Raw genomic sequence first — 142,755 nt, forward strand, 5'->3', positions numbered from 1 at the left:
CCCGGCCGGCACAGCCGAAACACCCGAGCGGGCTCACGGCCTGCGCGACACAGCTCTGGAGGCGCGGGGAACCAGGACCGCAGTGCGCGCTCCGTGCGGCCTCGGTTCAACACCCACCCACCCACTTCTGGGCCGGACTGATTAGTTCAGGACCTTTCTCAGGTCCCAAACGCTGAGCTCAGCTTCTCCTCCCGGAATATCCGGATTCAGGCAGAGCAGGGACTGCAGCTCCGTGTCCTGCACCGCAGGGAGGACCGGCTCAGCGTCCCCGCTGGACCAGCTCAGCATCCCCGCTGGACCAGCGCTCAGCATCCCCGCTGGACCAGCTCAGCATCCCCACTGGACCATCTCTCAGCATCCCCGCTGGACCAGCGCTCAGCGTCCCCGCTGGACCAGCTCAGCATCCCCACTGGACCATCTCTCAGCATCCCCGCTGGACCATCCCTCAGCATCCCCGCTGGACCATCCCTCAGCACCCCCGCTGGACCAACGCTCAGGATCCCCGCTAGACCAGCTCAGCATCCCCGCTGGACCATCACTCAGCACCCTCGCTGGACCAGTGCTCAGGATCCCTGCTGGACCAGTTCAGCATCCCCACTGAACCATCTCTCAGCACCCCCGCTGGACCAGCTCAGCATCCCCACTGGACCAGCTCTTGGCATCTCCTCTGGACCAGCTCAGCATCCGTGCTGGACCAGCGCTCAGCACCCCCACTGGACCATGTGCCACACTCAGACCTTCTGCATCGCTCCGTGGGCAAGAGAAAGGGCTGGTGGAACCAAACATGTTAAACACCTTACTCAGATATCTCACTGACTGGAATTATAAAGTACAGAAAACGGGCCGCTAACAATTTCAAATAAACTTTATTTTCTTAAATTGGTGATGTACAGTTTAAAGCCAAAAAAAAGTCACACAAAACACAAATAAAAAATGTTGACAAAGTATCAAGCATTACCTCATAAAGAACATCATCATACGCTCTCACAAACCTGGATACGTGTTTATTAGACTGAGGTTTCTTGAAATCTATTACAGACGCCAGACACAAACGCTGCAACGGGAACGGGGCCATGGCGCCAGCAGGCGGCCTGCACTGCACCGCACTGCACTGCACTGGCAACCTCAGCACTGCTTGCGGTTGGTTTTTGGGGTCTTTTTTTCTCTTTTTTTTTGTTTTTTTTGCATACCTTATTGTCTACAAAGCAATAAATATTTTTCACAAAAAAAAAAGTTGGATTCACGCTACATGCAATTAGATAAAAAATGAAAGTCACCAAAGTGATGGCAAAATGAGTCACCTGGCTGATTGCTTCCCCCCCCCCTTTTTTTTTTGTATGTGTGGGTTTTTTATTTTTTTCTTCTTTTTTTTTTAGTTTTATTTTATTTTTATAATTCAAGCACAGTGGCTAAGTTTCAAGTATTGAGAGAAAACACACGTATACGTTTGTGTTCGCGTGTGTATCTACACGTACACACACATATTCTTGTACGTATATACACAAACATACATTGGTTGCAGGTCTGTAAACCAAAATTTTTTGGAGCAATATATACTTGTATACATTGAATATGAACAGTTTTGGTACATTCAAGTAACACAGCCCAGCGGGGAGGTGGGCGCCGAGCCGTCCCCCCCGCACACCGGGGACCCCGCGCTGGAGCCCTCGGCCGTGGGGCAGGAGGGACCCACAGGTTTGGGGTGAGCAGCAGAGCCAGAGTTAGTCCTGGCTTAGCACGCAGCAGTGGCCATGCCGCAGAGCCAGAGTTAGTCCTGGCTTAGCACGCAGCAGTGGCCATGCCGCAGAGCCGGAGTTAGTCCTGGCTTAGCACGCAGCAGTGGCCATGCCGCAGAGCCAGAGTTAGTCCTGGCTTAGCGCGCAGCAGCGGCCGTGCTGCAGAGTTAGTCCTGGCTTAGCACGTTCCTGTTGCCTCTCCTGTGCAGAGCCGCTCACCCTTTGGGAAGCACTCTGAGCCTCCTCGGCACCTCTGCCCACAGACCGGGGGGCGATTGGTTGGTTTTGTCTTTTTTAAAATGTTTTAATTTCTTTTCTCCCGCAGCAGCACAAGGCGGCGCAGGAGCCACCGGAGCCGCCGGAGCCGCACTCACCACGGACCGCAGCCCCTTACCCCAGCATTTGTGAAGCTACACCTGAACTCCCCTGGCTGGGGCAATGGGAAGTAGCTTTAGATTTCTTTACTGGCATTTCTGCTCTGGGACCAGAAACAGCCACGTTGCCAAAGCTGGTGCCAGCTCCAAGGTCAATGAACTTGCTCCTGAAACCACTGAATGTGCCAATATCGAGAGATAACAAGCAACGAGGACTTAACCACCACACGCAAAATATTTTTAGATCCCAAAAACAAAGCCTGAGGTTCCGAGTTGCTTTCGAAGATCCTTTTCTGCCCAGCGCTAACGAAATACTGCGACGACTCTGATAAATAGGACACACACCCGCGCACGCAGACGGACGGAACGGAGCCAGCTCTGCTCGCACGCAGCACCCGAGGCCTCAACCACAGCTCCAGCCACTCGCACCCACAGTCTCACTTGGCCACAGAGTCTCCTTGAAAGAAATGCTGAACATACAACTGAACACTACAAGATTTCTTTATAAAAAACCAAAACGAAGCAGCAAATAAAACTTCTTAAAAAAAAAATAAAACGCATTTCCAATCGTGTGTAGGATCTTAACACCTGTTCTTGAGCTCTTAAAAAGCACGGAGCTTTATATCAACTGTCCTTAAAAGAACATTTAAATAGAAAACTAAAGTCGTGGTACTGCCAGACTGCAGGTCAGCTTTGCCCGGTGTGGGGAGGACAGCACGGGCTCTGCGGTGCCTCGTGCCTCACACACACAGGTACAGTACAGTTAAATACATACAGTTACACACAAACCATATCAACACATATTCGCCCTTAGGAATACATATTAATATACGCACACACGTAGTGCAATGAAACAACCAGGAAGCAAGGAAAGGAATAAAAGGAACAGCATTCCTAACAGTCGTGATGTTCCTGGGTTGTTGTGTGATGCAAAGTCAACTTCTCCGAGTTCCCATAGTGTGTAAAGTGCTCCTTTGATTCACAAAGCTAGTGTTCAGGGTTCGGGGGGTCCAGGAAAGGGGTTCAGAGCCCGGAGCTGCCGGCGGGACAGCCCCGCGCTCCCTGGGGCCGGTGTGCGCGGACAGCCCGTGCTGCACCGCGCGGGGCTCCGTGGGTCCCGCCGAGCTCGGGACCGCGGGGGGAACGGATTCGTTTTGGCTTCTTGCAAAGACAGGAGCGTGAGGCTTTCCGCCGCGCTCCCGTCCCCGCGCACGGTCTCTCCCCACGCGTTCGCCCACCGGTCCCGCGGGAGATGTCCCGTCCCACAGCAGCGCGTCCTCCGCTCGCCGGGGCTGCTGCAGCAACGCTCGGGGAAAAGGGAGCAGGTTCCCTCCTCGGTGCGAGGACTCCAAGGCGTGTGAGGAGGGAGAGGAGGGAGCCTGCGGCTGCCAGGAAGCTTGAAGACGCCCGGCTCTCAGCTGGGTAGGGAAAAGTACACAAACTGGCCTTGATTTCTGCGCGACACCCTCCGACATGAACTGAAGCCAGCAGTTTCAGCACATCCATCGCCTGCAATGGACACAGCACTGGAATACCCTGTTCGTAAGCAAGAGGGATAGGCAGCAATCTTATCCTTCAAAGTGCTGGGAAGAAGCAGACTTTATCCTTCACCCTTTCCACGTCGGCTACGTCTCCACCCGGGGAAGCATCTGTGCTTGCTGCAGTCACACATCCCCGCGAAGGAATCCAAGTCTGGGGAACAACTTCCCAAAATGTCAGAATGCAAAACACGGAGCGGTGCCTCCTCCAGGCCTCCCACTGCCAGAACCGCTTCCCAGCACAGCAGCGGGAAACAAGGGGATCGGCTGGGGCGAGGGGCGTGAAGAACAACGCGGGGCTCAGGCGCAGAACCCCGAGAGCAGAGCTGACAGCCTGCGCTCGATGCACAGCTTACCTGGGAGACAGAAAACACAACACAAGAAATCAACTTCTCATTCTCCTGGCAATATAAAGGCTGCCAAAACATGCTAGAGATTGAAAATGGAATTAAAAAAAAGGCAGAACTTCAGCAAATCTAAGCAGCCCTTTGAGAATCGTGACCGCACACCAATTTAGAGCAGGTGAGGGCCTGCAAACACCGTGCTGGGAAGGGACAGGTCCAAGGGTTGAATAACTGGAGGAACAACAATGAAAGCCAGGAGGCAGCAGCTCTGACAGAGGTATCAAGATGTTATGAAGAACCACCAGCCACTGGGAACAACTGATTCACTTCTGGTTATCGGAGCAGCCACTGGCAGCAGGCAAGATGACTCCGGGTCTCCAGTGCCATTTGTCACAGCTCACGCCTCAGAGACCTGGCCCAGCACAGCCAGTGCCCGAGCCCCGGGCTCCCTCAACAGCTCAGCGTCTGGTGGAATCCATTCCTCTCTGCCATGTCCACCAAGATGCAGGCAAAGGAAAAAAAGGACGCTGGGTACTGAAACTTCTGATCCATGCAGCTACGAAAACACATGTTCTAGTGGGAGAAAAAGAAGTCCCTGAACACTCACATTTATTGATGTTTTCTATGTCCCCCTGTTCGGTGATGATGTTCAGGAGCCCCTCCATCAGCAGCAGAGCCTTGTGGTACCTCTGTGCGCAGTCCTCTCTGTGGTGGAACATCTCGTCCAGCGCTGCAGACTGGACCTGTGGAAAATAACCCCGTGCCAAGAGGTTACTGCCGGACCAGCCTCAGCTTTCCCAGCGCCGCCCCATAGCTGCACCAGCACCTTCCTCCCGCAGCCTTCAGAGCCCGCATGGAGTGAAACACCTGCTGAGGCCACCGGGAGGAAGCGTTAATGCCCAGCGCCGGCTCTGCGCTGTCCCTGCTCCGTGGTTATTACCATTTGCACAGCGTAGCTGAAGATGAGCTTCTCCGCGGTGATGCTGTTGATCCGATCCATGAGTTTCTGTTTGTCCAAGAAGAACCTCTGGAGCCTCATGTTGAGGCAGTGGCAGGACGACACGCTGGATTTATAAAGCTCATTCAGCTTCTTCACAACTAGAGTAAAGGACAGAAACACCTCAGGTGCTGCTTCCAGCTCTCTCTGTGCCTCCCAGTCTCCACGCACAGGACCCCAAGTGAGCAACTTCAAGACAAAGGGTTTATGTTAAAGCTGAAAGATGGGCAGGAAAGTGCTTGCTGCACCAACAGGGTCTTTGTCCTCTCCGCCACCTCCACCAGGTCTAAGGTTGCAGGTGATGCTCACCCGCAGGCCTGGTTCACCCGAGGGCAGGGCTGTTTTCCTTTCCCTGGCTGCCAGGAGGCAGAGGGCACTTGCACCGTGCGAGGTGCCTCCCGCACCAGCAGCAGCAGTGACAGACAAAGCCGCTGTCGCTCGCCGGTGATGACGTGACCTGAAGTACGTGACTTGCGTGTGGGTGGGGACGAGCAGCACTGACTCAGCAATGGAATCTCTCTCTCTCGGGACTCTGCTGTCCCGGAAAGAAAGGACACGGACGGCCGCGAAAGGCCAGCGCCTGCCCTGAACCACAGCAGCTCGGACGGGAGGTCACAGGACAGAGAATCAGGAATCAAATAGGATTCCAAGGAATTAAATAATCCAAACCAGCAAGCGATGCCACAGGCTTGAGTGTCCCCAGCTGCAGGGCACTATCCGCACCAAGTACCAAACACTACTGTGGTAACTGCTACCTGCACATTTGAAAATACCCACGCTGCACAATTTGCTGCTGGGAGAAGCAAATTAACCCATTCCATGAACCAGCCTCTCTTGGCTATGATGCAGAGGCACAACCTCACAATACCGCCAGGCCTTACAACTAAACCTGGTCTTCTGGGCAGAGATATGAGCAGAAAGCCAGAGAAGAGAGCGGCTTTGGGGAGAAAGGCTGTGACTCCTCATCGGAGAAAAGCACCGAGGGACAAAAACCAACCCTGTCAGGGCCAGAGCACCACATCTTCCTTGCTTAGAACAAATCTGAGAGGGAGTGGGAACCCAGATCTCATGGGTGACATCGGGAGGGTGAAAAGAAAAACTCCAGGAGAAGGGAGTCTACTTAAAAACCAAAAAGAAAACAACACACAAACACAGCAATATCCTCCTCCATGAAATCAATCCCAGCTCTGAGCTGTGCCCAGCTTATCAGCAGCAAGAGGACGGCTGTGGGCAGCGTCCTGTCCTGCACCCCTGCTTGTCCAAATACATGGGACACAAGTACCTCTGAAATCCTCGTGCCCTTGCTATGCCCTGAAAAGCCTCCAGGGAGCAGCATTTTGTGGGGAGAGAAATAGGACGGCCTTGCCCTGTTCCTCCACACCGAATGGCGTATCACACTACAGACCTAGGAGTTACAATCTGCCCTGAAAAGAGTAATTGATGCGGGTTATGACAACTCTCCCGTTAGCCTGAACACACAGGAGGAGTGTAGCTAAACCCACGCAGCTAGCTGCATACTGCCTGCTACAATCTATGTGTGCTTACTGTACTTCAAGTGCTTCAAAAAGCTCCCTCAGTAGCACTACAAGGGTAGTTTTAAAACTATTTTTTCTAATCACCCCCCACAGGCAGCTCACATCACCAGCCAGATGCAGGTGTGAGGCTGTAACACTAACAAAGAAGCAACTCCAGCACTACCAGTATTTTACTTCCTGTGTTTTTGTTTCACTTGAAAAGTCCTCACTGCCAAGCCAGGTCTCCATCTGCCGAGTAAGCACTTCCTAGGACATGCACTGTGTAATTAAGCTGGGCTTACGTCAAGTACAAATAAGCACCTGAGACAGAGCTGCACAAGGATTAAGATAAGATACGTTCCCCTCTCACTAATTAGTGCTGAAGGTTCTCACAGGGGCATGAACAGGAGCGTTGAGACCTAAAGTCAACGTGAAGAGAGGAACATTCCTCTTAATGCCAGGGGACAATAAGAAATAAGCCGGTGGGCACAGTGATGGGGTTCACACTCATTCGCCCCCCTCCACACCCTCTGCAGTACTTCCAATACTTCCACTCTGGGGAGCCCTGTGTGCCCGGCGGGCTCTTACCTTGCTTGACGGTGGAGGAGAGGCACAGCTTGCCAGCTTTGATCTGCTCTATGGCCATCTGCAGCCCCGAGGACAGGAGCTCCGCTACTTTCAGATACAGCACGAGCTGCTCTGCATAGCTGCAAAGAAAGAAGATGGCAATGCAAAGAGATGGACGGCACAGCGAGAAGCGTCCCGAAGGACTCAGCGCACCCCGATGCGCGGGCGGGAATGGGCGGCAGCAGCTGGGGAGCTGCGGCGCGGCGCTCACCTCCACTCCCGGCTGAGCAGGCTGATCTGGTCGGCCACCACGCTCTCCTGGAGCTGGTACTCGGACGCCACCGAGCTGCTCATCTCGCTGGAGCTGCCTTTCAGGGCAGCGATTTCCATCACGTAGTGGACAAAGGCCAGCGTGAAGCGGAGGCTGCGCAGGATGTCCGTGTGCTCTTGCTGTCAAAGGGACACCGAGGGATTTAGAGAGAGAAAGCTGGCGTGCCGGGGATGGCTGCTGGCCTGCAGCTGCGCCAGCAACTCGCCCCAGCTTACAGACACAACACCGGGCCCCCAAATCCCCTAACACCTCTGCTCTGGGCAGGGACAGCCCAACTCAGCACCCAGCTCGCACACCGCACCAGTCCCTCCACCCCAGTAACACCAGCAGTGACAGCACCAGGCCAGGAATTCCCAGGCGGCTCCCTGGAGAAGCTGCTGAGACTTGCTCCGAAATTCCACGTCCCCTTCCCAAGGAGCAGTCCCGCTCGTTCACAAGTCAGTGAGGAACCGGGAGAGACCACCTGCAGCACAGGCCCAGCTCTGGTCCGCACCGCAGCCATGCTTGCTACGACACTGAAGCGGGTATGGATTTTCAATGGCCAACTCCGCAGAGCACAAAGGGCTCTTGGAATATGCTCTGAAGGTTTTGTGACATGCGAATGGATTATTGTGCTCAGTAGAAATGGTGACCAAACCCAAAAGATTCATTACAGATGCGAGAAGCTGAAGTGGGTGGTATTAACAAGATCAAGCTGATAGTTCCTAGGACACTTCAGAGCAGTGTCCGACGTGGTGCTGCTGGCAGTGCCCCACGCTTCTGGGACCTCACAGAGGCGAGGATGCTCAGTTAAACTCAGTTAAACTACTGCGATCACATCAGTGCTGAAAGACCCAGCACTCTGGCTCTGCAGGTAATTAAGCAAACAAATGCAATTCAATGCATAATTGACAAAAAAATCGAGCTAAATACACTCTGAAGTAGAAGAGCAAACCCACATCCTTAGAAAAACGTACGCGTATCTCTGTGGGTATCTCGAGGTTTTTAGCAACACCAGCAGAATTCAGACACAAAGAACCTTCCCCAGCCCCAGGGAGGTGTCACGGAGCTGGAACCGTGACCAACCTGCCTCCGCGACCAACCTGCCTCCGCCTCCGCTGCCAGCGGGCAGCCTGGCCCACATTTCCAACGCGCTGCAGCGCGCGAGGAGCGAGCCCGGCAGCCCTCCAGCTCCACTCCCTGGCCCAGCTCTCGCGGTGCAGACCGCGGAGTCCCCGTCCCCGTCAGGCACAGAGCTGTCACGTTTACTCTTTTTCAGACCTTTCAGCGGGGGCCGTACCCCTGCCCGCCCCCCCGGTGCAGGCAGTTTGGTACACCAGCTTCTCCTGCTCTCAAGGCAGCTATTACTAATGTCGAGCCTTTTAGAAGAGGCCCAAAAGCAGCCAGTTTTTCTTCAGAAGCTGTTCATACAGAATGCATCAGGTAACTGATATTTCCAACCCGCCAGCGCAGCTTTGGAAATGCTGAATTTTAACCCCGGTCGTGGGCTGTCTCATGGACTAAACAGGTTGGTAACTGGCTCAAAAGTCACTGTGCTAAACATGCCCTGGGCTTTCTGGGTGCCGCGCTGGCCTGGATTTCTCCAAGCCAGTTTCCACCGCCTTTGGAAGCAACCCCCTCCTCGGCTGCAAACCAGGAGCCATCTCACCTCTGGATTTGGTTCGCTTTTATCCCCCTGACAAGCCCCTGGGATGTACCCACCTCCATGAGCGTCTCCTCGGGCAGCTCTGGTGCCTCAAACGTCACAGCACCTTCCAGGTTGGCGGTGATGGGATCAGCAAACGCGTACCGGAGACTCGAGGGACCTTCCACCGCATCCCCACCAGTGCCCACTGCCAAGTGCCTGCCGGTGATTGAGCCTCCAGAACTGAGAGAGCTGGAAGACCCCACTGAGAAGAAAAACAGGCAAAGGAATTACTGAAGATGTTAATATTAGGCTAGGTGTTCCTCGCCCAGCAGAGGGGACAATCCCGTAGGATCCTGGATCTGACAGGAGCAGTGACATGTACTTGGGAGGAAGATGCAAGGAGTCATGTGCAGAATAAGCGCTCCCCAACATGAGCTCCTTGGTGGCTCAGGTAGACCAGCCTACAAGCTCGAGCAGATTTAACGCACCTTCCAGAGTGTTTGTCATTTACAGAGAATTCAGAAGCATTTTTTTTTCTTTTTCTTTTTTCTTCGTCCCAACCCTTTCTGAATCCTGCCCCAATATCTTGGGCTGACTTTCATCACACACCACCAGAGCCACCGTCCCCACCACGGATCAGCACGGGCTGAACGCCCCTTCCCCGGCTTTCACGCTATCACTGAATGAACACCTCTGATAAGAGAGGCTTTTATCAGGGTTTTAAAACATCAACCACTTCAATGCAAACCAGGAGGGCTTTCCATTTTGTGCCCTGCGCTTCTGCTTCCCCTCTTTACAAGCAGGGGGCTGGGCAGGAGTGATTTCAGCTGAGTCGAGACTGTAATCTCATGATCCAGGGGACCCTGACGTACAGTGCCCATCAGACAAGCCCCTCGCCATCATCTTTTCCCTTTCTTAACCACTGAACCCACCCTAAGAGCACATTGCTTATAAAATGAGCCCTTCAAAAGCAGTTTCTGTCTCAGGGTATCCATCCCAGATCTTTCAGAGAGAGGAAAGGACCGACAATACCACATTCTGGATACCCCGTAATTCCAAGAGGCTGTTTGCAGAAGTTGTTATGATGACTCATGAAATGGCTCTGCCTTTGTATCTGTCAAGTGATCTCACTCATGGCTTGTCCAGGCACTTGGGGTGCAGTTTTAGCTTGCAAAGCTCCCCTTTTCACCATTAACTGTGTGCATTAACTAGAACATAAGGAGCTACTGCACAGACCCAATAAACAGAGCCTACGGAGCAGCTTTGCTTTGACTGCGCTCGCCCAACCCCGCATCCGTGACGCAGGTTCACTATTCAACTGCCTTCTCTTCCAGGTGTCCCACCTGAGATCTGGACTGTTCGGCAGACCCTTTAGGATCCAGATATCGACCCACTGAAAACCAGTGCTGGGATCTGCTTCCAAACCGCTATTATCCCCACAGAAGCAACGCAGGAAGTCTGCATTCTCTATTGATAACATTTCAGCCACGGGCTGCAGCCAGGACAGCAACCCCGTTGTGCTACAGGCCTGTCAGACACTTCATACAAGTCCTGGCCCTACACAGCTTTACCCTCTAAATAGAAAAGACAAAGAAAGGATTATGGTCCCAACTTTCCAGACGATCAAGGATGTGAGCAGTTTTATTTATGATGGAAACCCAAGCCATGCCCAGGAACCCAGCCCATGTGTCCCCCCATCCCAGTCAAGCAGCTTATTCATGGTTACATCCAGCCCCTCCCTGCAGTAATGAACAACAACGGAGTGGACCACATTCAGATGAGGAACAGCCAAGGCAAGAACCCAAACAAGCCAAAAATGCAAATGAAAGCGTCCAAATATTTTTTTAAACTGAACACAGACTCCAGCTCCCAGACACACGATCCCAAAAGGGCCAATGACCACAGCCTCAGCTGCTGGCTGACGAGACCAGAGCACTGGCGGCTTAAGAGACGGGTCTGCCAAGCAGGAGCGCATTTCCCCGTTTCCCACTCCAGCAGCTCAGAGCACAAGTGACACCGCTAATAATTTTGCATACAGAGCCATCCTGGCTCTTTCCTAATGCTACTTGTGCACTGAAATTCTTGGGCACGGATGGTCACACTCACGTTTTATAGCTCATCCAAAACCCACAGGGAAAACCATCAGAACACAACGCAATCTTTACGTTTGTTGACCTATAAGCAACAGTGGGTTTATGAACAGCTGCAGCGTTATTCCTGAAGCAGAGAGAAATGTAGTAAAAGAAGTTTGCCTCACTCTTCCAGTACTGGAAAACCAGTATATGGCACGAGTCCTTGTGCCAGTGTGACAGTTTTCAGCAATAACGGGGGTTGGCAGGAGCCAGCGTGAGGATCTCAAAGGCACTTGGAGCAGCTGAGCTGTGGGCTGTGCTCTGAGCCACCACCAGGAATCCAACACATCGCTCTGCCCCCGGGCACTCCCACTGGAACAGGCAGGTATCAGCCCTTTACCTGAAAACATCCTGGTCCTCGTGGTCTGTGGGGGGGTTGTTCCACTGGGAGGGGATCCGACAGTAAAAATCACTGGGGATGGGCTGGCAGAGCCCCCAGCCCGGGCACCAGAGTGCAGGGTCCCTCCGTAAGCACCTGAGGGAGCTGGGGAGACAGTTGAAAGGTGCAGACTGGCATTACAGGAAGGTTACTCGAGCACGGTGTGCCTCACCCAGCAGCTGGTGTTCTGCAGACTCTCCGGGAGGCAGTGGTGACCAGCACGGGCCAGTGTCCCTTGGGAGGCACCGCCGAGACCAGGCCGGGCTGGCACGGGCCGCAGGACGCGCCTGGGCAGCGTCCGGCATTGCTGCAGCTGTTCTCCCCTCCGTGCTTCCCAACCTGCGAGCCCAGGGACGCCCACCCTCGCAGAGCCATTCGCATTCCAACCGCCTGGCAGAACGTTTCCACTTCCACAAGTTATCACATTCAGAAGGGGTCGAAAGAGGAAGCCCTGCCTACGAAAATCACACCGCTATGCAGCAGTTACACAGCACGCGCAGCCCACAGACCTCGAGCGCTCCACAAAGAAAGCAGGCACCATCGCACTCCTTGCACACGGCAGTCACCTCCTTCGCCAAAAGACACCAGAGGAGCAGGAGGCATTCAGGCAAACCGTGCACCCAGCCCAGGACATCCTGCCACATCTGCCCGGCCTCCCCACCCACCTGCGATCTCCATCGGCTTCTCGTTGTTGAGGCTGTCGTTGCTGCCAGCTTCCGAGATCTGTGCCCCGAACGCTGCCTTCAGCAGCAGGTCAGTGAGCCGGCCCGTGCTCAGAGATCTAAAAAGAGGCCAAACGACACGATGCAGAAAGTTAGCAGGTGCAAGGTTTCACTAAATTCTACTCCAGTTCGTGCCATTCCTGGTCCACAACCACTTAGCACTACGCAGCAAACAGGCTGGAGCTGAAATAACCCCTCTTCCTCTTTCAACAGAGCGTCTGAAGCACCTCCTGCTACTTGTAGAAAGCAAACAACTACCATGACTAAGTGCAGTAATGCAAGCACTGACTCCAGCATTATTCTAACACAATTTTTCTTTGGCAGACGACACAGAAGTTAATAACAGAGGACTCCTCCATGTCACTGCAGAAATCTGCAACCTGCAAAGAGGCACGTTAGAAAAACTTAACGCTAACACCTCAGCGACTTGGTATCTGCGATCCCGCTGATCTCTGCTCTGCAGGTCGGTGCCCATGTTTCACAGACAGAACACCCACAACGCCCTCTCAGCCACGACAGGCACAGGCTCTACAAAGAAAACAGGCATCTGCATAATTGCAGGGAGTCTGGCCTAATAACCAAATCCTCCATCCCCACTTGATGAAACCCTTGACACTAAACACCATGGGAAGCTGCAAACCATCTTTTATTTTATAAAAACTAGGCCATGGCCTGGCCCTGTAGAGGAGGACTTTAAAAATCTGCATCATCTCTGCTTGTAACCCAAGGGTGCTAGCAGATAACGGCAGAACGCTTGCAGATGCTATGTTGCAACTTAAATGTTAACTGGGGTTTGAAATTCGCCCCATTTGTCCCGTTTTAGAAACAAAGCACCACTGCGTGAAGCTCACCTGCCCTTGACCTCTTCCACAGGCCTCAATCCCAAGCCAGTTTGCTGGCAGTGGAAATGACCCATCTCCTTCAGATCTGGCAAGGTCCTGTTCCGTGTCGGAGTCACCATGACCCCCTGATGGGCCAGGAGGGTGAGCAGGTTCTGGGAACTTGGGGTCTTGGGAAACTCAAAGGGGGACACAGCCTATGAAGAACACAAAAAACAGAGATCTGTCGTTAAAGTGAAGGAGGAACGTTCCCCTCACCCTCCCATTTGTTTATTAAAATTAAATCGTATGATTAACAATCTGCCTGAAATAAAGAGGGAGAAATCCCACCCTACACAGTTACTTGCGCCCAACCCCAGAACGACTAAACTGGAAGGACAAACTCCACTGGAAGTTTGCAGCAGCCTAAGAGAAGCAGAGAAAGCGCTGTCACAGCGCCAGCGTCGCAGGCACCAGGGCTGTCACCTGCTTCACCGTCTGCCGGCCCCGCTGGGGATTCCTTCGGGACGCGCACGTGCGTCACCGGCCGAGCCGCTGTGTGCAAACCAGCCCCGGCACCGCGGGTCACCAACGCGCTTCTGCTCCTCCCCACCGCCTCTTAAAGCCCTGCGCCCTGCCCAGACACCGAGCACTGCTGCCGAGGGAGATCTGTCCGCTAAGGACACTGCCCCATTTCACACAGATCACTAAACAGCCCTTGAAGAAAAGCGAACGAGCAGGGACAAATCCAGGTCAGAGTTATCTGATCACGCAGCGATTCATCCTCAAACAGCCCAGAAGATCGAGCCGTGAGAAGCCCAAAAGCAGACTCCTCGACCCACCTTGGTAGGGGAGCCCATGATCGTGGGCAGAGGGCTCCTCTGCATGAACTCGGACAGCTTGGGCGAGGAGCGGAGCTGGCGGCAGTGCTGCAGGCCGTGGATCTGCAGAGGCTGGCTGCCTGGGCCCTGACCCAAGTGAGCAACCAGCGGGTCAGAGTGCTGCTTGGTGATCTTCTGCCGGCAGGAGTGCAGATCCAACAGGTTGGGAGCACTGTGGAGCCGGGAGCCCATCCCTCGAGGAGAGTGCTCGGGTGCCGAGGAACCTGCAGGGCCCAAACGGAGACAAACACATCATGTTCTGGTTCTGCCACAAAAAGCCAGCCTGATCCCTGGATCCACTGCTAAAACATGTAGTGGCTAAGGGTGGAACTGTGATCAGCGCCACAGTCTGCCAGGCCTGGTGGAGCTGTGACTGCAGGAGGGCGAGCAGGCACAGCAGGGACACGGGAGCGCAGCTTCTTTCCTCACTGCAGCCCTTGCGGAGAAAGGGACCCTGACTGTCAGAGTTCAGCAGCAATGGTGGAGTTGGGGGTTCTGAGATGTTTTTCTTTCATCCATTAACTCCCAAGTCTCAAATTAGAGAGTTTCCGCGACACAGGGTCTGTCAGCACTGGGAGAGGCTGGCCATGGGATGTGACCAGCACACAGAAATCCTGCTGGCCGAGCACCAAGAGGAGCTGCTGAAGGACCATACCCAACCTTGAATGCCCTGAGACTACGGGTCTGGCCTTTGCCACAGGAATAATGAGGTAAGGACCAACGCACCGGCGACAGGAATCCGGCTCCTCACTTCTGCTCCCACAGAAGAGGGGATAACAGTCTGGCTGGGCTGCTCTGGGATTGTTCCAACTTGGAGAGAACACAATAAAACAAGTTTATTCACTACTAAGTTTCCATTGGCAATAACAACACCATCCATCATCTGTTTTACAGAAAGACGCTGCTTATCTCTCCCATCTTCTCAGCCCTAGCTGTGAAGTAAAAGGATCAACAACTCCTGTAAAAGGAAGAAACAAAGCTGTCTCATATTAGTTTAGCCAATTTTAGTCTGACTTTGCAGTGATATTAATTTAGAGGAATAGAATATTAATATTCTGCATTCCCGACCAGCAGAGACTAATAAACACAGGATCGGAGACACGAGGGATACAGAATAGCTAGTTACATCGGAATCTGTTCTTTTACAGAAAACAGCAGATTGCATCAGCTGCACACTGGGGTTTTTCTTACCCCTTTTCGACTTGAATTGCTTGTTAGCACCTGGATCAGGCTCCCAGATATTCAGACAGCTGCTTTTCAGTGAGAACAGAGAAGTTCAAGCCCTTCCAAGGCCGCTCAGAATTCTGCTCTGACAACAACGGGCTCACGTTTTTGCACATCCCAGCCCGAGCCAGTAAGGAGATATTTTGCACTTACAGAAATCCTCTTCGGAGGGCAGCAAAATGTCTGAAGCAGACACGAAACCAAAGCTTGCCTCTCCTGGGACTAATAGGTGTTTTCCTCTCCTTACTGAGGTCAAAACACTTGTCAAATAATATATTGAGAAGAGCCATGGGAGAACACAAGCGTCTGAGTTCCCTATTACCTGGCAGCTACAGCTGGTCATTACCTCCCTCTTTACAGGAAAGGCACACCAGCTGCCATCTTACCTTGTGGTGACGGCATGAATGGCTTGGCCCCGCCGAAGGAGAGCTTTCTGGAGCTGGGCACAGATCCATGTTCTCCAGGATAAGGAGGTGAAGCACCGGTTTTAGGAAAACCAAGAGGACTTGTACTGCTAGACCTCCGGACCGTGCCAGACCTTACAGGGAAAAACAGCAGCACAGACGTTACTCTGGATGCTGGGACAGAGGAGTAAGGAGAACCACTCCATACACACTTGCACAGAGCGGAGCTTCGTGACTGCTCATCCTGGATCAAAATCCCACTGTTCCAGGACTAGACCAATACAGATTAACGTGATCATCCTGGTTCTCCAGAGTGTCAATGCAAACAAGATTTCGCCAACCAAATGGAAAGAAAGAATGACATTAAGCTTAGTTGTAAGCAGGAAAACGCACAACCTAAACTCTATTTACTGCAATGTTCTGCGTCTGCAGGCTCCTCCACCAAGATCCCCATCACACCCCTCTAGGTGAGAAGACAGTCTTTTCATCAAATCCTTCCTTCTGCTCTCAACTTGGAAACACCTTTTCCCTTCTTAAAAGAACATCAGTCTCAGTTAGTAGGTGGCTTTCTGGACAGGAATCAATGAATACGCTGAAAAAAGCTGCTGTGCTCAAAGCACTGCAAGATCCTATTAGCACGGAACCCTGCGGGCTCCCCGGTGATGCTGCGCTGAGCTGCTCATACACATCCACACAGAAGGAACAAAGGCAAATGGGTTTGTGCAGTGCAACATCACCCAGGAATGGCAAAGTCATTCCAATGAAGCCTCAGCGCATCTACTCAACAGCACTACTAGGTGTATGTTTCACTTTTGCCATGGTTCAGAAAATAAATACACCAATAATAAAAACCAAACCCTATCTACTTCAGCAGTTCAGATAAGAAGAATTCGATCTGCCACTCTCAGCCAAATGAACCCGCACTACATTCACATGCTTTACAATTTTAACCTAAAAATGACTTCTCTTCAGGTTGCCCCAGATTCAGAGGCCTCATGCTCATCAAATGTCTGGCCCCAAAGCAAAATGAACACACAACAAGGAAATGGGCACCTGGCAAGGTGGAAAGATACCCAGACATTCAGTGGCAGAAGGTACTGCTGCCCCTGTTCTTAACTCTCCAGGATAAGCCATCCAGGAGCCTGAACACTGTCTGTCAGGAGCTTGCAGGAAAGAACAGCGGCTGCTGAAAGACGGGGAATGTCAGATGCCACCCTATGGGACGTGGGATGAGCCAGCGAGCAGACGAGCAGGACTGGTGATGTGGCCAAACGTACCCACGTAATTACCACCTCGACAAGCACCATGCTCGTCCCCAAAGCGGCCACGTCCCGCGGGCACACACCTGCCAGGCAGGTGCCGCAGTCCATTTCTCAGAAACAAGAGCGTACATCAGGGTTTGCTGTCAAATGACTTGGCAAACATGACGAGGCACTTGGCTGTAACGGCCTATCTGATACACCTGATGGCAAAGTGTAATCACACCCTCAGTGCCCGGTGAGGGTTTCTCCTGCCATTCCTGAGGGGTGGCTCCCGAATTTGCAGATTAGAGGAAGTGATGGTGAGAGATAACTATGGCTTCCTGGGGCAGAAGGAAAACATGACGCCAGAGATTTTTGAGCAGGTGCTGAAAGCAAAGCGTGAATCATCTGATTGCACCCATTCCTCGAGTTCCTCTGCAGGATGATGCTCATCTCATCGTTACACAGCGCTGACTACAAGGAGCAAAACGTGACGATTTGACCCCCGACTGGCAGCTGCAGGCTGAGAACCTGAAGCGGCAGCTCGGCAGCAGCCTGGGGTGGGCACGGTGTGCCTGGGGCATCTTCTCCAGAGCTCCCACTTTAGACATCACAGGGACAACCAGGACTCTCTGTTGAGTTCCAACACTAACAGAGTCCCCAAGCTTTGCTGTAGAAAATACAAGGTGTGTAGGAAATGGGAAGGAGCTTCCTACAAAACCTGCCACACACTCCAACAAGTTAACGTAAGACAGTATTAAAGTAACACCAGCACAAAACAATCTCTCTGCTGATCCCTGATTAATAACAACATATAGTGTCTCTACCTCTGGGTTCACTCTGAATAAGCCTTATCCTGAATTAGGCTGGCTGAAGCCTGAACTTCAGCTGACATAGGTACTCCTCTGCTTCTGAAATCTGAACTTTAACTAATTCAAATACCAAAGCAACTCATCCAAAAAAGAGACAAGACACAGACATTGCTGTTTGAGTGCCCCTGCTGCACGAACTCTCCAAGACCCCGTGTGAGTCTCCCTCCAACCAGCCTGTGACCTGCGCTGCTGCTGCGAACCCAGATTTCCAGCCTGCAAGAACCAGAAATTACGCGTGAGAAGAGGCAGGAGCCCTGTGTGTACTGGACGTAGAAGGCAGCACTGAACCCCGCGGGTGAGCTGCACGCTCACGGCCGCACCGGCGTCGGGAAACATCCTCTGCCTCACGGCCAGAAACGGCTCGTGACTCAACAGCCCCGGCTGCGTGACCACATGGACATGGAAGACACATCATCGAGGTCGTGACGAACTACAGGAACCAATTAAGGTGAAGTCAGGTAAGTGTTGTAGCCCCAGCCATTTTAGTTGTTTATCTCAGATTTTCCTTTCGTAGAGGGATCTGCCAGCTGGACGGTTGTCCTGCTCGGACACCCAACCCATTGGCTTGGGAAAAGCTGCCAGACCCACACGGGCTCAGCCTGTGCTGAGAGCTGGCGGGAGCTGTCACACAGACACACACAGGCAAAACTCATGGCATGTGCTAACAAATCCCAACACTACTACAAAAATACCCCAAAACTACGTTACCACACAGGCTCCCTTCAGCAAGGAGGAGCGCCCATCACACAGGGAAACTTCTAGAGGTACAGGGAATAAACCGTAAAGCAGTTTGTTCTCCAAGCCCCAGGCTGTGATACAAGCACCTCTGCACTGACGCTGCCCCCTTCTCCCAGCCCAGCACTCACCGTGGAGACGCGTACTGGTTGGGGGACTGCAGGTTCTGCTCAATCCGACGGTAGTTATGAATTTGCGTTGGGACCGGAATGGGCACCGAGTGTCCGTACTTGCTGCTAGAAAACTGTCCTGGCCGGCTGTTGAGAGGAGACACAAAGAGAAGCTCTAGTGAGGGGTGGCTCTCCAGCCAGGTAATTGGAGGTTTATCTCGGTACACCGGGAGCGTCCCCTTGGCGGCTCTCGGGCTGTGGCTTTACACTGGGAGGCGGTTTGAAGTCATATCAAAGGGAAGTGACACCATGCATCTCCTGCAAACAGGCACCTTTCTTCTTCCAGTGCAACTCCCACCCACGGCCTGGAGTTAAACCACACGCCCCAGCACACCCCTCCCTGCAGCAGAACTGGGTCCTGCTGGTTCAACTGGCCCAGCTTCCAGCAGCTCGGAGCCCTGGCCAAAGAGCACAGCGCTGAACCGGGACTGAACGCCCACGGCTCACAAAGGGCACCGGCACACATCTTGCTGCCAAGAGCTACTCGCCATTCATGCACAGGCACTGCTGCAGCCACGGCATCTCCATGAAAACAACAGAAACTTGCGGTGTATGTCAGAGTATTTGCAAGTTAACTACAGGGTGGAGAAGGCAACTCAGGAGAGAATACATTTTTGGGACAGAAGCTGGTATCTATATACCCATCAATCAGAATATCACAGGCACAAAATGGGACAGGCTCATTCTGCAACCTTCAGACCTCGAGCTCCATCTGAGCAGGTTCATCAGCTCGTGCCTGACACGCGTTCCCCTGGGTGACAGTCTCCCTGTTACTCCTAACCCACGCTATACAAAACCCATGCAAACGCCACATTTAACTAAGTAGCTGCCTAAATTCTCTTCCCAAAGGCTTCAGAATTCTAGGATTAATTGCCATGGCAATGCTATTTACAACTGCCAACACCAATTGCAGGGATGTTGCACAATTACAGAAAGATCTTGTTGGTAAAGAAGGCTTCTGCAGCCTTCCCTGCTGTCTCTTGAGGGGTCCTGGGTCTGGGTCTGCCCCGTTTCAAGCATCCCACCACCAGAACTGATGCTTTGGGGAAGGTCTGTGGTTGACGGTGTTGAACAAAGCTGACCTGCAGGAACGTGTCTGCAGATCTCCAGAGTGTATGTGAAGAGACCTTTCATCAAGGCTGAAAGATCAAGATGTGATTCAGATTTCTTTGTTTCTCGCTCCATATATCTAACAATTTCTTGAGTTCCATATATTCTACCTTGTGTGCTCTTACTTCTCCCATCAAGAGAATTGGCTCTTAGGCTGATGTTTGTCTCTCAAAGGTAGCATGGAAGCCTTGATTCTTCACTGACATACAATAAGTAAAGGTGTTCCAGGTATCTGACTGCTCAGCGGAAAGGTGAGGCTTTCATGTCTCTGCCATCCATCAGTGTAAGACATTGTATCAGACAGAGATGAAGCGAATGGAGCTTTAATCAAGAAATCTGAGTGTTATTGTCAAACTTTGTACATATCCTGACTTTAAACATACATTTCAAACGCTTTTTTTCTTCCTTCTGGTCAAAATCCCTTGGAGGAAAAGAAGTTCTCGTGTGAAACGATGCCCCCTCTCTCCAAGAGCTCTAACAAACCCCTATAGGATCCAGGTTTCTGCACAAGGTGCGAATTGCAAAGAACACACCCAACTGAGCTGACACACACCAAACCTGCTAATTGGCCTCAAGCCTCAAAGGATACAACCGAGCATAAATTTGCAAGGACCAAGAGATGAAGCAGGGACAGGGAGTTTAATTACTTGGCGGTAATTAAACGCTCTTCGAAAATGGCATTAAACCCATTGCTGTGGGATACAGGCAAGGAATTACGTTTTGTTCAACTTATTAAGGATTTTCAACAAGGAGCTGTTTTAACAAAAAAAGATGTAAAAAGATAGCAAACCCGGAGTCCTCTGTGCCAGGGACGCCAAGCGCTGGATGAACAGACCTCACAACACCCACCCTGACGGACGCAGCCGGTGGCACCGGTTCAAAGCGCTTTTAGGGGTCAGACCAAAGATCGCGCCTCACACTCCGGATTTGGAGTGACTGCTCCAATCTTTCATTATTTATGTCTTATTGCCCATCCCGGACTGGGAAGGAAGCTGCTTGGAATGAGAAGCAAAGACAGCGAGAGCAGGAATATGTTTAGATCGCAGCCACGGGCACTGATTTGCCACCTCGTGATCCAGCTGAACATGACAAGGCCGTTTGGTGAAGACTGCGGTGAACAGTGAAAAGGAGGCAGCATTTGTGGTGAAATTCCATGAATTTCCACTCACTGCTGTCCAGAAACACGGCGAAATCCTTTAATAAAGACTGATCCCCAGAATGCAAAGGAATCAGTTCAGGAATAAGCTGTTAAAAAGCTTAGCAGGCGATGGCATAAGAAGCCTCACGCAATTAAACTGCACACTGTGCTACATGCTTGCCAATTAATCTGATCACGTCAGCAAGGCTTTGAGCTATATTCTTCTCCTTTAAATCTTCATGCTTCGAGGCTATGTTTTGTCATTTTCTGGGCTCCGTTTAAGCGACAAGCGTGTTCAACATATAGCCTGGGACTACATTGCCTTCTTAAGCAAGATTACAGGGTCATCCATCTCTTCGTGTGAAATCCCCTTCACCTCTCCTCCCCAGCAGGTACCATATTGCCAGACCAGAGATGAAAGCTGTCCTGCTTCCCCAGGGGCACGAACGGGATGGGAAGCAGCACCAGCAGCTCCCTGCGAGCTAAGCACGTACCCTAAAGCTTCAAGCTGTAGAGTCCGTGGGATCGCCTTGCACAGACAATTAACATCTTCTGAACTTAAATGCGTCGGCAGGCAGTCGCTGGTGCTGGTCTGCGTGGGCAGGAGTCACCTATGACATTTCTAAAGGCTAAGGCTGAGCTTAGAGCAACTGGTTTAGAACTGAACCTATGACCACACCTATTTACACTTGTTACTCCTACTCCTGCCTCCCCTCTCACTAAACAAGGCCCACGTAGCAGCATTGCTTTACACAGACACGGTGCAAGGACATGTTTAGACCTTCAAGCAAACTACAAACAACTAAGTAGGCCCCGATCTGTCCTTCAACAGCCAGGAGAGAAGAGCAACAATCCTCCTGTGCTCTTATCCTTTCCCAGCACTGCAGAAGCCCACAGCAGTCTCTGCCTTGGCCGAAGCGTTGTGCTGTAATTCACAGCATGAATTCGGAAGCAAGGGTCTCTGGTTGGAGTACTCACCACCTCTGCAGGCTGAGCACAGAGGGAATGAGTAGCACACACATAACCCTGGAGTACATTTACCTTCTGCTCGAGAATAATTCCTGCCCCTGCAGGAAGAGGGTTAATCCCAACTCTGTGTTCTGTCCCAGCCCCTCCTGAGAAGGGAGACAGGCACTGCTCAGTGCCCCAGGCTGGGGAGTTCCTCCCCTTTAATTAAAGGAGAGATGTGGATCTTGCCCAGCACAGCAACACCTGTAAAATCCCCTCCTGGAAGTCAAGGGGTGTACAACTAATCCCCGTTGCACAGTGATCACTGAACAGCCGTTCTTACCTGGACGGGCTGGGAGAGCCGCTGTACGGCGGTGAAGGAGATGGGGTCCTTCCCTGGCTTTCCAAGCCTGCTGAAGTCACCAGAGAGCTCCTGAGGAGAGCCAGAAAGAACCCAGCTGTTAGAGCCTGGGAACCAACGCTGCTCCCCCTGCAACACGTGGCAACCGAGCTGCGTCTGCCCAGCAGCCCCTGCTCAGCCCCAGGACCTTCGGTGCTCTTACCCGCTGTACATCAGACTGTCCTGGATTGGTTTCCCTCCTGCAGCCTCGGCAGTTAAATCACCTGAGGAACACAGAAGTGCAGAAAAACAATCTGAAATAATTGCCTTAAAAATCTTTAAATATTCAGAGCAACTGAGATTTTGGGTAGAACTTCCTGCTGCTCCAAGACTCGCTGAGTTGTTTCCGAAGTCAGTGTTTTGCCAAATACACATGGGTTGAAGCTGATGGGGATGCCTCTGATCCTTATATCCTGAAGTTTTGGAAAATGAAAGCTGAAAGGGAGTCCTTTTGGAAGTCAAAACCCGACAATCATTTAGGGCAGTAGGTAAATGCCCACTTGGTGCAAGCAAGCAGGTGCTGTGTGGAAAGCCAGCGGTGTGAGTTGCACACAGGGCTTTGAAACACCGGTGTCACAAGTGGCAAAAGTCCAGGGCAGCCAAATGAGCTGGTGCTGGATACACAACACAGGGAGTTCGTGCCTTTGCCAAAACATCTGAGCTCTGGAAACACGACTAGCACAGGACACGCATTTACCGGTGCCACTGCTGTTCCCAGGAAAAACACAAGCAACCCTGGGCTCTTCCTTAGTGTGAGGATCCGGCTCTACCTCTCCAAATTCCTGGTTTAATACAAGTAGTGCAACTGTGAAGGAGGAATCACAGCAGTTATCACCGAGTCCCAGCTCAGCAAAGCATCGCACACACGGTCAGAAGAAAAACCCAACATCTTTTCGATTTCTCTGGGATCTTTTCATTATAAAATCCAGCTTGCTGGCTGAAATCCTGTCTTAGACTGTGATGCTGACTGAAACTGAAGACAGGATGACATGGGAATGGCTTCTGTGAGGGAAAGACATTTCCCTGCGAGCCTGCTTGTCTTCTTTTCCAGTCAGATTTCCAGGTTCAATCTCTTGCTGAGGTCCCTAAGTAATCTTTACTCTCAAATCCTATCTTTGAAGGTAATTACAAAATCTCCTATGGAACTAACCAGTGAGACAGGTGTCTGCAGCAGTTTGAGAACAAAACCGCTCCTGCTCTTCAGTCAAAACAGGCAGGTTCAATCGCTCTTTTAACCTTCTAGTAACTGTCCTTGGCACCCACATCCCCTCTGCTGAGAAGATCTGCACTTCCAGAAGCCCCCTTACTTGAGAACTGCGCTGGGACCATGACGAAGTCATCGGTGTCGCAGGACGAATTCTTGCTGCTGCTCCCAGCAGAGTCCTTGGACGCGTGCAGGAAGCCGGGCGAGTCCTGGGTGGGCGACGCCAGCGCCTTCTCCTGCAGCTGCTGCTGCATCTCTCCCAGGGACTGCTAATGCAAGAAAACGGGAAAAAACCAAACACCGGCTTCAGCACGGCCACTTCATCATCCTGCCTGATCTTTAAACCAGACTGTACAAGGCTGCAAACAACACTGTGCTGATAAACCAGCGCTGATAGTTTGCCAGAAGCAGCTGTTTAGTTTACTGAAAAGGAACAGCCTTTTACGTCTGTGCCAGAACAGCGCATCCTTTGTTGCACAAAACACACGACCAGCATGTCTGATGCTCCCCAGATAAGAAAAACTCACTTGAGGTACCGCATCCCTCTGCTAAGGCTTTCTGCATCAACCATGCATTTTCTACCAACCCAACCTAACGTGGCTGTGAAACAGAGAAGAGTTTTCAGAGATGGTTTCGGTTGTTCTTTTGGGTTATGTTTTGTTGTTTTCTTCTTAAACATTAAACATCCGGTTTCTATTCGCTTTTTTGCAGTAAGCAGCACTCAGGAACACGTACATAAGTGTCCCTGTGCCTCAAGACAACTCTGTTTTGGTGTAGTGCTGATAAAGAAAGGGCTGGAGAACGGTGTTCAATAGATGAACACCTCACGGCCATGGGAGGGAGGACAGGCAGTAGAAGGTCCCGGTTTTCCTCCTCCTTCAGCCAAACAACGAACAGCCCTGCAAACCTCGTGTTCTGCAGACAGATGGACAAAGCCGGATGGTTTAAGAAAGATTTAAAACAGCTGAACCATACACAGAGTAGATCACAAGCTTTATCCTAATGCATTTGTAGGCTGAAAAAGACTTGAATCAGCTTTCACTTGGGCCCTGTTAAGACCTCGTTGACCCTCCAAAGCCTCTCCTGCTGTCCCAGCGGTGGGACTCTCACCGTCCCTGCAGGACACACAAGATGAAGGAATTTTCCAGCAGCCACAGTTGTTCTTTTTCCCCCCAGCCCACCAGCTGTGCCCTGCAGAGGTGACACCGCACACACGCTGAGCCTGCACACCCCCACCAGCAAAACTGCAAAACGGGACCAGTTCCCAACACCCCTCCCGATCTGGCAGTGAGTCTGGACCTGCCCTGAGCTTCCCGAACTGCGGGAGCCGAGGGCAGAGGCTGCTTTTACACCATCGACCCATTGCTGGGGTCTCACAGGCAGGGGGGCCCCAGCCAACAACTCGGGGCTACAGGGGGGCAGAAGCTCTTGAGGACACAGCTCTGTGACGTTCCCTCTGCACCACGAGCACCCACTTCAGCTCCTGATAGCGCCTCTCAGCCTTTCCCACACCGGGCTGAGACACCTCAGCACAGCCAAACTCAGAGAACAACGCAAAATAAAGCAGTAATGCCAGGGAGGAAAAAATCCAGTCCTCCCTTCCCCTGCCCATCACACCACCAACATTCCTGAGCCCAAAGGCAAAAGGCGGCTTTCACCGAGAGCCTCCGAAAACAAGCTTTCAGTTCAGTGAGCTGGAGGAATGTCAGTTCACCGGGCAGTTAACGTTCTGCCCTCCAGAAAACCTTTCATCATTTCAGGTAACCAGAGAGAAAACCCATCGGTTCAGATCATCTCTCACGAGGCCACTGCACTGTGGCGGGTCTGAGCAAACAGCGTGGCCCCATGTCCCTCTGTGGCGCCCGTCGCTGCCAGGACCCACAGACTGTGTGAGAACAGGGGACTTGCAGCCACGCGAGCAGCGCTACACCCTGAATTAGCCACTGTTCTTTGGTTCCAAGGAGCTTTCCAACTCTGCCAAGACAAGCCAGTGCTGCCAATACCAACTTCTTCCATAACGGCTTTTCATGTAATAGGCAACAGCATCTTGAAGATGCCCGTGGAGAGAAAGACAATCTTCAAGATGCAAACTCTCAACAGACTGGAGAAGACACTGAACCAACCCCAGGCAGACCTGAAGTGTTTAGTGACTCGTACCAGCCGCCAGCAGCACAGACCCTGTTGGAAAGCGGCCGGGCGCGCGCTAACGCGAGCAGCGCATCCTCGGAGCGGTACTTACGGGAGGGGATGCCAGGTGGGAGGTGGAAGAGCTGCTGGAGGAACTGCCGGAGCCTGAGCTGGGGTAGGAAGGCATTGGCACGGAAGCAGCTAAAACCAGCAAAAGACAAAAACAAAAGAAGTCGTCAAACTAAGATCAATTAGCAATAAAGAAGGTCTTTTCCATCCTTCCCATGTACCATCATTATCTCATGACAATATCATCAGTTAAAGGACAATACAAATCAGCATTCTGTCCAGTTATAGGATTGACATCCACCCGCTCTTCCACGCATTATTTGACAGTTCCAGCTCTTAGGGTAGAAGGTCTCAGAACCTCTGGCCAAGGTCAGATATCCACCCAGTAGCTGACCCACACAGGTGGCAAGATGGCTTCTGCCCTAAAGCGCCTCCAAAGCATCTTTACAAATGAAGGGAAAGACAAACAGGAGAGCGGGCTGAGTTACTCATGTCAGCGACAGAGGGCAGAACCCAGCCCGTACCCTGACAGCCGCTGCTCCACCGGACCCTGCGGCTCAGCACTCAGACCGCAAATGCTGCAGCTCTGTGCTCAGTTACACACGGGCACCACATGGTGTAAAACCAAACCAAACCTGCAGAATCAATCATTCCACAAGGTAACAGCTCAGTGCTTCCTGCACCTCAACACATCCCCCCTCAGCCACTTCTGCAAGTTAAAGAGGTTTTGCTTATTTAATCTCTTTGTACAGAAATGGTTCCACAGCACTGGGTGTTCTTGCATCCCTTCCTTTTCTGTTTCATTCTTCAATATCAGGTCTGTCCGTTTTATTCGCTTCATTGTTGAAGTGGACTTTGTAAGCCTCGCAGAAGCGTAAAGCTCACGCTGCAAGGAGCAGTAAGCATCGACCTTCAGGCAGAAAAGATAATTAAGGCATCACAGGAGGAAAGAATATTGAAGTCCAACGACTTATGAAAGCAAAGGCTCTGTGAGTAACCTGGCAGAGCTCAGCTCGGCTGAGGAGGGACATGAGTCACAGGTAACACCGACTCTGCACCAGACTTTGAAGTGCGCAGTGGTTCAAACTCCCTGCTCCACCCGCACAAGACTGAACAGTGCAGGAGCTGCAGAGGAGCCCCAACATCCCCACTTCAAGGCAGCTTGAAATCCGATTTCACTCTGCAACCATTTTGGTATTTGGATGACTTAAGTCGGAGATCAGAGGCGACGCCTGAGCGAGGAGAGGAACACTCTGCTTTGCTTCTCTCCCGTTGCGCTGGCAGAGAACGAGCACCCTGCAGCAGTCTGCCTTCGCAGGATCTGTGCTAACCGCTCCGTACCTAACACAAAGAGGGTTAATAACACCCAGAAGAAGAACGCTTCTGTTTGAAGTGAAACCACCTCTGTCATTAATCACATTAGATACTACAAAGTACTTACTCTGTTCAACTGGCTAGAAAAATGAAAGTACATCTCTCTGCAATTAACTGTTGAAACAGTATTCCAACTACAAAAGAATGGGCAAATACGCCTTTTAATAGAAGGCTTTAAGAAGTTTTTCCACACAGCCTGTCAAAAAAGGCTGAAGGATGAAGGACCAGCGACTCTCAGCACAGAGAGAACAATCAGATGCCGAGTTCCTCAGAGATGTAACAAGATCCAACAACAGGAAAATGAAGCCAAAGAAGTGTATGCTTAAAATATATGTTTAAACCTAAGTAACCAACCACTGTAACAGTTTAACCAGGGTCACAGCGATCTCCTCCGCTCGTTGCTAACGTCAACAGAAACGGAATGTTTTCCTAAAGAGGTTCAGCTATACTGCAAATAGAGATTGATGTGGCAAAGTCCCAGGGTTTGTGCCACGGGGCTGGCGTGCGGTGACACAGACTGTTCCCCCCGTGTCAGGTCCATAACGCAATGCATCTTTACAAGGCCTTTTCAGCCTCTGCATCTGTTCTACACGTGATTCTGCACCCCCACGGACTGTGCTGCTGGAGCACGCCGCCCCGGCTCCAGGACAGGACCAGCGAGCGCCGGGCCCTGACCATGGCTGTACTGGGAGGTGGGTCAGGGCTTGGCAGGGAGAGACACAACACCCCGCACCCCGGGTGCTCAGCACAGCTGGTTCCGCACCCCGGGTGCTCAGCACAGCTGGTTCCGCTCCCCACGCTCGGGGAACACACACCGAGCTGTGGGAACGCGTCTGTAAAGCAAAGCTCTGCCCGGATCACCACCGTCCCAAAGCCCGCACAGCGAGCCCAGCACCTCCCCATATACTCAACACCAGGAACCCGAGGTGGGGGGAAAAGCCTCCCCATTTCATCCCACCAGCTGCTACAGAACAATCCACCCTTGTGCACAAACATCCTCATACGCAAAGGTGCCTTTACGAAAAGGCTGAGAGACTTCTGAGCCGCATCCACCCGTGCCTGCTGCAAGACTTGCATCACTTTCCTGGAATTCATATTTTTGTTAGAGCCATTTCAGTTCTCTCTCAAGGTCCCCTCCGCTCTATTTTGGTTCTGTGTTTATTATTGATTTCGACCTGGCTGGAGTTTAGACTTTCCTATTCTAGGCTGTTTGCTTTGGACAGCTTTCCATTAGTCTAGGAAGGAAGATGAGCAGGCGGACTTTGCCACTATGATCTGAAACCCAAGTGAAGCTCTCTCTGCGCTCAGCGCGCCGTTAGCACAGCCTCTGCTGTCAGTTCTTATTTAAAACCCTGTACCTTCCCCCAGTGCACACCGCAATGCTGGGGGGTCTAACTCAAGAGGTCCTGACACTCCAACCAGACTCCCATTCATGCAGAACCACAAGGTTTGGCTCTGATAAACCTCCCTGACCACCATATATCCCTGTTTGTGCATTTTTCAACACCAGGCACACAGGACAGATGAAAGCAAGACGCCTCCATCTCCACACGCCCAGGCACTCCCAGGTACAATTAAAAAGGCGCAAACACTTGGCTCATCGTGTTTTCAGCTCAAGTCGGAGTGCGGGCAATGGTAACTTGAATTGCAGGCCCCCACCTGAATCCAAACATTACTGGATTGTAATTATAATGTAAATAAGTCTGTTTTCATAATTGTCCTTTCCAACGTGCCCCAGCAACAAAACACTCATCCTGTGTCCTGTACCCAGCTGGTTTCGAAGCGGGTGAGCTGGGAGCCATAAGGGCTGAGTGGATCCCGATTCTGCACCTGCACAAATCACCGCTGATCAAGCATCCCACCAGGTGTCCTAAAAACAGCTGAGCTTCAAGCTGGATAGAAAAGTTTATTTGGAATCCAAGTTTTACACACACTGCAGAGATGCATTTTTGTGTTTATCTGGATTCAATTAAAACCAGCCATTAAAAAGTTATTTAATCGCAGTTTCTGGCAGAGCAATAGCTTCAGTGCAAAAACTGGAAGGACTTGCCCAAAGAATGAGCTGCTTTTTAGAGCTAAAAAATTTAAAATGCAGAAGTCACAAGGATTTTATTTCCTAGTTTTCACCGGAGTATTTTATGTACAATAATATTGAGATGGTAAAAGTCAAGTTAAACCAGACACTGAACCACCCGAACACTTCGGAACCATAACCGCTCACGTTTCAAGCTCTCCTAACTCGGAGTAAAGGAGGTACCAGATCACCATTCATTAATGGCAGGAGCAACAAAACCTCCAAAGTATTCTGCATGGGTACCAATTACAATGTGTTTACTAGAGGAGACTCGCACAAGCGTCTAATTATGCCTCCTCATGCATTATTACAGTAACACACTGCCCCACACCATATGCTGATCGGCCCTGGCTACACACAGACACCATTCTGACTAGACACGGGATTTTGAAGACTTTTTATTAATAAAAACTTTTACACATCTAAAGTACACGCTCAGTCACAGGTACAAAACCCACAATACAAAATGTAAATAAAACAGAAAGGGTTCACGTCTGAGCTGCACCCGGGACCAGCAGACGCGTCCCGAATTCGCTAAGGACGGGGAGCAGGGATGCGGGAACCACCACCCCGCAAACCCACAGTGCACATAAGCTTCTCACAGATGCCATAGTTAAAGATTTTTGACAGAAAGGTTGATTTTGCTAAAGTGTCTTGAAAAATGTGCAAATTTATTTAAATGAGATGGAGCCTTGGGAACTTCAAAATTATCCACTTAGAGGATTTTCCATATTTGAGGATTCCCCAGTTTTCCAGAATTTCGCAATTATGTTATATTGAAAAAGCTTTCTTTAGAACTCCGTGAGGTGGTGCATTAACACGTATCCCCACAGAATGAATGCTCTCCCTTTATTTCTAATGGCTGCGTGCCCGGGTGGTTCAGGCCCGGGTGACGTGCTCAGCTCCGCATGCTGTCCCATTCCGCCCTTGCCACCCAAAGGCAGATCTGCCTGCAGGGCTATGGTGACACCACACTGCAAAACGTTCTCATATGGCAAGTGTCTCACCTTAAAATCAGCTTGGGACCTGCACACCTGCCTGCACCGCAGCGTGGACGCCTCTGAACGGGAAGGTCCTTTATGCAAGGGCTGCACAGTGGGTCCCCAGGCTTAGCTCAGGTATCAGTGTTTTCATCACTCAACAGCTACTGCCCCAAAACACAGATCATCCTGGTACAGATCATCCAAACCCTCCTAAGAGAAACCTGAACACCCAGATGTGAATGACCTAGTCCTGCTTCCACCAACGCCAGCGGCAGCCCCGCTACCAGCTCTTGGGAGAGCAGCACCACGAGGACACACTGTTCCTTCCCCCAGCTCTCCACTGCAGACTCTAATCCACTCCGAGTGTGACCGTAACAATTCAGATGCAGCCACGTCTCTTTGGAACTTCCTACACTCATGCTGCCGAGCCACGTGTTGAGATGATGTAGCACAATAAACTTTTGGCTCTTCTCTAACCTATTTAGGGATCAAAAGCAGCACAGTTCCCACACGCAGCCTTTACCATCCAGGCTCTTCACTGTGCTTCCCAGAGACCTCTGCCCACCACTGTCAGCAGCAGAGGCCTCCACGGGGGACTACAGAACCATCTCCCCCAACAGCAGGCTTTGGGTACAACCTGAGGACCACCAGAGATGGGGAGGTATTTCTCCCCTCATCTTCTCAAAGCCAGCAGTGGCCTCTCACGCCTGGACACTACTCCAGGCTGTGGACATATACGTGGAGGTGAGGACCAGCAGGAGAGAGGTTCGGTGTTCAGACAGTCCTTATCTGCCAGTACAGGGGCCCTTTTGATGGGGCCTTGACCCCACACCATTAATTCTGGTGCAGCTGGGGGCAAAGGCTGAACGACAGTCCCTTGCTCATAATGGTGCCTCTGGTTTCTGCTCAGCAAATGTGCAGAAGGTGGAAACTGAGGCCAAATCAGAAGAACCCTCTCCTGTTTGCACGGGGTTTTCTGTTCCCCTGGCCAACAAACCAAGGGAACCGCTGGAGGTAAGAGATGAGTTGGTGGGCATGCAAGAACATGCCGATGGAGTCCTCTTCTGCCCACAGCGGGATGGGACTTGGAAGGGCTTTGGCACGGCAATGGTGCAGCAGGCGTTGGGAGCAGAGCTGGCTTAGGAGCCGGCTTAGGAGCCGTGGTGCACAGGCAGAGTCCTCTCCGGCCTGCAGAGCAGCCCTGCTTTGCAGGACTCGCCCCACACCTTGCTGGCGCGGATGGAGACAGAGGCCTGGGTGGCTTGCGAGCTCCCCTAAACCAGAAGCGTCTCTTCTTGCTCGCAGGACAGTCACCTAAATACACAGTTAAATGTGTATCAGGAACAACTGAGAAGTTCTGCTCTGGATCCAGGAAAGCAAGAGACTGTCAGGGTGACACGGACATTCATCCAAGAGAGGCTCCATGTTCAGGAAGCTGCCTCTGAAACCTCCAGCCTTTGGACTGGGTACCCTGCGTCAGTCACTGACGAAAATCTCGGTTCTATCACTTACTCAGGAGATTAAAGGCCCAGCAGGATCCTTCCAGAAGAAGATGTCAACCAGACAATTCTACTAAACCAAGTCTCTCAGCCAGAGGGCTGTTATATCCCATACACCACAAGCAATTCTAAACTGTTTTCCACTGAAAACAAACCTCAGCATCACAACACATGTGGGTGGAAATTTTCCAAAGCTTTGATTCAAAAGAGGAAAGAAAGAATTTTCAATGGAAAAGTGTCTGTGTTTTGGCCAGTTCTCACAGGGCACCCAAACTCAACTCCTCTAAACCAAGATTTATCATGAATTCAGAGATAAACGCTGAAACTGGGTAACCAGAGCCTGCTGTTTCGCACAGCCGGCCCAAGGGCCCGCCTGGCACGCAGGGACAAGTGACAGTCTGCACCATCTGCCATCTGAACTGTGCTGCGGGTGTGGGTGAACAGCACGATCGCGCTCATGTTCCTGTCGGCTCCAAGCATCCCCACTGGCCGTGCACTGCATGCATTGCAAAGCTACAGTGACTTCTGCTTTAGCCTTCTAAATAGCCCCCTACTCATCCCTCCGGAGGTAACTGAGCCAAACAAATACATTTTGATGGCAAAATCTGGGCATGACACAGTAACAAATGCTGAATCCCTGCCTAAATAACTAAGGAAACAAAGCATTTTTTTTCCTTTCCTTTTGAACTAGCGGCAAAGAAATTCACGTCACGGTTCAAAAAGAGTTGTAATCAAAAACGCACCACTTACATTTTTTCATAGAGGCACTTGCATCCAAGAACGGGTGATGGAAAAACTCATCTGAAAAAAATCAACAACAATGACTCAGTGAAAGGAAATGAAGTTTACAAAGCAATTATAGCACAGCAAGTCACAGTATTTTACAGTAGTTTTTCCAGGCAGTGTAGTGACCCATGGACGCTGACTGCAGCTGCACGCAGCAGTGGTCCAGAATGCAGACGGGGGCTGGATGCTGGACCTACTCGTCAAAGAAGGGTGGGAAGTTATTTGGATCCAGGGGTTGCTATGTAAGTATGACCAGAAAAGTGTCTCTCTGCTACAGCCATCTCTGCAAAATCGGCTGAGCGAGGCGGGGAAGGGAAATCAGCCGGGGCAGCTCCATGAATGAGGAAAGGGAGGAACAAAATCTCAGCCAAAAGCACGGCCGAAGGACACGAGGGTTTGTTCCCCGGGACTCACCATCCACACTAATGGATTTTGCTTCCCCACAGGGCATTAAAGAACTTTATAAGGTTTTGCTGCAAGCTACAACCCTGGGCTGCCAGGGAGAATACACGGAATTCATTGTGAATGCTCCTCTGCCTTCCAGCAGCTCTGACACTCGCAGCAATCGCTTATTGGGGGGCAGACAGTGTGACCACGTCAAGACCTGGTTCGGCCAAGTCTGCGCATGTGTGCCAACAGCTGCTATCAGCAAGAAGAGAGAAACACCAAGGTGCAAAGCAGCACTAAAAGACCAAGTCCCCGGCTGCTGAGGACCGCAAGTCACCTTCCCTGCAGGCCGGGTGAGGCTCTGCTTATCACACCGCGCTGCCACTCATTTCACAAAGAGGAACGGTGGACAGGAGCTCTGCTGAGTGATTTCACACCTGAACCCCCGTGCACTGAAGGCAGAAATGCATTTTCTAAAACTCCACCACAGAACTACAGCCCAGAACGCCCTTCCTTTCACACTGACACAACTGCTGCTCTCTCCACTCATTACGGGAGGATATTCTACAGATCCAGGCCAAGAAAACCTCCTGTCCTGGCTTGCTGGAGACCCTCTATGTCTACCTGTCCCCAGAAGCAGCCACCCCTCCTGACTCCATCTCTGCCCAGGGCAGCTCCACGCCAAGTCCTCTCCCACCACACTCAAACTCAGCCTTTCAGGAGCATTAGTCATGATCAACACTCATTATTTGGCTGGATGCAGGCAGCTCAACTTGTTTGCCCAGCACGGATTTCCTCTTGCAACACCCAAGGTTTACAGAGTTCTGCTTTCTGTAAACAGCTCCTCTCTGGCCTGTGAGCTTCCCAGCAAGTCGCCACTGCCTTTTTTGTTTGTCTGCTTTTTGAACTCAAACAAACGCTCTCTCCCCAGCCCCTCGTGGCCACTGCCATGCCAAGGTCCTGCAGCCACAGGACACCGGTGTGGAGCTGGCACAACAGAAGTGATGGAAATCTGCGCAGGGTAAACTGGAATGTGGCAGCTGTGAGATCTGAGATCAGCTGTGATGGAGAACATCCCCACCCGGCTCAGCTGCCTCTGGAGCCTGCTCCTCCAGACCTACTCAACCAACCAGGTTGGAAATGTCAATTTCTTTCACTTTTCTCAACTCCAAACTGTTTATCAGTTGTGCTTGCAAAGCAAAATTCAACAACCCCGCTTGCAATCATCAGCAGGAAACTTGCAACTTCAAACCCTCCTGGCTTTCCTCTAGATAATCTTGAGATTGCAAAGACCATCGGTTCCTGCCAGAGGAGCAGCTGAGACGCACAAGCAAGCGAAGTTTGAAGCTTGTGTGCTGCTGTTGTGTGAAGTGGCTGAACTCGGGGGAGCTCCATGGAGGACGCTGTGCCCATCTGCAGGCACAACACAGAGGAACGGGAGCAGCGGGACATCCCGCTCGGGGCAGGGGGACCCTGCAGCACACCTGAGCCTCACCCCACAGAGCTCAGGAGGGTAAGGGAGCAGTGACCATCAGCTCAAGCAGACCCTTTATAAGTTGTGTAGGTGAAGAGAGCAGCCTACGGTTAGATTGCCAGCGGGAGGACAAAGCACCTGTCTACCAGGAGCCATCTAAGGGAAGGGGGACATCTGCTTCAGACAATATCAGAGCTGTGGGACATTAACGCTTCGTGCACAGCGGCATAAAACACAACAGATGGGCACAGGGAAGTGCTCCCATGTAGCCATTGCTGCTGTCTTGGAAAGGGGCATCATCTGGAGGCCTCCTGAGCTGACCCTCCAAGGAAAGGACGGGACCATTGAGCAGGTGGAGCTCAGATCTCCAGGAACACAGAGGAGCTGAAGACCCAGCACCAGCAGGGAAAGGAAAACAGTTGTGCCACATGCAGGGAAGAGGCTCAGGCGCTTCAGCAGAGGCTCGGAGGAGGAGGCCGAGGTGGATGAGAGCAAGAACACGAGGGGATGCTGAGGAAGTGTGCTGGTCTGAATAAATCACGGTTCTGGTACTTGCTTTCTTCTCAACTGACAGGAGATACTAGAATAAGTCATAGGATGCCACACAGCCAGAGATCTGCTTCCATAAAGCAGAAGCAATATCTCAAATACAGGCTTCTGTACAGAATATATTCACAAACCCTCCCTGAGGAACAATTACATCTCACAGGGATGTGCCAATTTGTAGAGAAAAGGATCCCACACGTGATTAAGGGCAGGCAACAATCTCAATCATAGAATCATTTCGGTTGGAAGAGACCCTCAGGATCGAGTCCAACCATAACCCAACCGCAGCACTAACGCAGCAGGATGTGCTGTGACTGTTATCCCGAATGGGATCGAAGTCTATTATCTCAAATTTCCAAGTGTTAGACACTGACTCATGCAGTTTATTCCCAAGAGGTACAAAAACAGCTTATGAAGGGCTAAAAAGGTTTACCAGACACCATTTCTGACAGCAGGGAAACAGGAGCCTCCAAGATGTTTTCTTTTGAAATGCACAGCAGCATGAGAGCAGAAATAGAGATCCAGAGCCCAGACAGCAGATCTGCAGGGAATAACCCTCAGAGGTGCTTGGATACAAGTCAGTCTGTCAGCAGCTTCGACAACTCCCTTTCCAAAAGGCTTTTCTCACTTCTGCACCCCAGCAACCATAGTCCTTTACACTCAGCACGGGATAATTATGATCGGCCTCGGTTCAGCCAGCTTCCTTGGTGAGACAACATCCACGTTCTGAGCAAACATCTTTGCCCGAGGGGGAGGGAGAGGTGGGAGGAAGATTAAAGACCACAGAGTTGCCTTGAGATGACCAGGTCCTTTCAGGGGCTCTGGGAAAGGTCCCACATCTGCCAGCCATGGCTTTGCTAAAGGTTCTTCAGACCTCTTGCTCAGCTGGACATATCTGGCAGAGGCTGCCCAACCCAGAACTGCCTGGCACAATGACTGTTCTCAGTTTAGAAGGAATTAGGACATCAAAAGGAAGAATAAAAGGAAATCTTCATGCCAGCCAAGTCAGGAGGCTGAGACACAGGTCTCCAGGGACAGCCAAGAGACCGCCAGCCTGAGCCCCCGAGAACCAAGGCTGCTTCCTCCTGAAGGAGGAGGGAAGGGTCTGCAAGCAGCTGCTGTCTCCTGGCTCAGATTATCCCTGCAGATCCTGAGAAACAGAGGGTATTGCAAAAGTACAGCAGTTTGTGCCTTGCCATGGGACAAGAGACAAAGAGGCAGCAGAACCACAACTGGAAGGAGGTCTTACCAAAGTCCATGCGGTCCTTATAATTACGCTGCAAAAGGCCCAGCAGCAGCTGCCTCAGGTGGCTCGATGTCTCCCGGGGGATGCTAGGATTGAAAACAAAAGCAAAATAAGAGAGGCTTGCAGTCTACTTAAACGGCTTTTACATATTCAGAAAGGCAACCTGCAAATGCAAAGTCCCTTTGTGCCTGCCGGGTGAGGAATGTACCAGGAGCTCAGGCTGAACAGAAACATCTCTATTTGCATTTCAGTTTAGGTTTTAGTCCCCATTGTCATTGTTAAGGCCAGAGCTAATCCGGCCTCAGCGGCCTCTCCCAGGAGCACTGCGGATCCTTCCCTTCCGCAGCGGGGCCAGTGTCACCCCTCTGGTTCTCAGCAGAGTTCATTCGACAGGCAATATTTTGCACATGATAAAGAAAATCTCTTACTTGCTCTAACGGGAATAAGGAGGTCATTAAAATGAAGCAGTTATCAAAGGGAAGCTTCCAATTAAGACATTGGTGGTGAAATGTATCACCAATTACTACCATTTTATTAAGGCATTTCTTTTTCAATGCAGCTTATGTAAGACTAACAAGTAACCTTTGTCTATTTGCTGCCTTGATATACTGCATTTATTAACCAAAGGCCACTAAGATGTGAGCAACTGCCACATGAACAAGCTAAAATTAGTGCAGCTATTACCACACTTTCCAGTATAGTTAGGAAGAAGATATTTTCAAGGGTCAGTGCAGCACAAAAAGAGATGGTAAATCAGCCCCACGGGCAGACGGGGGAGGCCAGGGCAGCTCTTTGCAGCCCCAGCAGATTGCAAGAAGCAGGGAATAAGTGAATGGATTAAGGCAGGGAAAGCAGAGCTCAGCCCTTGCATAAGTGGATTCAGCTCTGCTGATTTCCCTGCACAACCAGCAGCGCTCTCAGGGGCCGGAGCGGCCAGAGCTGAGCTCTCCAAGTCACACGTAGGTGGCTGCAGCTCCGTTCATACCGATGCTGTTCATCGTGGCCGTGTCCAGCGCGGCCCCTCCGCTCCGCCAGGCGCTCCCCGTGCCTGGGTCAGCCGAGGTAACTCGGCACCAGGATCCAACAGCACGTGCTGGCTCGGGCAAGACTCTGCTCACCATCCTCCGGCCAGGCCTGAGCGGCGCTGGGAGAAACAACCCTTCCTACAGCCCCGCCACCAGCTCTGCCCCGCCACCGACAGCCGAAAAACACAGAAACGGACAAAATGTAGGGAGGGGAGAGGGGGTGGGAGCCAGCACTAACAGACTCCTGCTCAGTGAAACCAGAGACGGGAGGTGAAGGATGTATTTATAGGTTTCCTTGTTACTCAGTTGTTTTTCTGTGAAGCCCCAGGCCTCGCTGGTGCAGGAATCTGAGCCCAGCAATTCCTAGAAGAGAGAACGATGGCAAGCACCCCTTGTCCTTGTTTGTACTGGAGATGCTTTTCCACCCCAACCCCAGAACAGTTCCTTCCCAGGTCAAACGAAGAGGCCACCAGGACTCTGGATGGGACACAGTTAAACTGAGACTCCGCTTGAGCCAAGAAAAACCTCCCTCTCATCAAAACAGGTGTGCCTTGGGAGTACACTGCGCAATGGAACAACCCAAGATACCACAGCTAGCAGAGTCTCCTGAAAAATACATTAGTGCTGGAGACCTGCACTCCTCCAGCGTTATCATCATCGTTTATTTATCCATGACACACAAAGCTCTCATCCAAAATGAGTCCATTTCCCAGCAATGACTTAAGCCTTCATATGGTTTTAAAGCCAACAAACAGGCAGGTCAAGTAGGAGACCTCAGATGTCACAACACAGACTGAAGATGGTGCAGATTAACAGCCTGGTTGCCTCCTCTTCTCTCTCACATTTAAAACACCAAGCTTTGCTATGCTACAGTATTATTTTCCGAGGCCATCTTTTGAGGTTATAATATTTCCTCCTATGAGCAGGATGGACACAAGCAGTTGCTGTCCTGACACGTATGAAATGGGAATGTGATCTGCAGTCAGGTGCGGCAGGTTATGGGACACACTGCGGTTTGGCTGCTCGTGTGACTGAAGAATTGGGTGGCTTCAAGAGCAGCTCCCACCTCAGGGAAGCCACGCGTAGGGAAGGGCCATCAGTTGCTCTCAAACCCACTAGTGACCCTGGATTTTTGCACTGAAGGAGGAAACGGCATCTACAAAAAGAGTGAACACCAACTCTGGCAACGCGCTGCTGTCTGACTGTCTCTGGGCCATATCACTGCTGCTTTAAGGAATGGGGGAAGGCAGGTGGCCAAATACTTCAGTCACCTCCCTGAGTGACAAGCTAGGAGCATATGAGGACAGGTGTAAATGCAGAGTGAACAAGTGCACAGAAATGGTGACACTGGAAGAGCGCTTACTTCGGCATCAGCATCTTGTTTTTCTCATAGAAGAGGCGCAGATCCTGTGGGCTGCTGGCCTGGAGAGGAGAGAGAAAAGCAAAGCATGAAGCAGTTGACAATGAAGGGAAGGGATTCACATATTCATTTCACAGTTATTCTGAGGAACAGAGGCACTTTCCAATCGCTGAACCAGCAGAGAGAATGAGAACCTGCAGCTTGCTTTGCACTGCGAAGCCAGCACCGTGCAGAGTGCAAATGCGATACTGCAGGCGCTGTGTTCCCATCCTGCCCTGTGTTCCCCTCCAAGGGCTCTGCGGGTCTGAGCTGGCCCAGCAGCCCCGGCATCGCAGACGTGAGGAACGGCAGCTCCCGCGGGGAACGCGGATTAGTGCTGCAGGGCACTCGGAAAAGGGGCACGGAGCCTGGTGATGGGCGAGGGACCCGCGAAGAGACCAGGAACGCCAGGGAACAGCAACCCAATCAGGATTTTCCGCTTTAACGCCAGGAAGGCAGAAGGTCTCAAGCCACGGCTCCTGTTTGCGCAGTAATACACACAACTGCGGGGGATGCTGATGATGAGATCCCAAGTTCTGAGACGGGATTAAAAAATAACAAAAGTCCAGGCACAAGAGGTTTACAGCTGAGGTTAAAAATAAATCTCCAGTACAGAAGTACAGACACATACAAATCTCCCAACGTCATTTCTCCATTTGGTTTTATGCAGTGAATAATACAGGCCAGTAAATTAACCCCAGCGTCTCAAGCCCTTCTGCCCAGGCACAGTCTCTTTGATGAAGGCCGAGCCGGCTGGCACAGCACAGACACGGAGGCTCACACAGACAGGGACGAAGATCAGAGAGATTCATCTGCCATCAATTATTGGTGCAGCAGAGAGTGTAGCAAAGCGTGAATGAGGAAGCAACAGGCGGCTTCTCCCAATGTACAGGGCAGGCCCCACAAACCCTCCAGCCTTCCACCTACTGCCATTTCTAAATTAGAAGCATTTCAGGTCAATTAAGATGCTTAAAACAGCAAATCAGACGAGCCAATCTGCAGATGGCCATCGAAACACCACTAACACAGCGTGGCTGGAAAAGCAGCCACATAAGATGCTGTTTCAACATCACCTGCTCCCTCAGGCTGAAGATGGAAATTAAGGATAACAGAGCTCACTACAAAACCTCAAGAGAAACCAAAAGGAGAGGCTCAAGAGCTGCAACTATTAATACTTGTGTAGTACTGATCAGGACAGTATTTCTTGCACAGTCTGAGCAACCCAAGCTTCACAGCTCTCCCATCAATTTGTGCAATAAGAGCTACTGGATTCTTAAAAGGAAACAAAGACTTCCTGGTTGTCCTTTTTGCAGTAACACATCCTTTGCTGCTCACAGACACAGCAGGGACCCAAACAGGAGGCACAAAGATACCTTCTTCACTAACCTTTAAAATGAAAGTTATTCAGCAAAGCACCTTGTTATGTAGATGCCAAATTGCATCAAAACTTCCAATCCCTGCCGCTCAGTTGGGTTCAGTAAAACCGCATTTGACGCTTTCCTCCCTTGCATATCTTGCCCTGTAATTAGATTCTTAATGTTTGGCACACTTTAACTCGGCAAGCGCGCACACTGCACCGAACGGCTCGGCCACGGTGCTCAGCGTGATGGCAAACGCGGCTGATGGACAGACACACGGTCCAAGACGGACAGAACCCCCGGCAGGGAACCGATGCGCTCACAGCAGATAGGAGCTCTGGCTGTTTGCTCTGGTCATTTCCTGTCGCAACAACTCAATTGTTTCACAAATACAATGAAGCTCTGATCTATTTCAGACGCCGTTTTGTCAGAAATTTTCCTGGCAATAGACAGAGTATATTAAAAGCAGCACATATGCAAGGCCCAGTCCATTAGAGAGGGTTTCTAAGCATCGGCTTGGATAGAAAACAAAATCCCCAGTAAGTTCCCCATCTCTTTGTACAAATTAAAGAGATGTCCCTGTAGGGAAGTTCTTCCACATGCTGCCGTCTCGGTGCAATTCCCCCCTGTTCTGCAAGGCCCATGCCCAGATGTTGGACTCCTACACCAGACCACAATTCCTCACCCAAGTGCCCAACACTCAAGGCAGGTGGGAACAGAGTCATTTCAGCCCGTGCCCAGCACAGACAACTCTGCATCATCATTAATTTGGCAAAACCAACTGTGCCTCATGTAAACCACTATTAATGAGGCGAGTGGCACAGTTCTGCTGCCAGCAGCAGGCTCCAGGTCCCCCCACGTGCCCACAGCTCTGCTGTCAGCATCCACCGCACACAGCTCGGGTACCCCAGCCGCTTTGCTCACCTCTCCTTTCAGTGTTTCCCTGAGAATCATGGAGAAAAAATGCATAAGTGTTTGTAAAACACTAAAAATGCCATTTGAGTTATTTCTTCTAGGAAGCTAAGGACTTTATTTGAAATGCACCTTCCAGGCAGACACAGCCTACCCAAGGAAAATACCAGAAAAAGCACATTTTAGGCACCTAAGAACCAGACCATTCAGGGTACACAGAGCCAGTGCTACCTGTAGGCCAGCAGCCACCTGTCAGAGCCAGGGATGCCGAATGGACAGCTCGGTCTCCCCAAGAACAGGAACCACCAGCAGGACAACTCACACCTTGTTCCCCCTCTCGTGTTACTACGGAGCAGCTGCATTACTGTAACTTGCTCTGGTTTTGTCTGTCCTTTCTATATATAAAGACAATTGGACAAATTCAGTCCTGCCACTCTGTGACTTTGTCCTGAGCAGCAGTGGAAACACGTTGAGCCAAAGGCATTCGGCGTCTCCCTGCCAAACCCCGCCGGCCGCGAGCGAAGAGCACGCGAAGAGCACGCAGGGGCGGCAAAGAGCACACGGGGGGTGTTTCCAGAAGCGCTCAGCACCGGATTTGTTGTGCCCGGGGAAAGGCTGGATGCAAAAGCCCAGAGCTCAGCTTGAAGAGGGTGAGAGACATTCACACCCCGGGAACAGCACGGTCTGCTCAACACTTCACAGCAGGTTTGCGGGATCTGTTCTTTGGTTTGAATCCTCTCCTGTGGGATTCAGAGGTGTAAAGAAGGGATTCAGATACATAAGGGCAAAAAAAAAAAAAGTAATAAGTGTTTCTAGCTCAGTAGTTCTAGGGAAAAGCTTGAAAACCTGCTGTAAATACCTCCTGTGTGTGCAGTCTTAGCAGCTGATATCTTAAGACTCCCACAACTAAGCAGTTGGCCTTCAGGGGATCCTTGAAAGCACAAGGACTGGAAAACAAATAAACAACAAAATCCACCCTGAATGTTTTTCTTTAGCTGTTTTTCTCTCCGCTCCCAACAGAGCAGGATCAGACCCACAAACACTGGGCCAAAAGCCAGCGGCTCACTGTCTACAGCAACAAGTCTATCACTGCACCCCATTTTGGCACAGCAGCCCCCATCAGCAGGAGTCCCTGTCCCCACTGACACGGGACAGTCCAGAGGAACAGCTTCGGGAACAGAGGAATTCATATCCTAGGTATAAAATTCGCCGTTCCTTAGTCTTCCTCGAGGCCCATTTCACAACACAGCGGTTGTTGGAAGCGATACATAATCCTAGGGCTTATGCAGGCAGAATTAACTCAGAAAAGCAGTGGACTTGGTACACCAGGTTTAGAAATTACTTTTTCACCTAGCAGCCAGCTGGGATGAGAACATCCATGGGCAGGAGACACTCTGGAGACGCTTGTCCGCACTGCTCAGCACGACCAGGAAACACGCTGTTCAAGTCCTGTCCTCAGCAACAGAAATGATGTACAGTGCACACCCCTTATTAGGCCAGGCAAATTAACAATTCCACATCAATACAGTGCTCATCAAATCTGTTTATAGGGATTATGAATCCCATTAATCTCATCCCTATGGCAGCCTCGCTGTTTTGTTTATGGGCATCTTTACTACAGAAAGCTCCTTAAGACAGCTTCACCAGCCATCCTACCAACCGCTCACACTGCGCGCCAGCAGCTTCGTTCTTGTCCGCGTGCAGGGAAGGGACAGAAATGGCTCTGGGAAGTCGCCTTGGGTGACCCAGCTGTAGTTAATTTTAACTTGGAGACAGCCAGAAGTCACATTCACACACATCTGTCTCGATTTACAAGCACTCTCTGGATTGACAGCTGCCTCAGCCTTTCCACATATTTGATCTTTTCTCCACCTAACCCAGCCCCCGATGCCCTGTTTTATTTATAGACGGCTCGTTCTCCTCACCACAGATAACACTGGAGTCCTCCTCGGTGACCATCAGCAGCGAATTCTTACAGCACAGTCATGCCAACGAAGAAATAAAGCCGGTTAACCTTTAACTGGCTTTCCAACATCTGCCCTCGACAGGCTTCTTTCACCTGAAACTCGCAGCGAGGAGAAAGCAATTGGTGACACGCGTGGCCAGAACAAATAGATGGCGCCCGGAGAACCATCTGGGCTGAGCTTTGCTTTCTGCCTGACCAAACAAATCCACAGCTGCTACTGCAGGAACAGACGGGGCCTGGCGCTTCCCTTCGAACACAAACCCAGCAGAGGAAAGGGCGCGGGGGAAAACCAAACGGAGAAACAAATGACCCCGTCCCCAGCCAACAGGTGTTGGGTGTATATGGGAAAGAGAGCAGGTATCCAGGCAGGCACAAAGCAGGGACCAGAATGTCCCCTCGCTGCCCATGACAGGACAGCTGCGCCCAGCCGGTGGGACGCACCGGCTCTGCTCTCACCTCCCTTGGGCCACAGGACACACAGAGCTGACGGTTTTCTGGCCACCTGCCCTTTCAAAACCCGGAGAGCCGAATGAAGCTGATTAGCGTTCAATATCACATCCTGTGAAAAATCTTTATAAGAACAAATGTTTTCAGAAGAACATTTGTGACACGTTTCAACGACCAGTGATAAAAACCACCTCATTATTTCCAAAGCAATCAGATGCCCCAAGGCTGCGTGCGGGTTACCAAGTGAAGAACACCTATGATGAAGTCACCATGGCAAATGAGAACTAAATCATTTGAGTGAGTGCAACACCAAGGCATCTCGAGACTTGAAGTTAAAGACAGAAGGAGCGCAGGGCTCACATCTTGACTTCTCCACCCCCGTTTTTCCCTCATGCACAAATACTTATTTTCTTTTATCCTAAGAGTCATTTTCTCCTCCCAACCAAAGCTACCAACACTGACAACAGGTGGGGGCAGCTAGGAAACAGGAGCCACTCAGGAGTTCCAGCGCACTTTGTAGGGGTGTTCATAAAAACAGAAACGTGCAAAGGAAATGAAGTCTTGATCTAAATACAGAGCAGGTTGGTCACAGAATATAAAGCACTGAAATGGGAGATTCTTCAAGTAGCATGGAAAAGATGACCCTGAAGGACAGAAGTGTTCTTGGCTCCAGACAAAACCAAACCACACCATTAGGTTACGGTTGTATTTGCCCACTCCTTCCTGCAGCAGATTCAGCATTCACTTTATCCTTCCTGGTGATGTAACTACATAAACATTCAAGATCTCGTGTGAAATTCTGAAGAGCTGTGGAACTGAAGCTCTGGAAGTCCTGCAGCTCATAAAATTTGCCTTATTACATGAGCGCAGATTCTCCTCCTCCCAAAGTGCCATGTGTTCTCTGTTGTTCTGTTAGGAGCCAGGACAAGGACTGAGCTAAGGAGCTGCAGAGCTGCCATCAGCCAACACATCAGATGCAAACGTGAGGTTTGGACCTGATGAACACACACATTTTGTGCTGGAAGGACTTGCTGGGAGATGACAGGTAAGATCCTTTTGATAAGATCCTACTCAACTGCTCTAAAAACAAAGTCAATTTATCTGCAATACACCGGTTACCATCGAATCATCAACATCAACTTGCATTTACAATGTTCCTTATTGTCCTGCCATACCCAACAGAAATATAATTACAAAACATACACCAAGTACAGTTTTAAACAGAAACTTTTTAAGTGTGGGCCTGAACAAACCACTGCTTGAACCAATTAATGATCGTTTTCTGAAGAGATGACTCTTCCTAGGGATTTATCACCAGGAAATCCATTCCACTGACATACAGCCCAGAGAAGTAACACACCCGGCATTACAACCACACTGTCAAGGTGTTGGACAGCCAGATCTCCATGAGTTTGGATCTATGACAGTTAGCATTAGAGACGACAGAAGCTTTAGAGTAAGTGGATTAAAAGGAAAAAAAGAAAAAAGTGAAAAAGAGTCAAACATTAGATCTAAGCAACTCACCTGGAAAGGAGCCTTTCCCGTCAAACATTGATAAATGATGGTTCCTATACTCCAGAGGTCAGCTTTGGCATCGTAGTGTTGAGACATAATGACTTCTGGTGCCTTTTGGGGAGAGAACAAAAATCTGATTTATAAAACATATACTTTTTTATTTTTTTAGCAGCTGCAAGAAAGAAACAGGAGTCCTAATATGCTTTTAAAAACCCCTTGAGCCCCACTCCCCAGTGGCCATTGAAGACGTGCTCCCGAGAAGACCAACACTGCCCTGAAAGGGCCAATTCCCCATCCCAGTGGGGAAGCAGAGATTTTCATTCTGGCAGACCGAAATACCCTACGAAATACCCTATGTACCCTATGCTGTCTGGCTACCTGCGGCAAACTCCTTACTCCCCCTTCTCAGTGCACCACGTCCTGAGTGCACCGTGCCCAGCAGACGCCTCACGGGACGCCACGGACGCATCTTCCGCAAAGCAAGCGATGTGTAAATGCTGGAGAAAAGCTCCGAGTGCACAGGTAAGCTTCAGCCTCCACCCTCATCTCCATCGCTTATGCACTGTCCTCTTTTAGTCCAGGATAGCAGCCTATTAATTATGCTCCAGAGCCTCCACGTGTTTATAACAGATTGCATCGCGGTGCTGCCAGCGTGGACCAAGAACAGTTTTCTAGCTCTGTTGGAGGTAAAGGCCACACGTAACAGTAAAAAATGGCAGCAAACAAGTGGTGGGCAGGAGCTCGGGGGATCCCCAGGGGAAGCAGGTTTGACACCAAAGGAAGCCAGGGAAGCAGGACAAGAACTGCACAAGGAGGCTTCAAGTCTCACATCAGGGTTCACACAGAAAGCTCATTCTGGTGGGGTAAAATACCTTTTTTAAAGGAGCCAAATGGGAAGAGCAGCAACGGGCTACAAGCTAAAGCAGGTAAGTGAATCCTCCCTCACCTTCCTCCAAATCCATCAGTGAACAGAAAACAATATGAAACATTCTGAAATTCCTTGTGATGTCCAATTTATAAGAAAAAAAAAAATAGAGAAAGCTTATCTCTAGCCCTTTAAAAAAATAAGCTGTGTTTTCATTTACTTTCACAAGAGACTCAAAGAAAAACTATCACTAAAACCAGACAATTCAGGAAACTCTCACAGAAGAAAAAAGAATTACATCACCTTTACATATAGCACAGCCAAAATAAACACCAGGCTTCAAAAAAAGGGAGAAAGGGAGGGAGAGAAAGTGTGTTTTGCTGGAGCCAGAGCTGTGCAACAGCCGCCCACCCCTGCCAGGGCAGACAGGGCAGCCCAGCTCTGCCCAGCCAGTGCAGGCAAAACCCCGCAGTGGATCAGACCATGCACTGCCCCAGGGCACCTGTAGGCACTTCAACCTAACTGATCCACATCGTCTTTCTACTTTGAGCTCAGACACCACATCCCCCGGTACTATTACATGGCTGGCTGACAAGGACATTTTTAGTTCTGGCCTGGTTTGTCATTTTTAATTTCACTGACCTGAGGTGACACCGAGGCCTTGGCTGCTGCCATGAGCACAAACAAGACAGCACCTCCGCGCACCCCGGCCCCAGAGCGGACAGTACAAAGGGGGTGAAAGGGATCGGTTTGGTTTATTGAACACATCTGTTTCACAAGCTAAGAAGTGATCCTGGGAGCAGCTGGTTTGGTCAAAGTATTTGTCGGGGGAAAGGTTAGGGAGTGGGAATGCACAAAAATTGCGAACACAAGCAGGTGAGCTCTGTTCACACTCATCCACTCAGCCATATGGCAAAGCATTCTTAGAAGTTCACCAGGATGGCAAAATCTCTGTCTGCATAGGTCCACATATCTGAAGGGATTTCGCAAGACCAAAGACCATTTTATAAAACTGCTGTTAGATAGGGACCTTGCTCCTGATGCTGTGGCCTTAGCAGAAACAACTGCAAAGCCCAAGGTGACAGCAGGCTCATGGAACCACTCTGTCCCCACAGCGCCTGCTGAAGCAGCGATTTATTGAGGTTCCTCTCCAAGAAAGCAACACCTCAAATACAGCCAGATATGTGAAGTGGCACCTCAGCCCTTATTCTCTTTTGTTGTTCCTTTGCTCTCTGCAGAGGAAAGAGGTTCATTTCCCAATGGCTCCAGTGCAGACACACCAGGCCCCGCTGCGAGATGCGGTTTCTGGGAGCAGATAGCAATCATTACTCCGTTTTACTCAGTTCTGTTTATCAACAGCTCGCCTGAAAGCTGGATCACATCACAAGCACCTGTTGTCCAACATTACCAGCAGCGAGAACTTTATGAAAACTCCCTGTGTGATCGCTGCTTTCTGACAAATAAAATTTCACCTTTGGTGACAAGACTAGGAAAAAACAAAGCGTTGCTGCTGGGGGGCAAAGCAAGAACGATACAGACAAAGCTGTAGGTAAACCACACTTACCATGTACATTGGTGAACCACACAACGTTGCTGCCATCATATTATTCTGCAGGTATCGGGCAAACCCAAAGTCAGCTACAAAGAGAAACAGAGAGGCAGGTCAGATCAGACACCAGTTCTACAGAGCCCGTCCCTTCCCCAGTTGATTCCCTCTACTCTTCTTCCACTTCTCATGAATCTTTACAGAAAGTGAAATACAAAGTCTTAAAAACGCTTTGATAGCTCTCTTCTCCTTGTGTTAGCTGTTACTGCACACTCTAGAGAAGCATTCTGAAGAACAAACTCCATTCATTTTTCAGAGATCAGTAGGCATTTCTTCCTGTACCCATTTGAACTTGAAATGTCAGCTGCTGGAAGCTGGTAAAGCTCTCCTGGCTTCAGTGAGAGGGTGCCAGTTCGTACTGGCTCATTCACCTGCTTCCATCTCAACTTCTAGTTTGGAGAACTAAAAGTTCCATTGAAAAGGCTGCAATGTAACATACATCCATGAGAAACCACTACTCGTCACACCCCATTTCTAGAGCGGCCCTGGTGAAAACAGGTTTGTTCTGCTCCTTTAGAAGAGCTTCAGCAGCGCTGACTCTGGCCCCAGGACAGAAAGCTGAGCCACAGTTCACCTGGGGGCTGGAGAAGCCAGGGACAAGGAACACCACCACAAATTCCCTCTGCAGGTTACTCAGCGTCTGATCATATGACACTCAGAGGTTCTCTCAAGGTTACCAGACATTTCGGGCTGGGAGAGGGACAGAGCTGTTGACACTGTCACCTGTCACTGATGAACGGGTACAGCTAGCTGTGCCCTGGACCACGTATCAGTATTCCTCAGGGAAGAGAGAGGAAGGGGCTGCAGGTCCATCTGCAGCTCCCACCCACCAGCTAATTCTGCACTGTGCAAAAAACGCTTCAGCCTAATGGGCAGCGACGTCCCAGACTTTTCCACTGGACCTCATTTCTCAGCTGAACCAAAGCATTAACGCTCCCTCCACAGCACAGGGTTCAGGCAGTGAACAGCTTTACCTAACTGGAGTCAGCTTCAGCTCGCCAACTGTAACATAATCAAAAGGTCCCCATGTTGAGGGTGATATCATGCAGCTCCTGTTTCTGAGGGACCACGGGGGATGAGCGTGCTCTGTAACTGGATTTCTAGAGCATCTGTCCCAGCTACTGGTCCATTTCTGCCACTTGCCTAACGTGCAAAAATAATCTCTTCCAGATACGGCTGAGAAACCTGCCGCTAATTCCAAGTGCTTTCAGGTACGCCCGAGTCCCGCCGTGCTGTCCCAGGGGAGCAGCCCCTTTCAGGCCTTAAGACACCAACATTTACTTCAATTCCATAAAAAACTGAAGACAGAAGTCACAACCGCTGCTCATTTCTTAGTAGCCTGGAGACTACAAGCCAATGAGGGCAGGCTGGTGTTTGTTTTTACCAAGGGAGGCACCGTTCAGCTTGGAAGCGGAGCAAGGCCTGCCCAGTTTTTCTGTGTCCTGGTGGAGCAGAAGCTCTTGCTCCTCCTGCCTGGAGCCAACCCATGGTTATGTCTAGCAGGGGAACCAAGTGAGGAAGATGAAAAACACAAGGGCATTTTAAGAAGTGCAGTAATTCTTCCCTTCTCCTAGACAGCTGTCCAGAGAAAGAGGGAGGCCTGCCGCTTTTCTGCCACCAAACTCACCCCACAGCTCCTAGGGCGGCGTTTGCAATGGGGTCTTACCGATCTTTATGCGAATGTTGTTGGGATTTGATTTCCTGCCTCCGGCGTAGGACAGGAGGATGTTCTGCGGTTTCAGGTCCCGATGGATGATGCCTTTGCTGTGCAGCATTTTCATGGCACCCGCTATCTGCTGGAGAAAGAGCCGGATGGTGTCTTCACTGAGCGTCCGCATGGCTAGGAAGGAGAAAATAAGATTGCAGATGAAAAAATTACAACGTCAGCTCTCTGAGGAGCCCAGAAGGCAGATTCTCCACAGCAATTAGCTATAATTTGGCGTTTTCACTTCTACATATGGCGCGTTTTTCTCCACACACTATTTCTGAATGATTCCTACAGGCAACAAGGGAGAGCGTTTGCATTCCCAGCTCATTCTGTGGTCAGGGCTGTTTTCAGCACTGAACCTCTCACAGTGAACTCAACCCAAATTTAGCACCCGCCGCTGGACTATCAGCTGAGTCTAAAGCGTCTAAAAGGTAGTCAGGATTAGGCTTTATGCCTGCAGGGATTGTTAAGGCCCAGCCTGGGCCACGAAAGGGCTGGTAGGTTAAATTCAGATAGAGTCAGGGTACATGACCAGTGGGAATCCGTAACTTGAGGGTGTGAGCCCAAGTCTACGCCTAACCCTTGTGTGTCATCGTCCACCAGACCAAACCATAACTCTAATCCCACACCTGGTGTTAAGATGGACCACAGTCCAATATCCAACAACGTAGCCCTACCAAACAACCCTGCAAGCTGCCACCTGACACCCTCCATCTCGCGTCCATCGGTAGGAAAGAGCAGCAAGACTGCTTCAGAACACATTTATAAGCAATTTATTTTTTTAAAAATAAATGTTAGCAATCCAAACCTGCAAATATGGAAGCTCTACACTGTGCTCTCCTGAGATATGGGTTTCCCAAGAACAGTGGAGTGAAAATTAACATTGAAGGGATTAAAAGAATGTTCAATCGGCATTTCTAATCAGAGTGATGAGACATTAGCTCTTGTTATTTTAAGAGCCGTGTGTGTGAAGCCCTTGCCAGAGCCGGGAGCAGCCTGCTGAACAAAGCCCGGGCCACAGCGCTACCAGCCCGGCTCCCCGCCAGCGGCTCGGCCTTCGGGAAAGCACCATTCCGCTTCAATAAAATAATCCCTTTCCTAAAACGGCCCTGCAAATTACTTGGGACTCCATTAGTGTTTTTCCAGCTGTTCTCTAGTAAGCCATTAAAACAAGCTGGCGAGAGCTTCGAAATGCTACTCTACCTAGTCAGCGAGAAGGGAGGAATCCTTATGAAAACACAGAGGAGGCTGCACGCAGCTTTAGCACAACACAGGAAATTAAGAAGTCTAGCTTTTAAAATATGTGCATGGGAAACAGTGAGGGACACAGAAGTTAAACAGCACTCGGAATAGAAAATAAACTCCCGGGGCTCCCACTGCTCGCTGCTCTGGGAGGCGGCACACGCGGAGCTGAAATGTCACCACGGCTATCGGCTGGTCCTGGCTCCCCACGTGAGACCGGAGCACGTGGACACAGAGCTTCCCTCCCCTCACCAGCTGGCACTCGGCTGGAATTCAAGAGACTCCTCTGCAAGAAGGGGAGGTTTTAAGGCTATCAAGAGGCAGCTCAGATGCAAGGCTTCCAAAGCCACTTGCACCTTCTGGAAAAAGCACCGCCTCATCTTCAACAGGGCTTTCCCCAACCTCCTGCTGAAACGCAGCAGTGCACTCAGTCCTGTACCATCTTCTGTCTATTCAAGGTTCAGCAGCTTAGCTGTGCTCAATCTTCTCTCCAACAACAGCTCTCTGCAATATTTCTGTGATTCCTATTCAAGGAAATCTATTCAGGAATGGTTAAAACACCATCTTTAAACAAAACACTGAGAATCCTGAAGTTTTCTTGCCCAGGAAAGGACAGGCTGCCTCATCATTCCCCAAACATGAAGCAAGACTTGAAACTTGGCAGTTCTTAACACCATGCAGCAGGCAGGCAATTACAAACGCCTGGCTCGGTAGACTCTGCCTGTGGCAGAACCGCTCTGCTGTTGAGAGCCCTGTCCCGACCTGCAGCCCGACAGCGCGCCACATCCTCAAGGCGTCACCCCCTCTATAATTTGGGGGTTACAAGGCTAACACAGTCACCATCCCCAGCAAACCAGCTAAGCGGCCTCCCGAATGTGGATTCCAACTCTTTACACTGAAAAGAAAAACACTGCTACCCAGATCAGAAAAATCCATTCACCCAAAGAAAACAGGGCCTCTAAGCTACCAACTTCTGTCGAATTTAAGCTTTTCCATTTCACAGAAATCTGTTCAAAGCTCTCAGCCCTGCAGAGGGACCATCTTCCTGACACACGCAGAACCTGAGCTGGTGTCTGAGCCTGCAGAACCCCCAGCGCGAGTGCTGTGGCAGAGCAGAGCGACCACGCTGCAGCACAGCGGAGTGAGACAGGGCTCTGCCGGATCCCCCGGCAGCATTAAATCCTCTAAATCCAGGTGTGCAGCAAGGTAGGACCGTGAAATTGAGACACTGCCCTCAGTTACAGGGAAGGGACAGCCGGGCGCTTGGGGAGTGTGGGGACATCCCCTTCTCCCTCCCTCCATTAACCAACAGGTTGTAACACAGAAACACATTCTCCCTGTCTCATACTCAGCCCATCACTCTACTGTGTGACAGCAGCAAATCTCCAGTTGCAGGACAGAGACATAAGTACAACCAACACTTTCCACAACTTCAGGATATTGGTCTGCAAAGGATCTTCCAGAGCAGCTACCATAGGCAGAGGGAGGGAGAAGATACAGAACTCATTCAATTTAGGTGCTACTGAAAAAAAGAAGCATGGAGAAGGAAATAACTCGCTTCCTCTGCTACATCCCAAATAGGGAACTTGTAATTCTGTCCCTGTAAAACGGGACATCTCTCACCTTTACCAGAAAACTGCTGGCGAAACAGTAAGCCCGCACCGAAGTCTGGGCATCCCCACGGAGGCCTGTGGTCAGCAACACGTTCTTGCAGAGAACGCTGTTCCACAAGCCTTGCTTCGCTGTTACTGAGAAGTAATAATATCCCTGTGCTTATCCCTGGGCTGCACTGCAGCACCGTGGTGCTCAGCTCCCTGCCCGCGGAGCGGCGGCTGCAGCGGCCAGCGGGTCACAGCAAGCAAACAGTCACCGTGGGGCAGCACGGGCACACGTGCCTTGTACCTCCCCAGGTGTAGGAAGAGGACGAAACCACCTAAAAAGTGCTCTGGTCAACCTGTGCCAAGATGTAGAACCTGCCAGGTAAACTGTAGTAAACAGCCCTGGGCAGGTGATCCAAGGGTGGATGCGCTGGAGGACACCCGCTGATGTTACACAACATCGTTTTGGTAAAGTTATTTAGGACAAAGAACTTCTCCTCTTACCCACAGGTGCCACAAGCACCTCTTTAACATGGGCCCTAACCAAATCATGCTGAAGGCTGGGAGACCAAGCTGATTTATTTGGGACCCATCTCCAGCCATGCAGAGCCAGGGAGACTCCATTGAAGAATTATTCAGACAGGTCTAATCTCATTATGTCCTTAATTACCTCGCTGTAGAGAGTGAAAAGTTACCCAGCAGTGCCCCACACCTCTTGTTTGCAAAGGGGTCCCCACCCCACTTGGGAAAAACCAGAAGATCATCTGCTCAGACGCTCCACAAACCCCAGCAACTTCAATGAGTTAAACCAGTGTTTTCTTCTGAATACAGAGGATATTCTCCATATTGTTCTACTTACTGTGAAGATAGTCTGCCAGGTCACCACCATTACAGTACTGCAAACAGAAGAGAAAGCTCCATTAATGCAAGGCAAAGCAAAGATTTAAAAACAGTAAACTTCACTAGGATGGCAGGCTTATCACGGTATTTAAACAGAAATAAACACACATGTCAAAACATGTATTCACAAGTTGGCAGGAAAACAAACAAAGACACCCAACAAAACATTCCCGTAGGTTCCTCTTCTACTATTTCTCCTACATGTTATGTTACATTTTGATCCACGAGCATTAACCAGCTTTGGTGCGTGTGGACGTGGGTGTGCAGGCACAGCAGAGAGAAAGGTAAAACCAGACCCAAGCAGAGGGGTCAGCGCTGCAGACACAGCAGAAATCTGGCTGAGGAAAGCCTTGGAGCAGCCACAGATGGAAACTCAAACTCCCCACATCGTGTTCCACACCGTTAAGGAAAGTCAACAAGACCTCCGAGCAAAGACCACAGAGCAAAGAAACCACTCCGACGCCTTGCAGCTGAGCTGCGTGGAGAACATTTACTTTCCATGTATCTTTGAAGCAGATACTACCCAGCAACACCCATTTGACCCTTGAGGTAAGACATCCGATGGATTAAACCCGTGTCAGCACGACCTTCTGACAGCGGCAATACGAGAAACGCCGCTGCTCCAGCTCTCAGAGGCAATGCAGCCACAGGCTACACCAGCAAGAGCAGCGCTGTGAGCAGAAAGCACTACTTGTGTAACAAGTTGGTGTGTTTGAACCAAGTTAGAAATAGAGGGAAAAAGGGGAAAAAAAAAATAAGGCAAAAAATAATAGGAAAAAAACCCCAAACAACAAAAAGAGCCACACTCACCTCCATAACCAAGTAGACAGAGTTTGCCACTTCCTGGGGAAAGATAAAATGGAAAAATAAAATATTTATGTGTTGAAATATTTCACATGCATTACAGTTGCTGCATTTGTTTTTAAACAGGTAAACTGAGCTCTACATGATTGAGACTTGAAGAGAGAGGAAAAGAACTTCATTACAGATTAATTCCTGGAGGGCTGCTCATTTTGCAAGTGCCAAGTCCTTTGGCATTCTATTCCTTGCTGTGTGTGCACCCATTTAACCAAGCAAATCTCCTGTCTTGTGGCTTGGGCCTTCACATTCCTTTCTGTCTTCTAGGAGTAACTGCAGCACACAATGCAGACGCCCGAACACCACTGTCTTGAGCCTTAATCTCCACATTTCAGTTGGCCCTCCATAGGAGCTATGCCCACATGAGCAGCTTAGTGTGAACACAGAGATAAGATCAACACAACTTGGGACCTGCAGTTCAACCCACACCTGAAAAGCACCCAAGATATTCACCTTCGATTTGAGGGCAAAAAGGCCAGATCTTGGGTCAAAAATGTAACTTTGGCCAGTCAAGTTCTACACATGAATCAACGGTGCTACTACCGGGTGCCTAAAGCTTTCTGGATTATCACAGGGGTCAACACCAAAACTCCAGGCCAAATGCTCATCTTCCTAAGTTTGCTCCAGGTGACGCTTCTTCCAGTCTGAGAGGTCACCTCCACCTCCACCGGCTCCTTAGGGAGCACATAAAGGCGGGACACACACTGCCCAAGCACAAGATGCTGCAGAGAAGAGCCCCACAAACACCCCTGAGCTGCCTCGGGAGCATTGGTGGCTGCTCAACACACAGCCCAGGGCTCGGTCAGCAGAGCCACCAAACCACAGGGAAACAGCCAGAAGTTCCAGCGACCCAAAGAGGCTGAAAAACTCCAAATGCTCTTGTTGAAACAGAAGTCAGACAGAAGCAGACCTGCTACATAAGCGCCAGTACACCAGAAGTCGCTCCTAAACTCAAGGCCCAGTCTTGGGCAAGCGCAGGCAGCAGTTACCTGGGCGAGTGGAGCGGCTCTGAAAGCACCAGCAGAGCAAGAGCCTCCCCTCCATCTCCACAGCTCCAGGGCAGCGTGCCCTCACTCACAGCCCGGTTACACACCTGCCTGCCCCGTCGCTCTTCTGACCCTGACTGCAACTTCAAAAGGCATCCACCCCACCAGCCTTTCAGTTTCCACTCTGCTCTCAGCCCCTTTCATCTCTACCTCCCGCCAAGCCCACACCAAACTGCCTTTGCCAACGCTCTGAGCCCTCAGCACCTCCCATCGCCTCTCCTGCAGTCTCTTTATCCTCACAACGTGAAATCTGAGTTCCCAGATGCTCACAGGATGACTGGTTGGAGGAAGGAGGGGAGAGGAAGCTGAACCACCTGCGATTTGAGAGATCCAAACTACAGCTGCACCTTCCCCGGGGGGCACAAGGCACCAGCCTCAGCTCCTGGGGCTCCCCCGGTTCACGTCTCCACCAGACCCCGGGTCTGTGCAGCTCTCCTCACTGCCAAGCCCAGCTGAGCTGTTTGAAAGTCCCCTTGTTTGTCCAAAAAGCAGTTTTCTGTGACACCGCAAGGCAGAATTTATTGCGTTTCCCTGCACGATGAGCACTTCTTTAAACAGGCCTTGTTTTCCAAGCTCCGCATTTAAAAAGCAGCACACGTTAAGCGATCCGCTTTCACACACGCTCCAGATGAAGTGGGGAACCAGTCTGTGGTTAAACGCACCAGCCCAGGGAAGCGGTGCAAGAAGCAAACCCCAGGCATCCTCACAAGCTCTGCACATGACAAAACGCCAAGGGAACATTTTCGGAAGCGTTCAAAGCCCACCAGCTCCTGCTGTCCTTAGCAGAACAGCAGAAAGACAAGGTTTATGGAAGACATCCAGGCCTTTCGCTTCTCCAGGAGCTCCAGCCACAGGTAAACCTGCAGACACAGGACACGGTTGTGGGGCAGGAGCTCAGCATGGGGCACAGGGAACTGTCTGCACTGGTTTCCACAGCTCACATCGAGTTAATCACTGCTACAGCAACGTTTGTCATAGACACTTCTTGTCTGAATGTGCTGTGATCACTGCAGCTCAGTAAACTCTACACATTAATATGTAAAGCACCCGCAGGGTTTGGGGAAGCTTAATATACTATTACCTGTGTAGAAAATGAAAGGGAAGTTTAGCTTACAAATATCTTTTGGACTTTGTGTAATAAGTTATTAGCCAACAGCTAATGTACACTGTGCAGTTTGGTTGTTTTTCCACTGTACGTTATTTAAAGGCTCTGCAAACAAACATCATCAAGCAAGCCATTGATTTTTGGCAGGCAGTGTGTGCAGTGAGTGGGGTTAACCAAGGACCTGCACGGGCGACGTTCCGCGCGACTGCCCCGGCAACAGAGGGACCTCGGTGGCTTTATCCCACCAACACAGGGTGAAGAGATAAGAGGGCAAGGCCTGAACGGCTCCTGGGAGAGAAGTGGGCGGCTTCCCCTCCACCCACCAGCAGCACCCTCTGCCCAGTCCAGCCTCACTGGGAACACTGGGGAGCACCCTGCACACCCACATTTAGCACCTGTGTTTTCAGACCGCAGACGCCCATAGCACGGATGACAAACTTCCACATTGGCGACCTCAGCATTTCAAGACCCATTCACCCGAAAGATTTGTAGTTTTGCCACCAAACCTAAACGTTTATTTCAAGAAGGGCCCTGGAAACAGCTCTTGTTTGGAAAAAGCCTTCAGTCGGGAACTTACTGTGGTTACAACAGATACAGCTGTCTATAGAGACCTCTGGTTACCCAAAAGGGCTGATGGACTTTCCCCAAGCTGATTCAGCAGCACAAACCATTTCTTTTCCATTTTTCTGCTTCCACGGTATTTCTGATTTTTTCATTAACAAAACAAGGAAAAAACACTGCAAGTCAAATGTTGCAGGCTACCGGTCTCTCCGAAAAGAGACAAAATGCCCAACCCACTCATTTCCACACCAGTAACAAGAACAATATTAGTTTGTTGTATTTCTGCAGAGGCTTATGTGCAAGAGACGCTACAGATCTTTGACTCCAGACCTGCTCCTTACAAGTGCCAGCCCGTGCAGCCACGGCTGATTCTGCCACTGAACAGCACGGATGAAGGGAACAGCACAGAGAGCCATTAGTCCCGTCTCCACTGAAGTTCTCTCCACCCACAGTGGAAGGTGGCATGATCCTCTTCTTGGAAAGTGTGTGTTTAGGTGTGGCCAAAGGGAAACGTCTGGGTGTACCCACAGTTACTCACCCTCCCGCCACAGCCTAAAAAAAGGCCTAGGAGAGGAAACTTCCTCAGAGAAATCCTCCTCTGCGCTCTACCATAGCACCCAGGCTGCACCCAGTTTAGAAAGACGCTTAGGAAGGGGAAAAAAGTTGAAGTTTAATCACACGACACTCTAAAACTCTCTCAAGCAACGCAGTGTTCTCACCAGTCTGCGTGGGACCGGTGTTGTAGCAGATACTGGGATAAAAGCAGCGAAGAATGGCTTCACCTCACACAAACCCTCTTTTCTAGGAAGACTGGGGGATGCAGGGGGTCACTGGGGGGATAAATGCAGCTCCACTGCTCCACCCGTGAGCCGAGCGCTGCGTGGCTGACAAGGCTCCTGGGCCCACACGAGAGGAGCCACGTGGACTCGTGTCCTCAGAAGTGGTTTAGCTTCTCCACAAGCACCAGTGCACCACTGGCTGTCTGCTGGCCGCCCTCCGACGGCACAGGTTTCTGGTTTGTGCCCCTCAGAAGATGTACCAGGCAATGCCCAACGCCGCCCCTCCAACAGCCCCCGCGGCGGCTGCCCAGCAGAGATAATCGCTGCACACACCTCCCAACGGGGATAGGCATCACCAACTGTACCAACACCACAGAAGCACACGATAAAGCTGAGGGTCTGACAGAAAAGAATAAATTGACACCAATAGAAAGCTAAGCTTTTCTCCAATGTCACCTCCCCCGTGAGCCACAGAACCCAGCACACCGCGGCCCGTCCTGCCAGCAGGACCCCGTGGAGCCAGGGCCCTTTTGGCCTATGGTCTCTGCTCATCACTCTTGTGACACTGGAGTCACCACACAGGCTGTGACACACACAGTTCTACTGCACAGAAGCCAAACCCTCGTCCAACAGCACCTGGAAAGGCTCTGGCTAAGGCAGGCGCCCCGACCCCAGCTGGGCCTGGGAAACACCACCCTCCATTCTGCAGACAGGGAAGAAACTTTCCAAACAGCAAAACCTCTTGGTATTATTTCAGTCCGGCTCACAGCTCGGTTTGAGCGGGCTAAGCTCTAAAGGAGGAAAGGAAAGGAAAGCCATCGTGCTGTGCAAGGATTATCTCTTGACGCAACTATTTGAACGGAAGCAAGATAAAAGACAATAGTAACAAATCTAAATTGTGGGATCACCTACCAATGCTCACTCTTTGGAAAACAGATCTAAAGCAAATAGCTAAAAGATATTCACATGGCTTTTGACCTCACACAGAAAGAAAAACACACCTCAGAGCCCATTGTGCTTCCTTGATCTCCAGCCCTGGTCACTCTGTTGACTCCCTCTGCACCTTACCAATAAGGAACTCAAACATTACGAGCTGGCTTCCAATTCAAGAGACAACAATCAACTGGGATGAAGGAAGAAACATAGGAAAGAAGAGGAAAGTACTCATTCATTGCAGTATAATCTCCTCTCTGCACAGACACACAATACCACAAACATTTCTCAAACCCAGACACAGCTTCACAGGCTGTCAGAAGCCAGCGGCCACTTTCATTTTCTGTATGGGCTACACTGTCAATGATCAATCTCGGGCTGTGGCACCAGTCACGCAAGCACAGTCCAGGAGATGACCTGCTAGCAACAAACACCATCAACCAAAGTCTACTCTATATCTTTGCCCATTTTGGCACATCCGGGTCCAGCAATAAAACCTACTGACTGGGAAGCATTACTACCACATCCAGCAGATCTCTGACTGCCCAAAAGAATGAGGGGTCCTAATTTCCTCATATGGATCCCAGGGGATAACCATAAGAAACAAGAATTGGAGAGGCCTGACTTCTGTACTGGCTCTTGACTGCATTCCACTTCCTACAGACCTACTCTCTGCTTGTACCACAGATGAGTTGTTTTGGGACAGGTCGTATGTCAGGGCAGATGAAGAACAGCAGGAAAGCCATCCTCTGGTTGTACATGAGCTTCAGGAAGGGAGGGAAAGGACTTCCCATCCCCTGGCAGCAGTACTGACGTCTGCATGACATTCAAAGCAAACGAGACAATGTCATGCCCGTGGAGCTACCGTTTGCCAGGCAGCAAATGCCAGCACAGACCAAGGGGAGGACAGCTGGTAACACAGCTCTGTCTCCAAGTGACCTGGAGAAACTTCTCCATCCCTTCCACTGCACACGAGCTTCCTGCAGCTCCCCCCACAGCAGCCCCAGCTCCATCCTCCTCTCCAGAGCCCATCACAGCCCTTGTTGGCTTCAGTCGAGTTCATGCAGGCTCCGATCAAAGCCCAAAGACCCAGCGCACTGGGTGAGCGATGGCTGCGGTGCTCGCACAGCTCAGACAGGAAAACACCCATCTCCTCCGCAGGCAGCCGGGCCCGGCACAGCAACGCGCTACGGCGCCTCAAAGCCCAGAGCTGCGCCTCAAAGCCCAGAGCTGCGCCTCAAAGCCCGACCACAGAAACCAAACTACAGCCTTAATGTCATAATAAGAGCTCAGAGACAAAGTGGCAGGTTCCATAAGTCACTGAGCTTCGAGGCGAGGCCAAAAGCATCAGAGCAAACTGAAGACTTGTGCTGCCGGGACACTGAAAACCAGTCCCTACTTACAGCAGTCCTGCTGGTCCGGGGTGACACCGACACCGCCGGTGTCCCCAGCTCTTGGGGGGCATTGCTGCCCCAGAGCACACGGTGCAGGTCACATCTGCATCCAGCAGCCCAGCAAGGCCAACAGATTGTGGAGAAAAAAGCAGCAGAATCCTAAAAAGTTTGGGCTTTCTGACATGGAGCAGATAGAAATAGTAACCACTTCAACAGCTGGCAGGATAAGACCTGGAAGCTTCTTTAAACAAAAGCAAGCTCCTCTTTGTGAACGGCAATACAGATCGAGAGAAGAAACATCAGAATTCTCAAACCAATGAAAAATACTGGGGATTCTGTTTGCTTTTCTATATTTATTCCTCATCTCCTTTCCGTACCACAGTCATAATGTAAAGTGAACATTTAAGGTTGAATTCCCCGTCACCTTAAGCTCAGTCACGTGCACTGGAATTAAATCCTTGCACACCATGAGGCTGCATTTCCTGCGGGTCGAGGGGGCGGCAGGGCAGGCTATGAGAGCAGCCAGCGCAGCTCTCACCGCTCACCCAGACACACTCACTGAGATGCGCTCAAACACAAGCAAAGCCGCTCCGTCTGCAAGTTAGAGCTACGTGAATCGGTTCTAAAATCAATGAAGTTGAGAACTGTTTGCTTTTTTTAAACGGTCTATCCCAAACTCAACCTAATACCCTACAGAAGATTGTATTTTTTAAGCAAGTCTGGAAATTAGAGGCCCAGCCTCCACAGGGTTCCTATGGCAGCTGCACCACTGACTGAGCTTCGCAAGTCTTCCCTTTTACATCCATTTATTTCATGGTTCATTTATCAGATCTAAGAACGCTGATACCCAGCACTAAGAAGTTAAAAGTTTAAAGAAAAAAAAAGGCATGGGTTTTCTTTCAAATAAAACCAGTCAATTTAAAAAGGAGGGGGGAATCCAGTCACTTGACACCAGAGTAACATGGGCTTGAACCTGCAAAATCTAAAGAGAATGAAGAGAACTGAGTATATTTTAACGTGTTTAACATGTTGGCTGCGACTGCCAACTGAATGAAAAAACATCAAATGCAAATGCTGCCATGGGGGGTCCCATTGCCCCAAATCCCCGCTTGGCCCCTTGGCCCCGCTGCCATGGGGGGCTCCCACTGCCCCAAATCCCCGCTCAGCCCCCTAACCCCGCTGCCATGGGGGGCTCCCATCACCCCAAATCCCCGCTCAGCCCCCTAACCCCGCTGCCATGGGGGGCTCCCATCACCCCAAATCCCCGCTCAGCCCCCTAACCCCGCTGCCATGGGGGGCTCCCACTGCCCCAAATCCCTGATCAGCCCCCTGACCCCGCTGCCATGGGGGGTCCCACTGCCCCAAATCTCTGCTCAGCCCCCTGACCCCGCTGCCATGGGGGGTCCCACTGCCCCAAATCCCCGCTCAGCCCCCTGACCCCGCTGCCACGGGGGGGGGGTCCCCATCACGTCCCAAGCCAGCTGGGAGGTTTCCCTTCCCAGAGACCTAAGACTCTTTGCTAAATAGGATCTCTAAGGACTTACAATCCTGTCTCTCTCAGCCCCCGCAGCCCCCGTCTGGTTATCTGCACCGTGCCAGCTCAGCTGACCTAATTCCTGGTTATTCTGATGCCAGGAGACGAGCCAGGTGCTCCCGCAGCCAGACAGAGCATTCCTGCCCGAAGCGAGCGGTGATGCGGAATTTGATTCACTCCGATCAGCTCCCCTTGAAACAACCTTGCTTAGTAAACAAACGCGGCTTTGACATTCTCCCTTTGCATTTTGAGGGCATCTCTTTACGTTCACTGTGGTATTTAAGGCCTGGGCATCACCCAGTTTAAGCACCTCTTTGCTCTATACTGAGAACAAAGGAGGTTCCAAAGCTGTTCGCTGGCAGCGCTTTTCCCTGGGTTCTGCTGTGGACATTCGCTATTAAATCCCTTAGGGAGGAACCATAACATCTGAAGATAATTAAGATGGCTTTTCTTAAGCAAAGGATGTTTAGGTCTGTACCCTAGAAACACCGCCACATCACTCATAGTTGCTTTCCACCAAAGTTACCATTTACTATTGCTACGTGAACATGAGTAGCAGAAAAATCCCAAACAACAAAAAAGACCCAAAGAAGCCACACAAAAACAAAAAAACCCAACCAAACAAACAACCCCAACCAACAGAAAATGAGCAAAAGAGTCCATATTTAGTTTGAAAACAAAACCAAACCAAAAACCTGTCCTGGACTCTGCAGCTCCAGGATGACCCTCTGCCGAAAGCCCGCTGGGAGGACACGAGTGCAGGAGAGGGAGACACATGGAGCGACCTGCATCTCGATTCTCTACACATGCTTAAACATCACAATGAGCTTTTGAAACACACAGTTTTATCGCAGCTTCACAGCTTAGTTCAAGTGCAGTGCGGTCACAGAATTAAAACTTCTAACTGGGCTTTGGTTTGGACCCGTATGTATTTGAAAGAAATCTAAACAGTGGTCCTCCACCTGAAGTCAACCCTTGCTGGTCACTGATGAGAGGCACCTCTTCCCACCCATCTCCCAGATCTCCCCTCCTTACTTTGCTCACTCCAACCCAACGCGTTCAATCACCACGAGGATTTAAACAGGGGACACTTTCACAATGGAAGCCCTGAGGGAGCTCCATGAGGAGCAGCACCAACACCACCTCAGCAGGCAGAGCTCTGCTGCCCAACTGCAAACACCACCGCCTGCCGGCTTCCGATTCCTCCTGGGAAACATTCCTTACTCTGTCATTATATTCTGAGTAATGCCACCTTCCACAGGAGCTTTAGAGACGATTAACGTCCACGTCGACGGCTCTTCCATGACACCTTAATCATGTGAGAAGAACACAGGTATGTGCTGCGCGCACAGGATGAGTAAAACAGTGAGCATAATTTCAGAAATGCAACAAGACAACTCCCTCTAAAAAAACCTCATGACTGCTCTGAGGTCTATATTTAGTGGTCAACATTTGCTGGATGTTTCTGTGACCTGCACAGGAGTGTACTCAGCTAGTGAAGCCAACATTAAGGAGAAGTTCAAGTCTATAAAATTGTCTCTTCTCCATGAACACAGCCACTTTGGTCCAGTGAACTCTCAAGCCTCACCCTACAAACTACTGGCAGAGGCTGGTGGTGTTTTTGTCCTTTCCCCCTTCTAGCTCTAAAGGAAGCCAGACCCAATCTTCAGTATCAGCGTGATTCCCTTCAACAGATGCGAGGATGCTGACGGAGCAGGACAGCAGACACCTCACTCCTGCCCGCAGTGCAAACCGAGGGCGGCTTTGGCAGCGCAGAGGAGGCTGCACTGCACCCCCACGCCCAGGCAGCCTGCCAGCTCCGCTCGGGATGGAATTAAACCCGGGCTTAACCAGGCAGCAGCTCGGCCTCAGCAGTGCCATCTCCCAGACTCAGCCCCTCCTCAGCCGCTCCAGTGCCACAGGCAGGGCACCCCAACAGCAGCGCCCCAGGAACAGAAGATCCCGCGTCAGGTGGCACAGCGGTGACACCGCGGTGGCTCTGACTGACGCAACACCGCGCTCATCGGCGGAGCGCTGCAGCGGGAGCGAGAGGGAGAGGTGCCGGAGGGCACAGCGGAGGACACTGCCACACGGGGAGCTCCCCAGGGACGGCAGGACGCACGGACATGAGGTGCAGAGCAGATAAAGGCTCCGTGTCAGAAAGGAACGATGGTGCAGACAGCCCGACAGCACATCCAACCCAACCCAACAGCCACAGTCCTACTGATCACAAAGACTTTCTACACAGCAACAACAGAAAAAGCCTGTTATTACGTGGCCCTCGAGACCAGCCCAGGGTGACTGATCATTCAGCTGATAAGTGCTTGCTCTGCCACCCATGCCTTAATCCACGTGCACAAGAGAAACTGCACTGCAAGGACTCCATGTTCTTTGTCTCCAGGAGCTCCAGGTGATACAGTCACCCCAGCAAAGTATTTTTGGTGAGTGTCCTGCATGGGTGAGTTAAGCATTGCTGTCAGCTCATCCTGAGCTGGTGAGTACAATGAGCCAACCTGACAAAAAGTCATGGACAGCAGACCCCAGGTAACCCGGGCTGAATCAGAAACTCAGCAGTGCGACGTTACCAGCTATGTTCCTACAACCAGATCACCCCACTTGTACAAAAACCCTAAAAAACCCCAAACATACCACCTGATACCCACACAAGCGCAGTCACAACCAGGCTGCCTTAAGACACAAACTCGGATCACAGCACACAACTAGGAAAAAACATGTCGGTAAAATAAGCCTTCTTATTTCATGCAAGAAAAACATTTCTAATATGCACATGATTTATGTCTGGGAATAGCAGATGTTCTGCCCTAGCACCAACACCACCACACGCGAGATCTTCAGCTGACACGTACTCACCAGCCTTCCTGGGGCACCGGGAGGGAAACACACCCAGGACCTGCCATTGCCCCAAAGATCTCTGCGCCACGTACGAAGCCCCTTGTTGGTAGGGCTGGAAGAAGTCGTCTGGCTTCTCCCAGGACCCGACAGCTTCAAGAGTTACCTTCCTACCACCACATCTCCTTAGCTACTCAAGTGCTCTCTGATCAGATTCAACACCTGAGCCACAAATGAAACCAAAGCAAGTCCCACATAGCAGACCACACACCTCTGTCACCATGTGCAAAGAGTTGCGCTGATCCTCAGAGTTCTGGGAATCTGCTCAGCAGCAACTAACGCACTCCACGTATGGTGGAACATGGTTTTTACCGTATGTCAAACGCCTCCTGCGCCTGGGAAAGGCCTGAGCCACAACTCCATACAGACGCTACATGGACGGTACTTTCAGAGAGGCAATCCAATGTGATTTATCCTCATTTTGAGCAGGGGTTCTCGAATCAGGCTCCTCGACTATTCACAGCACCTCTCATTAATACATGAGCACACCATAATGGGAATATGCATATTTCATTTTGTCAGCCATTCTCATGTCTCAGCACTCCAGTGAGGGGGATCTATAAAAGTCCCCTTCTTTTATGCACTTCCATGCATTAAACATCCACCAGTATTATTTATTCCTAGGAAGCTTCTTATTTTGTCATTATTTATGAACCAATTTCACAAAGTTCTATGAAATCAGAAGGAACACAGCAATTTTCCTGGATTTGAAGGATAAAATAAGTGTGCCAAGGTGAGAGCTGCTGTCAATATTAAATACCAGCACTGCAAGGACCTGTCTGGGGCAAATCTAGCATCACATCAAAAAATCTTGAGTGGTGCGAGGCCTGGTTAGCATTAGCTTTTAACCAGGAAAATGCAACCAAAAGCATCATGGGGTGTAATCACTCGCTTACAGCTGCTGTGGTTTTGGCAACCATTTCCGTGCGTGTAAGTAACACACGAGTAAGAGTTCCAGCCACCGCTGACAGGAGGAGCGGACGAAGGGACGACACCGAATGCAACGGCAGACGGAGCTTCAGGGCAGCACGAAGATCCACAGGAAATCATTTTTCCTTTTCACTGTATGATGTTGTAATACAAGAATAAGCCTCTTCAAGCTTTAGAAAGCCTCAAACTAAGGGCTCAGTTAACTGCAACGATGACATTTTCGAGGGTAAACACACACGAATGGAGCGACCAGTCTTGTACCAGAGGAACAAGGTGAGCAATAAGTAGTCTTTTCCACAAAGCAAGGGAAGGAGGGGAGCAGCCAGCCTTCCACAGAGCTGCACTTTTACCTTTACAGATAATGTGCTCTAAGAGACCCAGAGCAAGGCCAAACACCCAGACACGTTACACACAATCAGGTTGTATCTGATCACCAGCCACTTTGCACCAGAGGAGACTCCACACCCTGGGAGCACTATATCACATCCAATACCACCCGAGTCGTCTCATTTCGCCCAAGAAATCAAAATACCCAGGTCATGCAAGGAGTCTCTGACAAAGCTGGTAATTAACATATACCTGGGCATGCCTGGAGCCCAGGGCCACGCTCCAGTTCCTATTTTGTGGCACCTTACACAGCTTCTTGCTAACATCTCACTAGGCTACGTTGGTATACGCAGAATTTAACTAAAGCTCATTAGCCATCACATAAAGAGAAAAATGCACTGCTGCAGTTGCAGCCGTGATGAAGTCACTCCTCTTGCAGGAAATGCCTTTGAGCTGCTTCCTACCAGGCAGTTATTTGAAGCAGGGCGAGGAGCAGAATGCGAACAAAGGTTTTTAAAGATCTGCAATAAGCAAATCCAGCAGCATAATGCTCCATACAAATGCAAACTACAGAGGAAGCGCAGGAGCGGCCACTCACTCACTCCCTCCACCGAAGAGTTATTAAGGAAACTTAAAGGTACAGAGGAAGATGAAAATACCATGAGATCTAATGCCCCAAGTGGCCTGTGCCCAGAGGAAACATCCCCGGCGCTCAGACCCCTCTGCAGCAGCGTGGGCTTTGCTAAGCCAGCCCTAACGGCTGGCTCAGGGGCGGTGCACAGCTGGCCGCTCACACAAAGCCTGTTTCCATGAAGAAATCCCATTCCCGGCAGCTTTGCCTCCCTCCTAGAACCTCAAGCCCCCCACATCCCCTTTCGCCAAAACAATGTCAGGCATTAAATGCTTTCCAAGGACCTGCAGCACCTCATTGAAACCCCCTGCCCCTGGAGAGGGAGCCGGTGGGTGACACAGAGAGGGAGCCGGTGGGTGACACAGGCAGACTACAGCACCCAGCAAGCATTGCAAACAGGCCATAGACCGAGCGGGACTCGTGCTGGGGTGACGCGGAGGCCACCGGAGCCAATCCACGGGAGCAGGAGGAATGTCAACAAACACGGTGACAACAGGGACAGGGCGGGCAGTCCCGATAAGCCACCCCAGGGCCAGCTGGGGCCGGCGGGGCCAGCAGTCACGCAGCCATTGCTCACGAACATCAGACCTGGGGGCAGCGCATGTTGTACCCACGTATCGCACACCCACCCCTCCATCCAGGCCCTGGAGGGGTCCATTTTAGCCTTTCAGATCCTGCCTTTTTCTTTTTAAAGCACGACAAGCGTCAGAGTAAACTCGCCCCACTTCAAGCTAAAAATTCAAGGAGAAGAAAAAGTAATCAGATAACTTGGGTTGCAGAGCATATCGGTTTTAGCCCCTTAGATTAGTTCTTCAGAGCTGACCTCGAAGGAAAAAGCAACTGCGGGAAACCACAATAATCTAAAAATGCCTGCTGCAATTTTCAACACTTAGTGATCGCCACAAGGACAACAGAAAAACGCAACTGAAAATCCTCTGGAGCCGGAGACAATCATATGCTACTAAGTCACACTCACGCTGTTTTCACATCGCTTAGGAAAAAGAAATTTTCTCAGGGAGCATATCCAGACCAGAGAAAGCAAGTAAAAGGTGGGCATGCCAAGAACAACTACTGTAGTTTTATTCCTAACAGTTTGAGAACTCAGGAGCCTCCAACACAGACATATTCCCACCACACCCTGCGTTCACTGCAGAACACCCTGGGAACAGGAGCTCCCAACTGTGTACGAGTTCTGTGGCCCAGACAACTATTAAACCATGATCTGCTCAGCCGTGTTTATCTTTCCCTGACTTATCACATATGACTTTTCCCCCCGCCAGAATACACATTGATAACAAAACATCTGTTAAAAACTTAAATTCCACAAACTCCATTCAACCACTCCCAAATCCAGAACGTTTTGCCATAATTGAATGTATTTACCTGGAAGTCATACAAGGCAACAATGTTTTCATGCTTCAGTTCCTAGAAAAAGGAAAACAAAGACCATCAGCTAGGAGGAACAAAGGGCATGCAGAACAAAGACTAAAGAAAACAAGTCAGTCTGCCTTTACCTTCAGTATTTTTATCTCCTTGCCCAGCAGAGTTTGAGATTTTGCAAGGTTCTTCTTGTTAATGCATTTCACAGCTACTTCCAGCTCAGGTTTCTGAAATAGCGCACATGTAATTCAGTAACAAATGGAAATTTCACCATTAATTTACATTAGGATAAGCAGCCTCTTAAGAGATTACAAACACTACTGAAAGAAGTGTCTTGCAGCAGTGGGAAAGGCCTCTCACTTCATGCCCTGCTGCGTATCCCTCACTTGTTCAGACTTGCCCTTTCCCGAATTATGCTTGTCAGCCCAAGGAGAAAAGCCCAAGGTTTGGGTTTTTGTTACTACTTTATGCGATGATTATCCTCTATCCTCTTATTTAATCACAAGAAATAAACGCACTGTGGGAGCCACGGCTTATCCCAAGCCCTAATGATGGAAAATCCACTGCCGGATTGCTTTCCTTTTATTTACCAGGGAGCGATTCCCCCTCCTCTTGGAAAAATTAAGTGGAGAAGGACAAAGCTTCACAGGCACACAAATAAAAGCCAAAGTAAGAGGCCTCTATCCAGTTGATAGATAGTGCGGGGGGGGGGGGGGGGTGTTTTTCCCCTTGTTTCCTGGTAGCGTTGGCGAGCAGGATAACCCTGTGGGCTCCTCCGCAGCCGCAAGGTGAGGCCACCTGCCCGGCTCCGGCTGGGGCACCCGCCTGCCTCCCACAGAAACTCCAGAATAACAGCAATCGATAATAAAAAATAGGTCTAGCACGGCCAGAGCTGCCCCAGAGCCCGGGGCTGATGCCCAGGCTAAGAATAGCTGCCGCAGCCCAGCGGGGACGGGCGGCGGGGACGCGGTGCCCGGAACAAAACAATTCATTACAAAAAGAATAATAAAAAAAAAAGAGATTATTCACCTCTTTGTGCCTGCCTTTGAAGACGACGGCGAAGGCTCCGTGCCCGATCAGGTCCTTCCTGCTGAACTCAAACTTTCCCACCGTCTCCATGGCGCTGCGCCGGGGGCTGCCCGGGGACACCGCGGCCGGGCCGGCTTCAGAGCTGCAACGGGACGGGGAGGAGGGTGGCGGGGATGAAGCGGCTGCCTTGAAAGAAAATTAAACCTCTCCCAATCCAAACACAACGGGGCACCCCCCACGCCGCCCCCCCAAAGAGCGGCCGGGAGCCGCGGCGGGGGGAGCCGCTCTGCTGCCAGCCCGGCCCCGCTCCCCACCTCGTCCATGGGCCGCCTCTTCCTGCAGAACGGCCGGGAGCTGGGCATTGTTAGAGGCCGGGGAGATGTCGGCTCCTCAGCAGCGGGCCTCCCCCATCTCCTCCTCGGGACGGCCCGGCGCGGCTCCTCCGGCGGCCGCTTCAGGCGGGGCTCCCCATGCCGAGCCCCGGCCCTCCCCGCCCGGCAGGCGCGGCTTCGCGGAGAGTCCACCTTAAGCGCGAGTCCACCTTAACGCCCAGTCCACCTTAAGAGCGAGTCCACCTTACGGGCCGCCTGTGCCCCCGACTCTCGTACGCGGCGGGGCCGGGGTCACCCCGCAGGTCCCGGGGGTCGCTTGGGTTCCGCCGCCCGCTCGGTCCGCACCACCCGCCGGGGCGCAGACAAAGCTCCGCGGAGCGCGGACGGCAGCGCAGTGTCGGCCGCGGCGCAGGCGCGGTGCGCGGCAGCGGGGGAGGCGGCGGCCGCCTGAGGCGGAGCGGCCGGCCCGACACATTTAAAGGCGCCGCCGCGGCCGGGCCTGAGTCAGCGGCCGCACATGGGCCCTCGTGCCCCCGCAGCAGCGGGGAACGGGAGGGACCCGCCCGTTCCTACCGCCCCCCGAGCCTGGGGAGGTATTCCCGGCAGCCGAATAAACGAGTCCGTTCATGTGAGCTGTTAAAGATCCACCAGCGGGTGGGTGGCAGCGCCCGGGTGGGAGCGGAGGGGCTACGGGGACAGTCGGCCCGTTCTTCTCGCAGTGTGGCCCATCCCCGTGTGCTGCTGCGCTGTGGACACAGCTGCCCCGTCCCCTGCCCCGTCCCCTGCCCCGTCCGCTGCTCCGGGCAGCAGACGAGGCCTCCAGCTCGGGGGGTGCTGATGCAGGGCGCATCCAGCCAGCTCTGCACTGAGAAACCTCAGCACCCTACTGCACCGCCAAGTGTGCGATGATTGTTGTGCTGAAAAACCACACCTGGAATATTGTGTCCAGTTGTGGCCCCTCAGTTCCAGAAGGACAGGGAACTGCTGCAGAGAGTCCAGCGCAGCCACCAAGATGCTGAAGGGAGTGGAGCATCTCCCGTGTGAGGAAAGGCTGAGGGAGCTGGGGCTCTGGAGCTGGAGGAGTCTGAGGGGTGACCCCATTAATGGTTATAAATACATAAAGGGTGAGTGTCAGGAGGATGGAGCCAGGCTCTTCTCAGTGACAACCAGTGACAGGACAAGGGGCAATGGGTTCAAACTGGAACACAAGAGGTTCCACTTAAATATGAGAAGAAATTTGTTCCTGGTGAGGGTGTCAGAGCCTGGCCCAGGCTGCCCAGGGGGGTTGTGGAGTCTCCTTCTCTGCAGACATTCAAACCCGCCTGGCCCCTTCCTGTGGAACCTCAGCTGGGTGTTCCTGCTCCATGGGGGATTGCACTGGATGAGCTTTCCAGGTCCCTTCCCCTCCCTGACGTTCTGTGGACCTTTCCCAGCCCGAGCCTGCTGCTCACGTTGGGCCACCATCAATCCCTCACCGCGCAGTCCCCCACGAGCTGTGCCAGCCGTTTTCTCCGCCACAGGAACCTCACACCGACCCATCCCCAGCCATGCCGGGGTCTGCACCGCTTGCACACCCGCTCCAGTTCATCTGCATCCGTATCAAAGTGTCCACAGCAGAACACCATATTCCAGCTGCGGATTAAACAACGCGCCTCGCAGGCAGCACCCCTGCTCGCACACTCCGCTCCGAAGTTTGTTTTTTACACAATTTAACAGTATCAACTTGTCTATCGGCATTTATCAGCACTGTAACACCAAACATGCGCTGCCCTTACAGTGCCGGCAGCTCTGCAGATCCCAGCGGTGTCGAGGGGTGCTCGTATCGTGACATCTGCATCTGCAGTTACCGCTCTTTTCAGCAAAAATTAGGAACAAGCAGCACCTCAGCATCAGGCCATGGTTGCTGCACAAAATCAGACTCACGCGAGGGCTGGCCTGTGGTCTGTTGCCCTTGGTTGCTGGATAACTTGTGTTCAGGAACCATCCTGCACTTAAGGTTTTGTTGAAAAAATGACAGCGTATAGCAAACGCTGATATAAAAGTAGCAGTGCCTGACCGGTGTAATTGGCCTCTCAGATTCCAGCGGTTATTATTTAGTGCTTAGTGGGAGCTGGAAAAGCGATAAGGGTGTCCTTCGATGGGAGTTTGATAACCGCATCTGTTGAAATAGCCTTTAAACCAAAACATTACCAGAGCACCTTTGTTATTGCGGCAGAATATTTTTTGTTGAAGTACAGGAAACTTAACTATTTGTTTTCTTCCTCACGCCCAGGCCTGTGCCATCCATGAGGTCACAATTTCAGGCTTTTGTCAATGAGCACAAGGGGTTAATTCAAAAATTAACACACAAACTGGTAAAAATGGCAAACATCATCAAACGTGCAATAAAATCAAACTACTTGGCACAGGAATTTATTTTACCAGTTGTTAAAAGCTGCTGTAATGCAGGACGTAACGGTTGCAAAAGTTGAAGGCAGGAAGTGAAGACAATGTTTTGAAATGATTTCTAGGCAGGCAAAATCTTGTCTCCTTCCCTGGAGATCAGCCAGAGCACCATGGTTAGCAAGGACACTTTTGCAAGAGCTGCGGTGAAATCTCTGGTGGCCACAGGTGCTTCTGCCTTTCCTTTCCTACCACCATCCCGGTGCTACATACCGAGGAGGGCAGTCAAGTCAGCTTCCTCTCTTTTGGCATTTTGTTCTTATTCTAAGCAAACTGGGTTTGTTTTTAACCCAGCCTGAAGAGTCAGTGGGCAGCTCCAAAGAGCACAGGAGCCGTGAAGGTGCTCAGAGGTCTCTGGAAGGGTCGTGCCCAAGCCGTACCAGCTGCCACGTGCACACAGGAGTCGCGACGCTGGCTTTGAGCTGACGGTTGAACATTTGCAGCAGTTAAATGTCTCTCAAATGTGCCTTCCAAAAATAGGCTAGTGAAAAGATTTCAGACTTCTACAAAGATTTAAAAACTTACCCAAGGACAGCTAATAAATGTAATGCCACTTGACAGCAAGTACAGGTTTGAGATATTTGGCGTACGCTCTGCAAACACATGGTATTAACAAAACATTTGTTCGTTTTAGAACAAAGGTGGCTGAAAAGCTTTTGAATTAGAAGTAGGATTCCTCATTTTTTTTTTCCCTGTGGTTTGCTGGTTAAATGCTTATGCTCTATCAGATCTTCCCCGATGTCCAGAATTCAGTGAGAGTATGTTCAGGCCAACATCCAGCACATGCAAATTCTGCTCTCCTCCCACAGTCTTCCATTTGCTAATGATGAGAGTGCTACCACCAGCACGTATGCAGCTACTCCCTCAGATGGAGGCATCAATCTTTGAGGGGACAGAGCATATAGTTCAACTTACTAATGCGAAGCAGGAGTGGGGGAAGATCTACTGCTGTGATTTGTGATGGGTGCAGAAAACATAAGCATACACCCGACTGTGGGAAACCTTGGAATATTTTCTTGAAATTCTTTTTTTAATTTAATGCAACTCCATTATTTTTTTTTCTAATTCACACAAGGGAAGCAACAGACAACTGATCTCCTGATGACTCCTGATGACTCTTTTCTGATACCGTGTTTTAGTCAGTAGTCATCAGTATGGCTCTTTCTACCTCCCAGAGTCCCAGGGTGCCATCCTGACCTCTGGGCTGCAAGGGTACGATAGAATTATCTCTGACACCACCTCTGTGCTGCAGAATTGGTTAAAGCTACGGAAACATGAGGGAATTATGCAAGAAGGAGCAAACTCCCGTGTTCCCCACGCTGTCCCATGGGACAGCAGGAGCCTCGCCATGGCCATGCGTGGAGCTGACCCGGGGTCTGGGTGGTGCGGGGGAATCCTCGGCCAGGTACAACAGCAAAGAACAAGTGCTTCCCCTCGCTGTGTGTCTGTGTTTTGAAATCAAAGCTCTGCTTGACACAGGGAATCTCCCTGGCACTCCTGTGTAATCTCTGTATCACAGCAATCGCCTCGCAGACAGAGGCACCGTGGGCCCAGGAAACCACTTCAGTGCTTCTGTAGGAAGGGAAATGCCGAAATAGGCTTGGGCACGTGAGCAAGATGTGACTGGACAAGTTACTGCACATGGTCTGAGCCTGTTAATTGGCCACACATCTCTGCGTGGAATGAAAGATGAGCTTTAACACGAGCTGTAGCGCAGCCACGGGTGTACACAGGGGTGGTGCTGCTGCTGGGCAAGTCGTTTTCCTCACAGAAATGGGTGCTTGAAACCTATCCTGGGTGTTTCATAGCCAAGAGATGGACAGAGCAGCACAAGAGGAAAGACTCAGGCATGGCTTGGTTTCAGAGTACATCTGGATGAAGAGCAGACACTGCATTTGTGTGGATTCAAAATCTGATTCAAATTCAGACATGTTAAAACAGTTACACATCCGCTTTCCGCAAACATCCTAATAGCTGAGCGTGAGTGCTGCATCTGGGCAGAGCCAACGCTAACCTGAATGCTGGAATTTTTGCCGGATTCTTCAGGAAGAAGTGAAGGAACCGTGTGTGCTGAAAATCGGTTTGGTGAAAGAAATATGTGGAAGGTCCACAAATACCTGTAAATGGTAGAAGTAAATATTAGCCTAGTGTTAACGAATACAAGGGAAGCTGCACACTGCGTTTAATGGAAAACTAAAATGATGTCTTTTAATCGTACTTGTTTCCCATATCTCTTAGTGGGTTGGATTCTGGCTCAGTTACAGTAAGGGTAAAACAGACTGCAGCAGCCTTGCACCAAAGTCACAGCAGGGTAAGTGAGTTTGGAGCACAGCCGTGTTGTGTTGCATTCCTGGAGAAGGTGGATGAGTAGATTAATTTGGAGCCCTCAAAACATCGGTAAATTCACAGCAGCAGTGTAAGTTATATCGAGAGTATTTGTTCATACCTCACCAGGGATCTGCAGAAACAGGTTTCCAGCTCTGGTAAAACGCTTTTATCTTAGAAAGCGAGTGATCCCCTACTCAGGACGGCAGCTCTCGATCACTGGAACTGCAGGCACTCAGCTCAGTGACAGAGTTTGCACTGCGCTGCCTGCCTGTCCCAACCAGCTGCTCCCTCCATTGCACGCACAGCTGAATCGGGGATGTGCAGGTGACATCTAGACATGGGATAACACGGCTGGGAAGGCTGGATGTTTGATCTGTCAGAGCAGTGAGGTTGTTCACATACCAGTTGCTGGAGCAGCACAGCACCTGGCATCGTGCACGGGAGAGGAAGAATTGCTTTCCATGCACTTCCACAGCCCCGTCATATTACATTCTAGATTTATTTACACTGTGGGCCCCTTTATTGATTAATACTGTTGAGAGATTTAACTGGCCACTCAATTATCCTGGCAGGCCAGGTCTGAGGTGTTTTATTACCCCCCTCCCCACACATATCCACCATCTCACCGAACAGATTTTATGAATTATTGAAGGCAGCGTTTTAATGTACTCAGCAAGGTGCTCTGGCAAGGGGCTTCCTGGGTTCCCCTTGCATTTTGATATCAGATGCGGTTCAGCTGCTGGCAGAGGGCTCCGGGCACCACGGGCTGTACTCTGTTCAAATCTGTCGGTGCTCACATCGGGGACCATTACTTAACCTGCCTGTCAAGTGGCTGATTGTATTAAAATGGGGTTTGCCAATAAATAAGAGCAAGTCTGCAAATCCTCCACCCAGAGCAGTCTGTTTTCGGGCTAATTGGAAGCTATTTCTTGCCAGAACGAACACTGCTTGTCCATAAGCCAGCAGGTATCCCCGTGCAGCTCCTCTCGAGGTGTCACCTTGTCCCCGCTCACCACGCTCAGCCCCCTCCACTGCGGCTCCTGCCGTCTGTGGGGCCCCTCACGTCAGCCCTGGTGAAGCCAAGGTTTGCTGAGAGGGGACAAGGACATGGACCTCACCTCGCCCCCTGCCCTGCTCCTCCAGGAGCCCTCCAGTGCCCGCTCAAGGCCACAGGATCCTCTGCAGCAGCTCCAACGTGCTCCAGCACCAGCCCTCGCCTTGGTGGCCTGTGTTAAAAATAACGGCTCCGCTCACGGCAGGAGGAGGAGCACAAGTGTCACCTCCCTTATCTTTCACATCTACGGAGTGCTACCCTTAGGAGGCCAGAAGAAGGTTGCTCAGCCTGGGTTTATCTCCAGACAGGGCAGGGCCAACGTGGGGCGAGGATTGAGCACGACTCATACAAGGGAGACCTCCAGGTCTGTGGATTACCTCCTTCTCCAGGAGAGAGCTGAAAATCATGGTCAAAAAGAACCTCTCCACTCAAGAAGGTCTTTGCAAAGCAGTCCTGGGGGACACTGAAGTCACATTTATCACCTCAGCTGTCTTTAACCTTCACAAAAGCAGCCTTAATCACCTATGAAAGCTAAAATATTAGAAGTCAGCAGTTGCCTCCCGGAGAGCCTTCATCTGTCCTGTTATGAATCAGAGGCCTCATCACTTTTCCTGCTCCAAAACCTGCCCGTCTGAGAGCAGGTTTGACACCCTTTCCCTGCTGGCTTCAGGTAAAGAGCTGCAGAAGCGTGCAGGCTTATAGAAACAGTCACCTCTTCCTCTCTGTTGTGAAGCTGGAAAGTCCGAGACCCGCGACAGCTTAAAAAAGGGATTCTCGGGCTTTGTTTTCCTGTTTTCCTTCCCCCAGCGGTGTTCGTTGTGTAGTTCGGTGGGATGGGAGGCACAGCCAGGGACACCTGGGCCAGCCCGCTGGGATGGCTGCTTGCAGCTTCACCTCGGGAAGGGGCAGGTAACGAACCTTGCCTCTGTGACTAACCTGCTTGGAGGTGTCTGCGTTTTCAAGCAGACCAGTAGCACATACAATTTCAAGCAGGCAGTGGTCCAGCCGAGACCTTGCTCATTCCGTGTACAAACAGAGCAGAAAAGATCGTTTCCTTTATTTACAGACACATAAATAACAGCTGTAACAGTGAGGAACATCCACAGGAGATAGGACAAGATGTAACGAGCATCAGCAGCTGGGCAGGAGGTCCGTCGCCCACCATGGGCGCAGGAGGGAGCACAGCACTGGCACTGCTGGAGCCTTTCTGGGCCAACATCTGGCAGGAATGACCCAGGCAAGGTCAAACCATGGCCTTGGAGCAGCCGGCTGTGTCATGCCCAGCTCTCTCTACCTTTCCGTGGTTTGTTTCCAGTGTTTTGGTTTGGGACGGAGGCTGAGAGTTTCTCTCCCTAGAAGTCAAGACGAGCAGTTACTCCTAACCCAGGCCTTGGGAGTTATCATCATCCTTGCTCCACTCCTACAGGTACAAAGCAAGATCACTTGGGAAAACAAAACCAAACCCAGGCTCTTCCTCTGGACCCCTTATCAGGCAGCGTTTACAACGGACAAGGACAGGCTGCCTCACAGAAACCTAAACCCTAGCACAGCTGTGCCCTGCAGTGGGTCTGGATGTTGCTGTTCGCAGCTGGGATCCGACCCCACGTTGCAATGATCCCTCATGCTTGCACAGTTCTGGGAAAGCAGAGGGACCGTTCTCCAGCAGGGGAAGCTGAAGCAATGAGTGACATGGAAGAAAAGTTTCCAGTGGAGCATTAGAGGAGTTCCTGTAGCTTTCAAATTCATTTAAAAAAAAAATCAAGCCCAACACTGATCTGCTAAGATGTCAAACTCCCCCTTTGCCTCATCCGTGTAAATGGTAAGATCTTTGAAGACCTAATTTCTCACAATTATTCCTGTACTACTTTGATGTTGGTGGTGACTGTAATGCAGTAATGGTTGCACTCCATTAAAGATCAGGAACGTACGCATCTCAGCATTTGTCATTTGCCCTTTGTCAAATGCCTTGGGATACAATCGCCAATAAAAGCAGATATCTGACTGAAAGCAAGAGGAAGCAGGCTAACCCTGATGAGGAATCCTCTGTCCGTAGCTCATGCTCTCCCCAGGGCTGGGGACAAGCCCTGAGAGTTGTTCTCCTAAAAAGCCAGGTTAACTCTCATGTTTCCCAGTAGAGGATGTTGGTTTTATTGACACTATAGAATGTTGCAGGATGCATTCACGAGACGTATATGTATATATATAGGCATTGTGAGTACACCTAACCTGGCAGTACTGAACAGCAAGATCATCCTGAGCTATGAGGGCTCTGGAGCTTTCCCATGACTCATGGAACTGTAGTCAAATATTCCATGACTCATGGATTAACCTCACAAAACCCAGAGGGAAGAAAAGCCATTGGGTTCTTGGTTGACAAGAGCCTTTTAAAATTAACATGACATAATAAGCAGGATACCAACATCCTCCTTCTGACTGGTGAGGGACTTGTAAGGAAGAGTTTTATCCACTCACTTATTACCCAGGGACCTCAGCTGAGGTTGTGTAATCAGGATGGGGCACTTTTTGCAGCTTCAAGGCTTGAATAGCAATATTAATGTAATCCAGTTACAGAAAGTGTGACCACATGCAACGAGCTATTAATACTAGCTTAGATTTAAATGCAGTTCTCTTCCATTTTAATGCAAATAAATGAAGTTTATCAGACAAATACGCAGAAACCAGAGTGTAGCCTTAAATGAACCGCGTGATAAAATACACTCAAATTAATGTCACACTCCTACAGGAGCCCAGAGCTTTGGCCAGCTGAAACAATTTGAATGATCTTGTCCTGCGCCAGCAGAGGATCTGGCCAATGCCAGCCAACATGCTTCGGAAGAAAATCAACTTGAAAGACACATGTAACCACTGTGGCATCAGTTTGATGCATCACAGGACACTGAGCCAAGGCCACGATAAAATCTGCTGATACCTGGGTGGCAGAGGCTGTTGTGGGAGGCACAGATGGGCCGTCCCTGTGGCTCTGACACAGACAAAGCCATTGCACGGGGGCAGGAGGAACGGCCACAGCAAGATGCATTTTCTCACGTGCGTTCATATTCATTCTGATCGCGGTGCATGAGAACCAGGAGGATTATGTCTGTGTGGATGGGAGGTTTGGGTTTGCTCACAGTGAGCTTCAGAGGAAGAATCGCACATATCCAAAGAGAACACCCCATCAGCACTTAAAGAAATAGATATATATTAAAAAAAGTACCAGAAACAATACGCAAACATCAGCAGTCACTGCAAGGCAGCTCTGTCACTGATGGGGAGAGTTGCCGCTAACAGACCCACCCACACCAAACCAACCTGCCTAGTTCGATCAGAGAAATCCTTTGTGGTTGGCTTCAGGTAGGAAGACCAGGCACAAAGAGGCCCCGGAGCAAACAATGCCATTTTAACAACATAAGTGTGGTGCCATCTGAATCATCGAGGATCTGTTGTTAGACAATTAATCAAGTGTCCACCTTATAATCGTTGAGCCAGTTCCCTTGTGATCCAGGAGGCACACGCTGTTTGATCACACGGGACACGTCCTGCCCGGCCCTGGTGTCCCCGGGCATCACCGCGCACCACAGCAGCGAGTTACTCAGCACCGCTGCTGACGGGTCCTGAACAGCACACCACACTGGGCAGTTAGGCTGGCCACCCATTGCTTCTCTTCAGCAAAGCTCCTGCCAGCTCTTCGGCTGTTGGGAGCGGACTTGCAGGCTGGAGCACCAGAGGTTGCAGGTGGGAATGCAGAACCACTGGGCTACAGGGCATCCAGAACACCCACCCGGTTACTTCTGACCGGTGAGAATATGAGTAACGAAGCTGTTCCAGGCTGACAGTGTGCGATAATTAAAGCCAGCGTTAAACCTATTCTATAACTACACAAAATGACTCACTTATACATTGCTGATGTGCGTAACATCTGCCTTTTTTTTTCCTCTTCTGTTATCCAAGAAGCCAAGGCCTCTTTGCTCTTCACCGCTTATCATGCAGCTCCTGGTCGCAGGTTTGCTGTGTACAAGACTTTTCCAGGAAGTTTCCAACAGTGCTCCTTGTGCTGATTGCAAGAGCTGTTATCAATCAACTGCTTTTACATAGACAATGATGCACACATAGCCTCTGCAAAGGGTTTGTTTTAAACCTATATTGCATTTAGCTTGGAAAAGGAAATGTGTTTGGCAAAGTTATGTCCCTGTGTCCTTGACCTTGACCCATTGCCAGTGCCAAAGGCAGGGAAAAAATTACCCCTCTGCTACCCTCAAAGCTGTCAGTCAGTGAATGTGAGGGTCAGGCTAATAAGCATTTAAGCATTTAATGAGCTATTAAGCATTTCTAATACGAACAATGCAGTGTCTACCCACCTTCTACTCTCTGCCTGCAATATCTCCATTTTAATACATACTTCTGTTACAGCCCTGACAGGCATGAGTGTCAAGCGCCAGGCTGAGCCCAGCAGCAGAACAGGCTGGCAGGAGACTCCTCGGCTCTGACACGATCTCTGGAGCCACCTAAGCGAGCAGGAGGGAGCCCAAAGAGCCCGCAACACGGATCCTTCTGCAAGCACAAAGAGCAGCTGAAGCAGACTCCAACAGTGCTGCTGGTTGTGGTGAACAGGACAAAAAAGCAGCCAGAAAACCCATCATCTCCAACACCAGTTTTCTTTTTCCTGAAGCTCTTGAGATTTGATAGTTTTTCAGTTACCTGAAGTAGAGACAATTTAGCTTGATGTCATAATACTAGGGGAGTACTGCCTGCTGTGTAAAATGAAACACTAGAGATATCTTCTGAAATATAACACAAAGAGAAGGTAATTATAGAAGGTATTTAAGCTTGAAGAGTCAGTTCTTTACATTTCGGGGCTATTGAATTCCTGATAAGAAATTTCTGAGCCAGAAAACCAGTGGTGAGACTAATGGAAAATACCAAATTAACTCGATAAGGCAATGGGAGTTTGTCAAGCACACGCGGTTGTCCAGACCGATGCCAGGAACGGCCAGCGGCACCATGAGAAGTAACACGGGCTCTTCCACCGCTCTGCTCCCAGCTTTACCAGGTGCTCAAGCACAGCGGCTTCCCAGACAGCAAGAGGCAGAGCCATAAAGTTAACGGGTTAATTTGTTAGCAGACATCTGTGGCTCCTTGATCAACTCAGTCAAAAGGACATAGGAGCTCCAGAGAAGCTCAGGCCTTCACGTGGCTTTGAGCTTGGGGCTTTCCAAAGAAACGCATCTCTGGAATATTTGCATGCAGACTCACAGCCTGCATCCCAGGCACTAGGACAGAAATAGGTTACAGAGCTGATTAATGGTGAAAATGCTTCTCTGCAGGGAACTACACACAAAACCAGACACTCCCCATTTGACACCGGGAAACTGACAGTTTTAAATCTTTTTTTAAAGGCCATATTTTAATCACCCTCAGTCCTTGTCCCCCAAGTTAAAGCCCAACTGTTAATGTTGGGTGTTTCACTGTGGTGCGGTTGTGAACCTGGAGCCTGTATGGTGGAAACGCTGCAACTCAGCAGCAAAAGACTCCGCTGCAGCCTGTCATTTATCGTCTGGATGGAAAGAGTAACAGCCCAACGCAAATATTTGAACTTCTCTTTGTTTCTGGCAGGGCTCTTGCAGCACACACACGAGCAGATTGTGTTTGGTTTTGCTTGGATAAGGGGAGCAATAGAGGCAGAGCCGGGTCTGAGCAGCTGTTCCAGGCTGTGCCCACGTGCAGGGCTGGGGCACCAGCACCCAGAGCTTTATCAACGCTGGGCAAGTTGGTTCCTGGAGCCTTATCGGGGTGTCGATCAAGGACGGTTGTTGATCATGAAGAGCAGCACAGGCAGAAACTCCAGCGGGTGAATCCTCCACCTGGGGCAAGGGGGGAATGAGCAGAACTGAACCAACCACCAAAAGGTTCCGAAACAAAAATCCAGGTGGTCCAAAGCTGGATCTTCCTCAAAGCTGCTCCAGACCGGTCACATCCCACTTGACCATAGCAAAGCGTTAACCAGACAAACAGCACTCTCCAAAAGAACGGCATTTTCCCATCCTCATTTCAGAGCGAGGGCAGGAACACTGAAAAGCTTGGTGACCCCAGCTGTGTGATCACACAGTTGTTTCCTTCCCAGTATTTTTTACATCTACTACAGGTCCACACACACAGAGCTGCTGTTGTAGGGCTGGCTTGCCTTTTTAGGTCATTAGTGTGGTCACCTTGTGTTTGGTGCTGTGGAAACTCATGCAAGATGTTCCCCCACCCTCCAAAAGCACAGAAGCAGGAGGTCAGAGCCTCCCGAACCCACAGACCGGGAGGCCACGAGCAGACCTGGTTTCACTGATAGAGCTGGTGCAATTTAAACAGCCGGTGGAAAAACAAACAGCCCGTCGGTTGATAGACCCCATTCCCTGGCTCACGGCCCGAGGAGGGAACCTCGGGAGCACCGAGCAAGGTTTCCAAAGACAGCCCTAAGTCAGACACCGGCCACAGGGCTTGGTGACCAGGGACTTGCAGGGGCACAGGCACCATGTCCCCAGCTGGATGCTGCTCCGCTCTCCCTCCCGGGGCTGCATTTCACCAGCGAGCTCCAATTTAGAATACAAATGCTCAGTGACGTAACTCGTTAGCAATATATTAGAAGTTAATTCTAATCTTGCTTTTATTTCTCCTACTGCTCGCCCAGCTCTAATTCAGCATAGTTTGCCAAATACTGAACTTAGGCTTTTGTTCTGACTTTAAAAAAGAAGAAAAAAATGTCTGCTTGGCACTCATGGCTTCAAGAGGCAAGAAGTGAAGGAAGAAGGCCCAACAGCACGATCGCCTTTGCTCTGCCCATAAAGACGGGCACAACAGGCAGAGCAGCCGCACGAACTGGTCCTGTGCTGTGCTTGAGCCGCTTCTGCACCGCTGGGACAGCACCTCGAAATACCCACTTCCAAAGCTCGGTGGCATGATGGATATTCACCAATATGCATTTGAATTGTTTCTTAATGTTCATCAGAGCTCTTCACATCCATCTATGCCAGCACGCTTCGGAAGCCGGGTTCACGCGAGGTGAGAGCCCTGACACCAGGCAGAGAACAGTACTGCGCTTTCTCTCTGCTATCTGCAATGCGATTACAGCCGCAGGAGCTCCCCAGCACCTGCCCAGTCCAGCCCAGTCCAAACAGAGCTGGAGATAGCGTGTACGTGAGCACACACACCCTGCAGGGCTGGGCAGGAGCAGGGCTCTGCCTTTTGGTGGAGCCTGCTGGCGAGTGGTGGTTTGCACGCCCTCAGTGACACAGACAAGCGAGTAGGAAACAGAGTCCAATTAAAACTCGGAGCCTTCATTTGTGTTTGCAAGGCTCAGGATAGCGTTAGAGCATTTCACGTGCTTTGGGAGCACAGCAGAGAGGGGTGCTGCTCAGGAGCTGGTAAAGCAGCCCCTTCAGATGCTTGTCAAGCCCTTTTCTCTGGCAGGCTCCTGGTGGGACACGAGGGGACAAGAATTACTAAGGGATCAACACCTCCTGGCAAGCACTTGCTGAGTCAGCCCGTATCAGTCTTCAGAGACTCACGGAAGGAGAGACATTGTCCTTGAGCCCTCTGCCCAGGCTGCGCTGAGGTGGCAGCTCCACGGCTGCTGTCACCTCACCCACGCTGGGTGGACAACAGCAAACCAACAGATCACCTTTGGTGGTGGAGAAGAGCGTTCTGCTTTGCCAACGAGAAACAGCTCACACCATGGGAAGAGGAGCGCTGGGGCCACCTCCGCAGTGACAAAGAGCACGACACAAGTTTCGATGCGGATCCCGGCGGGGCAGCTGATGGATGAGCCATCCTTCATTGCTGTCGTGACACAGCCAAGTTCTTCCATTGCGTCACTGCTACCTTGCTTGACCCAAGGGTTAAGAATAACAAGCAGGCTCTGGTGCCTCGCGCTGCCAGAATGAAGCTATTTAGAGGCTTCCTCGGCAGCCGTGGCTCGCTGCCCTGCCCGGCACACGGGGAGCAGAGCTTTGGGAGCTGGGGCCCATCAGGAGATGGAGGCCAGCCGGGACACGGCTGCTTTCCTATCCACGCAAGGGGTGCCAAGTGCTTGGCAGAACAGGATTATCATGGGCCCTGCAAAGCTCTACTCGTCAGAGCATGGATTTTGCTTAGGGGGTTTCTGATCTCACTTGTTTATCCTGGTTGTACATGATTGTGAAAGTCTTCCGGAGCCAACAGAGATGAAGGGAGCGCGTTCCTGATGAGCTGCTCCCTCCCAAGCCCATCCCTGCTCTTTCAGGGGGAAACTTGGCAGCCTACACAAGGCACAGTGGTTTTTATGAGACTGGAATAGGATCCAGGACCTGTTTCTGGACAGAACCTCCTGTGAGCTACGCTTGCACAACAAAAACAACTTAGAGACCCCCTCTCACGTCAGAGAAGGGAGGATATGAGGGGACTGGACACGGGAGTGCTGTGTGACCTCTTGCTGAGTACCTGTCCTCGCAGTCAGTCAGATATCCGTCCCCTCTGAGGCGTGGGGCTGGGACACGCAGGAATGCACCTGCTCGCGGGGGTAGCTCATGAGAAAGAGCCAGCTGAGCATCCAGAGTTACAGCCAAATTGCTCCACTCTTCTTCATGGCTTCCTTACACCACACACATCACAGCCTGGGAACTTCCATGTCGCCCAGCAGGCACATCTGGACAGATGTTTTAAAGCAGCACCACGTCTATCAAATCCATCATGCAAACCTGCCTTCCATGGGCGTTCCCAGGTCACTCCAGTCCTGTTTTGTTCTCAGCTTCATATTCCCAGGTCAGACTGTCAGAGATTCACCAAATATGATGTGGTCTTTCTGAACTTCACGACCCTGGGCTGAGGTGACGCTGTCCTCTGGCGGGTGGTGGTCATCACTATACAGAGACACGAGGAGCTCTCTAACCACTGGTGCCTGCAGAGCTCCAGAATCTTCTTTCTTAAGAGACCATCAGCTCCAGCTCGGCCTGTGCATTTTCACAATGGGGAGGGAGAACTTCGTGGCAGCAAGCGAGGGAAAAGGGATGACAAACAGTGGTAAAAGAAGGGAGGGTTAAAGCAGACAACTGCTGTAAAACTCCAAGCCCTTTGCTTCCTCATGCTCAGGAAATTAGAGCAGTTAAGAGCTTTGGTTGGGCACTAGTGATGACATTTCAGATAAGTTCAAGCACAGCGATGCAAATAAGTGGGGCTAAGAGTTACCGCAGCTTGTGTGGGAACCCCTCCCGGAGCTCTGCCCAAAGGCAGGGTTCCAAGGCAGGAACCTGGTTTTGCCACAACAAGCCCTCCTTGGCCACAGTTACTTCATTACCTGGCAACCTGGCAAACAAGCAAACCCATCCCCTGGCCCTGCCTCCTTGCTGGCACGCAGAGCCGATGCGCGCAGGTACACACACAGAAACAGGGTAAGTCCCCGGGAGCAGAGGAGTTGTGGGGTGCAAATGGCCATGGTCTCAAAACAAAGACCACTCAACACCATATTTTTTTGTTCCCTGGACAAAATGACCCTCAGATATAGAATAATCACTGATTTCTCCAGATTGGCTGGGAAGAGGAAAGAGACATTGTCACGGGGTTGCCCTGTAACCACCAAGCTCCCTCCCCTGCTGCGCAGGGAAACGTGCTGGGGCCACCCTGGCTTGGCCATTTCTGCAGTATGGCTGGGGGGGGAATAAGCAAAATAGGGCACTTCGACCGTTTGGAATTTAGCAGAGATGCCCTGCATGCAAACAGGCTTCTGCAGTCGTCACCTGTGCTCCCCCAAAAAGCACCCTGTTCTTGTGGCAGAGAGAACAGACCGATCGCCTGAGCCGAGCAGGAGGGTCTCTTGCTCCCAAGGCCTCCAGCTGCACAACACGTTGGTTTGGCTCATCAGATCCCTCCCCAGGACCTGCGCTTCCTCACGTGGAGCCCAAAGACGAGTTACCACAACCCAAGCAGCAAAACCCATAGATCTCAACGCAGCTCCTTGGGAAGCTTGTGAAGTCTTGTCACGGCAACAAGGTGGCCCTGTGGTCAGCGCGGCTCTTCCCCTGCCAAGCTGTGCTTGCTGAGAGCTGCTCAGAGCAGACTGATCACTGCCCTAGCAAAAGCCAGGCCTAGCTCTCATTTTCTTTGACTGGTTTGGGTGTGCAGTCAGGCTCAAACGCTTTAAATAAATAAAAAGGAAACCCAAATCATTCCATACCACTGAGAAATAAGGCCACTGGAGCTGGCAACCTATTGCTGAGTTAGGGTTTCACTGCTGACAGGACCATAAATCCCAGAGGTTTGGGATTTGTTTGTTTAAACCAGTGACCAGAATTCTGGGTGGAGGACAGGGAGCGATGCTGTTAGTGCTGCAAGGTCAGCGATCACTCGTACAGCCCCTCCGCCTCCCCACGTGCAGCCCAGCACATGCCTACAGAAATCCTCCACATGCCACCCAGCTTTCATACCCTCTGCTATTCTTAGCCCAAGCTGGTCTTCTTATAGACTATTACTCAGTTATGTACTCCCTGGTTTTGGCTGTCTGATGTCCCTCCCCCGGCCTCTGCAGCCCCATGAGACCAACCAGCTCCCCCTGCCTAGAAATGTCAGAGAAAAGCAAGTAAGTGATCACAGCACTGAGCTTACCAGGAACTGCTGGGACATGGAGACCCAGGACGAGCCCCTTCCCATGGACAAAACATCCCTGGGCTTGTTTGTGCAGCGTCGGGCTCAGCCCAGCACACACACCACGCTCACCTGGCACCGGGGATGGAAAAAGCAAAGCAGCAGGGCTGGAGGCGGCTCTGGTGTTTGTCCTCTCAAACTGCCATCTGAGAAGGAAAGAAGAGCTCCATCTCCAGGAGCTGCAGCAAGGGAGGGTCTGAGGAGCTCAAACCCCCTGCTGATATAGGGCATCATCCAGAGCGGCCGCACCTGAGCCCGGCGCTGATCCCAGCACCTGCTCTCCTGGCCACAGCTCTGCAAGGGCATTTTCTCACTACACCGGGGGCTGAGGAGGGAAATGTCATTCTTAACAAAGCAGAAAGTCCCGGCTTAGAAAAACTGTCTGGGATCCAGGCTGAGTCTTCCCCCCAGCTGCACGGGGGCTATGGGAGGCAGGAACCTTTTATAGCGTACACGCCTGTCTTATGATGTGAACCAGCAAGTAAAGATGAGCCTCTTCTCAATCATTTTATTGTGTTTCTCAAGCTTTTAAATCCCAGACCTTGTCTGAGCTGACTCGTTATTCATTTTTCTGAAATCCAGGCATTGCCGTGGCTTTGTCATTTGAAAATGGTTCCTGCCCACCTTACGATCTTTTTTGCCTTCTGCTTTTCTTTATGGTAGGAAAACAGAAAAGGCCTTGAGGGCTGGGGACGGGAGGGAGCGAGAGCCAGGAAAAACCTCGACTGAGGCCCTGGCGCCAGCCCCAGCAGGCGTAGCTGCCTTAAACTCAGGTTTTCAGCTTTAAACACTCAGGGGTTCGAATGGCCGGGGCCCCCCTTTAAATCCCCATCCCTCCCATTCCATAGGAGAAGGATCTCCACTCTGAAATGACCTCACAAAATCCTCTGACCATTTAAACAGTTGGAAAATATCCAGACTGGGCAACATGCGACAGGAATAGGATGCTCGGGTTATTTTTTCGGAGGGTGGAGGTGGCTTTTCCAGCTGAGACGAAGGATGCTGTTGTGGAGCAGAGCTGGCCCAGGGACGCTGGGTAGGACCAGAGGAATCCAGGCACAGGGGTGGTGCCAGGGAGCATCCGCACTGTTTTGGAGCACGGAGACTGTGTTGATGTTACATTATGTTACACCAAGCCTGGATGGGCAGCTGCAGAGCCACCGTGTGGGAGCCTTGGTGGCCCCGTGGCTTTCACACCCCCCCAGTGCCATGGAGCCCACCACCCTTTTGGGTACGGGGCTCTCTCAGTTTTGGGGATGAAAAACACAAAACCCATTCACGGATGGATCCCAACTGCTTCAGCCAGCAGGGCTGCTGTGTCCCCATGGTGGACGATGTGGCCCCTGCACATAGCACAGTGTCCTTGTGCCATGGACATTGTCTGCTCCCTGTGCCATGCACATCGTCTGCTCCCCATGCCATGCATATCATCTGCTCCCTGTGCCATGGACATTGTCTGCTCCCCGCGCCATGGACATCGTCTGCTCCCCATGCCATGGACATCGTCTGCTCCCCGTGCCATGGACATCGTCTGCTCCCCGTGCCACAGCCCAGCCAGCCCCGTGCTGGACCAGTGACCCCCACAGGAAACTCTCCAGCTCCTGTTTCCATCCTGGGGCATCTCAAGTCTCCCGTGGCCGCATCCGGAGCTGATGGCAATGGCAGGGTGGCTTTGCCAGTGGCCAGGGGAATGGCCAAGCCACACGCTGAGAGCAAACAGCAGTGTTTCTCCATCCTCCCTGAGGTTGTCCAGCAGCAGCAGAGCCCCGATTCCAGCTCCATTTCTCATTATCAAAGTGCACAGTTTAAAGTAGAGAAGGGCATATTGAAAGCCTTTCCACAGGCTTTATTTATAAATCACAGTCCCCCATGTTAAATAAGCCAAATTGAACTTGATGTCCCTTTACTGTGGGTCTCAGCACCACTGCGACCACATCAGCATGGCTGTGGGGCCACCAGTCCTTGTCACCGGATCAGACTCCTTGGTTGGGCTGGAGAAGCTGTGGAGCGGTGCTGGCTGTGACCCTGCCTCCTCTGGTCCTTCAGAGCAGCTTCGGGACAGTTCTTTTGAGAAGGAAGACATAAAGAAAACAGGAATCTATAACATGGTGACATTCATGCAGTGTCACCCAAGCAAGGACTAAAAGCCATGTCTTCTTGATTCGAGAGCAGAGAAGAAAAAAAGCGATGTGAACTGGAGGAAAATCCCATCTCCTGCGATAGCAACGTATGGGCTGGCAGGCAGCACTGGGCTAGGGGAAAATCCCATCTCCTGTGATAGCAATGTACGGGCTGGCAGGCAGCACTGGGCTGGGGGGTGCTTGGAGCAGAGCAGGAGCACTGAGAACACCAGAGACAGCTTCACTCAGCAGAGGGAGCTGCTACACATGAGATTTTTTGGTTTGTAGTTGTTTTTAAAGGATATTTAATGATTTAATGGGAGGTTTCCATTGAATCGTGCCCCATCGAATCACACTGTAGCACATTGTCCCGAAAACAGCTGCATCCTGCGAATGATCAGGACTATTTAAAAATACAAACAGCAGAAAGGGAAACTCAAGGTGAGCTTCTCCCACTTTTCCTCCTTGGCCATGGAGGGCTTTGTGCTGTGACAGCGGGGCCAGAGGAGCAGCCGTGGGTCCCGCGGTGACATGGTGACACTGCCCCGCGGCCGCCCCAGCCCTGGCACAGCAGCGAGAGGCGTTTCTGCAGGAGCTGTGCGGAACCGGGGCAGAGGGACGGCGCGTCCTGGCAGCTGCTGCCCCGTCCGTCCCCGCACACCTCCTGACAATGGCAGCCGGGCCTCCCCGGCACCGCTACCGCAGCTCCCGGCACAGCTTCTCACTCACCCTTTCAAGGACGCTCAGATGCACAAGTTATACCGCAGAAAATGGGTTAGCAGTGAGGAAAAACAAAGGAAAAAACAAAACAAAACAAGGACATCATTATACAGTGCTTGACCTTGCTTCTGTTGCTCCGAACTCCCGGCAGAGGCATCGAGAGTTGGAGGCTGACTCTGCAGCATCTCTCCCGCTCCAGCCCACCCTCCACAACGCGGCCAGGTGTGACAGATCGCAAATGAACGCCACGCATCTTCATCCCTCCCCAAGCGTCAAACAAGAGCAGGGGCTCATGTGCAGGGGCCGGGCTGGCGGGTGTGATTGCAGCTCCTGTGGCCGTGTCCAGCGCGGCTGCTCCTCCGCAGACGTGAGGCTGCTCCCGAGCCCCTGGCTGCAGGTGGCAGCCGTGGGCTGGCAGAGGACGGGACATCTCTGTGTAGGCAGCCACGGTTTATTAGAGAAATTGTTAAATTCAAATGACTCGGATACAAAGATAAGCTGCACTGCCTTCTGAAAGGCAAAGGTGTTTCTGCCCCGTAGAAACTGATACAGGTTACCGAGACATCAGTGACCACAGCAGGTTTGACAGTAAAATTATCACCTTGCAGTTAATCTTAGTGGAGTCGAAGCTTCTTTCTACGTAGTACATCCAATAGGATGTGTACATTGTGTCAGCACATAACTACCGCCTCCCGCCTATAGCTGTCCTGCCTGTCCTCGGGTGCTGCCGTCTGTCTCAGCAGCATCTCTCCTGCTCCCATCCAACCGCAGTACCTCTGCCCTCCCTCATTTGCCGTGTTTAAATGCCCAAAGCAACGCGTGTCTGTGGAACAGTTCTAAATTCAATGTTAGGCTGCTCTCATCTTTAACCAGATAGGGGAATAAGAAGGTGCAGAACTCAAAATCTGTTATTAGACCTTTAAACTAAAATTAAAAAGAAAAAAAAAGCAAAAAAAAAAACCCAAATCACTGTTCATTTCTCATGGAGAATTCAAACCCTTCATCGGCGTGTTCCTAGGAATGTTTTTCTGCTCGCAGCAGTGAGCGTGGCGGGATCGCATTCGCTTGCCATCCTGGGAGCCCCGCGGGCGGTGTGGCATGGGCTGGGCTGTCACCGCGGGCAGCGTGGCACGGGCTCAGCTGTCACCGCGGGCAGCGTGGCACGGGTTGGGCTGTCACCGCGGGCAGTGTGGCACGGGCTGGGCTGTCACCGCGCTGCGCTCACCAGCGCTGTCCACACGCTCGCCAGCACCAGGCTGGCCGGCGGTCTGAGCCCCGGGGAGCCCGAGGTGCAGGAACACACCTCGTAGCCGTTCTCGGAGCGGCTGTGGTCGTGCTGGCCCGGTTTGGAGCGCGCCCCGGTCCTGGTGCTCCCGGCCGCGGCGGGCGAGTCGGCCTGCATGTCGCTGCACACCAGCCAGTCCCTGGCGATGGACTGCGGGTAGCCGGCCTGCGCCTCCAGCTCACTGTCCAGCACCTTCCAGTACTCCTTGCCCCTGAAGAAGTAACTTGCACCTGCAAAGAGACCAAAATCCAAAGGCAAGATGAGCGGTGATGGGCGCCCTCCCAGTGGAAAGGGCACGGGAGCACTTAACACCATAGGATCACAGAATCATTTTCATTGGAAGAAACCGCCAAGATCATCGATTCCAGCTGTTAACACAACCCTGGCACTGACCCTCATCCCTGAGAACCTCATCTATACATCTTTTAACGCCCTCCAGGGATGGTGACTCCAGCACTGCCCTGGGCAGCCCGTTCAAGTGCCCCACAGCCCTTTGGGGAAGAAATTGTTCCTAAATCCAACCTCAACCTCCCCTGGTGCAACTTGAGGCCGTTTCCTCCTGTCCTGTCGCTTGTTTCTTGGGAGGAGAGACCAACACCCTCCATGCTACAACCAGGAAATTGGGAAAACATTGCCTTCAAAAATATTTTCTCTCCGCATCCCTATATATCTGGCTAAAAATCCAATTACAACAAAGTCAGTGAGGAGCAAATCAGCACATATTGGGATAAAAATGACTGCGAAGCAACATCAACTGTGTTCTTTTAATAATATCGAATGTATAGGCCCCAGGTTGTTTTTGTTGCCTGCTTGAAATTACAAAGTCTTTTATGGAGCGGTGCAGGGAGCTGGGGCTGGAGCCGCCTCCCTCCTCAGCTTTCAGATCCGGGAGCTGCCGCCCCATCTGGGGCTCGGCCCTTTCTGTCGGCAGACGTGGTACAAGGGGCTACGGCTCCAGGGAAACCAAGCACTCATTTCTTTATTTGATTTTTCTTTTCTGAACTGGCACGTGGACTCACCATCCGACCACCTCATGGCATCATCTAAAGGGCTTGGTATTCCCTTCCATGGGATGGTCTCTGAGGGGTACCCGGGATCCATCCTCCGCTCGTGGTCGTCGTAGCGCCAGTAGAGATTGTCCTTAAAGAAATAAGTCTTGTCATTGTGGGCCCAGGAGAAAGCGGCGTCGATTCCTCCCGGCGGCAGACCGAAGTCTGAGAGGGGCCGTGGGTAGCCTTCCTCCACGTTATTGTCCTTGAAGACCCAGTATCTGTCTCCTGTGGAAAGGAAAGAAGCACAGAGCGAAACCACATTTGTTTCCCAGCCGAAACCATCATTTCCTTGCAGATGAGCTGATGTTTCGGTATCTGTTGCCATGATGATGCTCGGGAGTGAGCTCTGGGCAGTGAAGGATGGGGACCGGGAGGCAGCAGCCCCATGGGGAACCCCGCTCTTTGAACAGCTGCTCATTGCTCTTCCAGTGCCCTACACGGCCACCAGCACCCCTGTCCTGCCCCTGCCCCGGGCAGGAGAGCACTGCCAGTGTGGTGGGCTTTCTGATTTGTTTCTCAGATAAAAGCAGAGCACAACATCACTGGCCCCAGGTCTGCGGCAGAACAAAACGAACCCAGATCTCTCAATTCCTACCTAATCCTCTAACCACTGGCACAGTCTTTGTCTTTGTACAACGTCCCTTTGGGAACCTGCAGTGTCCTTTTGGGTATCACACAACCTGTTTTGAACGTGAGGCTTTTTTCTGCCTTGGTTTTCTAGAAAACCCGAAGAGGCGCTTAAGCACCAGCCTGTGCATCAGCAGCAGGACCTTAGGGGCCAGGGTAATTTGTGTGCTTTGGTTTCTGTCCAGGGATCAATAAAACAGCGCTGGAGGGAGAGAACGAGACAGTATTTTATAGCTGGCAAGAAAATCCCAAGTTTAATCTCGGGAGCTAGGCAGGCCTAACACACACATCATGCGTGACCGCGGAGCGCTGTGCCTGGCAGGGCAAGACCCCAGATGTGGCACAGCTGTCATTTTGGCCTCACAAGCCCAATTTAGCCAGTATTCCCTGCAGGTTACGGAAAGGCAGAGCACATCTGGCTGCTCGAGGGGGCTGGAAGCACGCGGCAGAGCCTTTTCCCTGTGGTTCTGGGCCAGCCTGGACGGGCTTTGGCTGCCATTGGAAACGCTTCTGCGAGCGCAGAGGCTCGCACGGGCACAACCTGTTCCTGCAGCCTTGCTGGAGGAACCAACCCCACGTTTCTGCTTGGTTCAACATTTCTAACCCCAGTAATTGCACCGAGCTTGGAGCAGAATGGTCGGGAGACAAAAAGCAGTTTCCAGCTGGGGAGCACAGAGGGCTGAGATGTATTGAGTTCTTCAAGTGCATAAACTTTCCAAAACGAGAGCTGGTGCCTGCTGGGAACTTGGGTGACTTTCAGCACACGGGTGCCATCTAACCAGCGTGGACAGATGGTTTGGGGGGGGCTTGAACATTTGTGGAGGAACCACGAGCTAATCTTTTTCCTCCAGCTCTTTTGAAAGAAACTTGTGAGATGTTTGTTAAAAAATAGAAGATTATAACACCAATTTTGAGCAAAAAAAATAGTAACAAATATAATTAGCAAAACCAGGCTTGGCAGGTTTTCATTTTTGTCCCATCTGCACCTTTTTCACTTCTCAGCAACAAATACTGAAAAGAGAAAAGGACGAAGGAGGAACGCAAACCCCACAGAGCATGTGCATGGGTGGTTCCCACTTCTGTTTCATTCTTGGAAAACGACGATTTCGGTTTTGCACGGCTGAAGTTTCTCCTCGATGCCGTTTCCCTGGTTTTGTGGGGAGCAGCACTGCTGCCCTTCCCTGCGCTCCCTGGGAGCCGCTTGCTCCTGCACTGCCGAGCTCCTTTGCCACCAGGGAGACGCACGTGCCGCCTCCAGCACCGGGTTTGCTCTCACCTTTGAAGAAGACGATCTTGTGGTCGCTGGTTCTCTCGTAGACCGCGTCCAGGCTGTCCAGGTTGAGCGGCAAACCCCGCCAGAAACGGTGGATCTGAGCCGGCTGGAGGGAGACCAAGTGCTTATTGCGAGTCAGTCTCCAGAAGTACTTGCCTGGAGGAACAGACTGGACATTACTGAACCAAACTGCAACCCCACTGCGGGGGAGCAGCGCCGGGCACACGGCAGCAGAGCGTGAGATGGGAGCGGGGAGGCACCGGCGTCCTGCTCCCCAGCAGCAGCTGCTGGCGCATGCTATTCCTGGCACTCGTTAGAAGAAATCCCCTTTTCGGGGGGATCAAAATAACCCTCTGCACGTTGCACTGGAGTTGTTTTACTCCTGGTGGGACCCCTGGAGCCAGTGGGACCAGGAGCGGCTGAAGCCACGGGGTGTTTCAAAAAGACGGACGCCATCACCGCTTCGGTCTTGCTGAAATTGGGTCCGTGTTTCTGAAACGCCCTGCACGGCAGGCACCAGCACCACCAACGAGAGCCTCCCAGGAAACGTCCTTGTTTCTCCTGTCCCGGAGCCCCCGCTGCTCCCTGCACACCGGCTGCTTTCACGTTTAGAAATGGGTGTGAAGTTATGATAAAACACAGAAATATCAGAGTTTGTTTTTAAATGAAGAAAGGGACTAAGAAAATAGAGGAGGAAGAAGCTATAGTAATAAATATGGAAGGGATGGAGGCAGGGAGAGGCACAATTAAGGAGTTTGGTACCATCTAGAGGCGCAGGAGAAGCCTCGGCCCTGCGGTGCTGTGACAGACGCGCTGCCAGCACTTCAGCAACAGCGCCCAAAATAGGACACAGCGGGGCTCAGGGTACTTCTGGCATATTTTAGGTAAAGGCAAAAGAAACAGGTTTGTTCTCTGTGGGGGGGATGCCAAACTTTCTCCTGCCCAAGGAGCCTTATGTGGGATTTCCCAAGAAGTTTTAATGATTTTAGGGGCAACTCAAAACCCGACTCTCTGCATTGTCCCTGGGATTCTCAACCTGAGTTTTCACAGCACGTTTCACACCGTGTTTTCCCCAAAGAGCTCCATGCAGTGCGATCTGAGCCGGAGCAAGATGTCCAGGAGCCAGCTCTCCACTCGGTCTCCTATTTGTTACTGCCTGTTAGAAATTATCGCGTGTTATTTACATCTGCTCTTGCACGGATCCCCAAGGGGGAAAAGCAACAGAAACCAAAGATGCGTCTTCAGATTTGTATTCACGGCGCTCAGCCCTTTCTCCAGGGCCGGCAGATTGTGACACCACCTTTTAAAATGTTATGGAAATTGGATCTTAGCCTAATAATGCAGGAGGCAAAACTCTAGCACTTAAACATCTGCAGAGAGGAGGTTTTATTCTAATTATAAGGATTTATATCATATTCTTGTTCTTCTGCTCCAGTTTGCATATTTGCTGCGGCTGAAAACCACAAATGAATAATGTATTCAGATGTGGTAGGAATTGCCATAATTACAGATTCTTTTTAAGAACATTAAAAAAAAAAAAGAAAAAGGATTCAGATTTGGTGGCCATTGTACATCGATGGAAACGTGTGTAATTAAATAAAGATGATCTCTGCATCTCTAATTAGCCAGGCGCTAGACAAAGGCAGATTTTCACTTTTTTAACAAGAAATAAGGCTCCCCGTGGTTCCTTTTCAGTGGGTACGTGTGTCTGGCTCCGCGGTGCCCTGGGCTCAGTGAGACGGGAGGGAAGCGCCCGTGCTTTGACATTTCAGCCCTTTGGCAGCGATGGGCTCAGCGGGTGTGCAGGTGCACAAGCTTTAAATCCCCCCTCGAAGTCAGGCAGAGCCCGAGCTGCTGTTCTTTTTTTGTTAAGCTTTCAGGAAGAAGCAAAATAAAAGCAGCAATAAAGCAGCAAGGAACTCTTGACGCAGCGGCCCCAGTCCGCCCATGCTCGCGCTCTTTCACGGCCAAGCCCGCTCGCCAAAGCGCTGCGACGATCGCCAGCCGGAGCCGGATCCGGGGGAAACTGCTGCCATTAGCATGCAGAAATAGAATGGAAAACAAAAATCTCAGCCCCATGTTTGTTTAAAAAGCTTGATTTGAAACCACCCGCGGAGCCGGCAGACTGAGCAGGATGAAAACCAAGCGTCTAGTCCTGCTGGCCCGAGCGTCTTGTTTTATCTGGATGAAGGGCTGAGGCAATTACTTTCTTTAATAGCAGGTGGTTTGATCCCAGCTGCGTACCACGCTCTCTGTGCTCGGGCTGCCTCTGGCGAGGCTCCCCCACGCACCATGCAGACGCACACATGGGCCAAAGGCGTTTTAAAACTTGATGAGTCTGTAGCAAGGCACCTAAATCAAAGCCAGCGGTGGTTTTGAAGGGCGCAGAGTTCAGTGCGACAAGCCTGGGAGCCCTGGGGAGTCCCAGTCCCGGTGTCTCTGCGGATGCTCTCGGCTGGGGAACCAGCCGGACCACCCAGAGCAAAACATCCATCGATGGAGGGAGCTCCGCATGGTGAGGTTGTTAAAATCCTGCCCGAGAGGTGACGTCCCTGCCCCGTGGTGCCCAGGACGGTTTGGTGGCAGCGATGGGGGCTCCGGTCACGCAGCTGGCACCAACTGTGACCTAGGGCTTCTTACATTTGCATTTTGGCCCACAATAAATATATCCAAAAATAGACACTGAAATGGATTTTTCTTTTTATCTTTCTTTTCTTTCCCCCCTCTGAAGGACAGACAGCCATTTATCCTGAACACCAGTTCTTGTCTCTCATTTTTCCATCTTCATGGTGACTTTCTGGAGCCGCCATCTGAACAAACATCACAAGGGAACAGCCTCTGTATTGTGCTCCCCAAAGGGCACAGACAACGTCCAATTCTCTGGAGCCCTTTTGCCATTTTTCGCTGTGACCCAAGACTCACACTGTGATACCCAGATGTGTCACACGCGCCCGGACGCTGCTCCCGATCCCCGGGGAGATGCTTCTGCTTCCCTGCTGGGCGGCTTTGGGGCAGCCAAGTGCCCAGGGGGCACTTTTCCATCTTGGAAAGATGGGGAAGGAAGCCGATGGAGTGCAGCGCACACGGGCTCCGTAGGGCGGAGGCGGCAGCGGGGGATCCCGGTGGACAGCCGGCCCCCGGGACACGGGCCAGCAGGTGTTTGCTGGCACGGAACCAGCTGGCTCTGCAATCGCACGCACCTCGTCTTCCAGCAACGCGCAGCGAGCGGTGTCAGGGAAGGTGAAGGGGGGGAAGTCGGAGGCATTCAGGAAAAAGGCAGTGGAGAGCTGTTATTGCTCTGCTCACCCTTGCTTTGACCCAGATTTTGACTCTGATAGCGCAAATATCAGATTTTAGTCCAGGCACAAGCCTGGTGCTTTCCTTCTGCGCTGGAGACAGGATTTGCATTGACGTTAAGTTTTCCTTATCATCCATCCTCACCCTTAGTGGGTTGATTAAAGGTCTGAGCCCCTTTGATTTGAGCCAAAAGGTGTCAGCACCATGTGAGAGACCTCCCGGGGTCTGTGGGACCCGCAGCCTGCAAACCCCGAGCCAGCTTGTCCTCCTGCCCCCCCCAGCCTGTCCCACGCTGCTGCAGCGCTGCGCTGTCACCCCCATGCAAACGCCACTGGCGGCGGGTGCTTACCCTTGAAGAAAAAAGCCTCTCCCCGGATCTGGGCCACTGCATCGAAGTGCGTGTTGCATCTGTTGGGCACGTCCCGCCAGAGCCTGCGGAGAGACGCCCGGGTGAGCAGCGAGGGGCCGTGTCCCCCGGTGTCCCCCATCCCACGGATTGCGTCCTCCCCCAGAGACCCCAGCAGAAAACCAAAGGCTGTGTCCACTTGTTCCTCACGTTCAACCCTGAACATGTGTGTACGGGGATTTCCAGGGTGAGCCTGGGCAGCCCGGAGCCAGATTTGTGTCAGACGTGGTCCCTGGGCCACCGGGGAGCATCGCTGGGGGTCACGCGAGGACACGCTCCACGCTGGCACGAGGGCAGAGCTGCCTGCCCCTGCTGGGGGCACAGCACAGCTCAGCCGCTGCCCCGGGCACCAGGACACAAAAGCCAAGCAGCATCTCGCTCCAGCAGCTGGAGATGTTGCTGCTCCGAGGCTGAGCTCTGAAATGGCAGCGAGAGGTGATGGAGCTGCAGAGCCGGAGGCAGACGAGGCCAAACACAGGGAGGTGATGTGGTGAGGTGTGTGGTGAGAGCCACCCGGCGAGTCACAGCTGAGATACCGAGCTGCTTTTAACCAGATGGGTGGGAAAGGCACGGAGTGTGAAGGACCGAAAGCACCATGAGGCCTACGTGAGAAATAAAGATTGATGGAGAACAAGGAGAGGATGCTGGGAACATGCCCAGAAAAGCTGCTGTGGGCGACAGGGAAGCATAAATCTAATTTTCTGATAGAAGAGTTGTGCTGGGCTGGCAGCACCGGCTCCAGATCCCTCTTTGGGCACAAAGTGACAGATGTGGAGGTGAACCCCATCTATGGCCTTGGGAACAAACTCCATTAGAAGCTACACGGGAAGAAAGATAACTCATGGCATTCAGCATGTTCGAGGGAAAGGGTCCCTTAGGACCCTCACAGCCTTTCCGTGAGCCCCGGCAGCTGGGACACCTCCACCAAGAGCAGGTGCTCAGCACCTCTGTTCTGTGGGCATCACACCAAGCAGGGCAAAGCGGGGTGAAGAAGGTGCTGAAGTGGGAAAAGCAACTGCAGCACAGGGATATTTTTTCAATATGAGATTCTTCTTGGTCCCGTTACTGTAGGACTCATCCAGTTACTCATGCTTCAGTGCTGCTTCCCTTCTTTGCAGACGAGGCACAGAGAAATGAAGTGACTCCCTCAAGGTGGCGGTGACCTGCTCCATCTCTGCTGCTCTCACTAGGGGTGCTCTTGGTACCCGGCAAAAATACGTGTGACCGTGAACTCCTGCCTTTTAGTTCAGTGTCCCTTCCTCTTTTACCCGTCCTGCTGCCCTGGCAGCAAAACCTTTTGGTAACTCCAACGTTTATTAATGAGCAGGATCCAGAACTTCCCTTAACGAGGGCATGCTGGTTGCTTGATGACACTCAGTGCAAGCAGCCGCTTGCCAGCTCAGACCTGCGTTGGAGTCAGGCTATCGGTCCACTTGTTCCAATATTCTCCCCCACAGGTACATTAGGAGTTGCTCACCGTGGAAAGATGTAGTTACGTTATGCTTGCGCAATTCAGGATACTGCAGAGGAAGTTTGATTAAAATTCCAGCAAGGATGAGTTCACCTAAGGGTGATGGGGACAAATTTCCATTTACACAAGTAAAATTTTGAGTCTTGGGAAAATGCAAAACATTCCAAGATGATACAGAATTTCTGGACGTGCCTTGAATGCTAAAAATAAGCCAAGGGATAAATAGCAACTCTCACTTGTTCCCGCTCTTACCCACTTCAGCGTGGGCTGGCTGGCCAGTCTCCACACATACTGCTGGAAAAAAGCAACGGCGTTCGCAGGAGATGATCGGGAGAGCTGAGGAGAAAGGGGCAACGTGTAGACGTGTGCGTTTTCCAGAAGAGAAGAGAAGAGGTCCAGAGGGAAATACTGAAGCCAGAGCAAGCAGGCAATAAGACAGTGATGCTCAAGTGGAGCTTTGCTACTACACGTCCTTTGCTGGAGCATCAGTGACAGCTGAAGAGAAATGAACTTGACTTACGGGACAGTGGAGCGGTTCTCGGGCAGGTCCGGCAGGACGGGGTGGTCATCAGCTTTGCTGACTTCAGGCTTGGCTGTCGGGGAGACGGATTCCCTGACTCCTGCGTGTAAAGACAAAGAAGCAGTAGAGGGTCCACCATCCTCCCCAGCAGCTCCATTCACCCCAGCAAACAGCTATTCCAGCGTGCCCCGTGGCAGAAATGGACTATGGCCGGGTGAGGGACACGGACTTACCGTAGAGCTGCCAGATTCGGACTTTATCCTCGTAAGGTAGGTCATACTTGAGAGGATCCCCCACCGGACCTTGGTAGTAGGGTCTCATGATAGACTCTATGGCAGAGATGTGGGTCAAGCCAATGGCGTGGCCAAACTCATGCACGGCTACAGCAAATAGGTCCATTCCGTGAGCATCTGGAAATAAAGACAAAATTGAAATAAGAGTATTGTAATAAAAAGGCGGTGAGGTTGGAAAACTGAGGTCTCCACGGAGCTCAGAGCCCCACGTTCCCTGGGTCACGGCGGGGCCAAAGGAGACGTCGCGCAGGAGCCGCCGTGGCTCACCCTGCGCAGAGCTCTGCGCTCTCCACCAGCTTGAGGTGTTGGGGGGAATATCTTTGCTGAATTCTGCTTTTTCCTCGATGACTATTATTTACAGTGTCTGTAAACAGCCGAGATGTTTATAACCTGTGCCGGTTTTCACCGGCACTAGGAGAGAACAAGACATATGCTTTCTGACATTTTAATGCCAAACTGACAACCTTGGGGATATTTTTATATTACCTACCAAGTTGCTATTTTTGAAGCACTAGGGAGAACGAAATAAATAAAAGATGAAGTTTAAATAGCTCCAAGACCTTCAAAATAGAGGGCAGCTTTCTCACTGTCGGGCTCATCCCCGCGTCCCTCGGCGGTGTCTGTGGGATCCTCCCTGCGGGGCTGCTGGCCCTGAGCCATTTCACGAGTGTTCCCAACCAGCAGCTCCACAAGGGGCACCACCCCTCACCCCATCACTTCTGCTCTCGCAAGCTGCCAGACCCCAGCCTGCACAGCAGAGCTGCTGCTTTTTCTTCTTTCCTTCCTATAAGAGACATCAGTTGGGGTTGCACAGTGGCATGAACCACGGAACAGGTTGAATCCTGAAGAATCAGCCTGTCCAGACCTTTAGCCTTAACCTCAGGTCTCCTCCAGCACATCTGGTGAACGCTCCTGCCCGCCGACACTCAGCGGGGATGGACGGAGGTCAACCAGTGGGCAGGTAGAAGGTATTAGCTGGTTTCAGAGCAGACAATTAGGTCTAAACAAAACCATTAAGCGGAGGCAGCAGGAGCCCTCTGGGAGGCTGGCGGAGGCGGTGGCGTGACAAGTAAATCAGCAGCTGGTGCCTGCAGAGGAGACGCTCTGTCAAAACGCGCCCGACGCGAAGGTTGGGGACCTGATCCCCGCAGATGGCTCGTGCAGCTGAGGAACACTCGCTTCTGAGCGTCCCTCTGCTTATTAAAACTTGTTTTAGCCAGACGAGATGAAATAAAAGAGAGAAAACTAACTTGTAACCATCCTGATGCCAATGGAAGCAAGATGGCAGGGAAAAGCTGGTGTTCACAGGAGGCTTCTTCCCTGCAGACCACAGAGCCCTTTCCAGGCAGGTCAGCTTATAAATATGCTTTAAAACAGAAAACCAGGACACATGGCAATGAAGCCACCCAAAAGATGCCCAAGTCAGAGAATACAGCCTCCAACAGCCGCACTCCCAACCAGGTCCCAGCAGAGGTTGGGACTGGGGTGGGTGATGGGTGATCTGCAGCTGCCATTGCAATGGGGAGAAACATGGAGATGCCATTGAGGGTTCTATGATCATTGAGGGTCCTCAACACTGACTATTGTAATTTCACTACCAAGGCTGAGGGGGAAACCAGAAGAAAGTGTTGGGATCCCCAAGCCTGGGGTGAAGGTGCAGCAGAGGCTAAACCACTGTAAGCACCAGAGCACAAGAGGTAAGTGGAAGCCCTTGTGTTTGGCTGCAGCTCTCCCACCCTGACCTACCTGACGATCGGAAGGTCCAGTATTCGTCATCATCAAAATGAGTGTCTCCTGCCGTGTGATGGTCTCCGGGGAAGAAAGCGTGCGCCACCGTCCCGCCGGGCCCATCGAAGGGATAGCCGTCGTTGTGATCCGCCTTGGAGAAGTCTATCTGGATGTCGGCATTGTTACCCGCCACCTCGTGGAAATTCAGCGGGGTGATGTCGCTCCAGACCTTCAGGGCGTAGTACATCAGGGCGCGGACTGTGTCGTGGCCCAGGTGGGACTCTTTTGGGAAGGTGCGAACTCTGAAATAAAGAGGCCAATAAAAAAGATAGGTCAGTAGCATGAAAGATCTTCTCTGCGAACCAGCAGGAAGGCTCTGCAGGTGCCTGGTGTGTCGCAGAGCCTCCATGAGGCCTCCAGAGCAATTAGCACCCCTCCAAAGTGCCCTAGCACCCTTTACAGGTGTCTTTAAATCTCCAAATCACACCAGTTCCAGAGCTATGAGGATTTCAGAAGCGGAGTTGGAGTCCTTTGGAAATGCCGAGCCAGCCTTGCCCACCAGAGTGTGAAACATCCCGTGGGTGTGAAACACAACCAGGATCTGAATCTTGACACATCCCGATCCTGCAGTACCAGGTGTCACTCAGCCTCAGAGCCACATTTCACGCACAAACTGCTGCTAACGCCCAGGACCACTGCCCTTGGCCAGCCTTGAAATGCCAGCGCCATGAGTCCCTTTCCAGAGCCTGCATGTGTGTTTCTCAAGCTCCCTTTCAGACCTATTGATGATTATTTTCTCACCAGTTATTCATTCCAAATATGCAAAGATTATTGACTTCTGAAGCCTTTGCAGCACACCCAGGCCCATCAGTTTTCCTGCAGCAAACATCAGGTCATCGCTCATTCTTATTACACGCACAGAGAAATCCAGTGTGGATTTGCTGCCTCCATTTATTTCCCAGCATGTCTGCTGGAGGTATAAAATATACTCTGCAACCAGCGCACTGCCAGCAGCCTCTGAGCCTGCAATCCATAACAAGGAGGAAGAGGAAAAGATGTATATTATGTAAATCACATTCAAAAAGCCTCCTATCGCCTACAGGAGCCGGGCTATCTGGTGGAGCACTGTGGTTGAGAAGCTGTTATTTTGCTTCTTGGTAGAAAAAGCATGGACGAGCAGGGGCTTCCAACACCGCTGCACCATCGCAGGGCGATGCTGGTTTCTCAGCGTCCCTTGGTCCCAGCTCTGGATGAGAAGCCAGGCGGGACGAGCTGTGTGCTGCACGATTCAAACCTCTCTTCGGTCTGAGCTAGAACGAAACAAAGTCAACGGTTCCTGTATAACCCAGCTTTGAAAAAGAATTCCTAATGTTGTTGATTTAATAGAGGAGGCGAAAAGATAAAGATGAAACAAGGCACCTTGGCTTCTAAAAGGGTATGTTTAGAAAATCTTTCATTGACAATTTTGACAAAAATAAACACACCCCAGGAAAATGTGCTGTTGACTGAGTAATTATTGACAAAAAACAATTCTGCTGGAAAATCTCTGGCCAGCTCTACCCCAGTAATAATGGATAACCTATTTCTTGTGTACCAGCACACCAACCAAACCTTCATGAAATATTCATGGCTTGACAGATTTTTAAAGGCTGAAGCGACAATTACGATCACCCCACTTGCCCTCCTGCGTAATGCAGCTGGGAGAGCACCGTGCAGTATTACACCCCTCCCCAGCACCCATGTGAAGCGATGACCCGATTAAACCTCTAGAGGCAACTACAGGTGTGAGAAAGGGGCATCACATCACTCAAGCTCTTCCTACAAACAGCGGTTTGTGTACTGGGAGACACCACGGACCAGCAAAGGGGAGCAGGAACAACTCGCTGACTGAGGGTGGATGTTCTTGCTTTCCCAAGTATTTACGTATGTCCCATGTCCTCGGAAACACGCAGCTCAATGCGGGTACAACCTCCTGACCTGCGCAAAACCAGTGAGGGTTAAATCTGGGACAGAGGAAAAAGGGGCTCATGAGAACAAGCAGAAATCTCACTAACGGTTTCTCTGAAGAGCTTGGGAGCCCCGTCCTGGAGATGGTGGGAATGAGATGGTGCATCAGACAAAGACATCACAGCCAGATGAGCAAAAATCACTCGTATCTGTGCCTTCACTGTCCCTAAACTATTCTGGGCAAGGAAAGACCTTGTCTACTAAACTGAATGAAATAGCATACACACAGCATCAAATAATTGTAGGACTTCAAGCAAAGCGCACCTGTAAAGATGACAGCACGGGGGTGCAAACAGTACGAGCATGGGTTTAGAAAAGACAATTTTCAGGCAATTTCTAAGTCGCAGAAAAGACTATGGCTGGATGTGAACCTCTACAGTTAAACAAAAAATAAAGGCTTCAATTTCCACAACGCTCCTTTGGACTTCAGCAAACCCTTTGCTGCTTTAGTCTCTACCAAACAAGGCATTATAGGTGTAAAACACATCATGTTTAGTTCAGGAATTATGACCTGTCTCCGAAATCTTGGTGCCTAGTCTGTGGTCTCAGATCCGGGGACATTATTGGCTCTTCCCTCCTCAGGTCCCACTCAGCCCCGTGAGCTCCTCTCCTCTCCCTTTCTAGCTGTAGAATGAGGACAATAAATCTGATCTCCCTTGTAAAAGGCGGGTGGATGAAAAGCCCTGTCTAAAGAGATAAACGTGATTAACATTCATCCCAACCCTCCATTCCAGAAACATTAGATTAAGGTAGAAACAGTATCAATACTTGTTTTGCTTCTTATAAAGAGTCCTGCACCTCTGAGTTGACCCACATTTTATTAACATGCTGCAGGTGTAAGTGAAAAATCCCCCATCCTTTATTCATTACCACCATTAGTTTTCAAGAGAATCCCATCAGGGTTTTTCAATTCAGCATCGGATTTGATTGCCGGAGCTCTGCTAATTGTTTTCAATGAGATTAGGAGAAGACTATAATGCTGATAGGATGTTCATCAGGGATGCGTTACCCAGTTCTGCTGAAAAGGAGACACATTTCTAACATCATATAGATGCATGCAGGACTAAATAAGCTTCCTCCCACCTTAATTATTATTATTAGTTGTAGTAAATGGTTCTTAGGCACCCAGTGAAAAGCAGAGCTCCTTCTTGGGTGTCAATCCCCCCCAAGACTCCCCTTACAGAGCTCCAATCTCAGGAAAAAGCCCAATGTGGGTAATTGGAGAGAAACCTCTCTGCTCCAGACAGAGGTGGCGATGGGGCCAGGGCTGCCCTGAGCCCCCCTGCTCGTCCCAGCCCTAAGAGATTTGGGGTCCAAGATGGTTAATAAGCACAGGCCAGAGAGGGCTTGATCTGCCTCTGTTTGCTATCGAGGGGCACCCACACCAATGGGTATTTTGATTTCTGGGTTCCTTTTTGGGTTTTGTCTCCAAAAGACAAAAGTGGAAGAGCATTAGTGACGTACGAGAAATCAATCGCTGGTTAATGAAAGCGCTCCTTCACCTTCTGCAGCCCCGAAACCACAGAGAAATAAAATAAATGCTGATAACTACTAAACACAGCAGGCTAAGGATCACCTGATAAACCCAAATTGATTTTTCTGGGAGAGGGAGAAGAGGAGACAGTGGAAGAGGCGGCTGCTCGCTGCCATGGCACAGGGTCACCCCGCCGGCCACGGCCCCCACGGCACGATGGCCCCCGCGGCACGATGGCCCCCGCGGCACGATGGCCCCCGCGGCACGATGGCCCCGGTCCGGCGCTACCCTGGCACTGCTGCCAGACCCCAGCACGACACGAGGAAAGCGGGGGGCTGTTTGCACCCTCCGTCACCCTAAGCGCCCCCCGCGGTGGGACACCACCGGTTAGAGGAGGAAAGCACGAAGGTCAGGTCTGTTGTGGGGAGGGGAGCGTGGCACGGGGGTTACTCCAGTTTCAGCCCCTCCAGGCCTGTGTCCATCCACACGGAGACGCTGCGGGGTGTCAGAGCTCCGCTGTGGGGCTCAGGACGCCCGCAGCGCTGGCAGGCGGTGACAACAGAACCTGCGCTCCCTGCCGCCCGCGTCTGCTCCAGCCCCGGCGCCCCGCGGCCCAGCACCGCCGCTCGACGACTGCAGCTTTGATGAAGCGGCACCGGGGACTCATCCTTAACGAAAGATGGATGTAAGTCAGCTCAGTTCTGCACCAGGTTGAGATTTCAGCAAGGAAAAAAAAGCCTGGGAAATTTAGAAAGCTGGGATTTGGCAGCTTCCCCTGCCCTGGGAGCTGAAAGCTGGCAGAGGGGCCACAGCAAGGAACCAGTGAGGGGCCAGGAAGAGACGTATGCCAGCTGCGAGCTCTCCTGTAGGGCACAGCCAGAAGCCATAAAGCAAAATTAACAAAAGAAAAACCAGGTTCCAAACGTGAGGGGGAACTCGCTGCGGGCAGCTCCCGGCGCCGAGGCCAGCAGAGGGCATCCCAAATCTGTCCCTCTGCCTCCCCATCCGCTCACTGAGCTGCCTCCTACCTCTGTACAGCGCAGAAGAAGTAATTTAAAAAATATCCCATGAAAAGAAGATTTATATGCTACAATATCCGGGAAACTTCCCATGAAGATGAGGCACAGGGTGTCTGATGCTGCACTGGGATGCTTTGATGCTGCACTGGGATGCTCTGATGCTGCACTGGGATGCTCGGAGGCTGCACTGGGATGCTCGGAGGCTGCACCATGGACTGTGCAGCCTGTTCTCTGTTGTTCCCCGACCCCTCCAGTCCCGCTGTCTTGTGGTACTAAAGGGTACAAAGAAGAAACCTGAACAACTTGCATGCCTTTAAAATCTTGTTTGCCAAACGCTCCCTTCCCCATTAGAGCAGATATCTATCCCAAGACCATCCTTTTGTACAGCTTTGCTTACCTGTTTATTCCAGCCTCGCAATTGTTCAGGTTTTTCTTTGATTTTTAAATGCATGGCATACCAGTATTTGTTTTTATTTATATATTTTTTTAAAATCTTTAATCAACGTGTAAAAGGTAAGCGTGTAAAACTTTATGACTCTATTGGCAGATTTTCATGGCAGTTTCAAAAAAGCTGTTTTAATCTCAAGTGTTGGATGTAAATAATACGTTGGAGTTCCTATAATGCTGTAGCCTTCTGTTGGCTTATACAACCACCAGTTATAAAACACAGCCCTTTCTTGAACAAGCGCCAAGATTTTGGAAAGGATCAAAGAATAAAAAGCAGAAATGAGTTTGTCGGGAGATGGAATTTTTATATCATACATATATAAATGTCTCAGACCTAAACCAATCTTTATGGCAATCTTTGCTGCAGTATCGCCGTTTATTCCTCTTGCCCATGAGGATGGGGCTGGAGGACGGGGGACAGGCTGAGCTTTCATACCATGGGTCACTCCTCTACAAGAAGCCATCCATTAGCCAAAATTGTTTCTTCCTGAAGCTGAATTATGTCTATCTTTTCTGAAAACAAGGTCTCAGGGGATGTGCTGGAACACGGACCAAATCCCTGCTAAGGCCACAGTTTCAACACACGCTAACAGCAACAGCCAAGCTGAGATTTGTTGCTGCAGTGGGAGGTGGGTTCATTTTAGGGGCTATGTCAAAATCAAATAAAAGCTTATTAGTAAGATCTCTGCACAGCATCCACATGTGTTTTCAGGATAGCGTGAACATCTCGTGGTCCTCTCTTCAGCGGCTGTTGGAGGAACAATTGCTGTAGTGCCAGCTTTTCGAGGGAGAAAATGGAGCCCATTTGAACAGGGGAGGAACAATTCCTACCTCCAAGATAAGTTCCTTTTGCTCCACTTGGTGAGAGCCTGAGCGAATCGCTTCCTCCTGGCGTCTGCGGCGCCGAGGTCGGGCAGGGAGCAGCGAGGGGTCTTCATCAGCTCCAGCGTGGCTTCGTCTGGGGTTCGAAAATATAATAGAGATCAGGGAATAGCGGGTTAAGAAACCCCAGAGGGAACAGGGAGAAGGGGAGCGAGCGGCTGCGCCTATGAACACGTTGAAGCGTCTCACGTGGTGACACCCACGGGATGCTGAGCCCCCCCGTGCCATGGTGGCACCGCCACGAGCAGCAGCTCCTGCTGACAGCCCTTCCTTCCAAGCGGGGCTGCCAGGACACCGGGGGACACGACACCCCCGGCCGGGGGAAGGTGCCAGCTCTGCTCTTAGTGTCAATGGGCAGTTCTATCAGTTTCAGGAGAAAATGCAGGAGGTTACCTCTTGTGTGACACTACAGGTCCCCAAAACCTGTGTGGAAAACCACCTGTGGCCAGCTTTGATTACATTTTAACACAGATTTTTAATTATTCTGTTTTACTCTTTCTTACCAGTTTTCCCATTATTCCCCTGGCAAAGCAGAGAGACATTCACATGTAAATAAACTGTATCTCTGTTCAGCTAGGAGCTCATTTGGAGAATGTTCATATTACTGCTTGATTTTTCAAACTGACTGAAAGCTTAAAGCCCCTATTCTCACCCACTGAAAGGCAGACGAGTTGTTTGCTCACCCATTTCCCATGCTGGCTTTACCTCTCCACCTAAACACTTTATTTTCAGGCACAAACCTGTATCTGTGACCTGCCCTGGGCAGCCCCCCATGCTTGTTTCAAACATGCCCTCCAAAAATGCAGATGCATTTAAAATGCTGCCCTTGTTCCTGGGCCTCCTGCAGCTCGTGACAAGGTGGAAGAGAAATAATTGCACGTGCTGGATTAAGAGCGGAGAGGGAAGGTCCCAGCGATGGGATGCAGGCAGCGGCAGCTCCGGGGCCAGGGGAAGGCAGCCAGGGCCAGCATGGACACACAGCAGCTGGATAATTAGCAGCTTCTTGCTAATTCTGTCCAGAGCAGGGGAAGCAAGATGGCCACGTGGCAAGAGGTCACAGCCACACATCGGGGAGGGAGGAGAGCACACAACGCTGGCTTTCTCCTGCCCTCAACGAGGACATTGAGAGGAATGACTTCAGCCACACTCAGGAATTTGTGTCACTTTGGCCTGGCCTTGGACTGTTCCCTCGCAGCCAGATGTGGCTGCCACATCAGGCAGAAGCCACCCAGCGCCCTGTGCCATGGGTGACCAGGGGTGCCCGGAGCTGCTGGGCTCAGCGAGGCCAAGGAGACCCTCGCCAACTCCACAGGCACCTCCTGGCTCTATGTGTCACAGCAGGAGCCACCAGTGCTGGGGGGGACATGACACCATCTTCCTCCTTCCCTCGCCCCAGCGGTAAAGAAGCCAGAATATCTACATATACCATTTGGGAAGCTTCATCAGGATTTTTCTTCAGCTCAGTGTGATGCTGCAATTCGGCTTTGAACAGGACAACCTATCAGCCTTAGTTTCTCTGTCTTTTTCTTTTTTTGAGCCCACCAAGAGCTATTTTAAGCACAGTGGGAACCCCAAGGGTGTGTGGGTCTGGTGAAATAATTGCTTGCCTCAGGTTCTTGAAAGCACAATGCAACAAAGCACCTGAGCCATGTAATTACTCTTACAGCTGCAAACTGGGCTGTATGTTACACCTGGGTGAGCTTTTGCTTTTCCTGGAGATGATGCTACTCCAGAACTCGGCACCAACTCCCCTCTCCTCCCCAGACCTGCAAGGGGCCATCCCTGCATCCCTTTGCACCGGGAGGAAGGCTCATGGACCACTGACCTAGGACCCCTGTGGCCTCGAGCCCCCCGAAGCGCTGCATGGCAGTGATGGCCTTGGTGAGCTCCTCCTGCGTCTGCAGTTGTCCTGTGATGGGGTCAGGGGGAGGCAGGTACCCAAACCTCGTCAGCCAGTCCTGTGGAGCAAGGAAGAAGAGGGATGAGAAAAGGAAAGGAAGCTGAAACCTCAGTCACCTGCAGCCACGACTGGGCCAACTGATTTATTTAAGAAGAGAAATAAATGGTTTTTCTCTTCATGCCTCCATCTCCAGCATTTTCATGTGCCCTGATGTAACCATTTCCCCACCAAAGCATCTCAAGCCAGGTGTGGGTATCTCCACCCTCAGCGGGAACCCGTGGAACAGCCGCATGTCCCTCTGCCAAAGCCTGAGCGAGCACGGCCACGTGCCAGCAATTGCCCTGCCACGGGCGCCTCAATAAACCCAACACCAACATAGGACAGGAATTTGCCTCTTGAAGGACAGTACATTTGGAAGATCTTTCTCTTCCTCTTTTCAGCCTGAAACTGATAGAAAATAAAAAAATGCCATAAATCTCCTTCTTACAACTGCTTTTTAAATGTCTGGTGAATTATCTCTCTAAATCCTTTCTTACCTTCTCTCTCGCTCCCCTCCCTTGCCTTGGCAGCAGGATCAGCAAAGAATAATAATACCACATGCAGGGAATGCCATAAACACCTAAATTCTATTTTCTTTATCTGTATCAAGGAAACATTGATCTATTGAGCCTCTTGAAGACGGATATTGATCTAGGCTTCTACCGCGGTCAATACGCCACAAATTTATTGTAGTCAGATTAGTGCCAAAAGTCAGTACCTGCTTATTGCTACAGTCTGAATGTCTCGTAGCTCGGTGCCCCTGCAGCAGCCACCTCAGACACCACGGCATCCCCAGCCCCTCTCCGGCAAACCCAATTAAACAGTTTCACACCTACAGAGCTGTACGACGCTCTCCCCACGCACGGTGTTGCTCTCCATCGGGGTGCATGGTCTCCTCTGCCAGGTTTATCACTGGCAACTCATTTCCAACCCCACTCTTCTTCACGGTTGCCTTATTTTAGCAAGACTGTGTGCTATTATAGCCAGAGAAAGCAGCTTATCTGGCCACTTCTTGTTGCCTAATGCAGCTCCATCAGCCACCGCCTGGCTGGGAGCACGTTAGGACCATCACAGCCTTCCCTCCAGCGGGCTGAGGCCAGGCCGAGCACTCTCTCCTGTCCTCCCTGCTCCTGTTCGTCCCTTTGCATAGCAAACACACTTGTGACAGAAATTAGAGACACAATTCGCCCCTGATTGTTCCTGAGAAATCGGCTGTGACACGGAGCTCGGCAGCCAGCCCATCAATTGCTGAGGGTGGTGGGGTTTAATTCGCTTTGTTCCCCAGCCATGGAGACAGCATAATTTATCCTCTAACAATGGTGGAGCCGATGCTGCACCAGAGATGTACATAAGTCAGCTTTGCTCAAGTCCTCCTGGAGATGGAGAGGGCAGCAAAAGGCTGAGGAAAGCAAAGTCACCATAAGCCCAGCAACGTCCTGCTGATCCGCTCTTTCTTAACCCAAAGGGACAGAAAAGGTACAAACACAAGTGGACACCCCAGAGCAAGCGAGGGGCTCCCTAAAGGGAAGATGGAAGGAACAGGCACACAAAGTCCTTCACCTGATCTACCTTGCAAGCACTGATTGTCCTGAATGGGCTTTCTCATCTAGACCATCGTGTTCATCATCTCCCGCTCAGGTTCTCCATCATTGTATAGACCTCTGCGATATCACTCTCATCTCTTTTCCAGTGTATGGGCTCTGCCTTGTTTCCTCTCTCCTTGGAAGCAAAGCTGATCCATAATATTGAACTTTCACATTCCACCTTTACTGTGGCAGAAAATTTCATTAGGGAAAACGCAGCTGGATCTGAAGATGAGAAAGACCAGCAGGAGTTGTCTGGCTCGTTATCTGCACGCCCTGTGAAAGCTTTGCAGACATTTCCTTGTCCTTAATTCAGACAAAGGCAAAACCCGTAAACTTCCAAAAATGAAAAATACAAAATATTTTCCACTGAGATAACCTCAACACATTCCCCTCTTATTTCCACTTTTTAATAAAAAAGCTTTTTCCCCCCAACTCTCACTAGCTTAAAATGTTTAAATGGTGTTTTGAGCCAAATGCTAAAATTCGTTGAACGTATTTCTTGCCCGAGTTGGCACGATACAAACTTTTCCTTAAAAACGCGCTGCACTAAATTAAATGACCCAATCCCACGAGAAGATTCGGCTTCAGTAACTCCTTGTTTTAAAAAGGAAAAAAAAGACTGCTTCATCAAAAAATTCAGACTGAGCCAATACCTGCCCAGGTGTCAGCTCCGAGATGAGCTGGGGACCAGCGTGGCCACGCTACGTAACTCATGTCATGGCCTGGGGTACACAACGTGGGGCTCCCAGCTCAGCTTGTGTGGGAATCACCTCATCGTGCCTCTGGCCCCCAGTTCCTCATCCATCGAGCCCTCGCAATGGGCTTCCCTGCTCTCCCGTCCACCGCCCAGTCCGCTGGCACTGGGAGCTCCGTCCCCAGCCCAACAGGAGCGGCCCCCAAGCAGAGTTTCCCTTGGACAAGGGCCGTGTTGGTGATTCAGCAGCGTTGCTCCTCCGTGGAGCCACTCCACGCGTGTCTTTGGAGACAGATCGCTCTGGTCGCCGGCTAGAAATCAGCTGTGTTATTTTCTCTTGTCTGGGTGCTCGTCCCGCTGTGGCAGAGTGCAATGGGGAAAAAGCCTTGAAAAAAATATAAGCTGACTCTAATACTGCAGAACTCTTTTGCACGTAGTGTTCTTTTCTTTTGGAGAAGGCACAGAGTTAGGAAAAACACTAATGAAGTCCTCTCCGCCCCCGCAGACAAATCCTGCTTCAACTTGGGACTGTTTTAATTACTCCTTGAGCCCCCTGAATGGAACACGAGGGGCTGGGGTCTCCAGGGACTGGTGACGACCCAGAGCACAGCACTGGCTCCAGCACTGGGGAAGCCTCTGCTATCACTTATGCAGAGCTAATTTTCAGCTGAAAATGGCAATTTCGTTTCTTTCATCTATCCGCTTCCTTTGTATCAATACCCTTTTGTCCTAGAACCTACTTACCTGCTTCATTTTAAAATAGATGTAGATAGCGTCCCTCTTTTATGGAAGATTTATGAGCTCTGTAGGTTTGCTTTTACAAATATTAATATTATATAAGCTTATGGGCTTATTCAACTGCCACAGGCAAAAAAAGTCTCAGTCAGCAAGTTTTCTTCCTGATGATTTCTTTTTAAGGGTTGTAGGTTGGCATTTACAAGACGACAAACTCATTGAGGATAACAAGGAGAGGATAAACAGGATAAACAGCAAAACAGAAATCAGGATAAGCAGAAAAAACTCTACCCAAGCCAGTTCCACGCTTCTGCCTGCTCTCGTGTTATTATAACGACCATGTTTCTAAAGCTTAACCCCCAAAATTTAGGGTCCTTATTTTTTCTTGGTGTTGCATCAACATATAGGAAACCCAAACAAAACAGCCCGAATCCTGTGGAATTTCCGATACTCCCTTTGCTCAGGGACGCTGTTTTACCCCACACATCACCACGTGCAGAGAAAAGCAGAGATTTAGCCCCAGCCGCTGGCTCCTGTGCAGATGGAGAGGATGCTGCTACACCCCAAGTTCTAAACTCTGAACGGCCCCTTTCCTGCTGGAAGCCCCTTTGTACCGTAGGTGCAGCCGCGCTTTGCGCACACCAGGGAAGAAAATCCAGATACGCTATTCAACAAATTTAATGACCCAGATTACTAAAATAAAGCTACAACACATACATCCGGAACTAATTTCCAACTCACACTTCACTTTATCTCTGCAGCCACCGTTAAACAGGGTGGAAGCTTTAAAAATATAAAATTAAATTAAAAAGAATCACCATCACCACAAGCCAGATTAAAGGGAAGTTGCTTTTGGCTGTTTGAGTTTTTCTTCCAAGTTTTCGAAGGTTTATAGTATTCAGATTTTTACAGTCATTTTCCTGAGATCAAACAGCCCCAGGAACACCACCCATTAATTAGAGCAACACATATGGTGCCGCAATCCTCCGAGGAGCGCGCTCCTGCGATCTAACAGCCTTTGGGCCACGCAAACCCCGTCATCTTCCAAAGGTTGCCCCGCACCTCTCTGACGAGCTATCGCACGCACGTACTCAGCCGATTAGTTCATTAGGAGAAAAACCTGCAGTCTGGATTAGAACCAGGTTTAGTTGCTGCCACTGCTGAGCGGCAGGGCTGGTTTCATCAGCTCACGCCGGAGGAGTCGCTGGAATCCAAACAGCAGTTTAATTCCAGCAAACGCCGTGCACAGAACCCAGGGTAGAAGTTAATGCAGCTGCTAATGTCTCCTATCCCTCCCTGTTACTTCAAACGTTCAATTAGGTTAACAGCAGCAGCATTGCAAAAGGCCACAACCTACAAGTCCTGAAGACCACGGGTGCCTTGGCAAGGGACACATCTCACCAGCTGGTGGCATTGGACCTGGGACACCCAGGTCATGAAGGACCCCGCAGAGAGAGCGCCTCGTGTCCCAGCCAGCGGCCGGGTGCCAGCTTGGCTGCCTGCAGGACTCGTTGGACGTGATCAGGTCTTGGCTGTAGCCCCAAACGCTCGTTTGCCGGGCTCTGATCGCCGTACGGCTCCCCCGGGCGCTGGGGGTGACGTCCTCCACCGGGTGGGCTGGACACGGAAGGCTGGCGTGATTTGAAAGCAAACTTCAGCCCCTCTGCGGTAGATGTTACACAGAGTGTGAGCATCTCTTTGGTCGGATGGGTACTGAGAGCCTTCCAGAAACACAGAGTTAATCAAGAGATGGTGTGGAAGCAGAAGGAAATTCTCTGCAGACTGCAGAAACAGCCTCCTCAACCTCTTTGAACTGAAGATCAAAGAAACAATTCCCACCCCTAGAAGGCAGGCAGAACAGTGCAGTGCAGAACAATGTTTACTACAGCTGCTTTAGATTTATTTTCAAAGTAAGAAAAACAAAAAAAACCCATATAAACAAGGTACAGATTATTCTGTATTTTCAACGTAAATGTGTATTTTTCTTGGTGGAGATTTAATACACCAGGGAGGCCTAAAATCACTGGAGGTTTTTCAGCACATCCTGAAAATTTCCACTCGAAGGCAATGAACGATGCAATAAATTTGTGTGTAATTGAGACTTCACATGACCATCAAAAAGCAGTTTCAATGGGAGTAGTTTCTTGGTTTTAAATCAGCCCTAGTTTTGCATAATGCTGCCTGTCCCGCTGAAGCATCCCTTTCCATCAATGAGTTATTAAGGAAAGAAAAGAAGAAAGCCCTGGCACGTAATCATCTGTTGAACCACGATGGGAAGTTAGGTAAATGACTGAATTTTTTAATCTTGCTGCAAAAATAGCTCTAAATCACATAGCTCGTTGCTTAATGTGGTTTATGAAAATAGCCCTGCTCCTTTTGTGGGGTGCAGGGGAGGCTGTTGTGGGGGTGCAGGGCTCTCCCTGTCACTGTGTCACGGTGACGATGCCACTGGCCGAATTCCTGTGCTGAACAGCAAACTTGGGACTTGGACTTTCCCAGAATATTCCCAGCCCTGCTCCCTGCAAAGAAAGTGCCAACATTCACATTAAAAATAAAAATGTAATGAGTTCTTGTCCTCTGGTGGGCACGGAGGCAAATAACATCACCGGGAGGATCTAAACAACCCCAATACTCTATTTCATTGAGAAGCACAGTAAGTAATTACCATTGCAACATATGGCACATAAACACCCACCGCAGAGTTTGGATGTGCTTTAAAAATCTACTTGAGAGCATCTGTGCTGCTGGTACCTGGGCTGTGTCTGTGTGATGGAGCACAGGGGCTCTTGGGTTAATTCACAGGCCCGCTCAGGCTCCATTTACCCAGGATGAACCAGGGTACGGCCTCGACCGGTGACTCCAGGTAGGATGGGCAGTGGCCAGGCAGGGCGGAGGAAAAAGCCCAATTCAGAGATGGATCAACTTGAAACCATGAGACCTGCTACCCACCGCTCTGAAAGCAGCGTTCGAAGCTCTCACAAAACCCCAGGCAGATGCTTCTGATGCCAGCTCCCCTCTGTGCTAGACCCCAGCAGCCAGAGCGCACCCAGAGCCGGGACCATGTCCCCAGCACACCTCCTCCCACCAGCAGCACCACTGATGTGCTCTGAGCACACCAGAGCCGGGACCACATCCCCAGCACACCTCCTCCCACCAGCAGCACCCCTGATGTGCTCTGAGCACACCAGAGCCGGGACCACATCCCCAGCACACCTCCTCCCACCAGCATCACCGCTGATGTGCTCTGAGCACACCAGAGCCGGGACCACATCCCCAGCACACCTCCTCCCACCAGCATCACCGCTGATGTGCTCTGAGCACACCAGAGCCGGGACCACATCCCCAGCACACCTCCTCCCACCAGCATCACCGCTGATGTGCTCTGAGCACACCAGAGCCGGGACCACATCCCCAGCACACCTCCTCCCACCAGCATCACCGCTGATGTGCTCTGAGCACACCAGAGCCGGGACCACATCCCCAGCACACCTCCTCCCACCAGCAGCACCCCTGATGTGCTCTGAGCACACCAGAGCCGGGACCACATCCCCAGCACACCTCCTCCCACCAGCAGCACCACTGATGTGTTCTCACCACACCTGCAGGTGAGACTGGACCATATCTAACCTCAGATCTGGTGTGACACAGTTAAATGTCACCAGATATAGTTCTTACAGCATTTGTAGGCCCAGGAGAACTCTCCTCTCCGTGTACCCAGCCACTGTCCACACGTAGCCAGGGAGGAGGTTTCCCTGCTCAACATAGAGCAATAAATCACAGTTAGAAGTTGCCTCATCCCTGAAATCACATCCTTTCTGGTTGAGAAGGATCAAAGCCAAGACACTGTGAATTCAGGGTTTTCTGGGCACAGGACATGGGAACGTCCGTGGTTTCCTGGATGATTTTGCACAAGACTCAGCAGCATCTGAAGCAGCCAGGGGGCTGCTGTGAGCAGAGCCAGCTGGACAGTGCTCCTCAGGAAACATCTGGAGATGGACAGAGCGAACAAAGGGACCTCCACCCTCCCCTCCCTGCACTCCACCTCATCTCACCCCCAGAGCAGGGGGGTGGCAGCGGGGACAGCTGCTGTCCCCTGCCCACGGGGAATCCTGGATCAGGAGGCTCCCTTGTCCACTGTGGGAGCTGGGACGCTCAGGGCTCTGCAGGATGGGCTCTCTGGGGCTTTGGTTCATCTCAGCACACAGATGTTCAGATATTTCATTAGAATCTCCAAGCCTCCCGTGTATCCGATGTGGGGCTGTTGACATCACCCAAGCAGACTGCGCAGAGAACTTCCAAGCGCTCCTGTCCTCCAGCTGGACCGGGACCAAGATGAGCAAGAAAATGATGAATTCTTCTAGAAGAACAAATTGCTCCTTACCAAAGTGCAAACACGCAGCAAGGCTCTCCTAGGGGATGACTTTAGAGGTCCTTATTTCACTCAACGAGCTTGTCCGTCTCATTGGACCCAAGCTGTGTTTGCTCATGGTACGTAGGGAAAGTCAATGACACACTGAGAACACAATGGCACTAATCTATATTCTCTACTGGTCTCACTGAGATGAGCTCCTGCTCTTCTGGTTTCAGTGATGGAACAAACCACGTCTGGTATCTCACTGAACAGACTGCTGTACATCAAAACAGACCTCTCGCTAACTCCATTTATTGGATCTTTTCTTAGGACAGTGTCTCCTCCAGGACATACTTCAGACCCGACTTCGCCTGTGCAGCATGACTGGTAACACCAGCGCCTGCCTTGGCCTGTCCGTGTCCTCACTCACAGCTCCCAGCCTCCAGAACTGAACCTCCAGCACAGCTTCACAATATCCCTATTTACAGCAGCCAACAACATTTTACCCGGATGGATCGGCTCAGCTGCACATCTCTCCTCCACTCAATTAGTTTGGAGATCAGTGGCTTGTTCCTCCCCCTTGGAGCATCGCTCTCCCCTCCAGCCAGGCAGCCTTGGTTTTCAAGATAACCTCAGGACACAGACACCTGTTCGAATCCGCTCACAGCACGGCTCCATGTCCCTTTCCAGAGACTGCAGAAATTCTCTAGTCCCCTGCAAACTGGGAAATCAAAAGCTGTGATTGCTGTGCTCTGGCAAGGCTGCTCACAAACGCCGCAGTCCCTGATCTCCTTCAGCAGCTTTTAGATGGGGTCTTAGCTGCATCTTCCCATTTAGTCCATTTAGTTTTTAGCAATGAAAACATTATGATGTTAATAAATCCATAAATCAGAAGCTGCGCTGGCATGTGAAATAGAGCATCTATTTGGGAGAGAATTAATCCCACTTATGTCTCCTGTCCCTGGATCTATGTGACTACAGGAATAACACATTTGCTACGCAGTTGGCTTTGCTGCTTCCCCCAGTCTCTTCAAACAGCGGTATTACAATGAGTTTTCTTGTTGACAGGCTCTTTCTATTAGCTGTACAAGTGTCTTGAACAATTATTGATGCTGTGGGCAAGTGCAAGCAGGAAAAAGAAAGGAACCTTATCTTCATAAGCGAGGCTGTTAAAGCAAAGGAAGCAATAACTGCAGCTCACAGGTGACCAGCGCACAGGCGCAGACACCCAGGGCTCTGCAGATCCTCGGGAGCACCCACGGGCTGTGGGAGCTGAGGAGGTCACCCCGTTACCCACCGAACGGTGGCAGATGGAGAATAAATCCCTACAGCACCACAAAGCGTTGGACAACTTACAAAACATGCCAAGAGTTCTTTCATTATTAAAACTAACTAACTGAAATGAATAATTTAAGCGGCTCTGACTAGTCCAGGGCATTTTCCTGTGGCTACCAGGATGACTCTGCTTTCAGTGAGAACTGATGTTAATCATGATCTGGGACCAAAGCAGTTTGGCAGAAAAATGGAACAAAGCTGAAACCAGACAAAACCACAGATTATACCCCTCCCTAGAGGGATTCAAATTACACAGTACCTGAATTTGACAAACGAGCTGAACTCTGCAATGTAGAACTTGCTTTTACCAGCACTTCCCCCACCCCAAAATGCCAATTTAAATAATAATAAATCCACACAGCTATACACACTGCTATCTCTCGAGGCATTACAACGCAGGCCAAGCTGCACAGCACCACTTGCGTATGCACCAGAGCACCGCGGATGGACAAACAGCAATAACCAGCTCCCGCCCCAGAGCAAGAGCCAAGGAGCCAGGTGCCAAGCCCGGTCCCATTGAGAACCGTGTCCCTCCAGCCACGCACAGCAGCCATGCCCCTCTGCAAACCAGCCCGCAGCGAGGGCGCTTCGCTAAGCACAGACATCATGGGTGCTCAGGATCATCTCCAGGCTCCCGTGGGTGGCATTGAAGCCAAGGAGGTGTCAGGGAAAGGGCTCTTCATTCCGCATGGGGACCCCTAAACCTGAGGCTTGGCAAGCAGGGCCAGGCTTGGCTGAGCGTTGCCTGGGCACAACCATGTCCCTAATTAGTCCTTGTTCCCGGCTCTGACCATCAGCAGCAAGAAGCCTTGGAAGCGCCTGCCGTGACTGATGGCCCCGGCAGCGCAGCGCTCCCTCGGTCAGAGGTGATGCCTTATGCACAGGCTGCAGACAATAAATGATATTTGGGTGGCTTTTAACATCCCCTTGAAGAACATGGGTACAGAGCGTTGCTGTTGTGAGTCACATCTCTCTGAAGGGACAGGGACTGGGTAGCCATGCACTGAAGGACAGGCTGTCCCAGGTACCCACATGCAGCTTCCTTTAGCCCCTTCAGGAGGCTGGTCTTGGGGACACCAGCACCCCCAGGCACCCCAACCCTGGGTTCCTGCCTAGTGGCTCATTGCCACATACCAGTGGCCACAGGGTCCCCCCCACTGTCACCTCACCAGGCTGCAGACCTAAACCCCTGCATTATTTTCCAGGTGGGGACAGCAGCAGGGACGAGCCTTTTCCCAACACGATGGCCATCGCTGTGACTACAGCCATGCACAGTGCCTCGTATCCAAGCCTGATCTTAATTACAACGGCATCTCTTTGCTTGCTGCTGTCCTGATCGAACCGACATGGCATGTGCAAATTAAAGCCAGTGCCTGTGATTTTCTACATCAAAAGCCACTCCGAGCTTGCGATAAAGGAGCCCGCTCTCCCTACCACCCTTGAGCCTGCGTCTCCGCACATCCCCTGCCCAGCACAGCTGGCAACAGGCACATTTATGCACAAAGATCATCTCTCTCCCACTGGGTAGCAAATGATGAAATGAAAAGATTATAAAACTTACATATTTGAAAAAGCTCTAATGTGAAAATATCCCCAATCTTCTGTGTCCTCTCCACAGTACTGATACAGCCTGACACAGCTGGGGGCATCCTTCACTTTTCTACACGTCAACACCCAGACTTTATGTACCTATTAGATCTGTTTGCAGTGGCAAGCAGATATTGAGTTACAAGATTTCAGCTTCCCAGCCACATACCCCATGCTGAGACCCAGGTAAGAGGATCATCCCATCTAGTGGCTGCTCTCCTGAACCCTCAGCTACGTTTCCCTGCCCTCCAGGCTGGGTTGGCCCCTTACGTCACAAGCAATAAAGGAAGATGGATGGTTTTATCTTGTTGAAGCATTGCTAGAGGTCTGTTTCCCCTCGTGGCTGTGGGTGGTGGGAGGATGAGGCAGACGGGTCCTGTTATGGGCAGCCCCTGCTCTGTGCTCACGGGATTTACACAGAAATCCATCCCCTGGCGCCTTCCCCAGACCTGTTCCAGCGGGAACAACGCAGACTGACTCTTGATACCAATCAGAGCCATTGAATGGAGAGGGCTCGCATTCCTGCATAAGCAGGATATGAAATGCAGAGAAACTCCTGGAACAGACCAACACGCACAGCGGAGCAGAAAAATCCATCCTATAAATTGGATACATTTAATCACACCAGGTTTGGTTTGCCTTTGTTTTTTTTTTCTTAGGGGCCCATATATTTTGACTCCTTCGGCTTCGTGACACAAGCTCTGTCAACGTCTTTGATTGAAAGTGTCAAAGTGACCGCGTGCATCATGTCACAAGCAGAGTCTCTCTCCTTGTGCCACCAGGACAGCTCTTCATCAGGAGCAGAGACAAGCCTGGCACACTGCAAGGACCATTTGTCACCTCCACGGAAGCCAACCATCCAGGCCTGCTGTCTCCTGCCCTAAATACCACACGAACCACCTCATCTCCTGCTGACCCTCGTGTGGGAAGGTGATCAGCATCATCCTGCAACGCAGAGTACACATAGGTGCTGCCAGCTGGACTAAAACTGCCCACAGGTTTTATTTTTCATAAAGGTGACTCCTTATTCCTCCTTAACGTGCCAACTCTTCCTGCATCGCTTGGGAAAGGAAGGATGCTGCTGTGCCCAAATGGCAGCGAGCACAGGAGAGCTATAAAAATAGCAGTAAATAAGTGTTATGGCCCCTTTAACACAGGGAACGAGACAATTTGACCTTTCCAGACACCTGCAGCTTTCTCCAGCTCCAGTCCTGCCTTGCAGGAAACGTTCTGGGTACACCTGGCCCGCAGAGCACAAAGATCAGCACAGGGAGCTTTCAAACAGCCCTGAGCAGCTTACACACTGAGACCTGTCTATCTGCAAACACGAACTACACACGTTCTGCTCGGTTTTTGTTCTTTCCTTTTATTTTCTACATGCCACAGCCACCAGCTTAGACATTATCCTTTATTTTTTTCCATAGCAAGGCAGCAGTTGTGCTGCTGTGCAATTAACCCACTTTAGCAGACAGCTGTCCCGCAGGAAAACCCCAGCAGCAGAGCAGAGGTAGGACACAGCCCCTTCCTCAAAGGGATGTGACTTTCAAAGCATCATTAGGCCAATTTCAGTGATCGAGCTATTAAACCGAGTTACTCTTGTTCCTTGGTAAAATAACCAAAGAAATCAAAACATAAACTCCTGAGTTAATGCAAATTTAAGCTTTCGTGTTGATTGCCCATCACACATTTATTTCATTGCTTAATCTAGCAGCACCAAAATGAACATCCTTCTAGCAACGGTACAAATAATAGTCCTCGGTGCCTTTCAGCGAGCGATAGCATCTCTGCTGCAGGGCCGCGGTCCTGCAGGGCTGTGCAGAGGCTCCGCGCAGCCAGGCAGAGCCCGTCCTTCCCCAGAGATCTGTGTCAGCAGGAGAATGGCAAAAGGGAAGCGGGGAGGCGGCGGCGTGGGCTGGAGGTCACACTGCAGGGAGCACAGCGCGTTCGCGCAGCCCGGGCAGATGCTCGGCCACCGAACCTCCGCGCCTCTCAGCAATTACTCACAGCAGTGCTTTACATGATGCATTATCGTCTAGCCTTTTTTCCTGGGTAAAGCCTCAGGTTAAAAACTTTTAAAAATAATAATTATTATTATTTTTGGTCTTTTGGGAAGTGCTCGCAACTGCTGGAGCGCTGCTGGGGAGGCAGCGATGCTGTCAGCTGGCTCCCTACCAGCGCGCATCAGGCCATAATGGTTAATGAACCCCTTTGTAGCCTTTGTTTTGCTCCCTTTTCTGTATTTAATTTCACCGTTTATAAGGCTCTTGGGAAAAGCAATGGGTTTGCATGCAAGTGTCCTGCAAGTTTTCAGCAAGAAATCTGGTTTGTGTGAGCAGGGATGCAGCCGAGAGCCTGTGTTTAATGAGGCTATGTCAGAGCTGGCTGTATGGGAAGGGCAAGAGGTTGGCAAGAGCCCCTCCTTTTTTTCCCATAAATGTCTTTTGCCATCTTTCTGCTCTCCTTTCTGCTTTGGCAACAAGCTGGTAGGGTGGCTCGGCGGGTGGCCAAGCAAGCAGAGAAACAGAGGCACACAGGGGTGTCCTCGAGGATCCTCAAATATAACCACTTCTGCTCCTGACAAAATGAAACTCTGAGGTGGGAAAGACAATTAGATTTTGCCATTGAGGGCTGTGTTGCCCGATTCCCCACAGACATAGGGACATCACAGCTGGACAAACACCAGCCTGGCCCAACAAGAACTGACCTGCTCCAAGAGTAAAGTTACTCCATGGCAGCCAACACCAGACATCAGAGCCCCTTCCTCGGCCGCTGCTCTTGAACAACCCACATAGGGCTGGTTTCACCCAGCTGTACTGACCTCAGTCATCCCGATGCTTAATTTTGATCCGTTTCTTGCTTTAATACAAAGACCTCGCTTGGCTTTGGACCACTTATCCATCAGGCTGAGCTTTCAAAGCAATAAAATAAGACGTCCCAAGTCCATCTTGTAGACAAGGGAAGAAATCTTGCAGACAGGACTTGTCACAAGTAAGAACAGCATTGTTATGTATATATTCTGTGAATTAATGCCTTTTAGCTAAGCTACCAAGACTTGAATCTTTTCCAGCCCGTAGGCTCATGGTTTTACTAAGTAGCAACTATTGACTTTTAAAAAGGCCAAGATAATTTTATGACCATGAATAATATTTCAAGCTATACAAAGTCAGATAATGGCATGATGGGGGAAGAAATCAAACCAGTTCATATATATCAGGCCTTAACTACTGACTGACAGCCAGGAATGAATGTTTCCTTTCAGAAGCAGCATTTCATACACTGTTAAGAGATGGGGCTGGCAGGAGCCACGAGCACATTTGCCCTTTGTAGGATGTGATCGGAGAAGGAGAACCAAGACCTGGGCTCCCACCAGTGCCTTGGGACCCTGCCTGGCCTGACCCAGCGTCCTTCGCCATCAGGCTGACCCCTCTCTCGACCGCTGGGCTGATACATTTACCTGCCCAAACCATCCCAATACAGAACAAAAGCCACTGGCACAGAGCATATGTGAAAACACACAGGAGACAGTTTCTCTGTGGCCAACATGGGGAAAAAAAAAAGCAAGGTAATAGAATGGAGAGGCTAAAGAATCAAACAGTAGCCAAAATGATATGAGATGAATTGAGCTTGCTGGACGTGCGGGAAGGAGCAGCACAGCCGGTGGGGATGGGGCTGGGTGCTCACCCCCACGCAGCCCTGCAGAGGGGCAGCAAAAAGCCAAGTTCTTGCTAGGACAGCAAAAGTGAAGAGATTGTGTTTTTCTCTCAGTTCCATGGGTATAAACCACCTGAGCACACTCTGACACCTCCGCCACTGCAAAATCTCATCTCATTTTGCTCCCAGTTTGCCAGTTCCTGGGCTGGCGGGTTCAGGAAGGAAGGGGGAAATCTCAGCTCCTCTGGGAGCCCAAAGGAGCCAGGATTTCTCCCTGACATCAGATCACTCAGGTAAGGAGCTTCAAGAAGTCGCCTTCCTCCTCTGTTACCCATCACCCGGTGAGACCCAGCATCAACCACGGCCACAGTTTGTACCGGGTGGGAGTACAGATGTGTCAGAAAAGGCATCTGATGGATGGATGGATGGAGGGAGGAGCAGGAGGAAATACATTCAGATTGCTCTGACACAATTTAATCTGACTAAGAGCTGCAGCCGCCAAGGCAGCAGACACAGGTGCGCACAGTAACCCAGCCCACCAGGGCCATTGTAATGACGTTTTGTTCGCCCTGTGTTTGAGTGTATTGTATTCTGTTGTGTTGTACTACACAGAGCATTTCCAACAACAAGCCCACCAACACACCGTCAACCAAAACTATTAGGGGAATGCAAGCAAGCTCGGTGGACAAGAAAGATGTAGCTCAACAACTAAAAGCAAAGTAAATTCAAGATATACTTGACTTAGACAGGAAGAAAAACCCCTTCAGTGTGTTGCTCCTGCCCCCTTTGCTGCTGGGGGCTCTGCTGTCTGTCCCAACACCAGGGACACCCGGACCACGGAGAGAAAGCCAAGAATCCCCTGATACTGGGCAGACGAAACAGAGCAGAATAAGAGGCACAGGGTAAATGAGGAGCCCAGCGACAGGGGTTTTCCTGGAGCTCAAGTGCATGTATTTTAAGGTTACAGCAAGGCTCCTTTTGAAACAGATCTTGTAAGGAGAGGTTAAAGAAGCTTAAATTATTCTCTCTGAACACAGAGGCTCAAAGGTGACGTCTTTCATGTTGTTCACGGTGCCGGAAGCGCTGCCCTGTGCGGGGTCTGGCTGCTGCGGGGGCTTCAAGGGAAAACATGAAGTTTGCGGGAGATTGTATTTCATGTGCGCGCTTGGCACAGCGCGGACTCCAGCTGGGACTAGCTAAAGAAGTGGTGAAAACCACTTTTTTTAACTAAAGAGCTGGCTGAGGAAGCCATTATTCAAGCTCATTTTGTGGCTTTTTTGATGGGGAGTCTATAGGACACCCCTGGGAAAACCAAAGCAGCATCCTCAGACACTGCCATTCCCCATCCCCACGGTTAGAGGGACTGAGAAGGCCCAACGTGACCAGCCATCCCTGGGGCTCTCTACCCAAGCAAGATCATTAATCAGATTTAAGATTTTGCTTTTCTGCCTTGTCATATAATGTCCCACTCTCCAAGCTCAGAAATTAGGGGGAAGGGGGGAGGCGGGACCGCTGTCCCCAAGGGACCAGCCAGGTGGCTCTGGGGCATATTTAGCAAGAGCAGGGGGCAAACCCAGCCTGGGAGAGGCTTCGGGGGCTGATGCTCAGCCTAATAAGCTAATTGAGATGCTGAAGCAGCTACATAAAGAACATATAGTTATCCATCATTTTAATTATGCATATAATGGCTTTATCTTTTTGCTACCTTATTTCATTATTGAAAAGGTTTTATTTCACATATGCATTTTAATTCTGAAGTCCAGCCACCAACAAAACTGCTTATAAACAATTTAATACACAATGAAGCAGCAATCCTGGAACAAGGGTGGTGGAAACTCTCCCAGCACCTGGCACTTCCAAGTGGTACCAGAGCACCCAGAAGGCAGCAACGCAAGCTCATTTAGAAACTGCAGCTTAGGAGCTTGTGCGAGAAGAGCATCTCCTGGTGATCATCAATATACAACAGAGGTCTTGGGCATGCACCAAGGCAGAAGAGCCTGCCAATGTGTTTGCAACACCAGCATAAGAGCTACACAGAGAGAAAGAAACATTGAGCTGCATGGTTCTCTCTGCCCTGGAGACCCATAGCCAGCCACACAGACTGAGCTGGGCAACAACATTCCCATACCAATGTCTTTTGGCACCGCAACACCACATCTGGGATGGAGAAGAGTCATTACTGCACATCGAGCTGCACAGAGCAAAGAAGAAGTTCTTGAGCGCTGATTGCAGCTGCCAAGCACCAGCAGCCCTGCAAAATAACCCAGGAGAGCCCAGGCAAGACCCGCATCTCCCAGCTGTACCAGGAGAAAATGCTGCTAGTTCTAGTCCACAGTCAGCATTTGCTTAATAAATGGATTTCTCTAATGATGTTTGTCAGCTTTTCTAATTACACGAGATATGCACCTTCATTTTTCATGCCTCTTTCCTTCCAATAAAGTGAAATTAAAGACAAATCCACCCAGGTAAACTCCACCCCAATGAAACCAGGAATAATTTCAGCAAAGGCATCCACACAGCCAACTTTTACCTTACATTCCTTCAATGCATTTATTCCCTCAGAGAAGCTGCATTAAAAATGCATAGATTAAAACAATAGGTACCTGGAGATGGAAACATGTTCATTTGTTCTTTCTTTCTCTCTCTCAGCCCTGCTACACTGAGCATTTGTTGTTAAGACCCCAAGAGATCAATAGGAAATAAGCAGGTGCTTAAGTTTGAGTCATATGAATAAATTAATCGTTATTGAAGAGAATTCACATGTGCATCCTTTACTGATTGCTGAGTCAGTGCTTTTAAGCTATCAAATTGGATCAACCTGATTGCCATCACAGAGTCCCCTTTTGCTTCCCCATGACTGAGGCAAGAGCTCCTCAACCTGATAAATTTTGCATTACTGGGTGGAAGGGGAGGGATGCAGGGAGCCCCCCTGAGCCCCATGGGCACCGGAGTCACATCTGCAGCTCCAGTAAGTGGGAGATGTAGGAGTACGTGACTACAAGGTGCTGCTGCAGGCTGGGTTAACTCCCATTTTTGAAGCTGAGATCATCAGGTGAAGGTGGCACCTGTCACCCTCTCCTCCTCCCCACACTGTCACCCAGCAGGAGAACACTGTGACCCTCCCGAGACCAAACGGCCTTTGCAAAGGGGCTTTATCTTCGCTGTCAGGAAACCCCGAAGGGTCAGAAGGCAGCAGGGGAAATTAGTGCTGTCAAAATCAAAGCCGCGGTAATTAAACGGGAGTTTTCTCTGTGCCAAGGGGGCAGGCGAGCGGAGGCGGTGGGCAGAGCACCCCTGAGCAGGGACACGAGGTTGTGTCCTACAAGGGGGTGTCCCTGCTCCTGCGGGAGGCGATGCACACGTGGAAAGGGAAAACCCGTCCCATTCCACGGCACGCTGCACCCACATACAAGTGTATCCCGAGCACCCTCGTCCTGCTACTCAAGTTCATCCTCACCCTGCAACTCAAAAATTATCCTTTCTTTGTTCAAATCTTCCAGAAAGAAGGAAAGAAAAAAAATAGGCAGTGTCTAAAGCACTTCCAGTCTGATGTGCAAAAGCCAATTACCCGAAGCAGAGGCAAACAGACAGAAAGGGCTCCTGGGCGCTGGGCAGGCAGCGCTGGCCTTTCCCAGGGCCGCACGCACCCGGATCGATGCTGCTCCGCGCCTGCCATCCGCTCTCCCCGCTTCCCTTTGTTCCACTGATGGGTTGCCAAGGTGCCAAAGTCAAATCATTTGAACTTCTCACTGAACGAAAGACATTCCAGGTTCAAAATTACACCTTGACCCAGCTGGATCATTTTGCAGCAATTATCACCAATTTCCATGGTGGGAGATTGTAAGAGTTCAGAGGAGAAGAAAAAATATTGCTTGTCCTTCCTTCACCTTGCATGCAAATGGAAAAGCAAATGTGATCTTCTTGCTCTTGACATAACCATGCTTTAAAGAGCTTCACAAACATCTATTTCCTCATTTGAGCTCACACAGAAGACATATTATCTCTCTTAAATATGCTTTCTCCTTGGCAGTGTGCAGCCTATCCGCTATCGTTAACATTTTAAGAAGCCGCCAAGTGGTTATTTTCAAAACTGATATTAGAAGGTGGATATAATCTATTTTAAACCTCAGTAAAATTGGCCAATTTCATGAGGTTTTAACGAATGGCTGAATTAATCAAGTCACACAGTTATGAAATGTGAAACGCAGCTCCCTCAGCTCTCCACCCGCACGGGGGCCATTTGGAAAAAGCCCAACCCTCTGACGGCACAGCCAGAGGAAAATAACAATAACGGGAATGGTTTCCAACAGACACCGACGTCCCGAGCGGCGACGCTCTCCCTAGCAGAGCATCTCCGTCTCGCAAGACTTCCACCTCCACTCGCCTTTCCGGCATCGCCACGCGCCGCTCCTTGGGCGGCCAAGCCCAGGGACTCGGGAGCGATGCCTTAGGGAGCGATGCCTTTGGGAATGATGCCTTTGGGAATGATACACTGAGGAGTGATGCATTCAGGAGCGATGCCATCAGGCTCTGCACCCACCCAGTGCTGCCTGTTCTGCAGCAGGGCCAGGTCCAGCCCTCCGGATGCTTCGGCTGCCTCCTGCCTTTCCCTGCTGCCCCCTGCACCCCCCACCAGGAGAGGAGCCCCCATGCTGGTTGGAAGCAGCTTCACCCTTTCAAGGGGAAATAAATCCAGGAAAAGACATTTCCTGCAACATTAAAATTCCAGACTCCTCTGTCTTACTTGATCTCATTTGTGAGGTCTTGCTATTCAGTCGCTTGGAGACTTGTGTTTACTGCTTTATTTTTCTTTTCTTTTAAATGGTTGAAGTTAGTATTTTAGCTGAGAATGAGACCAAAAATATCAATTCCTAGGCAAAACTGCCTGGAGCTGTCTGCTGTTTCCATCCTTTGCTAAATATACGTCCGATGCAAAGTGCGGCTCAGGGACCAGCAGACACAGCATCACCAAATGCTCCTTCCAGTGCAGGTCCCTGGCTCAGGCTGGGGACACCAGCAGAGCAAAGCCGTGTTGTGCTGGCGTTAGGGAGGGAGGTGCTCGTGGATTTGGATTTTTGCATCTGTGCAATATTCTTCAGCTGCCACCCTCCATCAGGCTCCGTGCACGGGCAGATGGGCAGCGGCATATCAGTCCGGGAGTGCTCGGAAAGCTGCAGTCTGATCACAAACGTACTTGGGACGAGAAGACAAATGGCTCTGGGGAAAATACAATGACCTCCCCAGCAGTGTCAGGAAACATTTATCAAATGGCAGAAGTCATTAGCTGTCTTGCCGCTCACCTATCGGGAACGTCACATTGCTGGTGATGGCTGGTTAATGCAGACCTGACGGGGCTTTTGCTGCCAGAGCTGCGGTCGGATCCCTGCTTGGGGTGGCAACAGCCGGGTTTGCCCAGCGCAGGCTTGGCCACTTGTTTGGGAGCCCCCCGCTCTGCCCCTGCCTTGCTGAAGGGCACAGCACACAGAGCCAGCCAAGCGGGAAGGGTGTCCCAGGGGTCATGCCACATCGTGGCAGTTTTCGGTCCTCCCCATCCTGCGCAGAGCTGTCCCGGCGGGCAGGGACGATGCCGGGGAAGCCCCGCAGGAACAGCTCAGCCGGCACAGTGCGAGCGCCGCAGCAGCCGCCGCGCGTTCCCTCCCTCCCCGTCGCCGCCCCGGTGCAGGGCTGGCAGGGCACCAGGGAAATTAAGCAGGCGATTTCTAAAGCCAAGAGAAAAGCAGCCATCTGGGCCCTAACAGACAGGTCGTTTAATGAACAAAGGGAATTTTCTAGAGAAGCCGGAGAAATGCAACAGTCGGAATAAAGAAGCGGTAACCCCTCCAGTCCATCCAGAGAGAAGCTTTCAGGGAGCGTTGAATACTGGGGTAACGCACCGTCCTGTCTAATTAGAGGATGAAGCAGGAGATGGGCTGAAGTGGTGGGAAGCAGGAAGGAGCCTGGATCAAGAGCAGGGTGGGCTGGGGGTGAAGTTCAAGGTTTTTTGTGCCATGAAGAGCTGGGGCAACCACCCATGATGGTGGAAGCGGAGCCACCCCGGCAGCCCCCTCTGCCTGGTCACCTCATTCTGCACCTTTGAGGATGGGATCTACACAGCTATGTGCCCTAGGAGACTTTATATGCCCTCGTCTTAACTCAGTGTATTCCCCTGGAGAAAGTGAGATTACTGCTGTGTGACAGACAGAAAGCCAGGGTGACTTGCCCAGGTCACAGCTCCAAAGCTCAGGGTACAAACGCGACACCCTTGCCCTCACCTTGCACATCCAGTGCTGGACACAGACACCTCCTCTCCTTCCTGCTGTTCCTCGCAGGAAAACCACCGTGACTCATCATTCAACTTTTTGAGTGCTTTCTCACCCCGTCGTTTCGCGCTCTGCCACATTTCACAGCCTTGTTCTGCAGCCCCTTCTCCTGGGGCGGGGGGACACCTCTCTTTTGAAGCTCTTCCAGGTTATTGAACTCCTATGTTAATGCAGCTTGTTTCCCATCAGCTGAGGGCAGAGTGCCGGGGACATCATTTATTTTCCATGTTTATTTATGTCAGGAGAGACCTTCAAGGATTTGTTCGCAGCTGCTGCGGTCGCTGCTCTTGCTGAGGTTTCCTCCCAGCCCACCACGCGCCAGCAAGTCAGAGCCCACCGGCTTCCTCCAGCTGTTCTGATGCCGTGGAAACAAATAATTTCCTTTGCGTTTCTTAATAAGGAGCAGAATCTCCCTTTTTTTCTGGCTAATAGGCCCTTAGGCCCCTCGAAGGTAAGGCAGGATGGGAACTGGCAGCAATCCTTCAGTCAAACAGTCCCCAGAAAAGGGCCAGTTCTGGTCACGTCCTGTCTGGACTCTGATGACCCGATCACAGCAGAAAGCACTGTTGTTCCCATGGGACCCGCCAGGAATGAGCTCCTCCTCCAGGACAGTGTGGATGGAGACCTGTGAGCCCTTGAAAAAGGGAGGTTTTGGGATTATCTCCGCTGAGCAGCTCCCTCTGCCCCTCTCACCCTTGCGGAGGAACCAGCTGGGTGTCTGCTTTACTCCACCTGCCACTGCCGTAACTATTATTATTTCTCAAGGCTCAGTCATGGCTGCAGGTGGTCACTTTTTTTGCTATAAGCAATAGAAGTCTGATTTGCGACTGAAGGTGACCTCCGCTGCCTCCCCGCGCTGGTCCGAGCGGGCACGTCACCCCACTCCCAGCTGCTCCCCAGCAGCTCCCAGCTCTTTGCAGCGTCCCGAGGCCGTGTCCTGGGGAGCTGGCTGGAAATTGGTTTTCTCTTTAGGGTTCAAGGCTACCCCAGCAGAAGCGAACGTGCCATATCAATTTCCTCCGTTGTCCTTGCAACCCTCTGGGCAGAGCAGCATTTGTTATTTTTTGACAGATCCCTGTGGATGCCGCTCAGGCATCCAACCCGATCGCACAGCAGAGCTGGCAATTTTGCCAGAACTCTGCTTTAAAGGGTTTTGCAACGTTAATTAAATTTCTGCAGTTGTATCTCTTGGCTCTGAAGGGGATCCGAGCCTCTCTGAGCACGTGAGGAGCGGCTCAGCTCCTCATCCCTGTTCAAACCTGGCTCTGAACAAGTCTGGCTCCCAACACCGAATTCCCTGGATGCAGCATCAGAAACACAATATTGTCCCTCACCAAAAGGAAATGAATTCAGGACTGTCAGGGCTCAGATACAGTCTGGGTGTAGATAACCTGCAAGCTGAGAGATGATCCCAGAGCCACAAGAAAAACAGATGTCCTTGCCTGGAGATTTCCTCTAAACAGAAAACCAAAAATGAGTATCTGTGGCTGCCCAGCCAGGCACGATGCAGGAGGGACAGCGAGTCACCCCGGGGACTCCAGATGAATTGGACACAAAGCTCCTGCAATCCTGCTCCCTTTCGCCTCTGACGATGCACAGCCTGGGGCTGGCACCGATGGCCCTGGACTGGCACCGATGGCTCTGGACTGGCACCAATGGCCTCGGGCTGGCACCAGTGTCCCTGGGCTGGCACCAGTGTCCCTGGGCTGGCGCTGATGTCCCCTGCCACCACGGCTGGGCTTTTGTAGCCGCTGCTTTCCAGGAAAGCAGGGAAAGAAGAGGAGCCACCACGTGCTGGGGAAATGCAGGAGGAGACAGATTGGGCTTAACAGTTACCCTTTAGAAATTTAAACCAGGAGCTGTTTGTTGCAGGAAGAGGCTATTAATAAATGAGAAAGGAGGCAGACACGGAGAAGCCAAGGAGAACTTCAACTCTGGGAAGCTGTAGCAGGGCTAGATTCACAGCCCGAGCCGTTCCTGTGGCCGAGGTGGGCACACGGCTCACGGGGATCCCGTACGGCTGGGAAACCAGAACAGAGAGCAGAAAACAGCCCGACGGTGCCAGGCTGGCGTTTCCTCCACAGCACAGCGTGATTTCTGCCAGCTGTTACAAAGGGACCTGGACGGAAGGCGTCAGCCGCATCACAAGATACCTGGCACCAGCAGGTTTGCTCCAGGGCAGCTATTTATTAATCATCACCCGCTGTGGCCAGAGCATCCTGAGTGCAACAGGGGGACGGTGCTGGGCTGTCAAGAGCCAGCATGCGGGCACTGCAGTCCCATGGGCATGGTCACACTCTGACTTTCCAAGAGGCAGCTCAAGCGGGATAAAACCTTCCCAAGGAGAGCAGCAGAGCTGCAGATGGGCAGCAGCGGGTCCGTGCCTGTGCTGTGGTCACGGGAAATACTCGGCGTGCTCAGTACCGCCGCGTGCTATTTCATTAAGAAAGTCAAAGTTTGTGCAGCTGTTAATAATCGTATTTGCTGCGAGGTAAAAGGCAATTATAGCAAAATAAGAGCGAGGAGGCGCAGAAGGCGTTTTGCAAACTGTATCCACGTAAAGCATGGGACACTGTGGTCGTGCGGTGACTTAGTGACCAATGCTAGGAGCCCCTGCCTCCCAAGCTAAGTAAGCAAATACCATTTCTCTCACCCTCTATTAATAAGAGCAGCAAAAGGGCAGTTGGGCAGCAGCATGGAGGGCTGGGCACGGCACGAACACGGGAGGCGAGCCCAGCACCTACGGGTGGGTGTCCAACCTCTGCACCCAGCCCAGCACCGACCGATTTTCTCGGATATTTTCCCAGTTTCCACAAGAGGGCACCGGCACGACACCGACGGGGACACGGCGGTGTCCCCAGGCAGCCTGGTCCCCCCCCGCCAGCCCCACAGCAGCAGGAGCTGGGGCACCACGGGGGCTCAGGGATCGATCTCCATGGGGTTTTGTCTGCAGAAGAAGAGTGGTTGATATTCATCTCCCAGGAGAGCTCCCTGCAAAGGCTGAGAGACCTTGGTTCTGGAGTGCTGGCTCACCAAGACATTTGCTATTGCAGAAAGGAACCCCTTTTGCTCAAAAAGGTGATTTTCAGGAATAGCTCTGTTAACACCAATGGGCTGCAGGGAGGGGAATGGTCCTTTTCTGGTGGGTATGGAGGGGCACCAGCCATCACCCATCTCCTCCAATCTCCGCATGCCCATGTGCAGCCCATGCAGGGAGCACGAACCCTCAGGAGCTGCTCCTCTGGGGAAACAGCTTCGTTCGCAGGGTCCTGTTGGGCTCCCAGCAAACCCAGATGCAGGGAAAGACCCAAAAGCCCCCAGGAACAGAAGCACGGATGAAAAGAGCTGGCCCAGCGCAGCAGATGGGCTTTGCAGAGCAGACCAGGGGGCACACACCTACCCCAAGCTGGTGTCCCAAAGGCAGGAGTCACCCCAGAGCATCACCTGGGAGAGCTGCATCCCACAGCTGCAGCCAGGGCAGGCCCAGCTCCCATGGCCGCCCATTCCCCAGCTCCAGCAGACCCTGGAGAATCACAGCTGATCTCCTCCAGATTATCTTGATCTTGCTGGACACTGAGTGCCTACCAAAGCACGAGGTGTATTAGAAATGCTAAAACAGCAACAGATTGTCTGACAGGGCTGTCAATCTGTCACGAAATATGACATGCATCCAGCCCGGGAGGAAGAACTGGATTGCTGTACACTTTAGTGCCGGCTGAGGCCGTGCAAGATTATTCCTCTTTTCGGAGTCTCATTGATCAGAGCTGAAGGATCCATTTCTGCAGCACAAACAGAATGTGGCAAAAGTCCCAAATCACCTACCTCTCTTAGCTGCGCCTTTATATAAACACGTTGCCATTTCACAGGCTTGTCTATGAGGGATTTCCCTTTTGTGAACCCAATTTTCTCTCGCTTTTGAACACAAACGCATCTCTGACATGAAGGATGCAAAGGTAGAGACAGCGTGGCTTGGTACAGAGCAACGGGGAATTTGCCAAGTAGCAACAAAATGGGGGGCAAAGAAGAAAATAAAAGTCAATTTCATGCAGAGAATTTATCAAAGGAGTGAAGATGCTTCTTGAGCAGCGTCACTGACTGCTCTTCTGTTGGAGGATGCACCGCAGGGGCAGGGAGCACGAAGAAGGAACAGCAATGACAAAATAAACACAAGTAACGAGGTGGGAAGGAGCCCGTGGGCTGGTGGCAGCTCCCCGTGCTCCCCACCATGTGTCTTGGCAAAGGCGCAGCCGCGACCAAGCACCAGCGAGGACACAACTAATATTGAGTGGCTGCAATATCTCCGGAGGAGATCCCACATGGTCAGCTCAAGAAAAACATGAGAGACTGTGTTGTTTCTCTCTTGCTCAGTGATAAATGAGACCTGACACCCTTTCCCAAAGGCTGAATTCATCACCTCCAGAGCTTACAGGTAATGAGATCTGGAGTCATGGTGGCATTGTCTCTAGCAGTCATGGTATCATTTTGCTCCTTGTGCTCTCCTTGGGATCCACAACCAGACTTCCCAAGGGCTACAATAGGACAAAAGGAACATTTTCTCGTGTTACTCTTCAGCCAAGCAGACCTCCAAGTTTTCGGTACTGATGGGTCTTTGAGAAGGCCCTGGCCGGGGGGGCTGTGAGAGCCCCGCAGAGCTGCCCAGCAGCTCCAGGAGTCACAGCTTTGACTGTGAGGGAAACACAAAACCCATCTCCGGAGATGGATTTGAGCCACAACGTCAGCAGTGGTATTTCTGCAGGTGACAACATCTCACCAAGAAAAACCAGTCTTCATCAAGGGTTGACTGATACGTAGACAGCCAAAGCCTATAACTCGCGGTGTTTTGGAGGGTCTACAGCTGCCAATCAAGTGCATGCTTCAACAGATTAATGTTTCCAGGCTTTCCTCTCTAAAGTGATCCCATGGGAACCCCTTCCTCACACACCGGTCTTTTCTGCCTTTTTATCCCATTCAGGTCCCCTCCAGGGTTCAGCTGCTCCCTTGGTCCCAGCACCGCTCTCAGATCTGCTTCCTCAACCTCAAAAAAGACAGTGAGATACCCAAAGTCTGGCAACAGCCCATGAGCTTTCCTTTTGATGTCCTGGTAGTCTGGCATCTCCAGGAAGGGGCATTTGATGGGATGTGGAAGAATCCAGAGTTGGGTGGCCTGGGACAGAGGCCCTTGATGGGATGAAGTGTCTCCACCATGGTGTAGGACAGGCAGCCTCTGCAAATGAAGACCTGTGGGTGAAGCACCCCAGATCTCCTATCTCCCGCTTGGATTTTGGATGGGGAACCTGCTGTCCTGCATCCTTAAAGATGTGTGTAGCGGGCCATGTAGGACACACTGAGATGGCAGAGCAAATCCAGGATGAAACGGCAGCACCTGCGCTGTCGGGTGATCTTCAGCAGCTGGGAGCTGAACCACAGGAGGTGCCACTTGGGGTCTGTTAAATGACAAGACAATATAATCCAAACATGTCCATCACCTTCAAGCAAGGACCCTGTGACACGGGTAAAATTGCTTTTGTTCACCCAAAAGATCAATATTGTCAGGATGAAATAATATGTCAGTCCGTGTGAAGAACTGCACCTGACCACTGCCAGTCAACAGGCAGAGACTCCCTCTGGAGAAAATAGAGAAGAAAATGCTGAATACACTGCCGCTTTCCCAAGTACTGTGTTCGGATCGTTCTCGCCAGGAGCTGTAGATCATCCCCAGATTTCTTGGAAGAACGATTTTCTGTGCACACGGTTTATTCTGATGCAGGAAATTCCCCAGGTTTAATCGGGTTCTTTGCTATTAAATCATCACGGCTGATCAAACCGCCAGAGCCCCATCTGAAGACCACGCTCCTCGCTGAACGTCGGCATTTACTCCACGCCAGTCACGGCAGGACTTTGCTCTGAACAAACCTGCTGTCAAAGGCAGTTTCTCATTACGCTCATCTAAAACTCTCTGGTCCTTCAGCAGCTTCTTCCCCTCGCCCCCGCGCGTCTGCTTTGTTTTGCGCCGGATTTCACTTTGCATATGTGCTTTGGTGTGGGTTTGTTGTTTTGTTTGAGGTTTTTTTTGTTTCCGATATAACATCAAATCTCTTAATTCTCTGACCCAGAAATCAGAGACAATCCTCATAAAAATCTGGGACAAAGAAGACACACGCAGCTGCACGCGTGCAGCAGCAAGAGCTCCCGAAACTCCCAAATCTACCCATTTAAAGTGGTTTTGATTAAAGAAAGCATTTTGAGAACTGTTGCTGTCGGATCTTGGGTTATTTTGAAAGCAAATCCTTGGCTTTGAAGCGCAGCTTTCCTCTGAACGCGACACTTTAAAGAGCGGCGACGTGGTGGCCCAGGTTTACCGCCAGCCAGTAATCTGCATCCGAGGTGCCAGGGCTTTTCCGTCCCACGTTGTCACCTCCACGAGGACCCAGGGCCCACGCAGGGTCCACGACTGCTCCACCGCATCCAGAACTCGAGGTTCCCTCCGCGCAGCCTGACCTCTCCCGCACAGCCCACCCGGCAGCGCTTTCGCCAATGAGTACATAATGAGAAATTAGTGCGCGGCCCCGGCGATGAGTCAGAGCGAGCGGCCGCTGGCGCTAATGAACCAGCAGGGACAAAGCAGCGTGTCAGAGACATCCAAGGCCCTGGTTTTGTGACAACGTCACCCATGTCACACCCATGTCACCCCCGTGTCCTCAGCGGGACCAACACATGTGGTTCCACCAGTGAGTCACACCCAGACCCCAAAACGGGACAGCCCCGTCTGACGCCAGGGGGTGGGAACGCACCGTGTTTCACATCACCTCTTTGCAAGTTTAATTTAATGAGGGAGCATAATGAAATACCGCGGCTTGTCAGGCGGGCACATGCAGGCAGCGACCTCCCTTGCGAGAGCCCCATGAGTTTTTAGGGACAGCAGGAGGGTGCAGAGGGGCAGCCCCACTGCACGCTGCCCCACAATGGGGGGTCCAGCTGGGGGTCCAGCCAGCCACCACCTGCTTCTGTCTCCCAACAGCACCCAAGGATGAAGAAACGAGGCCAAGGTGGGATCCCACACACTCCATCCACAGCACCAACCATGGGGACGTCCCCAGCACCAGCAGGACTTCACCCAGCTGCCCTGCACCCTTCCTGGAGCCTGGTTCTCACTGAAGTGGGTAATTTACCTTCACTGTCCTGGGTAATTCACCCAGCCGGGCACACAAGAGCAGCCAAGCTCAGGAGGAAATTGCATTACTGTATCTGGGGTGCTCAAATCTGAAGGGGAAGCAGTGGTTCAAACCAGCCAGGGCTTTAATACCAGATTAAATGGTTCCACAGGAACCTGTCTATTTGAAAGCTTCCAGCCAGCCTCTTGTCAAGTAATTTAGTTTGCATTGTACTTTGGCTTTAAGAAGTACCTTAAAATGTAACCAGCAGCACGTTCGTTTTTCTCTTTAACATGGTAGCTTAATTTCCTTGGAGGGAATTCATGGACCTGGGACAGCCACTCCACATGGAAGGGAGTGAAGTGCTTTAATGGCAGCAGGGCCAAGCAAAGCTCCTCTCTCCAACACCGTTGGCCTGAATGCATTATTTTTCAGGGAACCTATTGAGCATTTTGCCATTTTGGAAGGCTGAATGAAGCTCCAACTGGGATTATCAATTTTTAATTTCCCCATTAGCAGAAACAGAAGGTTACGAGTCTGGTAGTTTCCACTGTGAGGGAACAGCCTATTTCCATACAAGAATTTCAGTTTAAGAGGGCTAATTATCCCCAGTTTAGAACCAGGAGGTAAGCCGTGTCTCAGGGCCACCGCGCCTGGCCCCAGGTGCTTAAATGCAGCAATTTAGGAGAGTTCCTGGCTGATCCCAGGATGGGCAGGAGCAAGACTGGACTGACACATGTGCTGCACATCTGGCAGCAGTGGGATGCTCCTGCCCTTCTGCAGACGGGGAAATCACCCCAGAACCAGCAGGAAGGAGCCATTCCCCAGGCATGGGCTGGATTCTGCTTTCAAATTCAGCACCCGGGAGATGCGTAGGAACTGCTGCTCCTCCTGCCCCTCTGCTCCCCGAGGTGGGACACAGAGGAACCTCTGTCTGTCCCCCAGCCCACCCCACGGCTCGCAGGGCTCTGTGCAGCCCCGGCTCTCCCCACAAGCACATCCTTATCATTCAAATGAGGAGCTGCCACAAAAGCGAGGGCCCTGCCCTGAACAAAGAGCCACTTGGGATGGCGGAGGGGGACGCGGGTCTGTGGTCTCCACTGATGAATGCAAATGCCTCCATCCCCCCGGAGCAACTTCTCTGGGAACCACACAGAGGGGCTTTGTGAGCGGGAGGCTGAGGGAGGCATCGCTCATACGCAAGCCCCCAGGAATGCCCAGCAAGGCCCAGCTGGAGAAATGCCTGGGGGGCACACACAGACCTTCCCCATCACCCTTGGCCACGCGGTCAGGACAAAGCAGCTCACACTAGTCCTTTTTGCACCCACGCTCTTGCAACCACACTGAAACGTCCCCAGCACTCCTGAATCCCTTGGCCACTGATGCCAGAGCCCATGTCCCTGAGAGATGATGTCGGGGATGCCACCACCACCTCCCATCCCGCAACTCCAGCGCTGGGGCAAAGCGCCTTGCTCGGGGCCAAGTTTGCTCAGTGTTGGACCCATCCCCTTTGCTGCTGCCCGGCGTCCCGTGGCACAGGTGCTGTACCGCAGCGGCAGTAACGCAGCCCAGCCTGTTTAACATCCAGCTCCTTTACAACCCAGCAGGTCTCCAGATCAAACTCCAGTGTACAAACTGCACCGAGCCAGCTCTTCTGAAAAATAAAACCTGAAGGTAGACCTGTCTTCAGACCTGCTTCAAAGCCCAGTCAAGTGAGAGCTCTTATTACTTGGTTACTACTAACACATAGAAAGTCTTTGCTGCTCGCACCCCCGGGACACTCAAGCCCAAAAGCCATAAAAAGATGCAATTTGTGAACATTGGGCACTGCGGTGAGCAGGGGTTGGGGGGTTTACTGTAGAGGCAGCAGCGCGGATGCAAAGTAGTAAATCTCAAAAGCAACGTACTAAAATTCAAGGGAAACACTCAAGTCAAGCTCTGTTCCATCTGCTATTTTATGCTCTCTTTGTTAGAGCAGCTAATGGAGAACAATAAAAACATTAATAATCAAGCTAGATTTATAAACTGGGCAGGATATTCCACTAGCAATGAAATCTGGAGAATCATTCAATATTATATTGCTTTGGGCAGCACTCTAACAAGAACCACCTTTGAATTATAGCCCTCTTTCCTTTTGCTGAACTTTAATTTGGCCCAGCATCACTGTTTCATTTAAAGCAAACGGAGGGCAGGACTGGAGCAGGGACGCGGCTCGGAGGCGCAGTCCTGTGGCACCGAGAGCCTCTCGGCTGCAAGGGGGGGCTGTTGGGGATGTAAAAGCTCTGTTGACATTGTGCTCTATTTACTGCAGAGAATTGCTGGATATAATTTTCAAAGGTTAGTGGAGCTCTCTATTGCCATGGTTTCACGCTTCCTAGTTTTCAAATATTTGATTGAAATGCATCACAGACCTTTAATTTCTTAGTTGCTTCATAAAGTGGATGTCAAATAATTCTTCTTAGAGCTCTCACTTCCCACACAGTGGTATTTTCCTGACAAACACCTCTGAAAATACCTGGCATTTTCTGCTCCCTGCTGCTCATTAGAGGGCACAAACACAAACCTGCTTTACAATCAACCCCTTCCTAGTCCCACCAGCTCCATCTCCGGCCAGAGATGCATTTGCCCCAGCAAACCCACCCACCGGAGGGGAGAAATCACCCAGACACCATCCGATATCATCTACTCTACGCTCCCCAGACTAAACAGGGTTCGGTTTCAACACAGGACTCTGTAATCCCCTTCTCCTGCAGTTCAGTTCTGCGCAGTTATTACCACCCCCAGCACCCTTTGCTTCACGAGGCTGCCACAGCTCTTCAGCGTGGTTTTAAGCTACCGCTCACATCCAGTCCAGGACAAAAAAAAGGTCCCTTAATGCCTGGAAGCCGTCAGTGAAAACTAACAGGCCCACTCGAGTATTAACATTTAACCTGTAAAAGCTGAATGCAGCATATACAGCAGCAAGGGTAAAAGCAGGTCAAAGTTTGAGTCAAATTGATTGGGGCAGAATACACCAATTTGTGTGCTGTTTGCATGAAATATTAATTCCAGTTTTAACATTTGGTTACAGAGGGAAGCAAATGCACCGTAATAATGCAGATGTGCCTGATTTCCCCCACATTTTCTATTCTGCTAGGAAGCAATGGGGAACGATACGCTTTGTCCTTCCGAGCAGGTGTTTGAGCCGGAGCCCGCGCCGGAGCCTGGGCAGCAGCGTCCTGGCGCACCGCTCCGCGTGAGCCCGCTCGTTAGATAACCCGTCGTGCTGCAAATCCTCCCTCGCGCCTTCACACGGCGCACAGGCAGCGTTTTTAAATTCGATGAATTTCAGGGAATCTCTCTAAACCGGCCAGTCCAGCCCCAGGACTGCTTTGCCAAGCACAGCCACAGCCAGCTTCCCGACACCCAGGTTTGAGGCAGTCACGGCATTTCTCCTCTCTGAGCTACAGCTGGTATCAGCAACAAGAAACTTTTACTCCTCCAGGAGAAAAGCCCCCACCTCTGCTCTCTCGGAGAGGATGGAATGGAGCTGTATGGACCTGCTGGCACTGTGACCTGGCAGGAACATGACCCTCCCTGCCTGCTAAAACCTGTCACCTCCCTGCAAACCGCACAGGTACCTGTGAGCAGAGAAGCAGGACCACAGGGATGCCCTCGCTGTGCAGACTGCAGTGGGGTCACCCCTCCGCCTAACACCAGTCCCCAACGCATCTCCGAGCGCGTCCCGCTCCCTGGGGATGGCTTTGACACCAAACATATCATTTTATCCTGCTTGCTGTCAGGAGTTTATATGGCTCCACCGCAGGCAGGGAGCCCTTGAGAGAGGCCAGCCCTTTCTCAGCGCCTGAGAAATCACCATCCATGTGTGAACGCTGGTGGGGACATCACCCCACGGGTGCTGGGCTGGGGGAAAGTTGGGACACCATAGTGGGGTGCAGAGGGACACAGCGTAGTGGGTGCAGGGGGGACACCATGCAGTAGGTGCAAGGGTTATGTGCGATGGTTGCAAGGGGATGCACCGCACGGCGGGTGCAAGGGAGGGGGGAGGCACTGGCTTCAAAAGGGCTTTGTGCAGTGGATACGTGGTGGGAGATGGACCCTCCGCTCAGCGCGGGGGAGCAGCAGGTGTAATGAGAAGCACCGCGTAGAGAGGAAGGTGGGCAGCGGGTGTAAAGGGGCACCGAGCAGCCGGGTGCTCCGGGGGGCATCTCCAGCCGCCGAAGCTCGGCCGGAGCCGCGGGGAACGGCGATGCCCGGAGGGTGGGGGTGCGGAGAGACGGGGGCCGGTGGGGGTGGGAGCGGAGAGGAGCGGGGGGTCGCGGATAACTCACAACTCCCCGGGTGATGTCGTCCGCCGCGGGGGTCGGCGCCGCGGGCGCTTCTTGCCACGCCAGCCACAGGGCGACCACGAGAAGCATCTCCGGGCGGCGGGCGCGGTGCCGGGCGGCGGGGCTCAGCATCCCCCCGCGCCCCGCGCCCCCCGGCCCGGCAGGGCCCGGCCCCGGCCCCGCGCTGGGCTCCGCCGGGCCGCCGGGCTCCGCGCCGCATCCGCGCTCCCGCCCCGGGCTGCGGGCGCCGCCGGGGACGGAGGCGGAGGTGGGGGCTCCGCTCCGCCGCGGAGGTTCCGCTCGGTTCCGCGCTGCTCCGCCGCGGAGGTTCCGCGCCGCTCCGCGCGGCTCCGCTCCGCCGGGGAGGCTCCGCCGCCGGGACGGCTGCGGGGCGGCGGTTGCGCGGTCACATCGCCTCGCTCCCGCACCCCGCGGAGCGAGAAAGTTGCTTCGGGCGCTGCCGCGGAGCAGAGGGCGGCTCGGCTGCTGCTGTTGCTGCTACTGCCGCTGCCCGGGGCCGCCGCGGCTCCGCCGCTCCTGCCATGCACCCCTGCGCGTCCGGCCGGCGGCGGGAGGAGGAGGAGGAGGAGGAAGGGATGCTAATGAGGGAGGCGGTGTCCGCGCTCCGGCGGGGGGGCGGGCGGCTCAGCGCCGAGCACCGGGAGCGCTCCCCGCGCTGCGGCTGCGGGCGGGCTCAGCACCGGAGGGCGGGATGTGCCTCTCTCAGCTTCGTGTCTACGTCTGGCTGAAAGCTTCCCGACACGCTTCTAAGCACCAACATCTCTGCAAGGACCAACCTCCTCCTCCGAGGTTTTTAAGGTGCTGTGGAAAACACTGTGTGGTTGGTGTATCTCCAACTGATAGCCAGTCTCAGCAAGGCAAATGTCTGGCTTGTCCCCATAAACGGCATAATGGGATCCTGTAGCCTCTGCAGTGTGCCCTCCCCTGAGAGCTGTGAATCTGCCACATGCTCTGACATGCCAGATGGCGGGGGACACCCTGACATCTCCAGCTCCTGCCAGTTCGGGGTGAAAATGTGCTTCAGACTTAGCACCTGCGCTCCCCACTTCCTACTAGCACATTAATACACTCAACAGTTTTGGAAATGATCTGTAAATTGTTTATAAAAACAGACTGTAGATGTTTTTGTTTGGGTTTTTAAAAAATAAATAAGAAATTGAAATAATGAAGAATGGGCAGAGATGAAAAATTGCTTCTAGATGCTGCTGGGACAAAGTTATAATGGACGTGGATATGACAACCTTCTGCACAAATATATTAATTCACCAATGAACTGTAGCTGCTTCAGGAGATATTTAGTACCAGACAGGACGAGAGCAAAGCCGTGAAGAAATCTTTGTCCAGAAGAAAGATTAAAGAGAATTGACGGGGAGATCTTGCTCCTACAGGCAAGTTCATGCCACCCTGTGTCCCCCTGAGCCAGGCTGAAATTATTGCTCCAACACCGGAGAAACTGGAGAGGACAACCCTGGATTACAGGGCCCAGAGCCTCACCAACTAGAACTACCGCTGTAGCTCAAGAGCTTTGTTCTTCAATAAAGGAAAGTTCAACTTCTTCAAAAGACCAGCAAACCCCATCCTCTGGTTCCACAGGTGCAGGGAGGGGGTTTGCAAAGGGCAGGAGCTCCCGCTCACCATTTAACATCACCTTGGAAAGAAGCCCACGGCCACCTGGCCACAGAGCCCCCATCTCCCAGGGGTGGTTTCCCCTCTCTGTCCATCCCTCTCCCTTTCGCAGGATTCACTCATCTGTGCATCTGCTGCTGCCCCCGCCTCGTCCTGTCCATCCCACAGCTGCTGCTGCTCCCGGGGGAGCTCTCCTTCCCGCCTCCGATAACTGTCACACCAGCACCGATGAGACAGGGATTATTATTTGCTCAAGCCCAGAATCCACAGCTCTGAGCAGAAGGCAGCAGCCACCCACCACCCCTCAACCTTCCCCGGGTTTTCCAGCAGAGAAGCCTTATCCCGGGCAGCCAGGCCAGCCTGACATTGCTTAGCAACATCACACGTAGTAATTTCCTGCTAAGCGGCTCCAGAACCTCTTCTTATTAGGGGTCATTTCTCTTGGCAGTTGACACGACTGCAGACAGGTCACAGTGATCCTCGGAGGGAGCAGAGGCAGCACGTCCATGCGGGACTGAGGGGAACGCGCAGCCGTAGCTCCAAATTCTGGAGTTTAGGGAAAGCCCCCAGCCCTTGGGGCGAGCGGCTGCTGCAGTGACAGCCGTGACGGGGTGAAAACTGCCAGAACAAGTTCACTGGCCCCAGTAATAGACATGAACCAGGTTTGGGCTTATGACTGACAAATACTCCAGCACTTCGGAGGACTTTCTAGAGGCTCCGGGCTCTAACGGCTGCTTCGCACAAACGCTGTCCCTCTCCATGGCACAGCTTGCCTGGTCCCCATGCTGGGCAGCCTGCAGCTCCATGGCTCAATCCTGTGGCCTATCCGTGTGCCACCCCTCCTGCCCAGGAGGCATCATCCCATAGCAGCCAGGGGACCTCAGCTGCCCTCCTCGTGGTTCTGGAAGATGCTTCACGCTCCACCTCAACCTTTAATCCCATTTTGCAGATGAGGGCAATGAAGGATAAAGGTCCATCATGGGCAGCCTGTGAGCTGTTGGACCAAAGATAAAGGCTGAGCCCACTCCGTCTGGAAGAGTTTTGCTCGTAACTTCAAGGGGTCAAGATTTTAGGGCACATGCTGCCATTTTACCTTCACCTTCCAGGTCATCCTTTCTCACAGCAGCACATCAGGGACAAAATCTTCACGGTTTCCATCAGACCGGGTGTTTTAAGCAGATTGACAGCAGGGCGAATGGAAGATTCTGCTCTGCGTCAAATGTACTTTAATCCTTTTAGATTTTTCCTGTGGCATTAAATATAAGAGTGTACCCATTTTTACCAAATGTAAAATATACTAAAACTTGTCTATTGCAAGAGACTGCTTTTCCCACAGCCATTTCTCACATATATGTATTATATACAGGCACAGGTGGTAATAACAGAGTTTTGGGTGTTTGCAGAACAGTTTGCAGCAGCAGGCGTAGCCCGAGCTGCCAGACACATCGCTTCCCATCCTCCCAGCGAGCAGCACCGAGCAGCACCGAGCAGAACCCGCATCCCTTCCCACCGAGCAGCACCCGCACCACTCGTCACCCGCTCCGCTTTGCGCAGCCTGCGCACCCAGCGCACCAGGGATGAGTTTGACCTCGTTGGGATACATCAGCTTTTGATGGAACTGGGAATGTTTCTTCTCTCTTTACTCCTCAGTCAATAAAAACCCCCTCAATGGCACAGCTTTAACTCCACGCTCATGTCATAGGAACAGCACAGGGGTGGACAGAGTTTTCATGCCATTCATTACACAGGTGAGCTGCTGAATAGAATTTATTTAAAGGAAGAAGCAGTGTGACAATTTTAATTCTGTTAAGTGTAGCTTCTAAAATGCGTTCTTTATGCTTCATTTGTTGCAAATGAATGACTCAGTTAAAACAGCATTTCAACATATTTTAGCCAAAATATTTGCTTTGCACAACAAGAAGATACAAATAACTGCAATCATCTGTAAGTAAGAACAAGCAAATTGACAGACGCAGCAGAGAGCTCTTCATTGTGATGCCCATAGTCTCTTTTCAACACAAAACTTTTATGCAAAACAAGACATACTGGCAAAGCTGATTCACAAGTTTGCA

At 51.3% G+C, this 142,755-nt stretch overlaps 2 protein-coding genes across 5 annotated transcripts; both read right to left on the minus strand.

The window, feature by feature from the left end:
- Window positions 1–847: 847 nt before the first annotated feature.
- ULK1 (unc-51 like autophagy activating kinase 1) lies at window positions 848–68,677 on the minus strand. Of its 4 annotated transcripts, none has more exons than XM_065851512.2 (29): window positions 68,244–68,677; window positions 67,930–68,115; window positions 67,035–67,127; window positions 66,904–66,945; window positions 53,323–53,355; window positions 52,472–52,508; window positions 48,731–48,904; window positions 47,023–47,096; window positions 44,603–44,704; window positions 38,360–38,418; window positions 35,975–36,057; window positions 32,283–32,333; window positions 25,646–25,734; window positions 23,510–23,672; window positions 22,366–22,426; window positions 22,146–22,235; window positions 18,568–18,693; window positions 15,571–15,722; window positions 14,687–14,770; window positions 13,922–14,184; window positions 13,113–13,297; window positions 12,205–12,320; window positions 11,501–11,644; window positions 9,103–9,290; window positions 7,342–7,520; window positions 7,092–7,210; window positions 4,933–5,090; window positions 4,600–4,735; window positions 848–4,004 (listed from the first exon to the last, which is right to left on the minus strand). In XM_065851512.2, the coding sequence occupies exons 1-29, from the start codon at window positions 68,289–68,291 to the stop codon at window positions 3,949–3,951; spliced, it is 3,291 nt and encodes a 1,096-aa protein (XP_065707584.1). In that variant the 5' UTR covers window positions 68,292–68,677; the 3' UTR covers window positions 848–3,948. The 4 variants fall into 4 exon arrangements, with proteins under 4 accessions (XP_065707584.1, XP_065707583.1, XP_065707585.1 ...); XM_065851511.2 differs by having other exon boundaries at window positions 23,510–23,675; XM_065851513.2 differs by having other exon boundaries at window positions 23,510–23,675; window positions 67,930–68,071; window positions 68,244–68,676.
- Window positions 68,678–88,013: 19,336 nt separating this feature from the next.
- On the minus strand, window positions 88,014–139,203 carry MMP17 (matrix metallopeptidase 17). Its single transcript, XM_065851914.2, has 10 exons — window positions 139,040–139,203; window positions 107,185–107,317; window positions 105,309–105,435; window positions 99,549–99,832; window positions 97,743–97,919; window positions 97,510–97,609; window positions 95,462–95,544; window positions 91,819–91,971; window positions 89,883–90,140; window positions 88,014–89,093 (listed from the first exon to the last, which is right to left on the minus strand). Exons 1-10 carry the CDS (start codon window positions 139,166–139,168, stop codon window positions 88,786–88,788), a joined length of 1,752 nt encoding a protein of 583 aa, XP_065707986.1. The 5' UTR covers window positions 139,169–139,203; the 3' UTR covers window positions 88,014–88,785.
- Between the last annotated feature and the right edge of the window lie 3,552 nt (window positions 139,204–142,755).

This window comes from Patagioenas fasciata, chromosome 17, assembly GCF_037038585.1.
Source record: "Patagioenas fasciata isolate bPatFas1 chromosome 17, bPatFas1.hap1, whole genome shotgun sequence".
Taxonomy (NCBI): Eukaryota; Metazoa; Chordata; class Aves; order Columbiformes; family Columbidae; genus Patagioenas; species Patagioenas fasciata.

Bases quoted from the DNA above. Each gene is read 5' to 3' on its own strand.
- MMP17 (XM_065851914.2), bottom strand. From the start codon at position 139,168: ATGCTGAGCCCCGCCGCCCGGCACCGCGCCCGCCGCCCGGAGATGCTT. The intron at 107,318-139,039 runs GTGAGTTATCCG...CTTGCTCCACAG, and splicing joins ACGACATCACCCGGGGAGTT to GACTGGCTGACGAGGTTTGG. The intron at 99,833-105,308 runs GTAGGAATTGTT...TCTTTATTTCAG, and splicing joins AAAAGGAACTTATCTTGGAG to AGTTCGCACCTTCCCAAAAG.
- ULK1 (XM_065851511.2), bottom strand. From the start codon at position 68,291: ATGCCCAGCTCCCGGCCGTTCTGCAGGAAGAGGCGGCCCATGGACGAG. The intron at 38,419-44,602 runs GTGAGTTGCTTA...TCTCCTCTCCAG, and splicing joins CGGGAAAGGCTCCTTTCCAG to GCCAGCAGCCCACAGGATCT. The intron at 25,735-32,282 runs GTAAGTGGTGCG...TGCTGGTTTTAG, and splicing joins AAGTGCCTCTATGAAAAAAT to CTGCTTCCGTGCCAATGCCT.